The sequence below is a fragment of the Pseudopodoces humilis genome, chromosome 2, assembly GCF_049639895.1.
Source record: "Pseudopodoces humilis isolate 2021_Gansu_Grassland_sample_001 chromosome 2, ASM4963989v1, whole genome shotgun sequence".
Taxonomy (NCBI): Eukaryota; Metazoa; Chordata; class Aves; order Passeriformes; family Paridae; genus Pseudopodoces; species Pseudopodoces humilis.
The window spans coordinates 176,798-298,693 of record NC_142201.1 but is presented as its reverse complement, the minus strand read 5'-3'; the positions used below and the strand labels follow the sequence as shown (position 1 = coordinate 298,693).

The following is a 121,896-nucleotide window of genomic DNA, read 5'->3' as shown; positions in this document are numbered from 1 at the left end:
GCACGATTGCCTTGTTGAACTTTTTAGGAAGGAAAGGTTTGAAAGTCTCAAAATCCAAGCTGCAATTCACAGAGCCTGAAATAAAATACCTCGGACATTGGATATCTCAAGGGAAAAAGAAATTGGACCCTGAGACAGTGGCAGGCATCCTTGCGTTGCCTGCACCGAGAACAAAAAGGCAAATTAGACAAATTTTAGGGCTCTTGGGATATTGCAGGCAGTGGATTGAGGGTTTCAGTGAAAAAGTGAAGTTTTTGTATGAAAGATTAAACACTGACAGGCTGAAGTGGACTGAACAGGATGAGTCTGATTTCCAGAAATTGAAAAATATTCTTATGACTGCCCCGGTACTAACTCTACCAGATACGAATAAAGAATTCCAGTTGTTTGTGGATGTGAGTGGACAAACAGCACAGGGAGTCCTGACCCAGGAATGGGCAGGCAAAAGGAAGCCTATAGGGTTTCTTTCAAAAATCTTAGATCCTGTTAGTCGGGGTTGGCCTACGTGTTTACAAGCAATTGTAGCAGTGGCTCTGTTAGTGGGAGAAGCGAAGAAAATAACTTTTGGGGCTCCCCTGGTAGTTTACACTCCCCATGATGTGAGAAACATATTGCAGCAAAAAGCAGAGAAGTGGCTGACTGATTCCAGGCTCCTGAAATATGAAGCCATCTTAATCAGCTCACCTGGTTTAGAATTAAAAACCACTTCTGCACAAAATCCTGCTCAGTTCCTGTTCGGTGAACCTCCAGAAAAATTGTTACACGACTGTACTGAGATCGTGGAGCTGCAGACCAGAATAAGGCCGGACTTAGAGGATCAGGAGTTAGAAGGGGGAGAGAAATGGTTTATAGATGGATCTTCGAAAGTTATGGAGGGAAAGAGAAAGTCAGGATATGCAATAATAGATGGTGCATCCGGGGAGGTTGTAGAATCTGGTCCTTTGAAAGCAAGCTGGTCTGCACAAGCTTGCGAGCTCTATGCTCTCCTGAGAGCCCTCCGGAGGTTGAAAGGAAGGAGAGGGACCATATACACAGATTCACGGTATGCTTTCGGTGTGGTACACACTTTTGGGAAGATTTGGGAAGAAAGAGGATTAATAAATACTAAGGGAAAAGACCTAATTCATGGGGAAATAATCCGACAGATTCTCGAGGCTGTCCGAGAACCGAGAGAAATATCAGTTGTCCATGTAAAGGGACACCAAACGGGGTTGCAGTTTCAAACCCGAGGTAACAACTTAGCTGATAAAGAGGCAAAACGAGCAGCTCTGCTCACCGTAAGTATTCCCGAGGTGACTCCGGAGGAATCGCCTGGAATCCCCGTGCTCCCTTCAGAGAAAGAGATTGAAGAATTCAAGAAAATAGGGGGAGTCCTGAAACAGGGAAAATGGTGGTTACCTGATGGGAGAGAATTAATCCCGAGGGGAGCGGCAAGGAAGATATTGCAAAGGTTACACAAGCAGACCCACTGGGGAACTCGAGCATTAGCTGAACAGTTCCTGAAGTTTTTCGGGTGCAAGGGGATCTCTGAACTTGCTAAACAAGAGGTACAGGGGTGTGTGGTTTGCCAAAAGGTGAATCGATCCAGGTCTAAACAAACTGCTTGGGGAGGTCGTCCTCTCTCATACAGACCATTTGAGAGGATCCAAGTGGATTTCACCGAATTACCAAAAATCGGTAGACATAAATTTTTATTGGTAATAGTGGATAAATTAACACACTGGGTGGAAGCCTTTCCCAGGGCAAGGGCCACAGCCCAAACGGTGTCTAAAATCTTATTAGAAGAAATCATTCCTAGGTATGGGATGGTAGATTGTATTGATTCAGACCAAGGAACCCATTTCACTTCAAAAATCATTAAACAAATTTCAGAAGCTCTGGGTATTAGATGGCAATACCACACTCCCTGGCATCCTCAGAGTTCAGGACAGGTGGAAAGAATGAACCAAACACTTAAATCCCAATTGTCTAAACTCATGCTAGAAACAAAAATGTCATGGATTAAATGTCTCCCCCTTGCTCTGCTAAATATAAGAACTATGCCCCACTCTGAGATGGGTCTGTCCCCTTTGAAATGTTATATGGGATGCCATACAAACGTGGAATGCCGGTGGGACACCCTCAAGTGGAGGATGTGCAAATACAACCATATCTCATTGCTATCAACAAAAATTTACAGGACTTGCGAAAGCAAGGGCTTATTCCCCAAAGTGCCACTCTGGGATTCGCAATACACCAGATACAGCCTGGGGATAAAGTCCTCATCAAAACTTAGAAGGAGCTTCTCCTCACCCCACACTGGGAAGGACCGTTCCTCGTTCTCCTCACCACTGACACTGCTGTTCGGACTGCAGAAAGGGGCTGGACACATTCATCCAGAGTGAAAAAGGTCGAGGATTGCAACACCTCCGAGTGGAAAATCACCATCCCTCTGGGAGAGCTGAAAATTAAGCTTCAGCGTCACCACAAATGACCAGTGACGACCAGATAAGTTGCATCAACGCAGATTGTGATTGTTTTCCTTTTATACATTTTAAGTGTGCTTATTGTAAACAAATTTGGGTAACCCACTGTTGGGGAGGGTACAGGCCCAAGGGATTGTGTACTGGTTGTCTGACTAAGGAACAGGAGGAGACTAGCCGTCTCTTAATACTTGCCACCTGAGCGGGGTTTTTAGAACTTGACTCTCCTGAGTGGTACCTGATTTACCAAAAGGGGATAAAGGGAAAATTAGACGCCAAAGCAGAAGCACTAGCGATCGAGTGCCGAAAGACAGTCAAGGTACCGTGCAGGACAGACACAATTAAGTTGTCTCGGTGGGCTGCTTTCAAGAGAAGGTACGCCATTAGGACTACAAGGGCCCCTGAAGAATATCCTTGCTGCCGAGAAGATGGTAATCCCCGCCGTATATTTCTATACGGGCGAAGGGCAAGGCAGAGGGATACACCGGTGGGGAATCCTGACTGTCCTGAGTCTAGCCGTGTGCTTGGCCGAGGGAATGATTCCCGAGGTACCTCCGGGGGAGCGTCTCCTGGGGAAGTGTGAGCAGTGCCTGACTGCCACAGATACCAGACGAATAATTAACTGTCCTCCGGGACAACAAAAAGGGTTCTGTTTGTCCAACGGTACTTGGTATGGTCTCTGTGAATTGAAGGGGGAGGTCTGGTGTTACCACTCAGGGGCAGGTCTTAAGGATGGGCAGTCAAAAACTCCTACAGGAGGAAAGACCAAAGCTTCCCACTTCATATATAAGAGAGAAGTTGGAATGCTTCCTCCGATCCCAACTTGTGGCCAATGTAATAAAACTGTATGGATGGGAGGAAAAAGACAATCTACTTTTCTGGCATATTATAAGGTCAACCCTTTGTGTTATGATAAAGCAAAATTAAAAACATGTACTATGGGGGGAAAATTGTACTGGGAAGGCAAAAATCTAAAACATGAGGAAAAAGCATCCTTTAGCAATGAACCGATAATCCTTGATTTATTAAAAAGTGATGATGACCGAATTTGTTTACAATTCGACCAAATATTCTGCTTTTCAAAAGATGAGGAAGGGATGGATCCTGAAAGTAAAATAAAACAACTGACCCCAAGAGTTAAAAAGGCGAGAAGTAGAAATCAGGAAAAAGAGATTAGAACGAGACTAAAGTCTCTTAGTGAACACTATGAACAGTTAGAAAAACAATACAGTGATTGGGGTTTACCAACCCCCAACCAAAATCTCTTTATTGACCTAATGCAAGAAATAGCAACGGAATTAGGTTTGTCTAACTGTTGGATCTGTGGCGGTTTAAAATCAGCCGAAAGGTGGCCTTGGAAGGGAGAAGGACTCACCCCAGAACAACTCCTAAAATGGGAGGAATCAAAAATGTCAAAAACAACACAAAGACCTGAGGGATGGGTAATAGACCAGAGAATAATTGGCACTGTCTGTATTAGCAGAGAGGGGAAGGAGTTCACTGATTTGGTGGGGTATACCCCGTGTATAAACACACTCACGGTGAATTCTGACACTAAATCAAAGACCTGGCAACCTGAACCACCCGCAGGCTATTGGAGTCGCACCCGGGGGAATCATTGCGAATGGGTTGAATTAATTAAATTATGCTGGTACAAAAACTCCAGGGCCAATCCCTTCCATGCACTAGAAGGTCTAAAAGAATATTGGGATGATCCTGCAAAAACGAACATAGGTTGGAAAGCCCCCGACGGTATCTACTGGATATGTGGGAAGAAAGCATACAGCGAGCTCCCCAGGAAATGGAAGGGGTCCTGCACCCTGGGAATAATCAGGCCCTTTTTCTTCACCTTACCTAGAACAGAAAGCAAATTGCTAGGAGCTCCCCTCTTTGAAACATTGAATAGACATAAAAGGGAATCCCTCTCTGAGGGAGAGGCTGTCTCTCGTGGTCCCTCCACACTCAGTTCAGCACAAACATGGACTTTTCCCTGCCTTCATCTCCCACCCCCTCCATCCTCCCCTCTCTGCCGGGTGTCTCATCCCTGCAGGAACCTGCAGGACCACGACTGCCCCGTTCCCAGGCTGACTCCAGAGCTCCATCCCACCTCTCCTCCCAGCCCAGGCAGGAACACCCAGCCTGTTGTTTGCCTGTGCTGCTGGGAAGCTTTGGGACACCTCCCAAAGGGCTGAGCTCCAGTCTCCTGAAAATGTGGAAGTTTAAAGGGGACTGCAACAGGGGAAGGCACTGAAATGTCCCACTGCTGTCCCTTGTTGTCTGCTGCTGTGCACAGCCCTGGGGATGGTGATCCTGAGGCTGGTTGTTCATTGATCACAGTCAGGGAATCCCAGTTTGGGCTGGGAGGGACCCCAAATCCCACCCATTCCCACCCCAGCCATGGCAGGGCCACCTCCCACTGTCCCAGGAGCTCCCAATGTCCAGCCTGGCCTTGGGCACTGCCAGGGATCCAGGGGCAGCCCCAGCTGCTCTGGCAATTCCATCCCAGCCCCTGCCCACCCTGCCAGGGAACAATTCCTGCCCAAGATCCCATCCAGCCCTGCCCTCTGAAGCCATTCCCTGGCTCCTGGCCCTGCAGCCCTTGGCCCCAGTCCCTCTCCAGCTCTCCTGGAGCCCCTTCAGGCCCTGCAAGGGGCTCTGAGCTCTCCCTGGAGCTTCTCCTGCCCAGCTGAGCACCCCCAGCTCTCCCAGCCTGGCTCCAGAGCAGAAGCTTCACATCCCTGCGAGCATCCTGGAGCTCCTGACCTACCCACGTGTGCTGCTGTGAGGGGGATGTTGACAGCTCAGACTGTTTGCTGGCAAAATGGAATTTTGGGATGGCAAATATGGTGTGCAGCTCCAGGGCTGAGGAAATGCAGGTGGGGAAAGGCAGTGACAGCTGGAAAGCACCTGCAGAAAAATTGTTCTGTCCATTATTGCTTTGGGCGCCGCTGTGGAAAGTCAAACAGAGCAAAGCAAACAGCAAATGCTGGGAAGACTCGTGGTGCTGTCAATGATTAAATGGAGGCAGAGAATGGCTGTGAGTCAGGAACAGCTGGAGAACATCAGCTTTGGGGGGAGCTCTCAGGATGGGAGTGAGGGAGAGCCCCAAGGGACCACAGGGCATGACCCATGTCCTGGCTCATCCCACAGCGAGGGCAGCAGGGCAAGGAGGGGATCCTGCCCCTCTCCTCTGCTCTCATGAGACCCCACCTGGAGTGTGTCCAGCTCTGGGGCCCCAAAACAGGGACATGGAGCTGCTGGAGAGAGCCCAGAGGAGCCACGGAGCTGCTCCTGGAGCCCTCTGGAGCCAGGCTGGGAGAGCTGGGGGTGCTCAGCTGGAGAGGAGAAGCTCCAGGGAGAGCTCAGAGCCCCTTGCAGGGCCTGAAGGGGCTCCAGGAGAGCTGGAGAGGGACTGGGGCCAAGGGCTGCAGGGCCAGGAGCCAGGGAATGGCTGCCAGTGGCAGAGGGCAGGGCTGGATCTTGGGATCTGGGGCAGGAATTGTTCCCTGGCAGGGTGGGCAGGGGCTGGGATGGAATTGCCAGAGCAGCTGGGGCTGCCCCTGGATCCCTGGCAGTGCCCAAGGCCAGGCTGGACATTGGGAGCTCCTGGGACAGTGGGAGGTGTCCCTGCCATGGCACTGGGGGGGTTCTGAGGTCCCTTCCAACCCAAACCTTTTTATGATGATGAATAAATGACACTGCCTCACTTCATTCTTACTCTGATTAACATTTGTGTTTTGTACCAATCTCACACTTTAGTCCCATGTCTGACATTCCCTTGGTACCAGCTGACCCCACACAGCCCCAGCAGAGGTTCAGCTGGGCTGCTGTTGGTGGATTTTAAGGAGTTTTTCTTCCCAGGAAGGGAGAAGTGTCTCTGCAGCAACACAAATTTCCTACTGGTTAAACTTCATCTGCTCTGCAAGACAGAAAAACGGGTCCTGAGGAGTTAAAGGAGTTTAGGAGGGTGACTCTGAAACAGATCTGATCTGGGACACTTCCATGCATTCCACTGAGATGTTTGTCCTCTTTATTGTTTTAGGATCAGACACTGAAATCTGTTTCTGTGCCTTGGGATTTCACTGTCCTGTGGAAGTCCAGGGATGAATGTCGCGGTCCTGAGGGCGGTCACACGTCCACTGGGAACGTTTGCTGTATCTCGGGAATGGGACATGGAGCAGTGTCCTGACCCAGGCTGAGGACACCAAATCCTCTGTTATTTGTGCAGCAGCAGAGAGGGCAGCCCCTGGCTCGGGGTGGAAGATGCCACACGTTAATGTCAGCCCTGAGAACGCAGCCGGTCCTCAGTGAGGCCAGCACGAACTGCATGTGGGACACTGTGAAGGGATGTAGAGCTTCTCAGACGATGAGAAAACCTCCCAAAATGCAGCTTCTGACTTTCCCCAGATCTGCACTGAGATGTGGGGCTGCCTGTGAAGAACAAGCTCCCAGGGCAGGAGGTGCCATGGCCTGATGTGACCCCTGAAGCTGTGCAGCTCATCCGCTCTAAGGTGAGCTGAGATGTTCTGTCAGCCCAAACAAGGAAACTTCAAAGCAGAACCTAACCCCAGCCCCACATCCCAGATCCCAAACACTTGGGCTCAGGTTTCCCCTGGCGGGTGGGACCATGGGCAGGTGTTTATGGCTTTTTAGGTCGTGCAGAAACAAACCCTCAGCTTTTACCCTGGGCAGCTGTTCCAGGGCTGGGCAATCTTTTCCAGGAAGGAAGCGTCCACCCTGAGCCTCCCCTGTTCCCTCTCCTCCTGTCCCTGTTCCCTGGGGCAGCTGTCCCCTCCTGCCAGGGACCTGTGCAGAGCCACAAGGGCCCCCAAGAGACACAGCTGGTCTGTGATAAAAACACAAAACCCTCTGTCCAAGGGCAGCTCAGGTTCTGAGATCACTCAGCATCACAGCTGCCCATAAATTCCCCTGGATCTTTCTCCCATCCCTTCTGGAAGCAGAATTGTCTGATAATGTTTTGCCAGATTGAATTTTGACCAGTTTGATGACATCCCAGTGATTTATTTTGAAGAAAGCATTGCAGAATTGCAGCATAATGTTGTTACTGCCTCTCCTCACAGCTCTGCCCTCATTTCCTTGCGCTGTTAGTGAGATGCCTGGTGCAATATTTTCCAAAAATCCCATTATAACAGAGTGATAAAGGAGGATGGACACATTTGGCCTTATGAGAATGAAGCTACTTCAAACTGCAGAGCATAAGATCTGTTGAGGAGATCAAAACACAGACTCTTTTAAACCTTTTCAGAATTATATCCCTGCAAGTGTTCCAGGCCAGGTAGGAAAGGCCTTGGAGCAACCTGGTCTAGTGAAAGGTGCCCCTGCCCATGGCAGGGGGTGGAACAGGGTGAGCTTTAGGGTCCCTCCCAACCCAAACTGGTCTGGGATTCTGTGATTCCATATTCTGGAATTTTGGTGTCTTTAAACTTTGTGAAACAAGGTGAAGAAAAATGTGGAATTCCTGCACCATTCCTCACCCCTGCCTCTTTGATCCAGATATGGCCAGGCAAGCTGAAAAGCATTAAATTAATTCTTTCTAGGAAGGGAATCCTCCTGCAGAGCAGAGTGTAGCTGTCCCTGGCAAGCCCCCGGATCCATCTGGCCCATTTTGGGCACCCGGGAATGCACCAGAAGTCAAAGTGAGCTTTTCAGTGACACTTTGGTGTGGCCTGGCAGAGCAGTGGTCTCCCCACGGGTACCCTGTGCCCTCTGCCCTGCAGCCACTGCTGGTGGAGCTGTGGATGGGGAGCCTGAGGAGGAGCCACGGCTGTGGGGAAGCTCCTCAGGAGGGACATTTGTCCAAGAGTCCCCAGCGTGGTGCTGCTGTCCTTGGGAGCACCCAGCAGCAGGAGTTTCACAGCTTCCCCAGCAGTCCTTCCCCGTCAGGGTAAATTTATTGCATCCCAGTTGTTATTTAGAATCAGAGAATCCCAGAATGTCCTGAGCTGGAGGGACCCCCAGGGATCCCCCAGTGCCCCCCTGCCCTGCCCAGACCCCCCAACAAGCCCAGCCTGGGCATCCCTGGATGCTCCTGGAGCTCTGGCAGCCTCGGGGCCGTGCCCATTCCCTGGGGAGCCTGGGCAGTGCCAGCAGCCTCTGGGGAAAGAAGAGCCTTGCCCTAAAAGCCAACCTAAATCCCTGCTGGGCCAGCTGCAGCCGCTCCCTGCTGCTGTCCCTGTGGCAGGAGCAGAGCCCGGAGCTGTCCCTGCGCTGCCCCTCGGGAGGAGCTGCAGCCCCGGGGAGCTCTGACCTCAGGCTCCTCCAGGCTGAACTGACCCTCCCTAGGGCTGAACCTCCTCTGGACACTAAGAGCTTCAGATCTCTTCCATGTGCAGCTCTCAGCCATCACTCTCCCGCCAGGCAGAGGTTTGGGGTTCCAGCTGTGCCCCCGGGCTGTGCCGCTGGACCTCTCTGCCCTCTGGTTCAACACAGCAAGCACAAGCCTCTGTTTGCAGATGTCTCTGGGACTGTTTGATTTTCCATCCCGTGCACTAAAGATGGAGGCTGCTGCCTGTACAGCCTCACTCCCTGTGCCTCTGCATTCTCTGAGCCCCCATGGGTTATTTCCCTGATGGACCAAGCCAGGCATGAACTGTGTCAATGTTTGTCCCTGGAGAGCTCATTCACTTGGCAGGATGGGCTGTGGGGGCCACAGGGCTCCCATGTGGCTCTCAGGGCAGCACAGGAAATTGGCTGATTCCACCTGGCTTTAGCTGGGCTTTTGTGCTGATTTCAATTAAAGTCATAATTTCCCTCCTGGAACTGCCCCAGTGTCCTCACCTGTGCAGGTGTGAGAAACAGCCTGGCCTGGGCTGGGAGCATCTCCCTCTGCTGTTTCTTCCATGGTCAGTGTTAAGGTCACCCTGCTGTTCATAAGATGATGAATCCCGGGATCCCAGGGGCTGGAAAAGCCCTCGCAGCCCATGGAGTCCCAGCTGTGCCCGATGCCCACCTTGTCCCCAGCCCAGAGCCCTGAGTGCCACGTCCAGCCCTTCCTTGGGCACCTCCAGGGATGGGCACTGCAAAGCTCCCTGGGCAGCCCCTGCCAAGGCCTGAGCTCCCTTTCCATGGGCAAATTCCTGCTGCTGTCCACCCTGAGCCTCCCCTGGCCCAGCCTGAGGCCGTTCCCTCTCCTCCTGTCCCTGTTCCCTGGCAGCAGAGCCCGACCCCCCCGGCTGTCCCCTCCTGCCAGGGACTTGTGCAGAGTGAGAAAATGGAAAAGCAAGAGAAGGGGAAGGGGAAGGGGAAAGGGAAGGGGAAGATTTGCTTAGAAGGAACCCACAACAATTCAGTCTATCAGCCTGACCACTCTAAGGAAGCTCCTGTAGAAATCGAGATTGTCAGAAAAGGAGTTTTCAGCCCTGAGCAGAGACAGTAAAGCGATACAGGAAAGGTCTGTAAGATAAAAAAGGCAAGGAGATGATCCATATGGAATCCTTAGCTTCACTCACACTACGTGAAGCAGGAAGGGCAGAGCACACCCTGAAAATGTCAGTATATTAAAGATATATTGAAGAATATTTATAAACAGGTATTTGAGCTCACTGCTAGCACAAACCTTTCTATGATTTTGATCAAGTAAAAAAATACTTTTTAAAATGAGCTTATAGTAGAATTGTGGAACTCATCACTGCTGGGTATGGTGGGATCCCAAAGGATATGTAAAATGATCAGACAAGTCCACAGGTGAGAGATTTTTTTGTTTCCTATGAAACACGATGGCTGAGGTGCTGCCTCCTGCTCGGGAAACCTCTGAATTGATTGCCAGGTGCTGGGACATGTGCCAAGGGAATGATAAACTGAAAATGACCTTCCTAAATGGCCATTAATAGCCACTCTTGGTGGCAGGATGGCAGGATGGAGGATTCTTTCGTTTACTCAATAGAACAGAACTCCAGAGCGGTTTGGTTGCAGATGAACCTTGAAGCCCATCCCGTTTCCCCCCTGCCATGGGAAGGAACTTTCCACCAGAGCAGGCTTCTCCAGCCTGGCCTTGAATCCTTCCAGGGATGGGGCAGACACAACTTGCTTGAATCACCTGCACACCTATTGCACAGTGTGAGATGGTTTCACCTTCCCCATGTGCTCCAAACCTCACAGTTCCTCTGATTTGTGCCTCAAGAGTTGCCCACACCAAGCTTCCCACAGGGATGTCTCCCTGCTGTGCTCCCACCAAGCCACTCTTGCTGCTTTTCTGCTGAATTCCCTTTCCCAGACACGTGGGAATTGCTGTGTGTGGGGAGGGCTGTGAGCAGCTTTCATCTGTTTTCCCATCTTGAAGGAAATAACAAGAGCGTTCCCAGGAGCCCGGCTGGGGTGGGCACGGGCGCCCTCGGCTCCGGCAGTCTGCGCTGGCAGCGCTCGTGGGCTGAGCCTGAGCCAGTCCTCACAAACTGCAGGGCAGGGGGCAGGGGTCAGTGCTGAGAGGAGTGTGGGAAGTTGGTCATGGAATCCCACAATCCCAGGATCCTGGTGTTGGAAAAGCCCTCCCAGCCCATGGAGTCCCAGCTGTGCCCGATGCCCACCTTGTCCCCAGCCCAGAGCCCTGAGTGCCACGTCCAGCCCTTCCTTGGGCACCTCCAGGGATGGGCACTGCAAAGCTCCCTGGGCAGCCCCTGCCAAGGCCTGAGCTCCCTTTCCATGGGCAAATTCCTGCTGCTGTCCACCCTGAGCCTCCCCTGGCCCAGCCTGAGGCCGTTCCCTTGTCCTGTCCTCCCACGTGAAAACCTTTGCAGTGTCCATCCCTGGGGGTGTCCAGGGAAGGGCTGGACGTGGCACTTGGTGCCCTGGGGACAAGGTGGGGTTCGGGCACAGGTTGGACTGGGTGCTCCTGGACAGCTTCCCCAGTGTCACCCATCCCAGGACTCTGTGAATCCCCTGGTGTCCCTGGCGGGCAGTGCCCCAGCACAGATGAGTTTACAGTTGCAGAATTTGCTTCTAGAGCCAGAGGCTGCATTTTCTACAGACACCTCTCGTGAGACAAACCCATTTGCTCTCCTTGGCCTGGTTCAGGCACAGAAATTGTGGTTAAATTCAGTTTCCACCCCACAGCTGAGGGGCAAAGATAAACTTACTGCCACAAGACATCTTGACACAGGCGGCTCCTGGGCCGCCCGAGGGGACACCTGGGACTGTGTTTGCCTTTGTGACATCCCATTCGTTTTTATTGTGCAATATAATATGATTTTAATTAAACATTTGATGTCTCACCGCTCAAAGGGGAGACAGCCAGAACTTCCCCTCTGTCATTCCCTCGGAGCGACGCTCTCCTCTCGCAAAATTTATTATTTCCACTACAGATTTATCCTCCCAATAAAAATGAGGTGTATTGCCAGCGCAGTGGCTGCAGCACCGCCAGCCATAAATCACCGGGAGCCATAAACATGTCACCAATAAACTATCAGGAGAAAAGGCTGCCTGCTGGGAGAGCAGCATACATGGAAATGCTCATTTACTGCACACACTCCTCCCGCTGCTTGCGCACGGGAGCCGCGGCTCCGGGTGATTGGGCAGGGGCAGAGTTATAAGGGCTGCCCTCGGGCCAGGAAACACGGACACGGACACGGGCAGGGACAGGGACACGGGCAGGGACACAGACACGGACACGGGCAGGGACAGGGACAGGGACACGGACAGGGACACAGGCAGGGACAGGGACAGTGACAGGGACAGGGACACGGACAGGGACACGGACAGGGACAGGGACACGGGCAGGGACAGGGACACGGACACGGACAGGGACAGGGACACAGGCAGGGACAGGGACAGTGACAGGGACAGGGACAGGGACACAGCAGGGACACGGACACGGGCAGGGACACGGACACGGGCAGGGACAGGGACAGGGACAGGGACACGGACAGGGACAGGGACACAGGCAGGGACAGGGACAGGGACACAGGCAGGGACACGGACAGGGACAGGGACACGGACACGGGCACAGCCACAGGTACGGACACAGACACTGGTATGGACACGGACACTGGTATGGACACGGCATCGGCCTCTGATCCTCGACAGGGCTGAGCCTGCGCTGGCACGAGAGCCCCCGGCACCCTCGGTAAGTGCAGACAGCTCCCCCCCTGCACCCTGGGGTGGGACAGTGACACAGGTGGGACAGTGACAGCCCTTGGTGGCACAGTGACATGGGTGGGACAGTGACACGGGTGGGACAGTGGCACTGCTGTGGTGGCACAGTGACACAGGTGGGACAGTGGCACTGTTGTAGTGACACAGTGACACAGGTGGGACAGTGACAGCCCTTGGTGGCACAGTGACACGGGTGGGACAGTGACACTGTTGTAGTGACACAGTGACACAGGTGGGACAGTGACAGCCCTTGGTGGCACAGTGACACGGGTGGGACAGTGGCACTGCTGTGGTGGCACAGTGACACAGGTGGGACAGTGACAGCCCTTGGTGGCACAGTGACACGGGTGGGACAGTGGCACTGCTGTGGTGGCACAGTGACACAGGTGGGACAGTGACACAGGTGGGACAGTGGCACTGCTGTGGTGGCACAGTGACACAGGTGGGACAGTGACACAGGTGGGACAGTGGCACTGCTGTGGTGGCACGGTGACACAGGTGGGACAGTGACACAGGTGGGACAGTGGCACTGCTGTGGTGGCACGGTGACACAGGTGGGACAGTGACACAGGTGAGGAGGGATGGGACCATGACACCTCAGCTGGATGTGCTGTGAGATCCTGCTGCTCTCCCACTCATGCTGTCCCAGCTGTGGGAACATCCCGTGCCTGTCCTGGTCCCCGTGTCCCCATGTCCCCAGGGGTCTCCAGGGGCTGCATCCCCAGGGTCCCTCTGCTGATCCTGCTCCCCTCGCTGAGCCCTCACTTGGTTGCTTGGGTGGGCAGCGATGCCAATGTGAAAAGAGCAGCGTCTCCTCTTTGGGAAGGAGCAGATTCCTGAGCCTCCCCCGGCCCCAGCTCCCAAGTCCCTGCTCCTGCCCTCGCTGACAGGAGCCCTTAGAACACCAGCATTTCAAATTGTTGGCAATTTGAAATTGAGGGACAGGCACAAGATCAGGAGGTGGCTTTAAGGCACGAGAAGGGACACACGGTGCCCTCCATGAGCCCTGGTGCCCGGGCTGTCCCAGCAGAGGCTGCTCCTGGGGGCAGGAGCAGCTGGGACACAGAGCAGGACACCCTGTCCATGGTGGATGGCTCAGCAGCCACCTCCCAGGGCTGACACGGGTCTTTAACTTGGTGTCCTCCAGGAATGGGAGGTTTGCTCCCTCCTCAGGGTTTGGCTGTGCAGGAAAGGTGCAGTTGCCATCCCATGCCAGTCAGCCAGGAGATCATTTCTGGTTCTGTGGTTCTGGGATTCTGTGGCAGACACACGTGTGCTGTAAGCTGAGCTGTGTGTTATCTGCACACATCCAAGTGCCCATGAACAAGCAGGCCTGGCTGTTTGTGCATCTCATCCATGTTTTGTGTGTATATTTACACAGATTCCTTACAGACACACACATGGAACCTGGAGGGCTAAAACCCTCTGGGGCTGGAATCTGTGTCTGTAACGGGTTGGGACACATAACAAACCAGAGCAGCTCAGAGGGGATAAATCCTGTGTCTGAGTAACTTCTACACCTCTGTGTGGTGTAACCTTCCCTCTGATGGGAGCTGCTGGTGTAGGACAAAGTTGGGTTTGAGGGAAGGTTTTCTTGTAAGCAAAGCATCTTCTACAGACACAGGAGTTCTCACCAGCCCCTTCTTTCCTTGGTGCTCTAACAGTCTCTTTATCCACCTCCCTATTCCTGGAAAACTGTTGAATCTCAGTGTCTGAGAGCTCTGGGTGTCTGCCAGGAGCTGTGCTCTGGGACACAGGTCTGCACACACTCAGATTTTTTAGGTTTTTACCCAGGCCCCAGATGTGATTGAGTTGCAGGAGTCAGCAGACTGATTTCACTGCTCAGATCACAGAATCATGGAATGCTCTGGGTTGGAGGGACCCCAAATCCCACCCATCCCACCCTGCCATGGCAGGGACACCTCCCACTGTCCCAGGAGCTCCCAATGTCCAGCCTGGCCTTGGGCACTGCCAGGGATCCAGGGGCAGCCCCAGCTGCTCTGGCAATTCCATCCCAGCCCCTGCCCACCCTCCAGATGCTGCTGCCTTGGCAGAGAGGGGCAGCTCTCACCTTTGGGAGCTGTGAGCCAGCAGTGAGGACCAGAGGTACCTGTGGGCAGTTTCCTGGGGTCCCATCAGGCTCTGTGGAACCAGCAGGGATGCACCAGCTGCCCACCCATGCCCGAGCCCCCCAGGCTGGCCAGGCTCTCCTGGGGAGGGCTGAGATTGTCCCTTCAGCACCTGACACGGCAGGGTGCAGCTCAGGGTGGTTCTGATACCAACCATTGGCTCTGCCCTGCCTGGAGAAAATCAAATGATTTGGGGTTTTCCCCAGGCCCCATCACTTATGTGTTGCTTTTGCCCTGGAGCAGAAAGATGTTTGTCCTTGCTAAGCTTCAGGATTTATTGTCACTTAGACCCTCAAGCTGAGAATCTAATGAAGAAAATCGTATTAGGAACCTAATAAATACGTCATGGAAGGATTGTCTGTTATCCAAAGATGAGCTGTGTCACAGCAAACCCTCTGGCTCATGATCCAGGCACACCAAGGCCGGAGCTCTGCATCCTGCGGAACGTGCAGGAGGACTGAAGTCACAAACATTTTTTTGCTTTAATTATCTCATCTGGCACATTTGCTGCTTTCCCCCAGCCAGCCAGCAGGTCACTCTGTCACTGAGGGGCTCAGGGACCCTGTCAGTGTCAGCATTGTCACAGGAAATGCAGGAAACTGGATTGTGCCAAGGCTCTGAGGTTCATTGGATAATCCATGTTGGAAGATCTCTGGTCCAACGTCTGCCTCATGCAGGGCCAGCTGGGAGGTCTCATGGCTTTGTCCACTTGGGTCCTGCAAACTTCTCTGGATGGAGATGTGCAACCTCTGGGCAACCTGCCCCGATGCTTGACGGGGAAACATTTCTCATTCAGTCTAAATCTCCCTCATTTCAACTTCCCCCTGTTGCCTCCCGTCCTTTTTCCATGCTCTGCCCTGAAGATCCTGCTCCAGCCTCCCTGATGTCTCCTTGGAGGTAGGGCAAGGCTGCTGCTGGAGCCCTGCAAACCTTCTCCAGGCTGAACAAGCCTTGTTCCTGGATCTCCTATTGCAGGATGTCCCACTGACATCCCGCTGCACTCACCGGAGCAGACACTGCCGGATTTCTGCCAAGGCCTCCCTCCCCTCCCCTGGATCCACCACATCCTGTGTGCCCCCTCCTCTCCAGCTCATTCCAGGGACCCTCCCAGGATCCTGCCCAGGGCTCTGAACCTGGAACACCTTGTGCTTTGCCTGTTATCAACACACATCCCAGGCACCACACACGCTGTGTCCATCCCGGGGTTGCTCATTTATTCCCCTCCACCTGCCAGCAAGACTGTGAAGTGAGCAGGGCTTGGTGTGAGGAGCACTGCAAACCCACCTTGCCCTGGGAGCTGCCTTCTCACCTGAGAGCAGGAGGCTCTGAGAGCCTGATTCTCTCTTCTTTGGAATCCCAGACTGGTTTGGATTGGGAGGGCCCTTAAAGACCATCCTGTTCCAACAACTGCTGTGGGCAGGGACAGCTTCCACTGCACCAGGCTGCTCCAATGTGGCATTAAACACCTGCAGGGATGGGGCAGCCACAGCTTCTCTGGGCAGCCTGTGCCAGCGCCAATGAATTTTGCATTTGCAGTGTTGATTTCCTAAATAAGAAGGATTGTCGGGGTTAAACTTCCACAATTTTCATGCCTTTTGATCTCCAGTTGGCATAAAAAAGCAGCCTTGGCTTAGCAGCCTGGTCATGGTTGGGATGAAAAGGCGTTTGCTCACTCCACAGAGCATCTCAGACTCTGGAATTTGTGAAACTTGTGGAATCTGTGAAATAGTGGAATATTTTCCTTTTTATTCTAAACTATTTCTTTCTTTTTTTCCCCTCTTTTTCAACAAAAAATGTCCATCCTTTTCCTTCAGCTTAGGATTTAATGGATACACAAGAGTGTGGCCACATGTGGCAGCCCCCAAACAGCACGGGGAGCCCTGCAGAGGCTGGTGGGGAGGTGGAGGGATGTGCAGCTCCTCTGTCCAGCGGAGAGTCCAGCCACGTGGAGTTTGTGTTGTTGGTTTGTTTTAGGTCTAGGCCATGTGAGAGCGGAGCTGGGATGGAGCGTGACTCACCCACCCCGTGGGAATTCAATGGCTCCTTCCACCAGCCTGCAGCTTTCCTCATGATGGGCATCCCGGGCCTGGAAGCCCTTCACGCCTGGGTCTCCATCCCTTTCTGTGCCCTCTACCTCACCGCTCTCCTGGGCAACTGCGTGATCCTGTTCATCATCAGGAGGACCCCAAGTCTCCACGAGCCCATGTACTACTTCCTGTCCATGCTGGCCATCACTGACCTGGGCTTGGCTCTCTGCACCCTGCCCACCACCCTGGGCCTCTTCTGGTTCAACGTGCGCAGGATTGGCTTCGACGCCTGCCTCACCCAGATGTATTTCATCCACATCCTGTCCTTCATCGAGTCCTCCGTGCTGCTGGCCATGGCCTTTGACCGCTTCATCGCCATCTCCCACCCCCTGAGACACGCGGCCATCCTGACCAAGAGCACCGTGCTGAAGATTGGCCTGGCCATTGTGCTGAGGGGGACGGTGTCGCTGCTGCCCGTCCCCTTCCTGCTCAGGAGGCTGACCTACTGCGGCAGGACGGAGCTGTCCCACTCCTTCTGCTTCCACCCCGACATCATGAACCTGGCGTGCGCAGACATAAAGGTCAACGTCTTCTACGGGATGATCATTCTCTTATCCACCGTGGGGATGGACTTCATCTTCATCGTGCTGTCCTACATCCTCATCATCAGAACCGTCGTCAGCCTCACCACCAAGGAGGAGTGTCTGAAGGCTCTGAACACCTGTGTCTCCCACATCTGTGCCGTGCTCGTGTTCTTCATCCCCATGATCGGCCTGTCCATGATCCATCGCTTTGGGAAGGACGTTCCTCCCCTCGTTAACACCGCGGTGGCCTACACCTACCTCATCATTCCCCCCGCTCTCAACCCCGTCATCTACAGCGTGAAATCCACCCACATCCGCGAGGCCTTGCTCAGGGCCCTGCGCAGGGAGCGCGGGGCTGACTGCTAGATTCCTCCTCCGGTTCTGCCAGAAGGGCTGAGGGACTGGGCTGTCCTGAGGGCTGTGTGTCTGTCCTGAGGGCTGTGTGTCTGTCCTGAGGGCTGTGTGTCTGTCCTGAGGGGCTGGGCTGTGTGTCTGTCCTGTGGGACTGGGCTGTGTGTCTGTCCTGAGGGCTGTGTGTCTGTTCTGGGGGCTGTGTGTCTGTCCTGAGGGCTGTGTGTCTGTCCTGTGGGCTGTGTCTGTCCTGTGGGACTGGGCTGTGTGTCTGTCCTGAGGGGCTGGGCTGTGTGTCTGTCCTGAGGGCTGTGTGTCTGTCCTGAGGGGCTGGGCTGTCTGTAAGAGCTCTGGGTCCTTGGTCAGAGCTCTGGGTCTGTTTCCTGGTCAGAGCTGGTGGACTGGTCTCTTGGTGCTCCATCCATGCTGCAGAGGCACTGCGATGCTGTCCCGGAGCCCAGAGCTGGGCACTTTGGGGTTGTGTCCTAGCACGGTGCTTTCTCCCTTCCTGCAGACACCCCGGGATTAACGACACATCCAAGCAGAGCACATTTCTCATCAGGCCCTGTTGAGGGGCCCAGAGCAGTCTCAGCCCTTCTGAGAAACATGCTCAGCCATCATCCCTGTGTCCAGAGCCCTGTGTCCATCCCCAGTGAGAAAACAGCTGCTTGTGCTTCTCTTCTGGATGTCTTTGAGTCTTACCAAAGACATAACCCTTAACCCTTGCCAAGCCTAGTTAGTGTCCCCGTCATTGTTCTGCATTGAATGTCATGTATGTGCAGCATCTGCAATAAAATCATCTATTCGTTGTGAAAGGTCACAAGATTTGAGGAAGCCTTTTTTTCTGTCTATATGATGCAGAAAGATTAGGTTGGAGCTGCCTAAAATCCTCAGGATGTGCTGCAGGTGAGCAGGACCGTGTGAGGCAGGTGTGTGTCTGGATGGGCTTGGGGCTCTGCTGGGGCTGGAAGCTCTCTTGCAAACAAAACAGGGAGATCAAAAACATTTTAGGAATGGTTAAACTTCCTGGCACTCGGGCCCCCGTGCTGCTGCCTTCCCTCTGAGGCCTGCTGGTGCTGGCTGTGCCCCTCAGCAGGGTGGGAACCTCCAGGGACACCCACAGGTGGGAGATGACAGCATGTCCCAGCATCTCCTTGCCCTGCTGGAGGCTGAAAGGTTTCGTGGTTCTTCTGGCTCACATCCTCCCCCAGACAGGTTGAAATGTCCCAGAATCATAGAACAGAGTCACAGAACCACTGGGTTGGAAAAGCGCTGCCAGACCGGTGAGTGACCCCCACCTTGTCACCCAGACTGGAGCACAGAGTGCCACACCCAGCTGTGAATGTTTCACTCCTCCAAACTGCAGAGCCGTCGTTCTCTTGATCTCAAACCACATTTTGACCAGTCCTGAGCACGGTGGAGAATGAGAAGCAACAGTCAGTGTTTACTTTGGAAGGATGAAGCAGCAAAGGCACCAGGACAGGATCCCACCCCTAAACTGTCCTGGTTTTGCCTGACACTGAGCACTTCACCAGCCCAGATCAGTGACTTTCTGTTCTGCTCCACATGTGCAGTAGCTGGAGAGAAAAAAATAGAGGAAGAAATAATGCAGAAACATCTCCATAAAAAACCAGAAAGAGGGCAGGGAAAAGTCCTGAGGGGAGGATTCCCAGGCCACTGCTCGCTCTGTGCTCTGCTCATTATCTTGCTGTGTCCCAGGGCCCCTTGCCCAACAGCAGCAGCCCCCAGGAGCTCAGCCTGGGGAGCAGCTCCCACTGGCTCTGGGGAAGGAAAGGGCTCTGCTCAAACCCCTCTGACCTAAACTGGAGCTTGCAGGAAAAAATAACAGAAGGGAGCAACCTCCAGGAGAAAAGGGCTTTGCTGTAGAGACGCCTGGCTCGCAGCAACCTCACACGGGATTCTGAAACTGATGATTGAGAATTCTGAGAAGGTTCTGAGTCTGCTCCCATTCTGAAATCTTCCAGAGTTCATCCCTGGAGGTCTGTGTGTCCTGGCTGCAGCTGCTCTCCAAAACGGCTCCGAAACAAAAAGCCCGAGGAGCCTCTGCTACAGTAAGAAAATGTTTGTGGGGGAGTTGGAGGGCAAAGTGTGGGGGATTTATCAGCACAGCTGGAGAGCAGGGTGGAGGGGGAATGAAAGAGGGAGAGATAAAGGTTGGAGGGGAGAGAAAGGGGAAGGGAAAGAGGGAGAAGGCAGAGAAGGAGAAAGGAGAAGAAAGATGGGAGAGCTGGGGGTGCTCACCTGGACAGGAGAAGCTCCAGGGAGAGCTCAGAGCTCCTTGCAGGGCCTGAAGGGGATCCAGAAGAGCTGGAGAGGGACTGGGGCCAAGGGCTGCAGGGCCAGGAGCCAGGGAATGGCTGCCAGTGGCAGAGGGCAGGGCTGGATCTTGGGATCTTGGGCAGGAATTGTTCCCTGGCAGGGTGGGCAGGGGCTGGGATGGAATTGCCAGAGCAGCTGGGGCTGCCCCTGGATCCCTGGCAGTGCCCAAGGCCAGGCTGGACATTGGGAGCTCCTGGGACAGTGGGAGGTGTCCCTGCCATGGCTGGGCTGGGATGGGGATGAACTTTAATGTTCCTCCCAACCCAAACCATTCCATGGTTCTTTGATGGGGTGGGGATTGGTCAAAGGTTGGACTCGACGATCCTGGGCTTCCAACCCCAGCGATTCTGTGATTTACTGCTGGGGCTGATGCTTGGATCCCCCTAGGAAAAGAAATCTGCATTTACTGGTGTTTCAGAGACATGGACCCAGTTTCCATCTCTACAGAAACCCAGGCCCTCACAGCACTTGCTCTGCCCACCAGCAATCCCAAGTCCTGAGCCGCTTATGAAAACCTGCATACATTTATCAGTGGCAGAGAATTAGAGATGAACTGAAGCACCAGGGGTCGTTTCAGTGCCTGTCTCACAACCCCATTCCCTCAGGGAAACGATCAGGAGGGCAGAAACTTTCCAGTGAGACTCAGGTAATTCCATCAGGGCTGGCAGCTGAGGTGCCTCAGTACCTGCAGGTGATTACTGAGGCTCCTTGTTCATTCCATTTGTGTTTAATGCGAGTGCTTGGCTGCCAGCGTCATCCCTGGAATAGATTTTGGGCACGGTGACAGCAACAGTCCTCCCACACTGTGTGTAAATCGGGGATAAAAAGCTACAGGGTGAGTCCTGCTTGTTATACATCCGAGATGGAAAAGCCCCACATCAGGAGAATAAAGCCTGATGCTATTTTAGGCCTTCACCACAGATGTGCGATAAAAACCCCCACGTTTCACAACCCAACATTACTTATAAAATAACTCCTTTAATAACCTGCAGAGCTCGCCATAAAGCCACTTTGCATCATTTATTTGCACAGGCTGGGCATGAAAAGAATAACCAGAAAGCTCAGGTTGTGCTTGACCTTGTGCTGTCCACCCAGGGCAGGAGGGATGGTGGGTTTATTCCAGCACAGGTACCAGCTTGGTGCCTGAAAATAGAAAAGTGCCTAAAGCAAAGCCTTTTATGTATCTTCAGGCCATTACCCGTGGATCACAGCACTCCTGGAAAATCTACAGATACAGAATAAGGTGAATAATCTGATTATTTTTTTTTTCTACAGATACTCTGTTTTTTCCATGCATGTTTTTCACAGAGTGAAAATCCAATTTGCACAAGCAAAAAAAATTGGAAAGACCCATGTCTGCCTGTGCCTGTGAGCTGTTCTGGGGAGGGCTGGGTCGTGGGAGGCAGCACTGCCAGCTTCAGCCTTGCTGAGCACATTTCTGACAGGGCACCACATCACATATGGAAAAAATCAAGCAGCACTGAAGCTTTACAGAAAGCACTAAAAATCTGCCGGGTTTCTTGTTATTATTTTTAATTTTGTCCTCTAAAAAGAAAAGCAAACAAGTTCAGCTGATGGGTTTATTATTCAAAAGGTTGATTTTACAGCGTTCTGCCTTTTAGAGAATTCAGGCAATTCCCGTTCAAACTCAAATGTCAGCGTTTTGTCACCGCGTATGTTGTTGCATAGAGCCATAATGGGGTAAAAATCTGGGAGAGGAGCTCTCTGCATCAGTGTGGCAACTCTGAGAATCCCAGGAATGGCCCTGTGGGATCCCAAGCCATGGGAAAGGGCTTATAAAAGTCCCCGTTTGTGTTTCCCTCGCAGCAGGAAGTGCCCTGGCATAGCATGAGCTCCCCTGGCGCTGCGGGCCATGCCCTTCTCCAACAGCTCTGACCTCAGCCCATCCTTCATCCTGGCCAGCATCCCGGGCCTGGAGGCGGCGCAGTCCTGGATGGCCATCCCGCTGTGCTCGGCCTACATCCTGGCGCTGGCGGGGAACTGCGCGGTGCTGCTGGTGGTGCGCGCCGAGCCCAGCCTGCACGCGCCCATGTACTTCTTCCTCTGCATGCTGGCCGCCATCGACCTGGCCCTGGCCACGGCCACCGTGCCGCGCGTCCTCTCCTTCTACTGGTTCGGCAGCAGGGAGATCAGCTTCGCCGCCTGCCTGCTCCAGATGTTCCTCATCCACACGCTCTCGGCCGTCGAGTCCACCGTGCTGCTGGCCATGGCTGTGGATCGCTACGTGGCCATCTGCCACCCGCTCCGCCACGCCGCCGTCCTCACCAACGGCGCCACGGCCAAGATCGGGCTGCTGGCCCTGGCCAGAGGGGTGCTCTTCTTCCTGCCGCTGCCTCTGCTCCTGCTGCCCCTCCCCTTCTGCGGCCCCCGCGTGCTGTCCCACTCCTTCTGCCTGCACCAGGACGTGATGAACCTGGCCTGCGCCAACACCACCCCCAGCGTGGTGTACGGGCTCACCGCCATCCTGCTGGTCATGGGGCTGGACGCCGTCCTCATCTGCCTCTCCTACGTCCTCATCCTCAAGGCCGTCCTGCGCCTCGCGTCCTGGAGGGAGCGGCTCAAGGTGTTCAGCACCTGCATCGCCCACGTCTGCGCGGTGCTGGCCTTCTACGTGCCCCTGATCGGGCTCTCTGTGGTGCACAGGTTTGGGAAGGACCTGGCCCCACTGGTCCACATCATCATGGGCAACATCTACATCCTGGTGCCCGCTGTGCTCAACCCCATCATCTACGGGGTGAGGACCAAGCAGATCCAGAGGAGGATCCTGAGTTTGATTCACGTCACCGGCAGAGCTCCACGGTGACCTGAGCTCAGCCCCGTGACCTCCCTCTGGCTCATCCTGTCTTGCACCAGAGGCTTTGGTGCCGGCCTGTCCTCTCCGTGCGCTCTGAGGTGCTGCCACCAGGCTAAAGCTGATTGTAAACTCCTTCCAAGACTGTTTGCCTTCACCAAACCAAGAGAAATGACTGCAATGATCGAAATCCAAGCCCGACCTGGCAGGTTCCACAAGAAGGGAAAAGTGACTCTGCAAACTTATCCAGATGCCCCAACATTGCAGCTCTCAGTTCCTGTCTCACCTCTAGCAGTGGCAGAGCAGAGCAGATGCTGGATGGCTTGGGATGATTTAGTTAATTCATTGTTTTCACATGGGTTTTCACATGGGGAACAGTCACATTCCAAGTTTTGACAGAAAATTTGTGCACAGCATCATTCTCTAAGCAAAATAATTACAGGACACCCGTACAAAGTGACATTACAGAAATGCATTTCAGGAAAGGAACAACCACCTATGGGGTCTTCTGACTTGCTGTGTGCTGTGTCAAGATCCGTCAACCTCCTCATGGCAGGTGCTGTGGAAAAACTTCAGACTCAGAGCTACTGGTAGCAATTGTAAAAATAATTTAAATTAATAACTGTATTCAATAAAAAGAAAACTTCTCAAGGATAAAAATAAGCACACTACGAAAGTCAGTGATGACTCCAAGCTGAAGGAAGTCTCATTTCCAAGCCAAAGGTGTTCCACAATGGGAATTCCTAAAAAAGTCCTGTCACTGGCACCACTGAACAGAGTCTGGCCCCATCCTCTGGCACACCTTGGAGAGATATGTATGGATTGATGGGAACCCCTCGCAGTGCTCTCGTTGTCATGAATTGTGGTTTCACACCCGAGGTGAATTCAGGGATGTGCTGGCAGTTCCCAGCGTGGCAGATCCCTCAGGGGGGTGCTGGGGCTGAGAGCTCCCGTTTGACCTCGGTGGGTTTTGGGCACTGCCCAGACCTTTCCCGGGGAGCTGCAGCAGCACGGCTTGGTCTGCACCCTTCAGGAGCCCCAGCTGCTCTCAGACCCCGGTGTCTCCATTAATATCACACAATCCCAAAATTCCCAAGGCTGGAAAAGCTCTCCCAGCCCAGGGAGTCCCAGCTGTGCCCGATGCCCACCTTGTCCCCAGCCCAGAGCCCTGAGTGCCACGTCCAGCCCTTCCTTGGGCACCTCCAGGGATGGGCACTGCAAAGCTCCCTGGGCAGCCCCTGCCAAGGCCTGAGCTCCCTTTCCATGGGCAAATTCCTGCTGCTGTCCACCCTGAGCCTCCCCTGGCCCAGCCTGAGGCCGTTCCCTCTCCTCCTGTCCCTGTTCCCTGGCAGCACAGCCCGACCCCCCCGGCTGTCCCCTCCTGCCAGGGACTTGTGCAGAGCCACAAGGGCCCCCTGAGCCTCCTTTGCTCCAGGCTGAGTCCCTTTCCCAGCTCCCTCAGGAATTCTCCAGCCCCTTCCCATCTCCCTCAGAGGCCAGGTCCAGGTGCTCAGGGCTCTTGTCCATGCCTTTAGGTGGGGGATCTCACCAAAATCTCTGCCAGAGCCTCCAGTGCCGCAATACTTGGTGCAGTTTGATGCAGTTTCTTCCCAATGCCAACAAATGTTGAGAGTAAAACAGGCCTCATTTTTGTAGTCTGTGCTGGTACAGCTTCAGTCTTGCTATAACCTTTTCTGCTAACTTCAACCCCAATTTATTTCAAAAGAAATGCTTTCATTTAGGTGAGTTACAAACACTTCTCCTCTGGGACTTCAAGGCAATTCTGTCTCCTGTCATTTTTGGCATATTCTGGTTTAATAGAGCTTAGAAGGGAAAAAAAATCATAAAAATGAAAACAATCTGTACCTGCCTAACATGATTTGGGAAATGTGAATGAATTTTCACAGCATTATGGTTCTAAACCCTTTTCAGGTGGCCATGGCACTGAGAAATAGCTCCTGATCATTCCCCATATGTTCCTTTTTTTCCCCTTGTGCTGAGAAAGAAAATTAATAAAGAAAAATGAATGAACCACCCTGGAATGCTGTATTGTGTTTTCTACTCATTTACTTCTCAGAGAGCTAATAGAGCCTCAGAGCAGGAAGGCGTGATGGATTTCTCCTGGGTGCAGATAAAAAACTCACTCACATCCTGTTTTCCAAAGTTTAGTCATGGAATGTTGCTTTGCTGGGGAACACAACGTGGCTGCTTGCTTGGCACTTGTCTTTGCCAATGAATGTGGCAACCCCTTTCCTTCTGGAATGTCCAGAGGTGAGGCCCCAGGTCACCTGTCCTGCAGCAAGGAAAACCTCAACCAGACCATGGGGACACCCAGCCCTCATCTCCCCCATGAGCAGGGCCAGAGCCAGCGGTGGGGATGGCCCAGAATAACTGGGAAGGGTTCATTTCACTGAAAAGGGAAAAGTTGAGACAGGGTGAGGGACAGCTGGAGGGAAGGAGGGAGGAAAAAGCAGGATGGGAGATGTAGGAAGAGGACTGGGAGTCACAGGAGCCTGGAGGTGGCAATAGAGGCAACAAGGACACACATGGGGCTGTAGCAGTTGGAGATCTCCCAGATCTCCTGGAAGATGACCTCCAAGTATTTCTCTTCTCTTCTCTTCTCTTCTCTTCTCTTCTCTTCTCTTCTCTTCTCTTCTCTTCTCTTCTCTTCTCTTCTCTTCTCTTCTCTTCTCTTCTCTTCTCTTCTCTTCTCTTCTCTTCTCTTCTCTTCTCTTCTCTTCTCTTCTCTTCTCTTCTCTTCTCCTCTCTCTTCTCTCTCTCCTCTCCTCTCCTCTCCTCTCCTCTCCTCTCCTCTCCTCTCCTCTCCTCTCCTCTCCTCTCCTCTCCTCTCCTCCTCCTCTCCTCTCCTCTCCTCTCCTCTCCTCTCCTCTCCTCTCCTCTCCTCTCCTCTCCTCTCCTCTCCTCTCCTCTCCTCTCCTCTCCTCTCCTCTCCTCTCCTCTCCTCTCCTCTCCTCTCCTCTCCTCTCCTCTCCTCTCCTCTCCTCTCCTCTCCTCTCCTCTCCTCTCCTCTCCTCTCCTCTCCTCTCCCCAAGGAAGGGCTGGACGTGGCACTCAGGGCTCTGGGCTGGGGACAAGGTGGGCATCGGGCACAGCTGGGACTCCCTGGGCTGGGAGGGCTTTTCCAGCCTCAGGATCCTGGGATTCTGGTCTAGTGGAAGGCTCCCCTGCCCATGGCAGGTGGCTGGAACTCGATGATATCAAGTTCCTTCCAGCACCAGCCCTTCTATAATTCCATGGTGGCTCTTACATCTCCTCCAAATCAAAACATTGGAAGAAACCAGGTACAAACGTGCAAAACACAGCCCTGTTTGCAAGGTCATGGGCACTGAATGGGTTAAAAACTGCCACCTTCTCTGACTGCTGTCTCTAATTAGCCTGAAGCATCGGGGGAGATGCAGAGCTCCCTGCTGGGATTGATGTGTCAGGCAGGAAAACATCTCTGGTCTCTGCAGAGCAGTTCCCCCTGCAGACCGCGGAGGCGGGGGAGCATTCAGGGCTGGGGCAGAAATTCACTGCTCTGCAAGAAGGGCTTTGCTGCCATCGCTCCACTCCTGTGTCCCATTGCCTGGGAACTGTGTTCTGCACACAGGAATGAAGGTTCAGATACAGCATCATCAACAGAGGCACTGTCTGGAAGAAGAAAATTGTCAGGACTTGCGATTCCCAGGATGTTTAAAGCCTCATGGAAAAAAATGGGGAATGTCCCCAGAGAGCAAGTGACCCCCAACCCAAAGCACCTGTGAGGTTTCCAGCTCTGCCACCACAGCCCAGCTCCAGCTGGTGACCGGTGGCCATGCTGGGACGGGCTGGGATGGTCAGTGTGACATCTCCAGATGCAGCGGGACCAGAGCCCAGCTCGGCTACGTCAGACCCTCCGGGAGGAAAAGCCTGGTTCTGTTCTGGGACTCTGCTCAGCCCTCTGCTGCCTGCAGGTCTCCATCAGCTCCAGGAAGGCTTCCAAAGGCTCCTGCCAGGCTGGGAACATCAGCCTGGGAGTCCTGGGACCTTTGAGGGGGATATAAAGGATTCACTGGCAGCCTGGAGGGAAGGTGCTCAGGCAGCTCCTATCTGAGTATGGATACAGAAATATCCATTTCAATGTTTGTATTTAAGGCAAAAAAAAAAAAAAGCTTTTCTGAGCTGCTTCTCACATATCAGCTCCAGATAAACCCCAGCTCCCTCTGGCAGAGCTGCTGTAGCTGCAGTGAGGAGCAGTTTTGAAGGGAGGGTGCCCATGTCACAGAGAGCTCGCTGCCCTCAGACCCTTGTTTCTTGTCAATGAGAGCTGTGCACACCATTTATCGAAGCAGGGCAGAGCAGGGGCGGCACAAACTGCCTTTGGCAGTGCCAGATGTGCCAGATGTGATCAGTGGGTCCTGACAACCGAGATTCTGCTTCCTGCAGAGCAGGGACCTGCACCCAGCTGAGGGCCAGAAACCCGTAAGGAAGGACAATCCTTGTCCACCTTTCAGCCTGGCCAGGGGGGTAAGTAGGACTGAAACCTCTTCCCAGCCTGCAGAATTAGTTCCTGGGCAGCACAGGGAGCTGCCAGAGCTCTCCCATCCAGGAGAGGGTGATGTGGTTATTGTTGTCTTCGTTCCTGCTGGAAAACAGCGCTTGAGTTTGTACATACAGGCATATCCAAGTCCCAAATCCGCCACCCCTGGGCTGGCAGATGTTCACAGCGCTGCTTTTCGGCACTCACAGGCTGCTGGGGGCTTGGCAGAGCACGGCTGCCCTGCCCGGGTTCTCAGCTGTGCTCAGCTCTCAGAGGCACAAACTGGCACAAGGCACTTCCCTCAGGCCTCTGCTGCCAAGGGTATTTTTAGAGAAAGAAAAGATCATCAAGCCTGAGGTTTTTTCACAGAAAGAAGAAAAACAGAGGTGCAAATGATCTAAGATAATAATAATAGTAATAATAATAATAATAATAATAATAATAATAATAATAATAATGACAACAATAGATGTAAAGTGAGGATGAGGCTCCATGCCAGCAGAGATGTGTTCTGCAGCACCCACACAGAAGGGATTCAGGAATCTCCTCCACAGAGCACTGAATCCCCACTCAGATCTCCGGGTGAGGGGATCTGGCAATGCCCAGGCCCTGCTGTGTGCACGGGGCTCCTCCTCTCGCTCGGCTGCTGGGCCTGGGGAGCCAAGGAGCAGTGAGCTCCCTCAGGGGTGGGACTTGTGTGGGATACACGCCTGCTTCCCTTCTGCCCTCCAGCCAGGATGTCACTCCCCAGCCCCATTGCTTCCTGGAGCAGATCACATCTGCCCGTGGAGCAAACAGTGAGGAATCCAGCACTACCCATCACCCAGAGAGGAATCCAGCACCACTCATGATCCAGAGAGGAATCCAGCACCACTCATGATCCAGAGAGGAATCCAGCACCACTCATGATCCAGCACCACTCGTCATCCAGCACCACTCATCACCCAGAGACTCCTCCATCTCCCCCAGCATTCTGGTTTTCAGGACTCGTTGTTCTCCAGGCCAGGAGATGTCACAAAGGTCAAATTCCCTCTCACTGCTTCAGGCAGGTCAGAACTCCAGATCCCCATGGCCTCAGGGACACAAAGCTCTGCTGCGTGTCCTGATGGCCCTTTTACGGGTTTGGTGGATTCTTTCACAGGATTTGCTAAGGGATCTGTGGTGGGATCTGCTGTGGATCTGATGTGGGATCTGCTGTGGGATCTGATGTGGGATCTGCAGTGGATCTGCTGCGGGATCTGCTGCGGGATCTGCTCTGGGATCTGCTGGGGATCTGCTGTGGGATCTGATGTGGGATCTGCGGTGGGATCTGCTGTGGGATCTGATGTGGGATCTGCTGTGGGATCTGCTGTGGGATCTGATATGGGATCTGCTGTGGGATCTGATGTGGGATCTGCTGTGGGATCCGATGTGGGATCTGCTGTGGGATCTGATGTGGGATCTGCTGTGGGATCCGATGTGGGATCTGCGGTGGGATCTGCGGTGGGATCTGCTGTGGGATCTGCTGTGGGATCTGCTGTGGGATCTGCTGCGAGATCTGATGTGGGATCTGCTGTAGGATCTGATGTGGGATCTGCTGTGGGATCTGCTGTGGGATCTGCTGTGGATCTGATATGGGATCTGCTGTGGGATCTGCTGGGGATCTGCTGTGGGATCTGCTGGGGATCTGATATGGGATCTGCTATGGGATCTGCTATGGGATCTGCTGTGGGATCTGCTGTGGGATCTGATGTGAGATCTGCTGTGGGATCTGATGTGAGATCTGCTGTAGGATCTGATATGGGATCTGATATGGGATCTGCTGTGGGATCTCTGGCAGGACAAAGAGGCTGCACGAGGGAAATGAGCGATCCCTCCAAGGGTCTCGGGGTTGAGCAGCAGGTTTGACAAACCTTCACGAGGTTTCCTCCCCCAGCAGGTGTTACAGTGCGGGACTCGTGACACCAGGGGTGTCACTGCCGGGTGTCACTGCCGGGTGTCACTGCCGGGTGTCACAGTCGGGTGTCACAGTTGGGTGTCACAGGGTGTCACAGTCGGGTGTCACAGTCGGGTGTCACAGTCGGGTGTCACAGGGTGTCACTGCCGGGTGTCACTGCCGGGTGTCACAGGGTGTCACAGTCGGGTGTCACAGGGTGTCACAGTTGGGTGTCACAGTTGGGTGTCACAGTCGGGTGTCACAGTTGGGTGTCACAGGGTGTCACAGGGTGTCACTGCCGGGTGTCACTGCCGGGTGTCACCAGCTCTCGGGTGACTCTGGGGCTGTACACAGCTTGTTGCAGCAGGAGGAAGCGCGTTGTCTCTGTGGAACCGAGGCTGTAACACCCCCAGATAAACACAGAGGACAGCTGTTATCAGTCCAGAGCCTGCCCTGGTGTCCTGTGCAAGCTCTGGGAGTTCCCTCCCCGCACTCCCTGGTGACGACGCAAAACGAGTCCTGCAGCAGCCTCAGTTTCCCCCAGTCCCCCTAAAGGATCTCATCGGAAGCATTTGCCCTGGGCTTTGGGACATCCATGAGGTGGGGACCCCCCAGCTGGAGCCGCTCTCCCACAGAGTGCAGGACGTGTCCCTGCCCAGGCAGAGGGGTGGAACAGGAGGAGCTCTGAGGTCCCTCCCAGCCCAAAGCACTCCATGGTTCCCCTGGTCCTCCTGTGCCCCCTGCACCCTTTGCTCTCTCTCATCGCAGCTTCAGAGGAAGGAGAAGGGGAAAGGCTGCGCTTGTCTCCCTGTTTTGTGTCTGTGCAGCCCCTGGCCCTGGGGAACCGTGCTCCCAGGAGCTGCAGGAGCAGCAGCATTTACCAGAATTTATCTGTCACCCGCGCCGGCCCCCGAGGGCACAGGTCACTCTTACAGTCCGAGGCATTGGCAAATCCAGAACTTTGTGTTTCCCTTCAGTTCCGAGTTCATTCAGTGTTCCAGCTGCTGCTGCCATTGCTGCAGCCCTGGCTGCTCCCCGTGCCACGCATTTCACTCGATTGTTACTAGGAAAATACACAGCAACTCTAATTCTTATCAGGAATGTTGTTCTTGCAGCTACAGCTGTGAGGAAAATTAGGCAACGTGCACAAAGGCAGCGCTGTCTCTGCTGCAGAACTGTCAGCCCAGGGCTCCAGCCCCCAGGGAAGGGCTGTGCTCTGTGGAACACAAATCAGAACAGAAAAGAGATGCCAGAAGGGCTCAAGCTTTGAATGCAGAACGGTGCCTTTGGGGCTGTAAGGAAAAAATTAAAAGCAAGTTATAAAATGTCCCTCAAGCTGACACTAATGAGTTCCTGACTTGCCCACTGCTCTTTTTAGGGGCTGGTGTGGGAGAATTTAAACTTTTCCAGCCCCCAGCATTCAAGGAATTCACACTCAATCTGTCTGCGTAAACAGGGAGCTCGGCGTTGTTTAATTGAGGGTTAAACTCATCAGCATGCCATGAGAGATGGGACTGGGGTATTTTCAACAAGCTCCAGACATCTGTGGTCTGCTCCTCACTTCAGCAGCTCAATAGTTGGCTCGATAAGTTAAATTAGCAGCTTTCCAGCGTGCTCTGATGGCCCTCAACATGAAAATGCAGAATTCAGTATTTGAATCTGAGTGTGCAAACCAGACGTGCACGGCATCCTCATCCTCTGCAACGTCCCACAGCAATAAGAAGATGGATTTATTCACTCTGTGCATCATCCACTCTTCGGGTCTTGGTAGAAATGGGTAAAAATCGGGACAAGTCCCATCCTCCACCCCTGGGCTGCCCACAGGGAGGATATCCTGCCCCCATGCCCATCCATGGATCAGCTCACCTGGATTGCTGCACAGCCAGAACAGGAACAGGAGCAGGAACATCCCTCCCCTGCTCCTCCCCAGCCCCTTCGGTCTGTGTCCTTGTGGGACACAGCAGCAACTGCTGTGCACAGGCACAGGAGGAACTCCCCCAGCCCCGTGTGCCTGTGCCCCTGGGAGCAGCAGGGATCCCCCCAAGGATCAGCTCCTGTCCCTGTGTGAGCAGAGGGATCCCAAGGATCAGCTCCTGTCCCCTGGGAGCAGAGGGATCCCAAGGATCAGCTCCTGTCCCCCTGGAAGAGCCAGGGCCAGCAGCCCTGCCGGGCTCCCAGTGATTCCAGAGGAGCTGGGTCACCGTCTCCAGTCACGGCTGAGCGGGTGGGGGTCCGGCACGGGCCGGGCTCTCTGGTCCTGGGGGGCTTTTCCAACCTCAGCCGTCCCGGGATTGTCGCCAGTCGCTCCCTGTGAAAGCCTCACGCTCCCTTCTCCACATGCTTGACAAGAGCCAAGCTTTCCCATGGCTAAACTTTGTGGGGAGAGGGCTGGGGAAGGGAGGAGGAGGAGGAGGAGGAGTGAGGTGACCTCTCTGCACAGCAGCTCTCACCTGCCCTGGCAAGGAAAGGCTGAGGGAGAAGCGATAAACCGCGGCCAGCAGAGTCCGACAGCAGAGGGCTCCGGGCTCGGAGCTCAGGGGGTGCCAGGGATCCTTGGGAGGATCCCCCCTGCTCCCAGGGGGACAGGAGCTGAGGCTCCTGCACTCCAGGTAGGAAAGAGAGCCTCAGCTCAGAAATGCGGCTCCTGCCCGTGTCTGCCTCTCTGCCGCAGAGAATTCGGGCTAGAAAGGCGCTGACAGAGCGGGGAGGAGGCAAGGGGGCGGAACAAAGGGAAGATGAGGCAAATCAGCTCTGACAGGTCCCTCTGGGGTTCCCAACCTTCCTTTCTCCGAAGTCACCAAGGGATCAGAAGTCTTTTAACATCCACACGCTGTTTCTGAGGGGCTTTGCGGCACTGCTGCAGTTGCCATGACATCAGATTGTGGCAGAGAAGGAAAAAGTTGTGATTCTGTTCCAGGCAGCCCCTGCACAAGGGGAAGGGAGCACGGAGGGCTGGGCTCGTCCCCGCACTCTCACCTTGGCCATGTGCATCAAGGCCACCCTCGGAAATCTGCAAGGATCCCTTTCTGCACAGGCAAAGAGATTTTCTGTCCAAATATCTCTGAGACGTGACACGGCATCAAAAACTGCCTGAAACAGTCCCTGTGAGATTCTTTAGGCAAGTCAGGAATTCCCGCTCAGTTCCTGGGGAAAACATCTTTATTTAACTCTCAAAAGCAACGGAGCATCTTTTAAACATCAGAGCAAGTTCCCTGTCAGTCCCCCTCCCTCCAGCAGTGTCAGACCCACAGACACATCCCAGGGCAGCCGAGGCTGTCATTGCAGTCCAGCCCCTGCAGCTCGGGCTCCTGAAATGCTCCGAGACGCTGCTGCCACTCCTGAGAGGTCCCTGGAGAGGTGTAAAATCGTGCCTATAAATACATGAAAAATAACCCCGGCAGGGGCAGCACAGAGCTGCTCAAAGAGTATTTTTGGCTTGTGCTAAGAAGTGAACTGGGGACTTTCTGCTCCAGCAATTTTGCTAAGTGTGGAGATAAGGCCAGATAAAAATAATTACACCTGATAGTCCCCTGGTTCACCTGCTCCTGATTAACATCTGAATAAGAACTCTTTGAAAGATGCTGGGAGTTGCAATCAGCACAGATTTGATTCGGGTCTGATTTAGAAAAGATGGAAAACTCCTGAGTCCCTCAGAAGTGCTCCATGGAGCTCTGGAAGGGAGGGAAGTTCACCCCAGCAGGATGATGGATTGTTCTCCCACAGCATCACAAAACTTTGATGAATGAGCTGCCTGGGAAAGAAAGGAAGGAAATGTCCACAACAACAGCAGAGAGTGATGAGCAGAATTCAGGAGAGGAGGATTGCTCTTTGGCAAAATGGGTAGGAAAAGTCATTGAGAATTGTGTTAAATTATAGAAATCACAGTTGTGATCTGTGCTTGGATTCCTCAGCCACTGGGAGCTGGCACCTCTCCTCCTGGAGCCCAGCACGAAAATCAGACTGGTTTGGGTGGGAAGGGACCTCAGAGCCTACCCATTCCCACCCCTGCCATGGCAGGGACACCTCCCACTGTCCCAGGAGCTCCCAATGTCCAGCCTGGCCTTGGGCACTGCCAGGGATCCAGGGGCAGCCCCAGCTGCTCTGGCAATTCCATCCCAGCCCCTGCCCACCCTGCCAGGGAACAATTCCTGCCCAAGATCCCAAGATCCAGCCCTGCCCTCTGCCACTGGCAGCCATTCCCTGGCTCCTGGCCCTTGGCCCCAGTCCCTCTCCAGCACCTTCAGAGCTCCCAGGGGTCTGAGTTCAAAGCCTTTCTCCTGGATCAGGTACCAGGAGTAGGACCCAGTTCCTTGGGGGCAGCAGCACCTTGATCAGGGAATTTTGTGCTCCAAGCACATGGTGGGATTTTGGGGTTGTTCTGTGCACAGCCAGGAGCTGGACTTGATGATTCTTTTGGGTTCTGTCCCACTCAGGATATTTCGTGATTCACGATTCCGTTCCCAGGGCCCTCCCGGGGGTCAGCCCGTCCCACCGAGTGTCCGCCAGCCCCTGAACCTCGGCGGCCCCGCAGGAGAGAGCCGGGAGAGCTCGGGAATCCCGCACCAGAGAGCTCGGGAATCCCGTACCAGAGAGCCGGGAGAGCTCGGGAATCCCGTACCAGAGAGCCGGGAGAGCTCGGGAATCCCGTACCAGAGAGCTCGGGAATCCCGTACCAGAGAGCTCGGGAATCCCGCACCAGAGAGCTCGGGAATCCCGTACCAGAGAGCCGGGAGAGCTCGGGAATCCCGCACCAGAGAGCTCGGGAATCCCGCACCAGAGAGCCGGGAGAGCTCGGGAATCCCGTACCAGAGAGCCGGGAGAGCTCGGGAATCCCGTACCAGAGAGCTCGGGAATCCCGCACCAGAGAGCCGGGAGAGCTCGGGAATCCCGTACCAGAGAGCTCGGGAATCCCGCACCAGAGAGCTCGGGAATCCCGTACCAGAGAGCCGGGAGAGCTCGGGAATCCCGCACCAGAGAGCTCGGGAATCCCGCACCAGAGAGCTCGGGAATCCCGCACCAGAGAGCTCGGGAATCCTGCACCAGAGAGCTCGGGAATCCCGTACCAGAGAGCCGGGAGAGCTCGGGAATCCCGCACCAGAGAGCTCGGGAATCCCGTACCAGAGAGCCGGGAGAGCTCGGGAATCCCGTACCAGAGAGCTCGGGAATCCCGTACCAGAGAGCTCGGGAATCCCGTACCAGAGAGCTCGGGAATCCCGCACCAGAGAGCTCGGGAATCCCGCACCAGAGAGCTCGGGAATCCTGTACCAGAGAGCTCGGGAATCCTGTACCAGAGAGCTCGGGAATCCTGTACCAGAGAGCCGGGAGAGCTCGGGAATCCCGGGCTGTCCCAGCGGATGGAACCGCGCTCCCAGGACAGCCCCAGCCCCGCGGTGCCCAACATGGACACACACACTGACAGACGGACACACACACTGACACACACACTGACAGACGGACACACGGACACACACACGGACACACACACTGACACACGGACACACACACTGACACACTGACACACTGACACACACACGGACACACACACTGACACACACACACACACACTGACACACTGACACACTGACACACACACTGACACACACACACACACACTGACACACGGACACACACACTGACACACGGACTGACACACTGACAGACGGACACACGGACACACGGACACACACACTGACACACTGACGGACACGCTGACAGACGGACACACTGACACACACGCGGACACATACGCTGACGCACACACTGACGGACACACTGAGCCGACAGACGGGTTTATTTGGGGTCGGGGTCGCTCGGGGGCACCGCCCCGGGCTGTTCAGGGGTTCCTGGGAGCCACCGCAGCCGCCAGGCTCTGCTGGGCGAGCAGGGCTGAGATCCCGGCCCGGGTGGGACGCGGGGATGAACAGGGGGATGAGCAGGGGGATGAGCAGGGGGATGAGCACGGGGATGAGCAGGGGGATGGACAGGGGGATGAGCAGGGGGATGAGCAGGGGGATGAGCAGGGGGATGAGCAGGGGGATGAGCAGGGGGATGAGCAGGGGGATGAGCAGGGGGATGAGCAGGGGGATGAGCAGGGGGATGAGCAGGGGGATGAGCAGGGGGATGAGCACGGGGATGAGCAGGGGGATGAGCAGGGGGATGAGCAGGGGGATGAGCAGGGGGATGAGCAGGGGGATGAGCAGGGGGATGAGCACGGGGATGAACAGGGGGGATGAGCAGGGGGATGAGCAGGGGGATGAGCAGGGGGATGAGCAGGGGGATGGACAGGGGGATGAACAGGGGGATGAGCAGGGGGATGATGAACAGGGGGGATGAGCAGGGGGATGAGCACGGGGATGAGCAGGGGGGATGAGCAGGGGGATGAGCAGGGGGATGAACAGGGGGATGAGCAGGGGGATGAGCACGGGGATGAGCAGGGGGATGAACAGGGGGATGAGCAGGGGGATGAGCAGGGGGATGAGCAGGGGGATGGACAGGGGGATGAGCAGGGGGATGAGCAGGGGGATGAGCAGGGGGATGAGCACGGGGATGAACAGGGGGATGAACAGGGGGATGAGCAGGGGGATGAGCAGGGGGATGGACAGGGGGATGGACAGGGGGGATGAGCAGGGGGATGAGCAGGGGGATGAACAGGGGGATGAACAGGGGGATGAGCACAGGGATGAGCACGGGGATGTCCCACGGAGCTGGAGCTGGAGAGGAGCCAGAGCTGCTCGGGGATCCCGGCTGGGGCTGAGCTGCCGGACCCGCTGGCACCAAGGCTCTGCTGGCACTGGAACCCCCTCTGCCACCCTCCTGTGCCCTTCGGCTCCAAACAGCGTCTCTTTATGTCTTCCTGGTTTCCTGCTGCAGATTTTCCCCCTCCCCGGTCCCTCTCCTTCCTGTCCCCCCAGACACCACCTGCAGCCCACAGGTTTCCTCCCCGACCTCTCCCCGAGGCGGAATTGCCCTCCTGGAAGGGCTGTCATGCACCGCACCCTCCTCCTCCTCCGCCCCTGGTTACGGGCACGGCTCACTCCCTGCTCCCTGCCACAACAGAATCCTCAGTATTTCCACAGACACCTCTGGGTTTTGGGAAACAATATTTGTTTCATTCCTAGAAATAAAATAAAATAAAACACAACCAGAAGGAACCTTGAACTATTCCCCCCTTTCCCAAAAGCATTTGGATTTGGCCTGAAACCCACCCTGAAAAACACTAATTTTTTTTCTTTTTGTCTTTAGACATAAGTGAAGAGAATGATCCTTTTTGAATTAAAAGTTTTGGAGAAGGGGGAAGTGTGGATGCCCCGTGCTGGGCAAGGCAGGACCCTGCTCCTTGGTTCTGCCTCTCTTGCTGAGGGAGCTTGGGTTTCCTGAAATGCCCTGCTGAGCTTCCCTCTGCTCCCACTCCTGCAGCCCAGGCTGCACCTTCCTTCCCCTGGGGCTGTTCCCCAGCCAGATCTCCTCCAGGTAACTATCTCTCCATAGCTGCCCTCCCCTGTGCTGGGCTGGCACTAAAAACAGGGCATTTTAGGGGAGAAAGTCACTGCACAAACCATCACCCCTCCTGGGTACTGCACAGGGATGCTTCCCCACCAGCCCAAGAACGTGTCCCTGGAGAGAGGAACAGCGAGGTCTGGCTCTCCCACACAGCCCAGGGCAGGGCTGGGGCTGCAGACACAACCCTGAACTTCTCGGGGTCCATGAGCTCGGACAAAGGGGAGCAGGTGCCCTTGAGGCTGTTCCTGGACAACAAGAACACCGGGGGAGCAGGAGGGGCTGGCACCTGAGAAGGGACCTCTGGTTATCCCGAGCTCCAGAGCTTTATCCCATCCCCTCGGTGAGGGTGGTCCTTCCACGCTCCAGCACGGGCCCCTGCAGGAGCCCCAGCAATGATCCATCAGCACTGGCCACGGGCAGGGGCTCAGGGTCTGAGCTGTGAGCTCTGAGCCTCGTGTCCCAGCTCTTCGAACACCGGGCTCTGCCTGGTGTCCATGGAGTGGTGAACGTTTGGGCCAAAGCAGAGCCACGATCTCAGAGGGGTCTGAAGTCAGCAAAACCTGCAGGACCCTGCCCTGCCCGAGGAGTCCTTGCACCACCAGGAGTGTGCTGCAGCTGCTCAGAGGATGCTCAGGCTCTGCAGCCAAAACCTGCATTAGCCCCATTATCCTTCTCCTGGAACAGAACTTGACCCCCTTGGTTCATTTGTGCCTTTTGAAGCAGAAGAATCACAGCTGGACTTCAGCTATCAGGGTTGGTCCTTTCCAATTCAAGATATCCTAAAAGACAGAAGCTCAGAATGCTTTTGGGTTGGAACGACCTTAAATAAAGGTTTGGAGGGACCTTAAAGCTCACCCATGCTGGGCAAGGCCCACCCAGTGGTGTCCCCTTGGCTGGGACAGGATGAGACAGTATCAGCCCATTCCTGCTGCCATCAGCCACTTCCAAAAAGAGCAGTGAAACGAGTTGGAACACCAGGTTTGTTGCTGCAGGTTCTGCTGTGGGCTCTAAAAACATCAAAAGCTCAGGGATGTCCAGTGTGCGGGGGAGCCTCTCCTGAACCTGCCAAGTTCCACACTCCCCCTCTCCTGGAGATGTTTGGGTTCCCCTGACACGCCCTGGAGTGTGCCAGGGGTGAAGCACCCTGTCCCGCAGCAATGCCCTGGGGAGATTTCCTCTTTTGTTTTCTGCATAGAGCCCCAAGAAACACCATTCCTGCGGAAATCAGCGCAGAGGTTTTAATCCCAAGGTGCCAGGGTCAGTGCACTGTTTTCCTGCTGTTTTCCAGAGGGTTTGGGCTGGGCTAAGGAAGAGCTGCTGAGTCCTGTCAGACTGGGCTGAGCAGGCTGCAGCAGAGCCACGGGGATAACCAAGCTCCTCTCACACATCAGCACTTCCTCCAGGGACCATCTCCTGCTAAGTGTCTTTTGCACTGAAAATACGGCAGGAAAAGCAATTAAAAGAAAGCAAATAGCAAGGGAGATCTCCAGCCTGACAATATCTTTTTCCCATGCTAATTGTAGACTTTTTTTTTAGTGAATTAGGAAAGGATAATCTTCATTAGATTTGCTTACATCTGCCTTTTCTCCAGAAAATCCAGTTCCCACAGCTGGGGGCTGGAGCACCATGACAAATCAAGTTGGGCTCAGCCTGGCCCAGGCAGGAAGAGGGGATGTGCAGGGAAAAGGCTGCCAGGCTGCCACCAGCACCCACCCTCCTGCAGCCCCCCACCAGCCCCACCAGGAGCTGGGTGCTGCCCACAGGGATGTTCTGGCACCAGGAATGGGAGCAGGAAAAGCAGCATGGGGAGAGGAGATCCCACAGGATTTCTGTGCTGGGGGCACTTGGAGCAGGGTGTCATCCCAGCTGGGAATGGAGATGGGAGTGAAGGCAGCACCAGTGAGGGCTGCTCCCGCCCTGGTGCAGGGAATGCCAGAACCTTGGAGATCTGCTCAGGTTGTAGGATCTGGAATGATGGAATGGGTTGGGATGGAAGGACCTCAAATCCCACCCATTCCCAGCCTTGCCATGGCAGGGACACCTCCCACTGTCCCAGGAGCTCCCAATGTCCAGCCTGGCCTTGGGCACTGCCAGGGATCCAGGGGCAGCCCCAGCTGCTCTGGCAATTCCATCCCAGCCCCTGCCCACCCTGCCAGGGAACAATTCCTGCCCAAGATCCCAAGATCCAGCCCTGCCCTCTGCCACTGGCAGCCATTCCCTGGCTCCTGGCCCTGCAGCCCTTGGCCCCAGTCCCTCTCCAGCTCTGCTGCCCTTCCTACCCCCAGACACCTCGCTTGCAGGATGAGTCCTGCTTATTCAAACAGTTCACTCATTTCTGCCTGAAGTCCATGAACAATCATGTTCATAGTCAGGAAGCCTATGAAAAGTCATGAAATATCTGGGGGTTTGGTGACGCTGAGCCTGCCCAGTCTCCCTGCAGGGAGAGAAATCCTTTGGGATTTGCTGTGAATCTTCTCCTTCCCAGTGTGTACCTCGGCAGCAGGGACAGAATGCCTCTGTCTTTGGGCGTCGTGACTGAGAAAGGGCATTTATGGCTCACAGGCGCTTCTAACACCTTCCAGTGCGTCAGGGGCAGGGACTGGAGTGCCCAGAGATGTGGGTGAGGCAGAGACAGAGCACGGTGCAGGCTGGGTGCCAGAAATGCTGGGATGAACAGCTTTGCCCGATGCTCTCCCTTAGAAGCGAGCGCATCCTTCCAGCCGAGCTTCTGCCGCGTCATGCTCTGCTCAGATGTGCTTCCCATGCCAAGAACAAACCCTGCCCGAAAGCCCTGCTCTGCAGACACCTAAACCCACCCAGGACTCTCATCCAGGAAATTAAGTCGCTGCTCTTGGCAGAATAGGGCCCCCCCAAATTGCAGAGTGGGTGGTGCAGGGTGGGAGGGACACGAATAAACAAAGTCTGGACAGGCCTTGATAGCAAAATGTTTATCTCAAAGCTGCCCCCACCCAGCTGGCTGCTGGGCCTGTGTGACTCAGCTGATTTTGGGTAGGTTTTATGCCAGGGATGAGCCAGAGTAGATGAAAGTCTTCAATTTGTTTATCTTCCCCTCAGAAAAATATGAATCCTCTAAGTTTCCCTCGTCTAAGAGAGACATGCAGGTTCTACAGTAAAATTCTGAGCAGTTCCTCCGTGCAAAGTCCCCGGTGTGTGACCCCGGGGGTGGCAGGACTTTATCAAGCCAGCATCCTGAAAGCACAATTTCCAGAGGCAAATCCCACACAAACCAACAAAACCACCCAGAACAAAGGCAGGGGTGCTTTCCGTGACCCTGCTGAGGCTGACGGCCCAGCCAGCCGTGCCCCCAAGCCCTCCATCCCCCCAGGGACACTCAGACGCAGACGAGACTTCACAGGATGAGCTTTATTTGGCTGTTAGAAGCTGTTGGCTCGGGCTGGCAGCGCGCTCCGTGGGCTCCGTGGGCTCCGCGGGCGCCGCCGGCCGCTCCTGCGGCTCTTCAGTGGTACTTGCGGGCCAGAGCGTGGGCAACCACGCGCACCAGCTTCTGCCAGGCGGCCTGGCAGTCGGGAGTGAAATCCTTGCCGAAGTGGGCGGCCAGGACGATGATCAGGATGTCACCCAGGAGCTGTGGGGACACGAGCAGGTTAGCAATGCCCTGTACGTCCCCACACGAGCGCTCACATTACAGCCAGGGAAGCCTCCGGGAAATCTGCAGTCTTAAAAACCTCCCCCAGCTCCTTCTTAAGATGCACCTTAAACTTGGGAAGAGTAACTAAAAATTATTCAGGGTTTTTTGGACTAAATTTTTCTTTGTCCCTTCTGGCTTTGTTTTGGAGTTTCTCTCGAGCAGAAGACCCAGCCGAGCTCCCGGCACAGCAGGATCCAGCACTTGGCCCTACAGAGCCCTGGCACAAACAGCGAGCTCATGCTGGCCCAGGGGATTCCTGCCAGCCCCAGCCCAGGGACAAACAGTGGGGTTAATTCCCCACTGAGATACCTTCAGCCAAAGTTCTCTCTCGGTAGATCCTCTTTGGCTTTTGGCATCCAGCCGCTACCTCCTGCTCCTCACTCATCTCTCTGTCCTCCTCTGTGCCAGACTTTGCTCTTGCTCCTTCTCCCCCCGGCTCAAACCTCTTCCTGCTCAACAGCTGCTTTCACTTTGTTCTCCATTCCCTCGCTGACACCACGTCCTCCCCTTCCCGTCCCCCTCCCGCAGCCCCTGCCACCCCTCTGCCTTCCCAGCAGGCTGCACCACATCCCTTCCCTCTGTCCCCCTGCATCCCCCCACGGCAGCCCCCAGCCCCTTCCCTCCTGCCCTGGGCTCAGGCTTAGGGGAGACGCTGCAATGGGGAGCTCAGGGCACAGCTCACCCTGAAGTTCTCGGGGTCCACGTGCAGCTTGTCGCAGTGCAGCTCGGACAGCTGGGAGAAGGTGTTCTTGATGCTGTCCAGGTTCTTGACGGCATCCCCGAAGGAGGTGAGCACCTTCTTGCCGTGGGCCTGCACCTTGGGGTTACCGATGATGGCCGTGGGGCTGGACAGGTTCCCGAAGTTAGAGAAGAACCTCTGGGTCCAGGGGTAGACGATCAGCAGCCTGGGGAGAGACACAGACTCGGTCACACCGACGCTCCCGTGACAGGAGAGGTTTCCCCGTGCAGGCAGCAGGTTCCCGGAGCTGGACCTACCTGGCCAGGGCCTCGGCACCGCACTCGGCGACATTGACCTTCCCCCAGAGGCCGGTGATGAGCTGCTTCTCCTCGGCTGTCCACTGCACCATGGTGCTGGCAGGTGGGTCGTGTGGCGGCTGCGGAGGAAGTCTGGGCTCTTGCTCCCGAAGGATGGCACGCTGGGCAGCCGCTCTCCCGCCCCGCTTTTATGCGCTGCGCCGCGCCCCTCCTCTCCCCCGAGCGCCCCTCCATTGGCTGGGCTGGGGGGCCCAGCCTGGCGCCCCAGGGAGGGGAGCCAGCATCAGGGTGGGGCCCCAGGGCAAGGTGCCCAGATCCAGCGCTGGGCTGGGCTGGCCACCCGCCCTCCCGGCCTCTGATTTGCAGCCCTGCTGCAGGGTGGCTTTATCTCCACACAGAGTCCCAGCAGAGGATCCAAGGGGAGCCCCTTGGATGGTGCCCCCCCATGAGGCAGCAGCTGCGGACTTGGGGCTCTTGGGCTCTCTGAATTCACCAGTTTCTCCTTCTCCTCTTCTTGCAGGACCTGTGAGGCTTTGGGCACTGCCTCTGCTCTCCCGTCAGCTCTTTAAGAGTTTGATTAACTTCAGGATGACACTGCTAAAAGCACGGCAAGGCCTTGCAGACAAGAGGGAGCTCCTGTCTCAAAGATCCTCTTGGCAAAGGTCCTGGAAAGGAGAGCTTATAACCCAGGGCAAACCAAGTGCAGGGAGCTGGCTCACAGGGCATGAGGAGAGCTGGGAAGACTGGGATTACTGGGATCCCACAGAATCCCAGGATCCCTGGTGTTGGAAAAGCCCTCGCAGCCCAGGGAGTCCCAGCTGTGCCCGATGCCCACCTTGTCCCCAGCCCAGAGCCCTGAGTGCCACGTCCAGCCCTTCCTTGGGCACCTCCAGGGATGGGCACTGCAAAGCTCCCTGGGCAGCCCCTGCCAAGGCCTGAGCTCCCTTTCCAGGAAGAAAAATCATCTGCACAGATGTGCAGCCTGAGACAGTGCCTGACCCAGGGGTTCCACAGCTCGGTGATCAGTGGTGTTCCTGAGAAGTGGGAGAGGCAGCCGGGACTCCTGGGGCTGATATTCTGCTCCTGCGCCCAGCTGGAGGCGGGAGGTGGCGTGCAGGGGACAGGGATGGAGCTCATGGGGCACAGGAATGCCCTGGTGGGGTCTGGATGACCTTGGAGCAAAGTGTTTGTGTTCCTGCTCCTGCAGGAGGGGGCTTGGCGAAAGGATAGGGGTCAGGCTGGGGGTGACACTGTTCCCCAGCCCTCTGCAGCCAACACTGGTGTTTCAAGGAATCACAGGATCCTAGACTGGTTTGGGCTGGAAGGGACCTTAAATCTCATCCAGTCCCATGCCCTGCCACGGGCAGGGACAGCTTCCAGTAGCCCAGGTTTTGTCCAAATCCCATCCAACCGTGTCTGTTACATTCTGCCTTTGCTAATCTAAGAGTGACTTTAAAAACCCCCACGCCAAGAGAAGGCCACATGCAGGAAGTTACGAGCCATGGCCCCAATCTCCCTGGCACTTCTCCACACTTTTGTACAGTTCCACTCCACTCACTTTGTGAAAGTCCTAAAACATTAAACCAAGCAATGTTACCTAATGTGTCCAAAAAGTGCCAGAGTCTTTCTGTTTGTATTTTGTGGTGTTTATTAGGGTTTTGTCCTGAACATTCCCCTGGGATCTCCACCTTAGACAAGTTTCACTTGGACAAGATCGTGGCTCGTGTTATCCCATGTTTGCGAGCTCCCCCAGCCCCGCTGTCCCTCCATCCCCATTCCCACAAAGAGCCAGACATCTCCTGGTGGCTGGAGCAGCTGGTGTTTATTTGGAGGTCAGAGGCCAGCAGAACCCGAGGAGGACTCCCCAGGAGGGTCTCCAGGCAGGAGGGCTCCCAGGAGCTCAGTGGTACTCGTGGGCCAGCGCGTGGGCCACCACACGGACCACCTTCTGCCAGGCGGCCTGGCAGGCGGGGGAGAAGTCCTTGCCGTAGTTGGCAGCCAGGACGATGATGAGGATGTCACCCAGGAGCTGGCAGTGGAGGGAGAAGAAGCTGTCAGCTGGTGCTGCCCCACGTCCCTCCCCAGCCCCGCTGCGGTCTCTGGGGACGTCACAGCAAAGCAAGGGGTGGATTTATCCCGGCCCCGTGCAGGGCACCGGGCTCCTGGCACAGCTCCTGCTCTGGCACGTGCCGGGGTCCCTGGGTGTGCTGGATCCTTCCCCCAGCACCTTCCCTCGCCTGCTCTGCACTATCCTCCCTCACCTTCTACTGGGTTGACCCCTTCCTTTTCCATCCCTACCCACCCTGGCTGCCCCCGGGCTCAGAACCCTCCTGCCAAACTGGCTGTGCTTTTTTTCCCTTCTTTTTTCCCCTTCCCTTCTTTTTCCTTTCTTAAAAAACTTAAAAACTCTCTAAGTTTTTCCTTTAAACTCCTGTGCGTGGAGTTTAACCACTCCCTCACAGCCAAGCTCAGCTCTTCCCTCTAAATCCCATCTCAGTTCCTTCCCTTCTGGCTGCTCCAAGAAGTTCCTTCTGACCGGGACACGTTTGTCTCTGCATTTCTCCCCGTTCAGCTGCCTGGCTGCCTCCTCTCACAGACCCCAGCCCCAAAACTCCTCTTTGTTCCCCCAAACATGACTGTCCCGTCCCCTCCCCTGCCCCTATCCCCCCCAGGCTCTCAGGCAGCCCCAGGGTTTCTCTCGAGGTCTCACTGACAGTCAGACCCCTCTGAGACCCCCGAAGCACCTCCAGAGCTTCAGCAGGAACCTCAGGCTGGAGCTGAGCATGGCTCACCCTGAAGTTCTCGGGGTCCACGTGCAGCTTGTCGCAGTGGAGTTTGCTCAGCTGAGCAAAGCATTTCTTGATGCTGTCCAGGTTCTTGATGGCCTCCCCGAAGGAGGTGAGCACCTTCTTGCCGTGGGCCTGCACCTTGGGGTTACCAAGGATGGCCGTGGGGCTGGACAGGTTCCCGAAGTTAGAGAAGAACCTCTGGGTCCAGGGGTAGACGATCAGCAGCCTGGGGAGAGATGGAGGGACACAAACAGACATAGAGACACAGATGTTCCAGGGAGAGGTTTCCCCGTGCAGGCAGCAGGTTCCCGAGCCGGACCCACCTGGCCAGGGCCTCGGCACCGCACTCGGCCACGTTGACCTTGGCCCAGAGGCCGGTGATGAGCTGCTTCTCCTCGGCTGTCCAGTCCACCATGGTGTGAGCAGAGGGGCTGCCCTGAGCGATGGACGTGGTCCCGAGGCTGCCCCGCGGATTTTTATACACGGCTTGGCCTAATCTCAGCCCACGGAGCCACGGCTCGGGGCTGGGGAGGGAGCGGGGCTGCACGAGCAAAGATAGCGGCTTTGGAGGCTGTCCAAGGGGGAGAGAGGCCCCTTCCCCCTCTGTCTCGGAGTGGACAAGCATCACCTCGGCCACGAGCACAGGTGGAGCTGCGGCTCCAGCCCTGGGGACCCCAGGGTGCCACTGGCACCCGCCTGGGGAACGCCATCCCCTCCTGCCAAGTGAACCCCTCAAGGTGCTTTGCACATGGAATCATGGAACCCCAGACCTTAAAGCTCATCCAGTGCCACCCCCTGCCATGGGCAGGGACACCTTCCACTGTCCCAGGCTGCTCCAGCCTGGCCTTGGGCACTGCCAGGGCAGCCTCAGCTTCCCTGGGCATCCAGAGAGCCTCGCCGGCACTGCCTTAGTGCCCCGGGGCACTTACCCGCAGACATTAGCCACAAACATGACTTTAAACTCCACGAGAAAGAATTCCAAGGGCTTCTGAATTTGAAGATTATTGAGCCATGGAGAAATCTTAAGGACATATGCTGTTCTGGGCTAGCCCAGAGGCTGTTTGCAGCAGTGGCCACTGGTCCATGGCACCATCAGCCCCACTGAGGCAGATACAGCCCCCAAGTGCCTGCGAGGGTGGCAGGGTGAGCCTGGTCAGGACTGCACCAGCTCTGAGAAGTCCTGGACCCTGTGAGACCTGGAAAAAACCAAAGGCAAGCACAGCCCAGACAGTCCCAGCCTTGGGCTCACCCTGGTGCTTCATTTGTTTTTATAAGAAAGAGTTAATTTGAAGTATGATTTTAAATGCCCTGGAGGCAGCAGCGTGGCTGGGAGGTTTTGGAGCTGCCAGCACAGGGACTGCCGGCTCAGGGAGCTCTCTGGACACTGGCTGGGAGGGGAAATGTTCATCCCAACGTGCTGAGCAGGGACAGCTCCTGTAGCTCGTTCTGAGTCTGCAGAGTCAAAAGGAAATCTCCTTTTGCCCAGTGCAACCCAGCAACACCTGACAGCTTATTCCCAGCTGGTCCCCAGACAGGAAAGCAGGCCCTGCTCTCAGCCTGGGATGGATTTCATCATGCTCAGGACCCTTCCCTCAAGCATTCTTCCAGCTGGGTGTTCCCTGTGGTGTGGGTGGAAGATCTCCCAGCTCCTGGAATCACAGGTTCATGGAATGGTTTAGGTTGGAAGGGATCATCAAGATCATCTCATTCCACCCCCCTGCCACAGGCAGGGAACCTTCTGCCAGACCAGGCTGCTCGAGTCTTGGCCCCTTCCACGGACAAGAACCTTCCCTTTCAGAGACAAACCATCCCAACCAGGGCCAGAGGCAGCTCCAGTGAGGGCCCTTCTGCCCCAAGCAGAGTTTCTTGGTCCCTGATTGCAGCAGTGTCCCCGCCAAGCTTTACAGAGCCCTTATCAGCAGCAGTGGCAGCTGTGCCCAGCTCTGCTCTGGAGCCAGGCCAGCCTCCACTCTCCTCCAGAATATGCAGGGCCTTGTGTCTTAAGCCAGCAGGTCCTGAGGGTGTCTTTGCTCCTGGTTTAAAATCCCAGAAGGGTTTGGGTTGGAAAGGACCTCAGAGCCCACCCAGAGCCACCCCAGCCATGGCAGGGACACCTCCCACTGTCCCAGGAGCTCCCAATGTCCAGCCTGGCCTTGGGCACTGCCAGGGATCCAGGGACATCCTGCATCCAGGGCTCTCCTGTGCTCTCCTGACCTGTTTTGGGTCAGGTGGGCTGGTGGTATTTGTAACTTTGCTCCGTCACACCAGAGAGGGAGGACTGTCACTGGCAGGGTGGGACACGGGCCCCCTGGCAGCACCCCCTGTCCCTGGGCAGCAGGAGCAGCCAGGCACAGCCCAGCCAGCAGGACGTGCTCCTGTCACCACCGGGACATGCAGGAGAGGGGCAGCACAAAGGTCAGGATGTGGACACTGAGATGAAAAGTCACGGCCCCCAACCAGGGACCCAGCCCTGGACACCCCAACAGGCCTGGGGGTGCTGCTGGGTGCCCCCACCATCCAGCTCTGTGTTGCTGGAAAATTCCAAGGCTTTGAACTGGAATGCTGAGAATGGTCTGACCTCCTGCAGTCCTGCTGAAACGCCCATTTGCTGGGTGAAAGGAGAAGCTGTGCTACAGGGAAGCTGGGTTCAGATTTTGGGCTTTTTTCCTGATTCTTTTCCCCCTTGGTGCTGCCGGCAGGGCTGGACCTGCCTGGCTGTGCAGGATAGAGGGGTTAAATGCAAATCCCTGCTCTATCAGCAGAAAGGCAGAATATTCATTCCTAAATCATGCAAAGCAAGGGTTTCACCGTTTGAGACACTAACATGCCTGTCTTTCCTTGTTGCTTTTTAGGCTGTTCCTGGAAACATTGCTGAAATGGAGATGCCTACATAGAAACTTTCAATTCCAGTGAAAAGATGTGCTTCCATTAAGCCAAAATGAGTAAAAAAAGGCTCTAGCCCATCCTATCTGAAAGCTGCCCTCATCCCCTGCTCTTGGGATCTTACACATTCCAGATATCAAACTCTGATCAGGATGCACCAGTTTCCATCACTGATGCAGAAACTACTTTTGATCAATTTAATACATCAGTAGCAAACTATGGAGGTGTAAATTTCTGCCTAATCAGTGAATCTCTATGAATTTATATCCTTGCAAATATCCCAGGAGGAGAGGCCCAGGGCCCACAGAGACACAGAACACAAAGAATTGCAGAAAATGTAGTTTTTATTGCCTGTCACAGACACAGATGCCTCCCGAGGCTTTAGTGGTACTTGTGGGCCAGGGCATGGGCCACCACCCCGACCAGCTTCTGCCACGTGGCCTGGCAGGCGGGGGTGAAGTCCTTGGCGAGGTGTGTGGCCAGAACGATGACCAGGATGTCCCCCAGGAGCTGAAGAGGGGAAGGCAAAAGGGAAATCAGGTCAGCAGGTGCCGGCCCCCCTCACCCTGCACAGCCCCCCGGCACCAGGGGACCCCAGCCCCCAGAGGGTCCCGGGGCTGTGGCCAGGGAAGCTCTGTCAGCTGCAGGACAAGAGCCCCGTGCTGGCCCTGGACTCAAGCATCCACCTGCTCCATCTCTGCTTCCCCTCACATTTGCCAGCTGCTAGACTTTTTTCTGCCTTGCCTTTTCCTGCTGTGAATCCCCACACCTCCTTCAGCTGAGGGTCAGTGCGAGGTCCACCTTCTACCTCCCCAAAACCAGGCTGAAGCAGAGGCTGAAGCAGAGGCCAACATCCTGCTCCTTTTCTCCAGCCGTGCCTGCACAGGCCCCCAGACTTCTAGAGAATCTCTCTGTGTTTGTCACCAAATTTGTCCCTGCAGTCCAGAGCCTGGTATTGCCCTGCATGATTGAATTCCCAGCCTTCCCCTGTCCCCCAGTGCCCACTCCAGCCAGCCATGTCCTGTTTGCTAACTGAACCCAATAACACAAGTTATTGACGCCTGTTTGAAACCCCCCGGGCACTGAGGTGCTCTGAGGAAGGAGGAACAGAGGCTCCAAGGACAGCTCACCCTGAAGTTCTCGGGGTCCACGTGCAGCTTGTCGCAGTGCAGCTCGGACAGCTTGGAGTAGGTGCCCTTGAGGTTGTCCAGGTTCTTGATGGCCTCCCCGAAGGAGGTGAGCACCTTCTTGCCGTGGGCACGCACCTTGGGGTTACCGATGATGGCCGTGGGGCTGGACAGGTTCCCGAAGTTAGAGAAGAACCTCTGGGTCCAGGGGTAGACGATCAGCAGCCTGGGGAGAGACACAGGGGGAAGCAGGTGGTTAAAGCCCCCTGACTGGGGCGGTTTCCCCGTGCAGGTGAGCGGGGCGGGTTCCCGAGCCGGACCCACCTGGCCAGAGCCTCAGCACCGCACTCCTCCATGCTGAGCTTGGCCCAGATGCTGGTGATGAGCTGCTTCTCCTCGGCTGACCAGTGCACCATGGTGGTGGCTTTGCTGGGCTGGACACAGAGCCTGGAGCTGAGCCCAGACCCTGCCGGGTTTTTATCCCCTGTCCCGGCGCTGCCCGGCCCCTCCAGCGGGGCCATTGGCTGGGCCGGGCGGGGGTCCCAGCCAGGGGCTGGCCGGGCAGTGGTCACTGCAGTGAGCTGTGTCATCAAGAAAAGCCCTGTGAGCCCTTAACAGGCCAGCCCAGGATACAGGAGCTCTTATCTCCCTCTCCTTGGGCCCTGGCTGCCTGTTCACCACAGGCATGGACATGCCACCCATCCCTGCAACAGGCACAGATCCCTCAGAGAGGGGCTTTAGAGTCATGGGATAGTCTGGGTTGGAAAGGACTTTAAAGCTCATCTTGTTCCGTGTGCCACAGGCACCCTCCACTATCCCAGGTTGCTCCAAGCCCAGTCCAGCCGGGCCTGGGACGCTTGCAGGGATGGTGGCAGTGAAGCAGAGGTCACCCCCTCAGCTCCAGGTTTCCAGGAACACCTGTGTGGGCTGCCAGGGTGGGCTGCAGCTGTGAGCAGGCTCCTCTGCTCTGTCCGTGAGCCCTTCAGTGATCTCTCCCTGCTGGGAATTAAAAGCCGTGCACAAGGACAGCAGGACCCTGCCGTGTCACAGCCCCATCAGCAACATCCCCCGGGCCAAGGTGTGGCTACAGGCACACCTGGACTCTGGCTGTCACCTGCACAGCTGCTCTCCTGCCTTCCAGGCCTCCAGGGAAGCTGTGCTCCCATGCTCAGAAAGGCAAAGCCAGGATGCTTGAGGTGTCAGGCATCCAGACCAGGCTGGATGGAGCAACCTGGTCTGGTAGAATGTGTCCCTGCCCATAGCAGGGAGCTGGAACTGGTGATTATCCAACCCAAACCATTCCACGATTCTTTGGATCTGTGGCTTTGCGTCTGTCTATGGGCAGTTTAAGAAACCTCATCCAGACCTCTGAAATCTTCCAGTTACAGACTGATACTGGACCATTGATCTGAGAAGGCTGGAGAGGAACTTTTTACATGGGGAGGCAGAAATAGGAGCCAGGGAATGGCTGCCAGTGGCAGAGGGCAGGGCTGGATCTTGGGATCTTGGGCAGGAATTGTTCCCTGGCAGGGTGGGCAGGGGCTGGGATGGAATTGCCAGAGCAGCTGGGGCTGCCCCTGGATCCCTGGCAGTGCCCAAGGCCAGGCTGGACATTGGGAGCTCCTGGGACAGTGGGAGGTGTCCCTGCCATGGCAGGGCTGGCACCGGATGGGGTTTAAGGTCCCTCCCAAGCCAAACCAGTCTGGCATTCTGGGATCTCATTGGAGACACAGGGGCACGAGCCCATCACCCTGATCCCACTGGGGCATTCACATCTGTAGTCACATTTTAGCTCCTCACCACAGGGTTCTGTAAGACATTATTAATTTTTTCCATTTCTGGGTGGTGGGAGAGGCCCCTTCAGCAGCCCCAGGCAGGCTCTGATAGCCCGGCCAGGGGCTGTGTGGGGCAGATAAAGGTATCGTCAGGAGCCCGGTGCTGGCTGAGCTCCTCACCTACAGAGCAGAGACAAGACACACCCGTGCTTCTGAAGAGATCTGAGGACTCCAGAAGTTGTCCAAATCCATCCTACAGAGCTCCAGGGAGTGCAATGGAATGTGTGCAGCCCTGAATTCCCAGGCAGACATTCCCATCACGTGAGCTGGCTGGCAGCTGCTCGCCCAGCTGGGGATGACAATAAATGGCCTCAGTGGCCTCTGCATTTATTACTTCTCTGTAGCCTGAATTGCCTGGCATTGAAATTAAAACCCAGGCTACATCTGGGGCCATTCTCAGCAATGCACTCGCCTCCTCTCTGACAGGAGATTCATTTTCAGCTCTGCAAGGCTGAACTTTAAAAGGGAAAGGATAATGATGCTTTTCTGCTGCATCTGAACCAGCAGCAGGGAAAAACTCAGGGAGGGGCAGCAGGATGGTGAGCCTGGGACAGGGAGGACAACATCAAACCCAGAGGCTGGAGGAGAGTGTTAACTGCAGCACTGATATTATTTTTTAAATGTGGTTAATAAATTCTGGGTTTCTGGAGTCTGTTGAAAACAGGCAAAGGCTTGGCTTGTGGTGAGAAGCCTGCAGGCCTGGACCCGTGCTGTGACCCATCAGGGGCTGGTTTTACTGGTGTGGGAGCAGGGTGACTTTCCATGGATGGCTGATGATGGCCATAAAGAGCTGAGGGGGAAGGAGGAAGGCTGAGGAAACAGGAGGGAGGCAAAAGTAATTTTCATTCAGACAGGCCCATTCCATGCTGCTCTCCTGTATTGATCCCTTTAATGGTTGGTTTTATCCCCACAGCAGCTCTTTAACCTCTAAATCCCTTCAGATGGACACAATAGCAAAGGAATAACAGCAGGTGGATCAGGCACTTAATCGGATTAGGCTCTTGTCTCTGCATGAGGAGAGTCTGGCGTGGCCATGGCCTTTTGCAGCCACTCTAAATGGACACATCAGCTCCAGGCAGCCCACTGGCCCCTTTGGCTGTGGCATTAGCCTGGTGCCTGGCATGAGCTCGGAGGTGGAGGTGATTCCCCAGCAGCACACAGATCCCAGGGAGGGCTGGCCTCAGCCCCGTGCTTGGGGCTGCAGGGGACACCAGCAGCCCCTGGAGAAACTGGAGAGGGACTGGGGCCAAGGGCTGCAGGGCCAGGAGCCAGGGAATGGCTGCCAGTGGCAGAGGGCAGGGCTGGATCTTGGGATCTTGGGCAGGAATTGTTCCCTGGCAGGGTGGGCAGGCCCTGGCACAGGGTGCCCAGAGCAGCAGAGCAAAGCCAGATGCTCCCAGCCTTTAGGGAAAGGGGCAGAGCAGCTGCTCTAAACCCATTCAGGATGTGGTCAGGGACGAATCTGAGTAATGCAGCAACAAGTGCATCTGAATCAGCACAATTTGTACAACTTTCCCTGGCTGGGACTGGTTGTTGCCTGAACGTAGTAGAAAAGAATTTCTGGAAATGCAGTTTTTTCCTTAGCAGGGACAGGGATACTGGGAGGCACCACAGGCAGCAGAGGTGTGGGGGCTCCACAGGGGAGACTCCAGGCAGGCTGGAATTTTAGAGCAGAGAGCTGGATGCCATCCCCATGAGGAGAGTTGTTTCCTTCAGCGTGAGGCACTCTGCTCTCAGCACAAAGATATTCCTATTTTTTTTTCTCTGCTGTAACAATCAGGGGAAATGCAGCTGAGGTTAAATGAATTCTTCTCTGGCCCTAACAAAGTTCTCTCATTTCAGGATCCAGATCTAAGCCTTGGTATTTTCTAGGTCTGACTCCAGGAGGTGTGGAGCACCCCTTGCTCTGACTGCTCCAGCTTGGCTTTCATGCCATGTAATCATAGAAACATGGAATATCCTGAGCTGAAAGGGACAGAATCCCTGGATCCTGGTGCTGGAGAAGCCCCCCCAGCCCAGGGAGTCCCAGCTGTGCCCGATGCCCACCTTGTCCCCAGCCCAGAGCCCTGAGTGCCACGTCCAGCCCTTCCTTGGGCACCTCCAGGGATGGGCACTGCAAAGCTCCCTGGGCAGCCCCTGCCAAGGCCTGAGCTCCCTTTCCATGGGGAAATTGTTCCTGAAAAAGGACCTACAAGGCCCATGGTGTCCAGCTTCTGGCCCTGCCCAGGACTGCCCCAAGAATCCCAACACGTGCCCCACTTCTCATACAAACATGTTTTAATTGACTTGGAGCCTTTCACCGTATTGCTTTAATTTCACAGGAAATCTCCGGGGTCTGGAATGCGGGTCCTGGGTAACACTGCTGGGGGCTGGGGGTGGCATGCAGCAGAAATGCACCAAGAACCTGCCCCAGCCTTGCTGGTGCCTCCCTGTCCCTGTGTCCCTGCAAAGGGAGCTACCAGGACGTGCTCAGCCCGGGAGCCCCCGGCCCGAGGGGTCCAGAGCCGTGTGAGGTTACACGAGGTGAGGCACAAGAGCCAGGATGTCTGGGGGAAAGCCAATCTTAGTGAAACTGCCTCTGAGTTATCCCTCACCACAAGAACTGGGGCAAAACCATCCAGAAATGGGCAAAAGCAGGACTTTTACTGCAGACAAGCTCTCTTAGGGCAGAGGTTCTCCTCGGTGTGTTGCTCTCCCCCTCGCTGGGCTCCGGCTCAGCACAGGAGGGACTCGGGCTGTGGCTGGAGGGGACACGGCAGGGGGACAGCTGGAGGGAGGGACACGGTGGTGGGGTGGGAGGGCCAGGACAGCGGGGCTGAGGGAGGCAGCTGTGTGTTCCAGCTGTGTGCTCCAGCTGTGTGTTCCAGCTGTGTGTTCCAGCTGTGTGTTCCAGCTGTGTGCTCCAGCTGTGTGCTCCAGCTGTGTGTTCCAGCTGTGCCCAGCTGTGTGTTCCAGCTGTGTGCTCCAGCTGTGTGCTCCAGCTGTGTGTTCCAGCTGTGCCCAGCTGTGTGTTCCAGCTGTGTGTTCCAGCTGTGTGCTCCAGCTGTGTGCTCCAGCTGTGTGTTCCAGCTGTGTGTTCCAGCTGTGTGCTCCAGCTGTGTGCTCCAGCTGTGTGTTCCAGCTGTGTGCTCCAGCTGTGCCCAGCTGTGTGTTCCAGCTGTGTGTTCCAGCTGTGTGTTCCAGCTGTGCCCAGCTGTGTGTTCCAGCTGTGCGTTCCAGCTGTGTGTTCCAGCTGTGTGTTCCAGCTGTGTGCTCCAGCTGTGTGTTCCAGCTGTGTGTTCCAGCTGTGTGTTCCAGCTGTGTGCTCCAGCTGTGTGTTCCAGCTGTGTGTTCCAGCTGTGCCCAGCTGTGTGTTCCAGCTGTGTTCCAGCTGTGTGTTCCAGCTGTGCCCAGCGGTGTTCCAGCTGTGTTTCCCAGCCCGTGGCTCGGCTGCCCCGCACACACCGGGCTCTCCCCGGACCCCGCCCGCCGTTCCCGGCCGCCGCTATCGGCCCCGGGCAGCGCCGCAGCCCCTCCCGAGCCCTCCCCACAGCCGGGCCTGCAGCCCCGATAACCGGCCCGGGGCTGTTCGGTGTCCGGGGCTCCGAGAGAACCGGCCCGGGGCTGTTCGGTGTCCGGGCTCCGAGAGAACCGGCCCGGGGCTGTTCGGTGTCCGGGCTCCGAGAGAACCGGCCCGGGGCTGCTCGGTGTCCGGGGCTCTGAGGGAACCAGGCCGAGCCGGGCAGCAGCAGCTGCCGGCGCTGGGACAGACGGATGGACACATCTCCATCCACATCAGTCACACCAGGTGCGGTTCTGCTGTGGAATCAGGGTGCTTTGGGTGGGAAGAGACCTTAAAACTCCCCCATCCCAGCCCTGCCATGGCAGGGACACCTCCCACTGTCCCAGGAGCTCCCAATGTCCAGCCTGGCCTTGGGCACTGCCAGGGATCCAGGGGCAGCCCCAGCTGCTCTGGCAATTCCATCCCAGCCCCTGCCCACCCTGCCAGGGAACAATTCCTGCCCAAGATCCCATCAAATCCTACTCTGAAGCCATTCCCTGGCTCCTGGCCCTGCAGCCCTTGGCCCCAGTCCCTCTCCAGCTCTCCTGGAGCCCCTTCAGGCCCTGGACCCTTCTCTTCTCCTGTCCATGGGGTACACTGAGTTTTTCTATCATGTTTTTCTCTCAGGGCAGGTGAGAGCTGTTTCAGGACAGGGTTCAGGGTCTCCTCCATCCCTGCCTGGTGCCCACAGGCAGGATTCACAAAGCGAGTACCGACACAGGGAGCAGGAGGATGGGAGAGGACTCTGCTCAGCGAGCCGTTCCCTCTGCTGCTGTAGCCTTGGGGCTGCTCTCCCCCTCCCCACAGCTTCCCTCCCCCGTGGCACTGACGAGCCCAGGGTTCTGTGGCCAGGCTGAGCCAAGTGGTGCTGCAGGAAAAGCGTCTGAGCGATGCTAACCCTAACCCTCAGCAGGTAAACCCCAGACTCCTCAGAGCACAGGCCTTGCTCTCCCTCAGCGAGGCTCCAGCATCCTCTGTCCCAGGCCCAGGGGAGCTCCAGGGCATCTCACCAGCTCTCCCAGCACTTCACCTGCCACAGGCTGAGCTGGCTCTGCCTCTCGCTGCTTTGGAGAGGGTTCCCTTCATCACAGACCTCCTCAAACAGTCCCAGCATTGCCTGGGAACCACGAGAGCTGTCCCAGACCTCACATCCTGGGGCTCTTGCTAGCAAAAGGTTTCTTGTGTGCGAGGATGGCTCCGGGGCACCAAGTCAGGCAAGGACTTTTCTCCTCCTGCTCATGGCATGGGACCAGCTGGGTCAGGAAAGTGTTTCGTGGGTCTTGTTCTGCCTTAACAGCCTTTAAGTCTGGCAATGGATGGAGCCAGAACTGTTCCCGTATTGGGAATGGTTTTGGGAGGGCAGACCTGACCCGACTCCAGATCTGACCTCACTCCAGATCTCACCCCCAGTCTGCCACTGGCCTCTTATTCAAGTAGCAAAAGTGGCTCTGAAATGGGGTGGGACCTGGGGAAATCCCTGACAGAGGCTGAGTGGTTGTTTGGGGGCTGCCCCAAGTGAGGCACTGAACCTGATCCTCGGGCAGAGCCTCTCCCAGTGCCCAGACAGAGACCAAGGGGCTCATCCCAGCACCTCAGGGCTCCCAGGGCTCGTGAGTGAGTCAGGGACTGGCCCCAAGTGCGTCACTCATCCTGCTCAGCACCGAGCATCGGGCACAGCCAGGGAGTCCCAAACAGCAGCTGAGCTGGGACGGGGTCAGGACACATCCCACAGACCTGGCACAGCCCAGCCCAGGGGATGCTTTTGTTTGAGGCTCCTCTTCACACACCCAGGCAGAAAGGGAGCTCTGAGACCAGGACCAGGACCAGGGTCAGGACCAGGGTCAGGGATAGGATCAAGGTGAGGGTCCCATGCCCAAGACTCGAGCCCGTTCTCTGCAGTTTATGGGATGTTTATGGGATGTTTATGGGATGTTTATGGGATGTTTATGGGCTCTCCCATCACAAGCTGATGGGATGAGTTTGCACAGGCTCAGGGTGCTGAGTCACGGTGCCGGCCCCAGCCTGGCTGTGGTCAGAGGCTGATAACTGGGGTGGCACAAACAAGAGCCTTGTGGGCAGTGATAAGGCAGCCCCTGGCCCCAGGGCAGTGTCCCCTTTCTGCTGAGTCAGACTCTGACACAGCAGAAAACATTTCTGCTGAGCCAGAGTGGCAGCCAGGGGAAAACAGACAGCTTTTAAATTTGATTATTTATTTTTCTTAGCAGGACCAGGAGGGCAGCTCTGGAGTCCCCAGCACGGGCTGCTCACCCCTGTGTCAGCGAGGGGCTCAGGACCCTCCTCTGCCTGAGGGGCAGAGCCCACGGCAGGCTCAGGAGATCGACATTCCCAAAGGGATGGTGGGATCCGGCCCCTCTTCTCCATCCTCCCTTCTGCTGCCCTGCTGCAAGCCTTGGGGGAAGGCTGTGTGGAAGGTGCCAGCTGCTGTTGAAACCTTTCCTGTTTCCATAAGAGAGGGAATTTCACACCTTGTCCTCCTCCCAGAGAACGGCTCCCAGGGGATCCAATCTCCCTGGCTCCACTGCTCCCCCTGTGCTGGCCGCAGGCAGAGCTCCCTGTGGGGAAACTGAGGCACAAAGCAGAGTGGCTGCTCTCCAGAAATGCCATGAAATGCTCATGGCAGGGGCAGACCCCCTTCAAGGAAGGGGCATGTTTGCTGTGCACAAAGTAAGGAACACAGCAAGATAAAGTCTTCCTCAGAATGAATAGAATGCCTTAAAATGTTTAGAATTTTATAATCAGAATCTTAGAATCATGGAATCCCAGACTGGTTTGGGTTGGACGGGACCTCAAAGCTCACCCATTTCCACCCCCTGCCATGGACAGGGACACCTTCCACCATCCCAGGCTGCTCCAAGCCCCAGTGTCCAGCCTTAGCCAGGCTTTTATCCTCATTCAGTTGTGGGGTGGGGGTGTAGTGTCCTCCTGCCCAGCCCAGCCCCAGGCCAGGGAGGTGGGTGCTGAGCCAGGTGTGCTCCAGGCAAGCTGTGCTCCCAGCCCAGCCTCTTCCACTGGCACTGGCGAGCTTTTGGCTCAGGCTGCTTTAGGGACCCACAGCACAAAGGGATTGTGTTGGGAAGTGAGAAGCTGTCCAGACTGAGCTCCATGGGTTGAAAGGCACAAAATTCACCCAGGATCTCCTGTGACCCCAGGAGCCTGTGTTTTTCACTAGTCCCTTCCAAGCAGGCCCTGAGGGAGAGTCTGAAAGCATCAGCGCTGCCCCAGGAAGCGCCTTTTCCTTTTTGTTTGGAATGTGGCAACTTCCTGGGGCAACCTCTGTGCTGGTTCATGCCCAGGGGACCACACACCTCTGGGGGATGCAAAAGGACCAACCAATTTTTTGTTGACACAAACAACAGGAAACGCACTTTTTTCATGCAGGGAAACTGAGGCACGGATTAAAGGGGGGAGGGAAGAAAAGCAGGAGTGCCTGGGACAGACCTGGTTTGTTCTCCTGGGACCCCCCACCTCCCGTGAGACCCTGCTGCTCCCACCAGGGACTGGGATTTCCAGCAGAGGGGCCGGGGTTTGGTGCCCCAAGCCCATCCCTAGTCTTGGGTGTGGGTTTTTCAGCCAGGCAGGGTTTGGTGGTGAGCTCTGCTAATTCAAGATTTATCCACCCTCGGAGGTAAAGCCTAGGCTGGGATGTTGGTGTGATGAGAGGCAGAAGGAGCAGAGCAGAGCTGGGGATGAGCTGCCCCTGCACTGCAAGGCTCAGTTTTCCCCGCTCAGCTCCAGAGATGTCCCAGACACGAGGCTGGAGCCATGGGGAGCTGCTCCCCAGCACTCTGCACTCATCTTTGCCAGGCGTGGGAAGCAAAAACCCCAAAAACCCTGCCCCAAATTCCCTGATCCCGCACCATCCCAGCCCCGGAGCTCCGGGCAGCCTCTCCCTGCCCAGCTGGGCCATGTCAGGGTGAATGTGTGTGTGATTTGTGTCAGTGCCCAGCCCTGCTCCTGCCCAGCTGGGCCATGTCAGGGTGAATGTGTGTGTGATTTGTGTCAGTGCCCAGCCCTGCTCCTGCCCAGCTGGGCCATGTCAGGGTGAATGTGTGTGTGATTTGTGTCAGTGCCCAGCCCTGCTCCTGCCCAGCTGGGCCATGTCAGGGTGAATGTGTGTGTGATTTGTGTCAGTGCCCAGCCCTGCTCCTGCCCAGCTGGGCCATGTCAGGGTGAATGTGTGTGTGATTTGTGTCAGTGCCCAGCCAGCCCTGCTCCTCCTGCCCAGCTGGGCCATGTCAGGGTGAATGTGTGTGTGATTTGTGTCAGTGCCCAGCCCTGCTCCTGCCCAGCTGGGCCATGTCAGGGTGAATGTGTGTGTGATTTGTGTCAGTGCCCAGCCCTGCTCCTGCCCAGCTGGGCCATGTCAGGGTGAATGTGTGTGTGATTTGTGTCAGTGCCCAGCCCTGCTCCTGCCCAGCTGGGCCATGTCAGGGTGAATGTGTGTGTGATTTGTGTCAGTGCCCAGCCCAGCCCTGCTCCTGCCCGGGATGGGCCCTTCCCCAGCTCGGCCTGCAGCCCCCGGCACCACACACGGGCTCGGGAGCAGGGGATGGCACACGGCCTCAGCTCAGGGCACCAGAAATGGGAAATGGGAAATGGGAAATGGCCTGGCAGCTCCTGTCTCTCAGGGTGGAGACTGGACTGAGATGTGCTGCTCTAAGCGGCTGTGCCAGGTGCTGCCGCCCGAGGATGGCTTTCTCCTCCTCCTCCCACTGCGTGTGATGGGGGGTGGCTGCTGGGGAGCTTCTCCAGGGCTGGAGAAACTTCTCACACACTCCAGTCAGCGGCTCTGTGCAGGCCCAGGTGAGCCCAGGGAGCAGCTGGACTGGCTGGTGGCTGGGAGGAGACCTGGAACGGCCCAGTCCTGGAGCTGGAGAGTGGACAAACGGCCCCGGGTGTGGGCATGGATCTGTTCTGCTCTGGGGCTGCAGGGTCCCCACAGTGAAGTGACGCACGTGGGACCCTGTGTGGGCCTGAGCGAGGAGCAGCTGGCACTGGCCGTGCCCACGTGAGCCCTCTGTGGGGACAGCACAGCTCTGGGGTGGCCCTCTGGCCACCTGGGACCAGGCAGTCCAAGCTGGCCACCCGCACACGGCCCTGTGTGTGGGAGGTGTTGCAGGAGGACCTGAGGGCTCCGGGCCTGGCAGGGTCACCCTCCACCGGGAATGCTCCCCAAACTGGAGCTGGCAACAGAAGCAGCTCCCACCTTTGCCACGGGACAAATGCAGCAGCGGCTGTTGGGCTTGGCCACTGAGCACAAGTGGTGGCTTCTCTTTCAAATGGCACAAGTTCTGTCCTCCTGTCTCTGCTCCCCCCTCAGCAGCCTGCCTGGCTCAGGCCCGCTGGAAGCAGCTGCCGGTCCACAATTAGCGGGCACTAATTGGGCTTCCAGGGGGGGCTGCAGCTCAGCCTCCTCGGCCCATTCACACTGGGAATCCCAGAATCACCGAGGGGTTTGGGCTGGAGGGACCTTAAACCATCTCACTCCACCCCTGCACTGCCTGTGCCAGGTCCCCAAGTGCCACATCTCAATCTCTGCCCCGGAGATCCAGGCACAGCCTGGTCCGAGGGGAGACCCCTGTGCGCCCCTCAGAGCTGTCCTGGGACCCCGTCCCGTGGGAAGGAGCTTTGGGACACACCGGGGGCACCAAAGGCTTCCACAGGCCCAAATCCCCAGGAGAGCCCTTGGATCCCAAAACAGCCTCTGGATGAGGAGCCCCTGGGTAACTGGGGAGCTCTCAGAGTAACTGGGGAGCTCTCAGAGTAACTGGGAGCCCCCAGGGTAACTGGGGAGCTCTCAGGGTAACTGGGGAGCTCTCAGGGTAACTGGGGAGCCCCGAGAGTAACTGGGGAGCTCTCAGGGTAACTGGGAGCTCTCAGGGTAACTGGGAGCTCTCAGGGTAACTGGGGAGCCCCGAGGGTAACTGGGAGCTCTCAGGGTAACTGGGAGCTCTCAGAGTAACTGGGGAGCCCCGAGGGTAACTGGGAGCCCCCAGGGTAACTGGGAGCCCGGGGACAGCGCGGGCCGGAGCCGGGTCCTGCCCCCGGGGATGGAAGGAGCGGGGCCGGGATCCCCTCCCCGAGCCCGGGACCTGCCCCAGCGCGGGCGGCGGAGCGCGGCTCGATGCTTCCCTCTGCCGGGGCACGGCGGAGACGGGATGGGATCCGTGGGATGGGATCCATGGGATCCGTGGGATGGGATGGGATGGGATGGGATCCGTGGGATGGGATCCGTGGGATGGGATGGGGATGCAGGGTGTGAGATGAGGCACAAGGGAGGTAGAATGCAGGATGTGGGATGCAGATGTGGAATGTGGATGCAGGGTGAGGGAGGGAGATGTAGAGGCAGGAGATGGGATGAGATACAGAATCCAGAGGCAGGAAGCAAGAGGCAGGTGCAGTGTGAGGACAGTGCAGATATGGATGTAGATGTGGGTGTGGGATGAAGGGGGTGGGATGCAGATACTGATGCAGATGTGGATGCAGGATGCAGATGCTGATGCAGATGTGGATGTGATGCAGGATGCAGATGCTGATGCAGATGTGGATGTGGATGCAGGATGCAGATGCTGATGCAGATGTGGATGCAGATGTGGGTGTGGGATGAAGGAGGTGGGATGCAGATGCTGATGCAGATGTGGATGCAGATGTGGATGTGGATGCAGGATGCTCCAGTCCCTGCTGCCCCCACCACCCTGTGGCCTCAGCCTGCAGTGGGGGCTGCCCAGGTCACCAAGGAGAGGAACCATCTCCACAGAGAGACACAGGTTGCCCCATGCCAGATGTACCCACAGGCTCTTGGTGCCATGCCAAGACCTCCATGGAAAGGTTGTTTCTTCTGTTCTTCTTCCTTTTGTCACATTCCTTCTTTTCCTGGAGCAGGGAGACAACCCAGAAGTCGAGTCCCCATGAGAGGGTTCTCTCCTGCACGGTGTCTGCAGAGGAACTTCACCTGAAGGCTTCTGCAGAGGAACCTCAGTGAAGCCTGTCAGACACAGGATCCACCTGCCTTGGGGAGGGCCAGGGGGATAAATATCACCTCCTCCCTGGCCCAGGAATCACAGAATCATTAAAGTTGCAAAAGACCTCCAAGATGGAGAGAAACTATTTACAAGAACCTGCAGGGCCAGGAGCCAGGGAATGGCTGCCAGTGGCAGAGGGCAGGGCTGGATCTTGGGATCTTGGGCAGGAATTGTTCCCTGGCAGGGTGGGCAGGGGCTGGGATGGAATTGCCAGAGCAGCTGGGGCTGCCCCTGGATCCCTGGCAGTGCCCAAGGCCAGGCTGGACATTGGGAGCTCCTGGGACAGTGGGAGGTGTCCCTGCCATGGCTGGGGTGGAAGGAGATGATCCTTAGGGTCACTTGCCACCCAAAGCACTTCATGATTCCATGATTCTCTGCTGTCTCTACATTTGTGCCTGGGAACCCCAGGTAGACCCATGGCAAACCCATCTCGTGGTGGGTCTCACAGCTCAGCCATTCTGTCTGGGATGATCCATCAGGCAGGAATCCCACCTCAAGGTGGGGCCTCCCTCCCTTGTCAGCTCCTCTGCAGACCCACAGACCTGGCCCTTAAAGCTGCCAATCTCTGGGAGCTGCATTTGCTTTGCTGGTTAATCTTTAACTCTCCTTTGTGCCCACAAAAATAGCTGTTCTCACTGATAACCCCAGCCTGCTCCCTGCCTGATCCCTGCGGGCTCTGCTCCCTAATTAACTGATGGAAATTGCTGATATCCCTGGCACAATAGAGGAGGATATCCAGCACTCTGCTACAGAATTCTAGACTTTATTGAGGTATTTATTCATTCTTTTTTTAGCAAAGAAAGCAGGCACAGCCTCATTCTCCATTAGGCCTTTCTGTGGGAGGGAAATCAATAGAGGAAATTATGTTTGGTTCAAATATTTATGTGGTGACATCACTCAGGGTATGGGCATTTCTCCAAATGAACCACATTAGGGGTGTGATGCACAAAGCCACATCTGACCATAAAAATAGCATACACAGAGTCATGGAATCATGGAATGGTTTGGATTGGAAGGGACCTTGAAGACCACAGAATCAGAGACTCATAGAATAGAATTCCTGAGGCTGGAAAAGCCCTCACAGCCCAGGGAGTCCCAGCTGTGCCCGATGCCCACCTTGTCCCCAGCCCAGAGCCCTGAGTGCCACGTCCAGCCCTTCCTTGGGCACCTCCAGGGATGGGCACTGCAAAGCTCCCTGGGCAGCCCCTGCCAAGGCCTGAGCTCCCTTTCCATGGGCAAATTCCTGCTGCTGTCCACCCTGAGCCTCCCCTGGCCCAGCCTGAGGCTCTGATCATCGTAAGAGTTCACAACTCTCAGGTGGAATTTTGTTGCAGTTATTCCAGCTGGCACCAGGTGAAGAGTTTGCCCTTACGTTTTTAACATAATTTCTGCTTAATTATGCTTAATTGCATAATTTCAGAGCTGTGTGACCCCACCACCCACTCGTGCCATCACGGCAGACCCCAGCTCCAGCCCAGCTCGTGCCGTGAGGGGGTCACATTTGGCTTCCTGCAGCTTTCTGGGGGTCCAGGACTGACCTGATCTTTGCTCTGTACACAACTGGATTCATCATGATGGGACCAGCAGCAGCAGAAGAATTTTTCACAAATTTGTGAATCTTGGAGGGGCTGATCACTGCAATCAGCACAGCACAAGTGTGGGAGGTGCAGGTGCTCAAGGCCCTGCTCCTCAGTGGTGCAGAAAGTGTGGATGGAATACACTGGGTTAAAGCAGGGGGATCCAGCCCATCCAGCATCTGCAGCCCCTCTCTGTCTGCTGGACTGGGAGAGCCACCCCAGTGCCTGGACACGGGCTCAGCATCATGGAACAGCTGGAAAAGCAGTCCTGCACAGCCTGGGAGCTCCCCCAGACACCACCACCAGCCACCTTCCTGCAAGGCCTCCTGGTGACCTTGGGGTCACCACTGCCCACCCAGGCCCTTTTCCAGCTCTCCTTTCTGGCCAGTCCTCATCTGGAATAAAAGCACCAATTATAATTAAATTTAACCCCAATCTGTGGGACAGGTCTGCTCAGGCCCAAAGCAACAGCACAGTCTGTCCTCAGGCACTGGTTTATTCCTGCTAATTATGGTTAATGATAACAACGAGCTGTTGTGACTCAGCTGAGTGTTTGAATTCTGTGGGATTGACTTTCTAAGCACCCTCACATCTCAGTTCAGGAGCTGTTTCCATTGCAGGAAGATGAACAGTGCCCAGCTGTCTGTCTGCAGTCCCACCCTCTCAGCCCCCTCAAACAGCCCTGGAGCCACTTCCAGCTCCCGCAGGGAACTGCGATCAGCAAAATCCTCAGGAAATCCTCAGCCCTCCCCGTGGCAGGTGGGATTCCCTCTGACACAGACTGAAGTGATGTTTTCTTTCTTTCTTTTCTGGGATTCCATTTTCTTCCAGTGGGAGGTGTCCCCCATGGCAGGGGTGGGACTGGATGGGCTTTAAGGTCCCTCCCAACCCAAACCCTTCCACCTTTCCATCATTCTGTCCCCAGCCCGGCTGAGAGCTGTGACACAGGTCCTACCCACTGAACCCACCCATCCAAGCCCAGAGAATGGCCACTGCTGGCCATGGGCTTTGCACTGGGTCTGCAAGGCCTCAGGGGACTGAGCTGTGCCAGCTTTGCTGGTTGTGAACTCGCCCTGCACGTTTTACCAGCTTTGGCAGAGAAGGGAACTTTCCTTCAGACAATGGCCACGGCTCTGGTGCTCCTCCTCGTGAGGTGCACACGTGCCTTCGACTGGATGCAGAGAACAGCAAAATTCTCTGCCGAGGGAGAGAGATTCAAGACTTCACCACACTGAGGGAGTGCAGAGAAATCCTTAGCAGCATGTCAGGGCCTCCAGGAGAGGGGACCAGGCGTGGTACAGAGGGGCACAAGGCAGTGAGAGGTGGGCACAGGCTGGCACTGGAGACTTCATGGCTACAAACAACTCTGGAATGCTCAGTTAAGGAAATAGAAGCTCAGAGAGGGACAAAAAGGGTTTGGAGGTGACAAAGAGAGCAAAGAATGAGTGTCTGGTGTGGAAAAACACAGCATGTTTAGGTAAGGGGGGTGTACAGGGATGCAGGCAGGACAACAGGGAGAGATTCCCTGTGCTCTGCACCATCCCACACTCGAGTTCCCCCTGCAAGGACAAGGTCTAGACATTCACATGGGACAACCTGGAAAGGTTTTTGGAGAGATGGGGGGATCTGCACACCCTGAACACTCTGTCTGTGCGGCAGAGGTCACAGGAAATGTAATACAGGGCTGGAGCACAGGTAAATGGATCAGCCCCTGGATCCCTGGAAGTGTTCCAGGCCAGGCTGGACAGGGCTGGGAGCAGCCTGGGATAGCGTCCATGCCCATGATGGGGTTGGAATTGGATGAGCTTCAATGTCCCTCCCAACCAAACACTCCACTGATTCTATGATTTCTGCTCTTCAGCAGATTTTGTCTGGGTAAGCATCAAGTCAGCCAAGTCTCTGATGATGCTAAACTGCTCCAGGACCAGCTGTGAAAATCTGCAGAGGACCCTGGTGCAGGAGCCTGGGCAGGAAGGAGGAAAGGCATGGCTGTGCCTCAGATTCCTGATACCCACTGGAGCAAGAAAGTTAAACAAGGCTCAGACCAGGATGTGCCTGGGAAGGGGCAGTGCCCTTCTGGGCAGCACCGTTTTGGGACAGCACCGTTCTGGGGCCAACTTCCCTGTTCTAGTCTGTGGTGACCCAACAACACGGAGGACAGCCCCAGGGCAGGAGTGGGGTCATGCACTGGGCATGAACTGCTGACTGAGGGTACATCCCGTAGAGAGGGATCTACAAAAGACCCCAAAGCCCCTCAACCCATTTCCAGAAAGGCCCAGAAGAGCAGAGTGCACGTGCTCATGTGTACATGAAGAGCAGGAAACCCAAGGCCAGGGTGAGGAAACACAAAGTGCCCCCAAAGCCCAGGCAGTGCCCCAGGACCACCCTGTGTGGGTCAGTGCTGGAGCATTGACTCAAATGCAGGACTGGTGTTCTCCTTTCCCAGCCAATCTCTCCTTCACACTCTTCTGCCTCCCTCTTTCATTTCACTCTTTTATTTCTCCCACCGTTACTATGTAGGGGAAAACATGCATCCATTGCCATGCCACGTGTGGAGCTGGCCAATAAAACTTGGTGAGCTCTGGTTTTTGGACCCTTCTGGCTTTTGCCATTCTTTTGTCACCATGGGCACCTCTGACTTTTGGGTGCTCCCTTCTACACAAGAGTGGGACGTGACACGTGGTACGACTGAGTCACTGAACAATAAAACAACAGATTTCAAAGAAAAAGCAGCTGAGATGAACACACAGTGATGCGCTGGGGAGAACACGTCAGATGGAAGATGACAGGCTGGTGGCTGACAATTATCTCTCAGGAACAAGCTGTCACTGCTCTGACAATGTTACAACACAGTTCAGTGATCAGCAGTTCCAAAAACAAACCAGATATTAGAAATTCCCTGGCAAGGAGCAGGAAACGTGGCCAGGACAGTGCAGGGCATCCAAAACCGCCACAGCCCTGTGCCTCGAGGGGCAAAACTCTTCTTGTGGAGGCAGCAGAGGTGGCAAAGTGTCAGGAGTGGGTGGGGGAAGATCTGCTCAGTGACATCTCCAGTATGAGGGGTTAGAAGCACAAGGTTGTTTTTCTTCCTGGCAGGAGGGGACAGCCGGGGGGGTCGGGCTCTGCTGCCAGGGAACAGGGACAGGAGGAGAGGGAACGGCCTCAGGCTGGGCCAGGGGAGGCTCAGGGTGGACAGCAGCAGGAATTTGCCCATGGAAAGGGAGCTCAGGCCTTGGCAGGGGCTGCCCAGGGAGCTTTGCAGTGCCCATCCCTGGAGGTGCCCAAGGAAGGGCTGGACGTGGCACTCAGGGCTCTGGGCTGGGGACAAGGTGGGGAGGTCTCAGGGACTCTGTGATCACCAGAGCAGGGTCTCCCAGAGCCTGAAGTGCACACACATGAAATTTAGAAAGATTTGCTCCTCAGGCAAGTGATTCATCAGTGAAGCAGCAGTGATGTGGGTGAAGAAAAGAGCAAATTCCCCAAACCTGCTCCAGGAGGAAGACTCTGCCCCATGCTGAGAGCAAGGGCTTTCCACAGCCTCTGGTGAAGCTTTCAGCACCAATGGATGTGCTCAGGTGTTATGAGGGGTGCACCTGCAGTTCTGCTTTGTGCTGGGAGCTGTTATTCTTCCTCCTGAGGCAGCAGCCTGCGTGTCATTTGCTGCCTCTTGCATTTATTCCATCATTCATTCCATACCCAGAGCCCTGGCTCGGTGTCTTTTGGGCTCTTCTGCCTCATGCAATGGTCCAGCTCTCCTCTGCCTGGTGCAGGGCGAGGGGAGGAAACAAGTGAAGGGCCAGGGCTGACAAGAACCTGCCTGGGCAAAGAAAGCCTGGATTGTTTCCCAGGCAGGAGGTGCTGCTTGTGAAAGAGGCTGGATGAGGCAAGTGTCACCAAACCCTGTGCTAACCAACACTGGCACGAGTCAAAGCTCCTGAAAGAGAGGGGGAAGTTCCTCCCCAGTGGCAGCACCTGTGCCAGAAGCTTCCCTGTGAAAGCTGCCCCAGGAAGCTGCAGGGCTGAGTGTTTGTGAGGTGGTGGAGAGACTTTAGAGCCTTTTCAAGCTGCAAAGGTTGACCGTGATTTGGGGGTATAAAAATGTAGCTTTAATGCAAGTTAGCTACTTCCTACTTCTCAGGTTTCTGTGCCTGTCTCCTCAGGCCTGTAGCTGCTTTTTCTGGGGTGTTTTGTACTATTTTAATGCTGTAAATGCTTTGTCTTGCTTCTGTGTTCTGCAAAATTCTTCTTAAAATGTGTCTGGTTGAGACCCTTACACTGTGTTAACAAGGAATGGGAAGGAATTTTCTTGGTTAAGTCTTGTTGTTGGTTGGTTTGGGGTTTTTTTTTTTTTGTTTAAGAGAATGACTATAAAATTGGTCCCAACCTCTAGGCAGGCAGAGGGGGCCAAGGCACGATGGTGTGAAATGTCTTTTGTTGCTCAAATCAGAGCAGGCTGGAGGGCTGGAGTGCCCTGGAAGAGGGGCAGGTGACCCTGCCCGTGGCAGGGGCAGAATGAGATGGGCTTTAAGATTCCTTTCCAACCCAAACCCTTGTGTGATTCTTTGATGATTCAGGTCTCTGCTGGAGACCTCAGGAGAGGGTTTCCAAGTCTCAGACACAGATACAGAAAATGTTTTCCTGTCTTAGCACACTCCTGAAGTCGACACGGGCCTCCTGCAGCTCCTGGCCCACACAAGGTGCTGGTGTTGGTGCCTTCCCTGCCCCTCTGGACCCTCGTGAGAGATCCCTGTACTCCCCATGCCTTGGCACAGAGGGCTCGGGGCTGGGAGCTTCTGTGTGGAGCAGTGGGGTGGCAAAAGGACCTCACCTGAGTGGGTCTCACAGAGCATCCCCCCTTCCTCGGGGCTGATGAATCGCTGGGCAGTCCGAGCTCTCCTAGGGCTGTTTGTGCCCCTGTCCTGATGATAACGTGTGGCTGACCTTGCAGCCGGGCTCGGGGGGGCTGCACGGCTGTCCTTGGTGCCATGAGCTGCTGCCAGGTCCTCGGGAGTGCCCGGCCTCCACAGCACCTCCCTCACTGCTGCCTGTGCCAAACCCTCCCCTGTGCTGTCCCCTCTATATCTGTGTCACCCCTCCTGTGCTGTCCCCTCTGCACAGCTCTGTCCCCTCTCTGCACAGCTCTGTTCCCTCTCTGCACAGCTCTGTTCCCTGTCCTGTGCTGTCCCCTCTCTGCACAGCTCTGTCCCCTCTCTGCACAGCTCTGTCCCCTCTCTGCACAGCTTTGTCCCCTCTCTGTACACCTGTGTCACCTCCCCTGTGCTGTCCCCTCTATATCTGTGTCACCCCTCCTGTGCTGTCCCCTCTATATCTGTGTCACCCCTCCTGTGCTGTCCCCTCTATATCTGTGTCACCCCTCCTGTGCTGTCCCCTCTATATCTGTGTCACCCCTCCTGTGCTGTCCCCTGTCTGCACAGCCCCGTTCCTGGGATGGCAGTGGGGCAGGCAGTGGGGCAGGCAGTGGGGCAGGCAGTGAGGCTGGCACTGCTGGCACTGCTGGCACTGCTGGCACTGCTGGCTCTGCCTGCTGCCGATGCCGTGGCACCAGTGAAGGACCCGCTGCTGAACGTCTGCATGGATGCCAAACACCACAAAAGCGAGCCCGGCCCTGAGGGGAAGCTGTTTGACCAGGTAGGAGCTGCTGGTGGCCCTGGGTGTCCCAGGGTGGGACAGCCCTGTGCCCCCTCCCCGCACACTCGGGGCTGCTCTGGGCTTGGCCACCACTTGCCAGAGGGATAAAGCCGCTCTCGCTGGCTGCGAGATCTGTTTGTTTGCTGCCTTCCTTCAGCAAGTGGCCAGTGAGTGACAGTGGGGATTTGTCAGCTCAGTGTCACCCCTCTCTAACCCCCTGCTGGAGCTCAGGACCCCCAGAGCACAGCAAGGGAAAGGATGTGAGGAGAGACCCTCACCTGCTCCCTCTCAGGGTGGGAGAGCCTTCTCGCTCTGCCCCAGCCCCTCGGTGGAGGAAGGGGGGCTTTGTTTCTGTTCCTTGGGCTGGCACTGACTCCTGCTGAGGATCTGATCTGCTCCTCCTCCAGCCCTGCCTTGCTGCAGTGCCCAACTCCTAAGCCCAAAGTGACCGAGAGTTTGCTGGGGAAGGTAAAACGCTCTGGGTGCCGCAGGCTCCTTGCCGTGGGCTCTCCCTCCTGGGGCTGCTCCTGCCCAGCTGCAGCAGCCTGTCCCCTGTTGCAGTGCTCCCCCTGGAAGGACAACGCCTGCTGCACAGCCAACACCAGCTCGGAGGCCCACAAGGACCAGTCCTACCTCTACAACTTCAACTGGAACCACTGCGGGGTGATGCCACCCAAGTGCAAGCGCCACTTCATCCAGGACACGTGCTTGTACGAGTGCTCACCCAACCTGGGGCCCTGGATTGAGAAGGTAGCACCAGACCCAGGAGTCATGGAACTGTTTGGCTTGGAAGGGAAATTAAAACTCGCCCTGATCCAACCCCTGCCATGGCAGGGACACCTCCCACTGTCCCAGGCTGCTCCCAATGTCCAGCCTGGCCTTGGGCACTGCCAGGGATCCAGGGGCAGCCCCAGCTGTGCCAGGGCCTGCCCACCCTGCCAGGGAACAATTTCCCATCAATATCTAGGGTGTCTCAACTTTTCCCACAAGGTAGAGAGATTCCAAGGATTTTTCTGGCCTCTGACTAATGGAAGAACTCCTTGTGTCAAGACACATCTCTGCTGAGGCTGGAACTCCTCTGGGATCAGCTGTGCACCCCCACGGGAGGGGCTGGGGGGATTTGGGATGTGCCAAATCTTTCCCTTGACTCACAAGGCTCCCCAGCATGACGTGTGCCGCTGTTCCTGTGTCCTGCAGGCTGACAGCAGCTGGCGTCGGGAGAGGATTCTCCACGTGCCCCTCTGCAGGGAGGACTGCGAGGAGTGGTGGGAGGACTGCAGGGACGCCGTCACCTGCAAAGAGAACTGGCACAAGGGCTGGAACTGGGCAACAGGTCGGTGTGCTCTGGGCACCTCTCCTCTCCCCGCAGGCAGCTTTCTGGCAGTGTCACCGCTGCCAGCACCCCAGGGGTCTGTCACTCCTCTGGGTGTGACATGGTTGGTGCCATGCAGCCAGCCAACAACCCCCAGCGCCCAGCTCAGATGTGGCCATGGGCCGTGGGCAGGTGACCTGTTCCCCCCAGGGGAAGGACAGGAGGGAAGGGCTGTCCCAGTGCCCTGACTGAGCTTTGCTCCCCGGTGCTCTGTGCCCAGGAACGAACCGCTGCCCCTGGGGCTCCATGTGCAGACCCTTCAGCGAGGTCTTCCCCCGACCCAAAGACCTGTGTGAGAAGATCTGGTCCAACTCCTTCAAATACAGCGGCGAGCGCCGGGGCAGCGGGCGCTGCATCCAGATGTGGTTCGACCCTGCCCAGGGGAACCCCAACGTGGCCGTGGCCAAACACTTCGCTTGGAGAAAGAGATGCTCCCCCGGCCGGCGGGGGAGCGTGGCTCCGGAGAGCGACGGCGCCGTGCGTGCTCTGCCGAGGTCTGTGCTGCTCCTGCTGCCCCTGGCCCTCCTGCTGCTCCCCGAGGGAGCGGGGGGCTGCGGGGTGCCCACATGGGGGTCCCTGTGACCCCTCTGTGAAGGGACATGGCCCGGGCTGCTCCAGCTGCCCTGCAAGAGGAGCCGGCACAAGTTACTCTGTCTGTGTGTCCCAGCGCTCAGCATAAGTTGTGTTGCTGGACCTTGACACCACCTTTGGGCCGCTGACCAGAGCAGGGATTTTCTTGCCTCTGAGGGAAGAGCAGTGCAGTCTCTGCTCTGATCTGGGGTGCCTGCACATCTGTTCCCACCCCACGGCCTGGCAGAGCTCTGGTGGCTGCTCCTTTGGGCAGCTGTGGGACGAGCGCTTTAGAGGGTTTAGAATTTAATTGGTTAAGGATATAGTTAACCTGAAAATGTTTATAGCTTTTTAGAATATGTTAAGCACAACAGAAATCACACGCTGTCTGTAACCTTTTATCATCCCTTGCTGTGGTCACAAGAACGTGCAGGAATGTAAGCTCCTCGTCCTCTCTGGATAAGGAGAGGAACCAACAGAAACACAGAGGGCTGGGAAAGCAGAATGCCGAGATACGGGGAGCCCTCAGACCCCCGAGCTGCACAGAGCTGCTCCTGCAGTTTGAGCAGGGACCAGAGGGCCACAGAGCAGGCCTGAGGCACAAAGGTGAAAGGTTCGATGTGATGAGGAGTTTCCAGCCCTCAGCTCTGAAATCCACCCTGTGAGCACCAGAGCGAGCTGTGCGTGCCCAGAGGGAGCCGGTGACTTACCCAGAGGGGATGGGAGGGGACAAGAAATAAAAATGCATGAAACTAATTGTGCAATCCTACACAAATATAACATTCTAAGGAATAAATAGGGAATGTAAACCTGGTGATTTTCACACAGGTTTTAGGAGAAGCAATCACCTGTCTGCTGGGACCTGCCAATAAAGCATACCTAAAACCTTTGCACTTGTGGAGTCTTTCCATGAGTCAGTTGGGACTCCCTGAAGGGTGGCTTGGATAATAAAGTCTTGTTCTGGATCAGCCTTGTTGGACTGATGTGAAATACTCCTGAGGAGGGGGGAGTGTCCTGGGGGTGGTGGCGGCTATGGGATCTCTAAATGTGGGAATTGGCCTGGGGGGAGCAAAGATCGTAAAACTACAAATGGTTTGGATTGGAGGAGATGTCAAACCTCATCTCTTTCCACGCCCCCTGCCATGGCAGGGACAGCTCCCACTGTCCCAGGAGCTCCCAATGTCCAGCCTGGCCTTGGGCACTGCCAGGGATCCAGGGACAGCCCCAGCTGCTCTGGCAATTCCATCCCAGCCCCTGCCCACCCTGCCAGGGAACAATTCCTGCCCAAGATCCCATCAAATCCTACTCTGAAGCCATTCCCTGGCTCCTGGCCCTGCAGCCCTTGGCCCCAGTCCCTCTCCAGCTCTCCTGGAGCCCCTGGAAGGGGCAGAGGAGCAGAACTGTCCTTGACTGGCCAGGGGCTGCAGGCAGGACCCTCCCTGCCCTTGGCTGCAGCCCAGCTGGGCTGGGTCAGCCCTCCCACACCTGCTTTGGGCTCAAGAGCCCTTCAAAGCAGGGTAAAGGTTCCCAGACCTGCAGAACCTGTGCAAAGACTTGCTGCTGTGCTTGTTTGGGGTTTTGCTTCCTTTGAGGCAGAAACTTCAGCAGAACTCCACCAACTTCTTGAAGGGAAATGCAGGGGGTGGGGAGAGCTGGATGCCCTGGCTGGATTGGGGACAGAGAGGGGATCCTGCTGCTTTTGTGGCTGGATAAAGCAGAAAGCAGCCTGACTCCTCAGTCTCAAAGCTCAACATCCTGAGTGAGGTGAAGGTGTGGCAGAGCAGGTGAAGTACCTGAGAAAGGAACCCCCAGCTGCTGCCACTTCCCTAAACTGCTGAGCTGGCACAGCCCAGACACACCGGACTCCCAGCCCAGGAGCTTTATCCTACCAAAGCCCAGTCTCAGCTCTTTAATCTGGGCATCTTCTAAAGCCCCTTTGCCTCAGTACCTTCTAGGGATGCCCCTCAAGGTCACTTCTCAAGGCTGGGCCACAGCCCATGGCCCTTGGTCTGGGTGAGTGGCATCAATCTCTGCTCAGTAATGAGGTTTGCTGGCTTTAATAGAATTGTTTCATTTTTATTTCAAGCAGTGCATTATCCTGGCAGTTGTAGCTGCCTGTGCTGTGCAGAGAATAATGCTGATTAAGATCTCTTAGTCTAATCATTATCATAGTGAATCATTTATTTATAAAAATATATTTGGGTTCCCATCCTTATCCTGGAGGACTCAGTGACGTGACGGCTCAGTCAGAGCTGTGCAATGCTCTGGACACCAAACACTGACCGGGGCTGGGGCTGGGGCTGCCTCACCCTGACCCCTCTCTGGGAAGGAGCTCAGGAGCCCATGGAGTCCAGCTGGGGTGGGGTGCTGGTTTCAGGGGTCTGGGGCAGTGTTTGGGGGTCCTTTCTGCTCCTCATGACTCCATGGGAGGATCTCATGATGAACTTTGTCTCCTCCTCTGCCCATGGGGCAAGGCCAGGGCTGCCTGGGCCAAGCCAACCCCAGGCTGCAGAGCTTTTAGTACTTCAAATATTTTCTGGAGTTTTTAGACCAGAGCAGCTGTTTCCAGAAGCTTTTGTGGCTCATTTTTATTTTAAAATGTTCCTAATGATGTAGTATCTGTCACAGCTGATCACTAATTCCTTGTCCTTACACGAAACAGAGAAGCACTTTCCCTCTCTAACTCAAATATGATGTGTTTAATCCAATTGCTCTAAATATAGTATCTTGTCTCCAAAATTTGAAGGTAGAGCCCACAACTGACCAGGGCTTAGAAATGTTTTCTAGCCCACCCAGGCAGGAGCACTGGGAGCTGATTCCTGCGACAGAGATCTCCATACAGGACAAAACCCAAACAACTCAGAAGGCAAAGCTGCTCGAGGGGAGGGAGAATCTGCTTTGGGCAACTCCTGCTGCCGTGGGCCTGGGCTCTGCTCAGCTCTGCCAGTGTCTCAAAGAGGTCCAGGTTGTTGTCTCTTAGACAAGAGACCTGCTGGGACCCTGCAGGGGAGGGCTGTGATCTCCTCCTGTCCCAAATCCACGTGGGCTGGAAGGAGATCCGACCCCATGGCTCCCAACCACACCCAGCTTTATCCTCTGGAGATGCTCTGGGGTAGCTCCAAGGGGAGCTGCAGCCCTCTGGGGCACTCCCAGCTGCACACACTCCCTGCACATTTCCAAGGCTCGAGTGTTCTCAGCGATTTCTCCCAGCCCTGCCTGGTTTCCAGCCCAGAAATGCTGTTTTGTGCCGGGTAAATGCGGCCAGGCCGAGGAAGGTGGTGCCCAGAGCAGGGGTCAGACAGGAGCTGGGGGCTGCTCTGGGAGAGGTGACATGGGGAGGGGACAGTGGCAGCACAGAGGGGAGGGGGTCCTGGGCAGGGTGAGCAGAGCAGAGCCAGGACAGAGGCTGGGCTGGAGCACGGGGGGATGGAGAGCTGGGGATGCACTGCAGGCAGAGAGGCACAACTCGAGAGGAAGATGAGAGAAACTGGTCTCAGCCCTGTCCCAAAATACTTTCTACACCCTGGGATATCTGACTTTTGTCCTTCTCATGGATTTCCCCAAACAGCCCTAGGGGCACATGCAGGAATATTACATTCCCCCTGGCGTCCACGGTGATTGTTTCAAGGAGAGAAGAAATGCCACTGAGCAGGACCTTCACTGCTGAAGATCTTCGTTCTGTGGGGTGTTTTATTTGCTTTTGTTTGTCTGGGTTTTGTATCTGAAAGCACTGGACCTCAGCAAGGTGGGCTTGGGAATACTGAGGTAGAGATATTTCCTTATCCCCTGGATCCCTGGCAGTGCCCAAGGCCAGGCTGGACATTGGGAGCTCCTGGGACAGTGGGAGGTGTCCCTGCCATGGCTGGGCTGGGAATGGGTGGGCTCTGAGGTCCCTCCCAACCCAAACCCTTCCAGAATTCTCACACTGCACAAGGACAATGCCCAGGAGGTCGCATTTCTGGAGCCCTTGAGGTTCATTAGGGATGGAACCAAAATAGCAATTTTTTCCCCCCAAACCTCACCAATGACTAGGGCAAGAAGGGCACTCGAGGGCACCAGGCACGAATTCCCACCTTTGTGGTGATCCCTGGCATGAGAAGAAACCAGAAGTGATGATTTACAGAAGGAAATGGCACAAGCATGAAAGCAAAAGAGAAGGATGGGAAGGGGAGAAGTGATTTGCATTCAGCCAGGGGCAGATTGAAGTGCGAGCTGCTCTGTTATTCCAGAATATGGAATATTTGTGGGGGAGCACGTGGAGTGATGGATGGTGTGACCAGGCATGCTAGTTACTCTGTTGGTTGTTATAAAAATTACTTTTCCTGAAGCAGTCTAACCTCAGCAGCAAAATAAGAAATCAGGGAGAATAGGGAAAAAGAGCTGAAAGCCAATAAAGCAGATGGTTTAAAATTAGCAGGGCAGGGTAAGGGCAGGGTGACAATTCCCTGGGAGCACTTACAGAGGGGCAGAGATCTCAGAGAGAAATGGGAATGAAAAGCAGCAAGTGGAGCGAGGCCACCCCAGAGCTGTGGAAAAGGGCAAAGAACCACTGGGATTAACATTCAGCTCCTGCAAAATTGTGGAACAGAGAAGCCCAACCCTTCTGGAGCACACATTGCGGCAGGCACCCTGGAGTTCTTGGGAACAAATTGTGCCCAAGCGCTGTAATTTCTCCTGCAGCCGGGGCACAGGCAGGGAATGAGGGGGCCTGGCTGCAGTCACACCTGGGACAGGGCTCACACAGCACAGGGAACAGGAGAGCAGAGATCCACCCAAATGGAGCTGCACAAAAGGGAGCACAAAACTCCCGGGAAAAATGAAGGTTTCAGTTCTTCATTGCTGAAGATGAAGGAACTGGTTTCTGCAGGTGTTCACTGCTCCCGTGAATGAGCTCGTCAGGAAAAGCCATTTGGGGTGTGGATATGGCTGTTGTCAGGTTGTGATGGGAGCACAGATCCGATCTGCCCTTTAATCCCTGTATTCCCTGTGAATGCAGAGCCGGTGTTTATTGTAGTGCCTGACTGCTTGGGGGTAACTCCAGCCTCCCTCTGCTGCTTCCACAGCACCAAACACAAGTGGAGGCCCTTCCATGAGGGAACACAAACACCCAGCAGCAACAAATAATTAAAGTTCCACAGGATATGAAGCCCAAGGGCTGCTTCCAGGCAAGAGGCTTTTCTGGAGGAAATCCAGGAATGTTAGAGCAGGTTTACTGAACACCCCTCCGGGCTGGCTTGGGTGAGCTGCTGTCTTTCGGGAGGGCAGATGGATTCCACAATCTCTCAAGGTTCCTTGTACCTCTACTTTTCATATTTCCATCAGAAATTTCACGTTGGATGTTTATTTTCCACCACTGCCTTGCACATCTCATTGGCTGGTTGTGCATGTTGAGGTTCCTTATGTACACCCAGGACAGTTTCCTCCTCCTGCTGAGGGTTTGATCTTCACTACCAGTGAGAGGGGGTCTTGAATCACAGAATCCAGCAGGTCTGGGTTGGAAGAGAGCTTAAAGATCACCTTGTTCCACCCCCTGCCATGGGCAGGGACTCCTTCTGCCAGAAGGTTCCACCAACTCCTGGGTGTTATTTCAGAGATAATAAATGGTTGGGTCTCGGTGAGGAGCCACCAACCCTTCCTGTATTTTCATCAGCAGATTGCGTGGGCCCGTCGGATTTCTCAGCTTTAAAAAAATAAATACCTAAAGCTGAGGGGGAGGTGTGTTTGTTTTTCTGGAGCATCCTGGATTTAAGCCAGACTTTGCACTCTGTGAGCCTCATCCAGACTTAGACTGAGAACCAGACTTTGAGTGAAGATGTCATTGTACAAATGCTGATGTTATTAGAGAGAGTCCATGAGGAGGGGCTGAGGGAGCTGGGAAGGGTCTGGAGCCCCAGGAGGGGCTGAGGGAGCTGGGAAAGGGGCTCAGCCTGGAGCAAAGGAGGCTCAGGGGGCCCTTGTGGCTCTGCACAAGTCCCTGGCAGGAGGGGACAGCCGGGGGGGTCGGGCTCTGCTGCCAGGGAACAGGGACAGGAGGAGAGGGAACGGCCTCAGGCTGGGCCAGGGGAGGCTCAGGGTGGACAGCAGCAGGAATTTGCCCATGGAAAGGGAGCTCAGGCCTTGGCAGGGGCTGCCCAGGGAGCTTTGCAGTGCCCATCCCTGGAGGTGCCCAAGGAAGGGCTGGACGTGGCACTCAGGGCTCTGGGCTGGGGACAAGGTGGGCATCGGGCACAGCTGGGACTCCCTGGGCTGGGAGGGCTTTTCCAGCCTCAGGGATTTTGGGATTCTGGGATTCCTGGCTGCACATGGATTTTCCCTTCAGAACTCTCCATGCAGACGAGGTTTCCCCTCCTGACTGCCCTGTGGGGCCACAAGGATCCCTAAAAGCAAAACTGATCAAAAGGAGAGCAGAGTGTGACCAGAGGCTGCTTTTGCATCAGTACATTTTATAGTAAGAAGGTTTTTCTGCAAGAGTTATCTCCCAGCTCCAGGCTTTGGGTTAATGAAAGAAATTATCTCTCTTGAATAATAAAAATACAAAAGGCAGGGCCAGGCATCTGATAAAATAGCAGTTTTCAGAAAAATGCATCATTAATTGTAGTTGTTTGCTGGAGGGAAAAGTGGGCCAGCATTAAAATGATTTGCTTTTCCAAAACTTACCCAGAACCATTTTCTAACCCTGAATCCATCACTCCCCACAGCAAAACCACATCCCTCTGATGAGTGAGGATGAAATAATTCCTGCTGGGGCAGCTCTGCTTCCCAGGGTGAGTCACCTTGATCCGAAGGCTCTCGGTGTCCGGGCCACCGCGGAGGTCAGCGATAAATGTCACCCCACAGGGCTTTAATTCCCAGAATTTGTGGTATTGTGAGATAAGCTGGACATTAAAAACCCCCGTTTGAGCATTGGGCACAGATCATCCTTCACCTGGCTGTTGTTGCAGCTGAAAGGAGGAGCAGAAGGAAGCAGTTCAGCAGTGCAAGTGCCCAAAAGGAGGATTTTTATACCCAAGAAGTGCTTCAGAGAACCCTCCCTGCTGTTGGCCGAGATCTCCCATCCAATCACTCTCTGTTTTCTCCCTGGATCTCTTTGGCCCAGCTCATGTCCCTGGGGCTCTGACCGGCCCCAGCTCCCCAGCCCTTACACCCAGCACTGGGACCTGGCTGTTCCCTGGGTGGAACAGCGGGCATCCATCCCTCCAGGAGGAGAAACACCCTGGGACTTCCCAGCCCAGCCTCAGAACAATCTACAAGGGTAACAATTTCCAGGAAGAGTAAAGGTCTTGGTTTCCAAGATGGGAATGTGGTTAAAGAGAAAAGCCTGGGAACATTTGCAGTGGGCTCTGCTGAGAGATTTGTTTTTCCCCTCGTGCCAGGTGCCACCTGAAGGAAGCCAGGGGGAGTGGAAGGTGTTCCCCCTGTCCGTGGTAGATGGGTGGAACTGGATCACAGAATCACAGAACAGCCCGAGCTGGAAGGATCCTCCAGGATCACCCCAGGGATCCCCCAGTGCCCCCCTGCCCTGCCCAGACCCCCCAACAAGCCCAGCCTGGGCATCCCTGGATGCTCCTGGAGCTCTGGCAGCCTCGGGGCCGTGCCCATTCCCTGGGGAGCCTGGGCAGTGCCAGCAGCCTCTGGGGAAAGAAGAGCCTTTTCCTTCCAGTTCATGATCCTGAAGGTCCCTCCCAGCCCAAACCATTCCCTGGTTCTGTGGCTCGGGGGCTCCACAGGCAGGGCTGTGTCCCCTGCAGGTGACAGGGACCCGCGGGAGGCTCAGCACAGCCTCCAGTCCCCGCTGTCCTGCGTGTCTGACAGGCGGGACAGGCGGGACAGGCGGGACAGGCGGGACAGCCGGGACAGGCGGGACAGCCGGGACAGCCGGGACAGGCGGGACAGCCGGGACAGCCGGGGACAGCCGGGGACAGCCGGGACAGCCGGGGACAGCCGGGGACAGCCGGGACAGGCGGGACAGCCGGGGACAGGCGGGACAGCCGGGACAGCCGGGACAGCCGGGACAGGCGGGGACAGCCGGGACAGCCGGGACAGCCGGGGACAGGCGGGACAGGCGGGACAGCCGGGGACAGCCGGGACAGGCGGGACAGGCGGGACAGCCGGGACAGCCGGGACAGGCGGGACAGCCGGGACAGCCGGGACAGCCGGGACAGCCGGGACAGCCGGGACAGCCGGGGACAGCCGGGACAGGCGGGACAGCCGGGACAGGCGGGACAGGCGGGGACAGGCGGGGACAGCCGGGACAGGCGGGACAGCCGGGACAGGCGGGACAGCCGGGGACAGCCGGGACAGGGGGGACAGCCGGGACAGCCGGGGACAGCCGGGGACAGCCGGGACAGGCGGGACAGGCGGGGACAGCCGGGACAGGCGGGACAGGCGGGACAGGCGGGGACAGGCGGGACAGCCGGGACAGGCGGGACAGCCGGGACAGGCGGGACAGGCGGGACAGGCGGGACAGCCGGGACAGGCGGGACAGCCGGGACAGGCGGGACAGCCGGGGACAGGCGGGACAGGCGGGGACAGCCGGGACAGGCGGGGACAGCCGGGACAGGCGGGACAGGCGGGACAGCCGGGACAGCCGGGACAGCCGGGACAGCCGGGACAGGCGGGACAGGCGGAGCGAGCCCGAGGGGCTGTGCCAGGGGTGGGACATGGACAGACACGAGATCCCTGCTCCACAGGGATGTGACATCCTGCCCTGCGTGTCACAGCAGCACCGCGGTGACACGGGACAGGGCCCTGCAGGGAGAGAGCTCTGCAGGTGTGCACAGGTGGGACTGTCACAGGTGGGACTGTCACAGGTGGCACTGAGCAGGTGACACTGTCACAGGTGACACTGAGCAGGTGACACTGAGCAGGTGGCACTCTCACAGGTGACACTGTCACAGGTGACACTCTCACAGGTGACATTGTCACAGGTGACACTGTCACAGGTGGGGCTGTCACAGGTGACACTGTCACAGGTGACGCTGTCACAGGTGACACTCTCACAGGTGACACTCTCACAGGTGACGCTGTCACAGGTGACACTCTCACAGGTGACACTCTCACAGGTGACACTGTCACAGGTGGGGCTGTCACAGGTGACACTCTCACAGGTGACACTCTCACAGGTGACACTGAGCAGCCCCCAGCCAGGGGCCAGGGCGGTGCCAGCGGCGTTGGGGACATCAGGGAGGGTCTCAGGGGACGGCAGTGCCCCGGCGCTGCTGCAGCCCGGTGCTGGCACAGCCGGAGCTGCCAGCCCCCCCCGCCTGTCCCAGGCACAGACACACCTGGAGCGAGGGTGGAGGGGCTCAGGGGACACAAATCTGGCTTTTTCATCCCGCTTCAGTCACAAGGTTCCTCCACACAAGGGATGAGATGTTTGTTCACGCTGAACCCCAACGCTGCCCTCGTTCCCAGCGCTGCAAATCCCAAAGCCCAGCAGCCACTTTAGTTCCTGTCCGTGTTTGGATCCAGCAGCTCCCTGGGTCCTCTGCAGAGCTCAAAGCCAGCCACAGGAGGATTTCCCTGGCCTTGTTTTGTTTTCCATCCTGCCTCCAGCACCATCAGACTCCCAGGTGAGCCTCACAAGGCGCTTTTCCCACGGGTGTGTTCTGCACGGCTGAGGTTTAACCACAGCCAGGAGTTAGTGGAGACATCAGGAATGTGCTGGGTTCTCCAGGTTTTCAGCATTCAACTGACTCATGTTTTGGCAAAAGCTTTGGAGAAAAACAAACTGCAGTGGAAGTTCAGTTCTGTGGATGTCCATGGGCAGAGAGAGCACACAGGGTAATGTCCAGCCTAGAAAGGTTCCTGACAAATCCCAGAAGAGGTTTCTGCCTGTTTCCCTGCACAGTGAGTGAAGGCCACTGCAAAACAGTACCAGAAGTGTCTTTGTGAGGAGGCCCAGGGCTTCGTGCAGGAGGGGAGTGCTCAAGGAAAGATCTTAGGAATATTTAAGTGGCACCATTTTAATCATTCTCGGTGCAGTGATTTCTCCTGGATCTGAATGGTTTCCACACCAGAAATGGTGGGTTCGTGCAGGTTGTCCAGGAAAACACGGCCAGGAGCACCGTGCCCAAAGTGAGGGCTCAGAGGAGCCAGCGGCCGCTGCACAGGAGGGGTCAGTGATCACTGGGGTCAGTGGTCATTGGGGTCAGTGGTGATTTGGGGTCAGTGTCATTGGGGTCAGTGATCATTGGGGTCAGTGGTCATTGGGGTCAGTGGTCATTGGGGTCAGTGGTGATTTGGGGTCAGTGGTCATTGGGGTCAGTGGTCATTGGGGTCAGTGATCATTGGGGTCAGTGGTCATTGGGGTCAGTTGTCATTGGGGTCAGTGGTCATTGGGGTCAGTGATCATTGGGGTCAGTGGTCATTGGGGTCAGTGGTGATTTGGGGTCAGTGGTCATTGGGGTCAGTGATCATTGGGGTCAGTGGTGATTTGGGGTCAGTGATCACTGGGGTCAGTGGTCATTGGGGTCAGTGGTGATTTGGGGTCAGTGTCATTGGGGTCAGTGATCATTGGGGTCAGTGGTCATTGGGGTCAGTGGTCATTGGGGTCAGTGTCATTGGGGTCAGTGGTCATTGGGGTCAGTGATCATTGGGGTCAGTGTCATTGGGGTCAGTGGTCATTTGGGTCAGTGGTCATTGGGGTCAGTGGTCATTGGGGTCAGTGATCATTTGGGTCAGTGGTCATTGGGGTCAGTGTCATTGGGGTCAGTGATCATTGGGGTCAGTGGTGATTTGGGGTCAGTGGTCATTGGGGTCAGTGATCATTGGGGTCAGTGGTGATTGGGGTCAGTGGTCATTGGGGTCAGTGATCATTGGGGTCAGTGGTGATTTGGGGTCAGTGGTCATTGGGGTCAGTGATCATTGGGGTCAGTTGTCATTGGGGTCAGTGGTCATTGGGGTCAGTGGTGATTTGGGGTCAGTGATCACTGGGGTCAGTGGTGATTTGGGGTCAGTTGTCATTGGGGTCAGTGATCATTGGGGTCAGTGATCATTGGGGTCAGTGGTCATTGGGGTCAGTGGTCATTGGGGTCAGTGATCATTGGGGTCAGTGATCACTGGGGTCAGTGGTGATTGGGGTCAGTGGTCATTGGGGTCAGTGATCACTGGGGTCAGTGGTGATTTGGGGTCAGTGATCATTGGGGTCAGTGGTGATTTGGGGTCAGTGGTCATTGGGGTCAGTGGTGATTTGGGGTCAGTGATCACTGGGGTCAGTGGTGATTGGGGTCAGTGGTGATTGGGGTCAGTGATCATTGGGGTCAGTGGTCATTGGGGTCAGTGATCACTGGGGTCAGTGATCATTGGGGTCAGTGGTGATTGGGGTCAGTGGTCATTGGGGTCAGTGGTCATTGGGGTCAGTGATCATTGGGGTCAGTGGTGATTGGGGTCAGTGATCATTGGGGTCAGTGATCATTGGGGTCAGTGGTGATTTGGGGTCAGTGGTGATTTGGGGTCAGTGGTCATTGGGGTCAGTGGTGATTTGGGGTCAGTGATCATTGGGGTCAGTGATCATTGGGGTCAGTGGTGATTTGGGGTCAGTGATCATTGGGGTCAGTGGTCATTGGGGTCAGTGATCATTGGGGTCAGTGGTGATTGGGGTCAGTGATCATTGGGGTCAGTGATCATTGGGGTCAGTGGTGATTTGGGGTCAGTGGTGATTTGGGGTCAGTGGTCATTGGGGTCAGTGATCATTGGGGTCAGTGGTCATTGGGGTCAGTGATCATTGGGGTCAGTGGTGATTGGGGTCAGTGGTCATTGGGGTCAGTGATCATTGGGGTCAGTGGTCATTGGGGTCAGTGATCATTGGGGTCAGTGGTCATTGGGGTCAGTGATCATTGGGGTCAGTGGTGATTTGGGGTCAGTGATCATTGGGGTCAGTGATCACTGGGGTCAGTGGTCATTGGGGTCAGTGGTCATTGGGGTCAGTGGTCATTGGGGTCAGTGATCACTGGGGTCAGTGGTCATTGGGGTCAGTGGTGATTTGGGGTCAGTGATCATTGGGGTCAGTGGTCATTGGGGTCAGTGATCATTGGGGTCAGTGATCATTTGGGGTCAGTGATCATTGGGGTCAGTGGTGATTTGGGGTCAGTGATCATTGGGGTCAGTGATCATTGGGGTCAGTGGTGATTTGGGGTCAGTGATCACTGGGGTCAGTGGTGATTTGGGGTCAGTGGTGATTTGGGGTCAGTGGTGATTGGGGTCAGTGGTGATTGGGGTCAGTGATCACTGGGGTCAGTGATCACTGGGGTCAGTGGTCATTGGGGTCAGTGATCATTGGGGTCAGTGGTGATTGGGGTCAGTGGTCATTGGGGTCAGTGGTCATTGGGGTCAGTGGTGATTTGGGGTCAGTGATCACTGGGGTCAGTGGTCATTGGGGTCAGTGATCATTGGGGTCAGTGGTGATTTGGGGTCAGTGATCATTGGGGTCAGTGATCATTGGGGTCAGTGGTCATTGGGGTCAGTGATCATTGGGGTCAGTGGTCATTGGGGTCAGTGATCACTGGGGTCAGTGGTCATTGGGGTCAGTGATCATTGGGGTCAGTGGTCATTTGGGGTCAGTGATCATTGGGGTCAGTGATCATTGGGGTCAGTGGTGATTTGGGGTCAGTGGTCATTGGGGTCAGTGGTGATTTGGGGTCAGTGGTGATTTGGGGTCAGTGATCACTGGGGTCAGTGGTGATTTGGGGTCAGTGGTCATTGGGGTCAGTGATCACTGGGGTCAGTGATCATTGGGGTCAGTGATGATTTGTGGTCAGTGATGATTTGGGGTCAGTGATCATTTGGGGTCAGTGATGATTTGTGGTCAGTGATGATTTGGGGTCAGTGATGATTTGGGGACAGTGATGATTTGTGGTCAGTGATGATTTGTGGTCAGTGATGATTTGGGGTCAGTGATGATTTGGGGACAGTGATGATTTGGGGTCAGTGATCATTTGGGGTCAGTGGTGATTTGGGGTCAGCCATGGCTTGGGGACAGTGATGATTTGGGGTCAGCTGAGGTGTGGGGAGGCTGCTGGAGCTGGGGGACAGTGGCAGCACAGAGGGGAGGTGTACATGGGAGAGCACAGCCTTGGACTTGCTGGGGGACACTGCTCTGACCATGGCTCTCTTCCCATGGCCCCTGCAGCCTTCAGCCCACAGACCCCAATGCCCAGCAGCCAGGGGGTCACTGCTGTCACCGAGCTGTCACCGAGCTGTCACCGAGCTGTCACCGAGCTGTCACCACTGCTGTTGGACTGCTGCTGCCTCCTGCTTCTGCCTCCTGCTCCCTCCAGCTCCTGCTCCCTCCAGCTCCAGCTCCTGCTCCCTCCAGCTCCTCCTGTTCCCTCCAGCTCCTGCTCCCTCCAGCTCCAGCTCCTGCTCCCTCCAGCTCCAGCTCCCTCCAGCTCCTCCTGTTCTCTCCAGCTCTGGCTCCCTCCAGCTCCTGCTCCCTCCAGCTCCTCCTGCTCCCTCCAGCTCCTCCTGCTCCCTCCAGCTCCTGCTCCCTCCAGCTCCTCCTGTTCTCTCCAGCTCTGGCTCCCTCCAGCTCCTCCTGTTCCCTCCAGCTCCTCCTGCTCCCTCCAGCTCCAGCCGGGCTGCTGACACACCGGGCAGGATGGATCCCAGGGTCTGCTCCGGCCTTTGACCCCCCCGTGGCTGCATTCAGCCCTTTGGGTGCCTCACCCCTGGATCTGCCCCACCTCTGTCCTCCCAGCACCCCTCTCCCACCGCTCAGCCTTCTCCTGAGGCTTCCTCTGGCGGCTTTGCAGAGTCCAGCAGGACTCAGATATCTTGAATCTCACCTCCATCGTGTCCTGCTTTGTCTCAGCCGTAAAGGCCAGGCTGCCCCTCTCCAAAGCTGAGCTGGAGTTTCCTGATGGTCCATCAGGGAGTGGCTGAAGAGCTTCAGGCTTTGCTGTTGTGCCCATCAACCACCGGAGCTGTGCTGCATCTCTCACAGCTCCTTTCTCTTTCCTTTAAGCCACAAAAGTCTTGATCTGAAAACTCGATGAGGCAGATGCTCTCACCTTCCATTTCTCCTCTTGGGGAGTAGAAGGGTTTTGGGAGCAGGCAACAAGCACAGCCAAGAAGTGTAAAATAATTTCCACGAAGGAAGCTGTGGGTGAACCCAGAGTCTCCAGCCTGGAAGGGGAATGGCAGGGTGGAGAATATCTGTGTTATCCTGGGTGGCTGGAAGAGATCACTCAGGTTTAATTGCTTGCTCTCCCTTAATGCAAGAACTAAGCTGCATTATATAAAATAGCAGGTGGCAAATTTAAAACCAGTTACAGGAGGCATTTCTCCCTCAGCCGGATTAATCTTTGGAACATTTTGTCAGAGCAAACTGCAAACACCAAAAGTCAGCAGAGGCTTCACTCAGTGGTGAGAGAAATCCACAGGAAAAACAAATCCATTAAAGAATATTCCCCACAAAGCAGATCTCCTGGCTCAGGAAGCACCAGAGGCTCAGATGGATGGAGGCCAGCAAAGGGAGCACAGGGCTCCTCGGGGGCTCTCCAGCTCGCCAGGGGTGACAGCACCCCATCCCAGAGCCAGGACACACAGAGAAGTGCCTGGAGGGGGCTGGAGCAGCACTGAGTGTGAGGTGACAGCACATTGGGGTCCCCTGGGGCCAGGAAGGGGGGAGTCCTTCACCATCATCTTCACCCAACCACGGTGAAACAGCTCCTGAGCTGCTGCATCCTCCACAGGAGCAAGTTCTGCCTCAGGGGCTGCTGCTCCTGGTGCCAGGAGGTGCCCAGGCCCTGTAAATGCTGTTTATTACACCTAACAGCCTAAAAAGTGGGAGGGCAGCACGGATGACCTGAAGCCCTTCCAGACTCCGGGAACCCTGAGGGGTTAGGGATGGGAATCGGAATCATGGAAAAGATCTCCACAGTGACCGAGTCCAGCCATCACCCCAGCTCTGCCAGCACGGGCCAGGTGCCACAGCCACGTGATTTTGTGTTTTTGTGAACATTTCCAGGGACAGGACACCACCACCGTCCTGAGCAGCTCTGCCAGGCCTGGACAACCCTTCCTTCCCATGAAGGAATTCCAGACTCGTAGCTGATGACAGCAGTTCTACACAGAAGCATCACCTGGCCAGGACACATGGATGGACTCTGAACTCCACAAAAGAGCGAGGAGAGTGAGCAGTGACAGCTCTGCCACCCCAGGGCCAGCACTGAGAGCATCTCTCAGCCACCCCCAGCCAAAGGCAGGCCTCAGGAGACACACTGACCGTGGATTTACTGGCTGATTGTGTCTCAGCCAGCCTTGGACTTCCTCTCCACAGCCCAAACTGAGCCTCAGGCATGCAGATTTGGGGACATTTCCCAAACACGGGGGCAGAAAGCAGGGAGGTGCCATTTGGGACGTTTCCAAAGCACCGTGGCAGCGCTGCGAGGTTTTGGCACCGAGGGCAGAGCCTGACGTCGCTGCTCAGAGGTTTCACTGATGGGACTCAAGGGCAAAGTATGGAGAGAGCGTTCTCTCTGTTGTAATTAATGTGTTAATTCATGTGGGGTTTGTTCCTAGTTACAGGACAGTTACAAAACCCTGGGTCTGGAGCGGATCGCTGTGATCTGTTCTGACATCCTGCGCCGCATTCCCAGAGGAATTTCATGACCCATTTTCCCACCAAACCCCTGCAGTGGGCTTCGGGCTTCACATCCAAAGAACTTCTGCTCTCAGCTTCAGACAAAGAATTTGTCATCTGTCTTTATCTTCAGCCTTGTAAGTCAGCGGTGCCTGATTTCATCCCATTTCTGCGGAACTGCAGCCACTGAGAGACTGCAGAGCCCTCATCAGCCCACACAGGGCTGGGGACAAGGCTTGGATCAATTCAGCTTTTCTTTCAACTCTCACATTGTCTGAACTCACTGAGCCAGGTTCTCCCTGGACTTTCTCTCTGCTGGTATCTTAGGTGAAATTTCTATCCATTGTTTTCATGTTATTTTTTTTCATTTTTATTTTATTTTCGTTTTTTCGCATATTTTCTCGAGACATTATTCGATCCTTGTCTATCAGATGAACAGCTGTAAGTTCTTTGGATCAGAACTTTCACAATTACTGTGAAAAAAACACCTCAAAACATCCTCGTTGCAGTCATTCTGAGCCATTCACCTGGCCAAGACAAAACCTGGATCAGAGGAACTGGGAAAGCCAGACTCACTGCTGGATGGACACATGGGCTTTAATCATGACTCTGAAACAGCAGGGTTTTACAAAGTGACCAACATTGCTGTGGGAACTTCTAAATTATTGAGGCAGCTGATAAATTGACAAATTCCTTGAAGTTTTTGCCTAAATTTGTCTCTCCTTCATGGGTACTTTATTCCAGAGACACCAGGGAAAATGGTAAAATAGTCAGTGGAGTGTTCATTATCCACTGCTGTGGACCTGGGCAATTTATTTAATTAAATATGATGGTAACAATAAAATACATTATTTTATATTTATATTTAATTATTTATCATTTTATATATTATACACAATTCTTTCTATTTCATTAATATTTATATTTTATATTATTTTTATATATATTATTTCTGTATTTCTATATTATTTTATTAAGCCCCTCTGCTTCAGAGGCAGCACACAGATTTTCTGAGGGTTGAGAAGGTTGTACTGGGCAGTTCTCAGCCAGGATTATCAGGGATAGAAATTCAAAATGGAAAACAAGATTTTATAGTTGAAACCTGTCATGTCCTTGCAAGTAAACAGCTTCCAGCCTGAAGAAGGAGCTCTGGGTATATCCAAGTTTTGTATTTCCAAGGGCTGAGGTCCCACCCACACGAGGAAGAATTTTTTCTTTCTATTTCTTTATTTTCCAACAGAATTTTGCGCAGCTGTGCTCCCCAGCCGGCGAGGCTGAGCGCTCCCCAGGGTGGGAGGTGCGGGGCTGGCCGGGCTCTGGCAGCTCCTCTGCAAGGACAGAACTGCTCCAGGTGTCTCTTGGAGTGTCTTAGTCACAGTGACTCACTCTTGGTACGGAGATGAGCAACTCTTCATTCTGGAAGAAACACTTCATTAGCATAGGATGATTTTTTATTGCTGTCATGAAAAGGGGGCTCATAAAAAGCAGGAGATTGTCCGAGTGTCCTTCTTACATAGGCTGGAGTGCCAGGACAAGGGGCAACAATTCCAAACTGAGAGCAGAGATTTAGGTGGGATCTTGGGCAGGAATTGTTCCCTGGCAGGGTGGGCAGGGGCTGGGATGGAATTGCCAGAGCAGCTGGGGCTGCCCCTGGATCCCTGGCAGTGCCCAAGGCCAGGCTGGACATTGGGAGCAGCTGGGACAGTGGGAGGTGTCCCTGCCATGGCTGGGGGGCTCTGGGTGGGATTTGGGGTCCCTCCAGCCCAACCCAGTCTGGGATTCTCTGTTGCATCAAAAGAATGTGACAGGGTCTATTCCAATGTGTGTTCACTCTCTCTTTGCACCTGGCCTGGGAGGCTCAGACAGGTCCCCTGCAGAGGAGCCAGTGGAATGAAAGGTTTGGTCCCTGAAGTCCGTCACTCACCACGGAAAATCCCTGTCTGAAATGTGAAAGCCAGCACATCCTCAGCTGCTGAGCTCCAGGCATGAAGGGGAAAGCTCTCTTGCTGCAGCTGAACTGAATTGGTGTTGAACTGCAGGCCCCGTGGCTGCTGCCCTTGCACAGCCTCTGGGGTCACGATGAAACCTTCTCTGTTAGACTGAGGCCCCACAGCATCACAGAATTCCGGGTCAGAACCCTCGAGACCATCGAGTCCAGCTCTGCCAAGGCCAGCCCTGACCCTGTCCCGAGGTGCCACCTCCCCAGGGCTGTGAAATCCCTCCAGGAAAGCGACTCCACCTGTGCCAGCGCTGAGCAGCCTGTCCAGCCATGAAACTTTCCCTAAAACCCAACCTAAACCTCCCGTGACTCAGCCTGAGGCTGATTCCTGTCCCCCTGTTCCCTGGAGAAGAGACCAGCACCTTGAGCAGCTGTTCTCCTGTTTCTGCCCTGGGCTGAGCCGGGCAGGGAGCCCTGGGCCAGCCCCTGTGCCACAAAGCTGGGTTTGGTTAGGGCTGGCCCAGGGCTGGGAGCAGGACGCTCACACCCTGCGGCACAGGGCGAGCTGAGGCACAGCTACAGCTGGAAACCACCGGAGAAAATACCTCAGGAGAGATGAAATCGGTGTCTGAGGTTTGTGCTCCTGCCTCCCCACAGGGAGGGCCGCTGGCCGAGGGGCCGGGACTGGCAGCCCCTGGGGCAGCCACAGGCCAGGTGAAGGCTGAGGCTTGGATTTCACTGCAGGCTGCATCTCTGGCCATCCAAGCCCCGGCAGGACTGGCTGGAAGCACGTTTGCATTAATTCACTGTGTCCCTGGTGACCCCACTGTGTCCCTGGGGTGACCCCAGTGTGTCCCTGGTGACCCCAGTGTGTCCCTGGTGACCCCAGTGTGTCCCAGGTGACCCCACTGTGTCCCTGGTGACCCCAGTGTGTGTCCCAGGTGACCCCACTGTGTCCCAGGTGACCCCACTGTGTCCCAGGTGACCCCAGTGTGTCCCAGGTGACCCCAGTGTGTGTCCCAGGTGACCCCAGTGTGTCCCAGGTGACCCCAGTGTGTCCCTGGTGACCCCACTGTGTGTCCCAGGTGACCCCACTGTGTGTCCCAGGTGACCCCAGTGTGTCCCTGGTGACCCCAGTGTGTCCCAGGTGACCCCAGTGTGTCCCAGGTGACCCCACTGTGTCCCTGGTGACCCCAGTGTGTCCCAGGTGACCCCAGTGTGTCCCAGATGACCCCAGTGTGTCCCAGGTGACCCCACTGTGTCCCAGGTGACCCCACTGTGTGTCCCAGGTGACCCCAGTGTGTCCCAGATGACCCCAGTGTGTCCCAGGTGACCCCACTGTGTCCCAGGTGACCCCAGTGTGTCCCAGGTGACCCCACTGTGTCCCTGGTGACCCCAGTGTGTCCCAGGTGACCCCAGTGTGTCCCAGGTGACCCCAGTGTGTCCCTGGTGACCTCAGTGTGTCCCAGGTGACCCCAGTGTGTCCCAGGTGACCCCAGTGTGTCCCAGGGACATTTCATGGTGCTGTTCCAGCCTCCGTGGGGTCCCTCTGGGGAGACCCTCCGGGCCCCCCGTCACTGCACCCCCCTGAAGCTGCAGGGTCCCTCCTGCTGAGGCTGCTGCCGAGGCCAGGGACGCGCTGTGCTGGCCGTGAGAGCTCCAGCTCCCTTCAGAGGGGTTCATTGATCAGCAAGGTGGTGTTCACTGCCCAGAACATCACTCCTTTCTTCTTCCCTAAAGGGTCATGACAGGGCACACACCCCTAAGACAAAACATCAGCCCAGCTGTGACACACCACAAAGATTTCTTGAGCTTTATAGGCAGATAGCAGAGTTTCAGTATAAATTAAACACAAATGGTTTTAGGGTTTAGAATCAGAGGATGGTGGGGGTTGGAAGGGACTGTAGAGATCCTCTCTGACCTAATGCAACTCAAACACTGGAAACCAAAGCAAAAGTGAGGTTTGTTGCTTACCTCAGAGCTCTACAGAATCAGTGGTTCCTGCCCAAAAGAACTGCACCGTGTGTGTTTTACAGGGGAACTGTGAAATGCTGTACATGTGCTGGTTTTAAGCGTTGTAGCATCCGTCTCCTTCTCCCTGGCAGCTTTTCTGGCTGTGCTGGAGCCTTTGCACAGAAATTTTTCAAGGTCAAGAACCAGCAGAAACTTGACAGGTTTTGGAACTGAGAGAGTTGGGCTTGTTTTTACATCTGGGACACACAGCAAGGAATCTCTCTCTGCTTTCTTGCTCTGCACTCCAGCACCTTTCTCATTTTCAAGGCACCTTTTTGGTCCCAGTGTTCCCCACCATGGCCATGACTGCAGCAGCAATTCCCCTTTTACTTTGGGGGTGAAAGTGAGGCACATCATCAGCAATGATCCCTGCACTGAGGCACAGGGGATGAACCTGCTGAGGTCTCAGATTGCGGCTGAGGGTCTAGAAAATTAGCATTTTACCATTAAAAAACACCTTAATCCATTTAGCTTCTGAAATGAGGCTTGGTACACCTTAGGCAAATCACTGAGCTCATTTTTGCAGCTCAGAATGAGAATAAATACCACTCAAAATAGGAATAAACACGGCCTGTGTCCCTCTGCCTTCAGAAACTGGCAGGTGTGTGGACCCTGCAAAGCTCCAGGTGTCCTGTGCCGGGGGGTTTCAGCTGGAACCTTCTGTTGCTGCCATTGAACGGGAGATAAAGCACAAGGAATTCAGTGCACGTTGTGGAGAGGAAGCAGTGAGGTACACATGAGGCTGCCACGGGAAGCAGCCCTGGCTGAAGGCTCGGGGCTGGTGTCTCCCAGCCAGCCTTGGACAGGCAGCTCATCCTCTCACCCACCCTCCCCTCACAAAATAACAGTGCCACGTGCTGCCTCCAAGCTACAAGAGATGAAGTCAAGCTACTGAAAGAAAATCCTCGTGTTCCATCTCAGAATGGCATTAGGTGTTTTTGGGGCTATTTTTAGAGAGAGTGACGTGCTGGCTCACACGGCTCCTGCCTGGCAGCCCTGCCCAGCGCTGAGCTCTGCTCTGGGGGATGTTGCTCTCGTGCCTCCAGTTGCTGTTCCAAACTGATGCCCAAGAGATTTTTAAGCTCCAGGAAAGCAGCTACTCTGGAACAAAAGCATGTTTAGGATTTGATAGTAACAATTTGCTGCAATGCCATTCTGTGATTCTTTTAAGAATGTTTTTTTCACTGACATGTTTACTCAAAGTAAGATCAAATGATACGGTTAAGGAATAAAGACACCCCATGAATGCTGAAGTGCAACACGGTTTTATTTCTGTATTATTCCTTTTGGAGATTTTTCAATACTATGAATTTTAATGAAGAATAAATCGCTAAGATGAATTTCATTATACATGTGTCATTCAGAAGAACACATTCATTTTATGCCTTTCCACCTGAGTCCAGATTTATTGCCACACCACAGTGGAATTCCACCTACCTCCTCCTTGTCAGGGGTTTACCTGGGAATTCCAGCTGACTATGAGGAAAAATTCTTTTCTGTATGGGTGATTGAGCACTGGAACAGCTGCCCAGGGAGGTTGTGGAGCCTCTTTCTCTGGAGATGGTCAAAACCCACCTGGCTGTGATCCTGTGCAACCTGTCTGGAGGAACCTGCTTGAGCAGGAGGCTCAGATGAGCTGATCTCTGGAGGTCCCTTTCCACCCCAGCTGCTCCATGAGCCTGGGGCTCTGGGATTGCCCAAAGGTGACGCACCTGGGGTAGGTTCTCATTTCTTGGATCCCTCTCCTTCCACCGCCAGTCAGAGATGCTGATTTCTGCCTTTATCTCGCACTTTGCACGAAGCTGGGGCTGCGGGGATGTCGGGTGTTCTGTATTTGACAGGGGCAGCAGCCTTGGGCCGCTGCCTGGAAGAGCACTTGGGGCGGGGAGCTTGGAGTCGCCTTTGGGCACCCATCACCTTCACTCTCGCGGTCTGGGCAGGCTGAACACCTTCACAACCTTGTCCCCGATCTGCTGCGTTCTCACCCCGTACACAGTGGGGTTCAGCAGCGGAGGGAACAGCACGTCCAGGCTGGCCAGCAGGATGTGGAGCTGGGGGGATGTTCTGGCCGAAGCGCTGCGTCAGAGCGGCGAAGGCAGCGGGGAGCAGAACGGGAGCAGAGCTGGGAGCCGCAGGTGTGCAAAGCCTTGTGGCGGGCAGCCCTGGACGGGAGCCCGGACAGCGCCAGGAGGATGAAGCCGTAGGAGACGGCGATGAGGATCAGATCCAGCACGCCCACGGCGAAGGGCACCACGAGCCCGTAGCAGACGTTGGCCGAGGTGTCGGCGCAGGCCGGGCGGGCGATGCCCACGTGCTCTCAGTAGGTGCGCGGGATGGCGCCGCGCCCGCAGAACGGCAGCCGCCTCAGCAGGAAAATGCAGGGGAAAATGATGCAGAAACTCCTCAGCAGAGCTGCCAGCCCTGTTTAGGCCACGGCTGGCGGGGTCAGCACCGCCCCGTTCCGCAGCGGGAAGCGGATGGCGACAAAGCGGCCGAAGGCCATGGCCAACGGGATCACCGACTCTGTCATGCAGGTGAAGTGCAGGAAGAACATCTGGGTCAGGCAGGCACCGAAGGAAATCTCCCTGGCGTGGAACCAGAACAGAGCCAGCATCCTGGGCACGGCCGCGGTGCAGAGCGCCAGGTCAGCCACGGCCAGCACGGACAGGAAGAGGAACGTGGGCTGCTGGAGGCTGCGCTCCGTCCCCGTGGTGAACAGCAGGACGCCGTTCCCCGGCAGCGCTGCCAGGTACGTGGAGCAGAACGGGATGGAGACCCAGACGTGCAGCTGCTCCATGCCTGGGATCCCCGTCGGGATGGAAGTGTCTGGTGTCAGGCTGCTCAGGTTGGACGGGGGCATGTTCACCTGAAAGCAAAGGCAGAGGATAACACAGAACGTTATTTCAGTGCCTGAGCTCTTGCAGCAGCACCAAACGCCTCGTGCCACCTGCTCTGGTCTGCAAAGAGCCAGAGGCACAAACGCAGCTTGCCAGCCCCGTGCTCTGCACTGTGTCCTTACACCCCACTGCCTGTAAAAACACACCTCCAGATCTCCTCCCCACTTCATCTCAGCACAACATTTACACGCTTTTCTTCCAAGTGCTTCCCCTTCAAGCAGAGTGACTGCAGACAGAATCAGCTCCTCTTGCATGAATTCTGTGATGTTTCTGTGTTCTGTGAGTCCAGAGCAGAAGGAAGAAGTTGGACAATGAGAGAGGAATGGTCAAGTGTTTGCAGGATGAACAAGATGTTCCCAGGTACCGAGAACGGGGAGCTCGAGGGCCCCTGGGCTCACACTAGGATACAGAACAAAATTAACTCCAGGGTTGAAGTTGGCTGCCCATGTTCCTTTTCTCCAAACTCCTCTCTCCCTCCCCTTTTAGCTCTGAGATGCAGTTCAATTTGCTTTGCAGCGTTTTTCAGAGCAAATCTAGCAGAATTAAAATTTAAGCAGGCAGTTGGGAAGACCTTTGTGTCAGAGGAAAAAAACCTGTGTGAGATGGAATTGTCCCTCCAGCCAAAGGAAGGGAGATGCTGCTGCCCTGGAGAGGCCTGAAAAGCCCCAGAGGCTGAATCAGACCCAAAGTCACACAAATTAAGACGGGATATGACTGTTTTCAGCAGCTTCTGCATTAACACTCACATCTCAAAACCTCAAAGCATAAGGAATTATCCATAACACAAGAAGAAATGGTATAAGTGCTGAAAAACTGAGATGCTGTTGCACACCAAAATACTGACTCTGTGAATGAAAAAGCAACCGTATCTTCAACAACAGATTGGATTCTCTGTTCACACTCCATTTCATGTCTAAAATATCCTGAACCAAGAAAGTGTCCAGGGAAACACAATATGACAGTGGATCATCTTTTAAAATAAAATTAATCAAAATTGATTCTATAAGAAAAAGAAGTAATATTTAACCATAACTACTATTCTCTAATAATTACAATCAATTTTGTAATTTTTTTAAATCAGTTTTGTATAAATATTGCATGAAACAAAAACAGATGTGAGGTGTTAAAAGAAAAAATATTACTAGTGCTGGAAGCTGGCAGCTGTGCTGCCATGCCAACAGCTCGGCCTCTCTGGCAAAATGCAAACATTAGACAGCAAATAAACAGGGATCCAGGGGGAATCTCAGCGCACACAGGACTTCTGCACCGAAGGAGTCCCTCAGCTTTAGACCCCTTCCTCCATCATCTACCAGATCCTTTCCTCCGTCATCCATCCTCGCTATAAAACTCTATTAATGAACTTTTTAATGCAGCTTTGCCCAGGCGGCTCCTCGGATCGTTCTTCCCTCAAGTCTTTTCATCTCCCTTTAAGCTCAAAGCGATTACCTGAGCACAGGCGGCATCCCTGGCCAGCGGCGCCGGGCTGTGCGGAGCTGCGGGGATGGGTGCGGGAGGCTCCGGGGCTGCGGGGGAGCGGGGCTGGAGCCCCGGCTCCGGGGGCAGCGCCGGCCCGGGAGGGGGCTCAGGGCAGCGGGAGGGAGGGTTCCGAGCTCCGGGCTCTGGAGGGGGCTCAGGTTCCGAGCTCCGGGCTCTGGAGGGGGCTCAGGTTCCGAGCTCCGGGCTCTGGAGGGGGCTCAGGTTCCGAGCTCCGGGCTCTGGAGGGGGCTCAGGTTCCGAGCTCCCGGCTCTGGAGGGGGCTCAGGTTCCGAGCTCCCGGCTCTGGAGGGGGCTCAGGTTCCGAGCTCCCGGCTCTCCGCAGCGGAGGAGCGGATCGCGGATCTCTCGCACGGAGGAGGCCGGGGCGGGAGCTCCGTGCCGGAATCGCCCCCGAGCATCGGCCGGGGCTCGGTGCCTCTCCCGGGTCTCGGCTGCTCGGGAGGGAGGGAGGGAGCGCCGTGCCCCGGCTGCGCTGAACGGGGAGCAGCTCCTCGCCAGCCCCTCGGCTCCCCAGAGCTGCCTGCGGCCCCAAACGCCCAGCGCAGCGCTCCCGGCTCCCCGGCCTGCGGGGGAAGGGGGTCCCGGCGGGGCTTTGGAGCCCCGGTTCCCCCGGACCCCGGCGGGGCTTTGGAGCCCCGGTTCCCCCGGCCCCCGGCGGGTGGGGCCGGCACCCCCCGGTGCAGCCCCCCCGTGTCCCGCCGGCAGCTCCCGCCGCCCCGGGCGCCTCCCCTCCTGCTGTAGCGCATCAAGAGAGGATTGCAGCACCCTCCGGGCCCGCCCGGGGCTCCCGACGGCTCCGTGTCCCCCCAGGGCACCCCCGGCACGGACGGGACCGACCCCCGGGCCACCGCAAGGCACAGCAGACTTGGGAACACAGGCAGGCGTGAGGAGCTCTGCAAAGCGTTCCGACACCCAGAGCGCCGAGCAGCCCGGGAGAACAGAGCGAGTCTCCATAAACAGCGATCCCTGATTTGAATAATTATTGTTATGCAGATCGCTCTTGGTGACTACTTCGGTAAAAGGAATTTGGAAGAGCTTCCCTGTGGGAATGAGAGAGGAGGTCTGTGGGCTCGGCTGCTCCAGGGGATGGGAGGAAGAGTTGGGGGCTCAGGATCCCTCCTTGGACTGACGGCAGCAGGGTGACATGTCCCTGTCCATGGCAGGGCGGTGAAGCCAGATGACCTTCAGGTGTGTCCCGAGCCGTGACATGACTTTGTTAATGCCCGGACCCTGTGTCCGTGACCACCCCTCCCTCCAGCCCCCAGGAATGTCACCATGCCTGGTCCTGCAGCCCATCCCTCCGCAGGCAGATTTCCTGCAGGCTGCATCATTCCAGCACTAACGAAGCTCCAGGCACCAGCAGAGGGGTGTCACCCCAGTGGAGAAACACAGGATGGTTTTGACCATTATAAAGCAAATAATTCCACCAGAGCAGTGGTGGGACTCAGCACCCAGCACCCCTAAACCCCCGGGGCAGGAGTGCTAAGGTTTGGTTAGGATTGCAGGTATTACAGGAATCATGGAACCACACAATCACGGACTGGGCTGGAAAGGGCTTAAAGCTCATCCCTTTCCAACCTCCTGCCACCTCCCACTGTCCCAGGCTGCTCCAGCCCCAATGTCCAGCCTGGCCTTGGGCACTGCCAGGGATCCAGGGGCAGCCCCAGCTGCTCTGGGCACCTGTACCAGGGCCTGCCCACCCTGCCAGGGAACAATCTGCTGACAACATCTGACCTCTTTTGGTGTAAAACCACTCCCTTTGTCCTATCACCCTCTGCTCCTGTAAAAAAATCCCTCTCCACTCGGACTGCTAATCCAAAAAATTCCAAAATAGGGGGTGATGCCTGTCCGTGTTGCAGTCAGGGCTGGCACAGGGGGCCCGGAGCTCCCGGTGCTGCAGCAGCATCAGCGAGCAGTTAGTGTTCTCCAGGGGCAGAGGACACCTGCTGTCCTGGCCAGGCTAGAAACCTGGGGTTGTCCAGGGAAGGAGCCAGTGCCAGGGAACGTGGGTGGACACTGAAGCCCAGTGGAACAGATGGAAAAGGCTGGTTCCAGGCAGCCCCGTCCGCGGGGCAGAGGAGAACCACGACATGGGAAGTGTGAGCTCAGGGGACTCCAGGGCTATTTCCACCCGAGACAACCACCTCACCCAGCCACCTGCAATCTGCCATGGCCAAGTCCTCCTGAAAACCTCCCTTGCTGCTCCAGACCCTTCTTTCCTGGTTCAGTAAATCCCCCTTCCTGCCAAGTCTGATTCAAGGATGTAAAACACCCTGGAACTTCACACCCCAGCCAGCCTTTGGGTGCTCCTGGGGTTCTGCTGCCAGCCCTGCATCCCCACACCTGGGCCCAACCCCTGTCTTCTCATGGGCTCCAGCAATGGCGTATTTGGGCAGTGTCCATGTTCAATTAATTCCCTGTTCCCAGAGCAGACACCCTCCAGCACCATCAGCAGAACAAATATTTACCCAGCTGAGAAAAAGTGTGTTTGTTTCAAAAGAAAACCTAAAGGAGGCAAATGTGTCTCACCAACCCATGGTTCATTTCTTGTTTGTGTGCTGTGTGGAAAGAAGTCTTCAAGGTCCCCAGGTCACTGCTCAATTTCATCTGCAAAATCCACAAACCAGTGTTCACAGAGGGACCAGAAAAACCCAGGTGCAGAGCAAACCACCCCATTTCTTCAGGCTCCACTCACAGCTTTCAGGATATTTGATGCTGACGTCAATTTTCTAAATCACAAGAGTTTTCTTTCCATCAGGAATCTCCTGATCAGTTCACAGGGAGCCTGGCTCACATCTCCAGCTCGTGGCCCAGACAGCTCCCAAAGGCTGCAGAGGTGTCTGTTCCCTGAGCGTGCCAGGAGCCGGTGCTGCCAAAGCCCCAGCACGAGCTGCTGGTCCCAGAGCTGCTTTTGTCTGCCTGGGCACAGCCCCTGGCACACCCAGCGGGGACAGGACACCCATGCCATGCTCCCTGTCCCCACAACAGCCCCTGCATCCCCCTGACTGCCAGAACAGCCCTGCTGCTGCTGGTGGCAGCGTCCCCACCACCCTCCCATCACTGCTGGCTGGAGCCCTGCCTCCAGAGCTGTGAGAGCTGCTGGGATGGCACAAGGAGAAACATTTAAACTAAAATAGGGAAGATTTAGATGGGACATTGGGCAGGAATTGTTCCCTGGCAGGGTGGGCAGGGGCTGGGATGGAATTGCCAGAGCAGCTGGGGCTGCCCCTGGATCCCTGGCAGTGCCCAAGGCCAGGCTGGACATTGGGAGCTCCTGGGACAGTGGGAGGTGTCCCTGCCGTGGCAGGGCTGGGAATGGGTGGGATTTGAGGTCCCTCCAACCCAGACCATTCCATGATTCCAGAAGGAATTTCTCACTGAGGAAACAAACACGTTGTTTCCTGACCTCTCATGCTAGCACTGGGCGCTTCCTCCTGGCACCTGCTGCACCCACATATCAACAAATGTCAACTTAATTAAAGCTAAAATAACTCAGTTTAACCAGTGCTTCTCAAAACCCACAAGGAATTCTTCTCTCTCTGAAACAGGCTTCAGTCAGTGCTCCAGGGATTGATTTTCTATTCACTCATGGAAGAACCACAGCTGGTGATGCTCACAGGAAGGTGTATGGAAAAGAGTCATGAATTCTGCTTCTGAGTGCTCTTGGAAAACTATGGAGTCCTTTCAGACTCTGGGATTTTGGCTCAGTGCAGATTTGCCCATCAGAAAGTGATTGCTGTTGTCCACATGGCCCTGCACCCCATTCTGAGAACTCTGACTGCTACAAACAAGTGTTGTATCCATAAAACTTCAATGCTGGGTGGTGTTCTCCTGCAGGTCACAGAGTCCTGTGTGAGAAGGAGAAGATTTAAGGGAAAAACAGATGAAAACTGACACTGGTGGCTGCTGGAAGGTCAATACAGCAGGGCTCAAGCAGCCCAGGAGGATTGCAGAGACTTTGATGACCTGGACTTGAGTGTTCCCTGGGCTTTGGTGATCCTGGCTGGTCCCTTCCAGCTCAGGAGATTCTGTGATTCTAAGATCTCTCCTTGCTTAGAAGAGCCCCTCCAAGGAGAATGGGCAGGGGCAGCTCAGAAATGCCGTGGATTTTCACACTGCAGACATGCACAGGAGTAGAGCTGGGGGCCACACCGGGTGTGAGAACAGGACAGCCTCTCAGTCCTTTAAAGATCTCACTGAGAAAACAACTTTGTACCCAAAAACTTCCCCTCTCCACACAGGCAAGGAGAAGTGGGCATAGTAATTGCTGGGAAATCTACTGCTGTTCTCATGAGCTCTCACAGCAGTTAATTATTTTCATTATTCAAAATAAGGCTTTTATTTCTAATCAGAATAAGTCTGGCTTTGTTTCCCCTTCATCCTTCCAGTTCATCCTTCTCGAGGGCATTAAACAATCCTCAGCATCAGATGTTTTCTCCTGAGACTTCCCCAATGAAGATGCCTCAACAGCTCTTTAAAAGTTAATGTTATGTACCCTGGAGAGAACAAGTGTTTTCTGCAGTGCTGGAATAATGTCTGTTCTGCCTTTCTCCTCACCACACTTTATTGATGTCTTTCCAAACACTGACCCCAAAACAGAGCTGGAGAGGGACTGGGGCCAAGGGCTGCAGGGCCAGGAGCCAGGGAATGGCTTCAGAGTAGAATTTGATGGGATCTGGGGCAGGAATTGTTCCCTGGCAGGGTGGGCAGGGGCTGGGATGGAATTGCCAGAGCAGCTGGGGCTGCCCCTGGATCCCTGGCAGTGCCCAAGGCCAGGCTGGACATTGGGAGCTCCTGGGACAGTGGGAGGTGTCCCTGCCGTGGCAGGGCTGGGAATGGGTGGGATTTGGGGTCCCTTCCATCCCAAACCATCCTGGGATTCTAAGCCAGAGCATCCCCTGGATACTCCCCTTGAGTCCTTGAGAAGCTGCACAGAAACAACCTCTGTCTACCAGGCACAAATTGCTGAGCTCTGGGAGGGGCTGGGGGCCAGGAGATGAGACTCCCCCATGCCAAGGACGCTCATCAGGACACAGGGGATGGGAGCTGGGGCAGAGCCATTGCCAGCTGCCCTTACAGCCTGTTCCTTGCACTTCCTGGGACTAAAACAGGATAAAACTTGAGTGTGACAGGTCTTGAACACACATGGCACAAGCTGACCCGTAACAGTGACCCCCAGGCACAGAGCTGTGGGGCAGTGCAGGCTGGACAGGACCCTGGGGTGTGTCAGGTCCAGCTGCTGGCACAGTCAGTGTCAGCCAAGGGCCTGAGTCTCAGCTGTCTGCAAGGATGGAACACACGAGCTCTCCAGGAAACCTGCTCTGGGGCTGGAAATCAGCCCTGGGCCAGCTCCACCCCCTCCAAGGGACGTGTGGTGCACTCAAGGTGGTGCCAGGGCATCCTCCTCCTCACCTCAACATGGAGAGCCTGTTTTCCTCTTCTCCCCAGCTCAGTTTGCTTCCCTCCATCCCCACACCATTTCAAAATGTAAGCATTGTGTGAAGAAACAGAAAATTCACACTTTGCTCCCGTTGCATCTGGTAATTGACGTTGTCCAGAGAGAGCTGGGATTCCAGCAGGTGTTCCAGACCCCTCCTCTGCTCTGATGCACAGATGCTGCTCACGATCCAGAGATGTCCCAGACTCAAAACTGGGATTTGCTCTTTCTGACTGCCCAGACCAAGGGAAGAGCTGGGGCCAGAGGGTATTTAACCCCATAAATGCTGGAAGAGATCTCTCGGGAAAGCTCCCCCTCTCCTGTCCCAGCCGGGGGCAAGGCCACTCTGCTGAGGTCAAGGTGTCACCCACGGCTCACCCGAAGTCACCTGAAGGCCTCCCGTTCCCTCAGCGCACGCTCAAGGAGCCCGTCCTGATCACCAGCAGTTCTGGGCCCAAAGTCTCGTTTTTCACAGCAAAGGACTCGTGTGATCACCCAGCTCTGCCCCTTCACAACACCCAAAAAGCACCTCCGAGCTGCTTCGCTTTCCCTTCTGCTCAGGAGGGACTGGGAAGGAGCTGGCCAGGGGCAGAGGTGTCCCCCAGGGACCGGGCAGTGCTGGTGTTCGCTGGGGGCAGGAGCAGGAGCTCTCCTGGTGACTCCAGCCCTGCCGGTCCCACACCCGGCTCTGCCTCCCTGGGGACCGAGTGAAGCATCTGGGAGCTGGCTGAGGGACACCGGGCCTGTGCTGCCACCAGGTCCCCTCCCTGCAGGGGCTGCAGGTCCCACTGAGACCCCCGGGCTGGGACCAAGCACCCCCCAGCTGCCCCCACGCAGCCGCTTGGCTCCAGAGCCCTGAGCTCCCCTGGCCCCTCCCGGGGGCGGCTGCGCTCACCTCGATTAAATAAATTAGTGTCTGCATCAGCCAGAAAGCTCATTAGCAATGATTTTATTCCTGTGTTTACACAACTGATACCAATCACAACATCAGAGCCAGCATCTGGCCAATCCCTGCAGGGCCTCCAGGAATCCACAGAAAATGAGATGTATATCGGAGTCAGCTCTTGCACTCGGCCAAAGCCCACCAGCAGCTGCTTTACTTATTATTTATTCATTTGTTTGTGTGACATAATGAGCTCTATATCACAATGTCGTGAATATAAAAAATGCTCTGGTTGCATCAACCCTTGGGGTAACTTTTTTCAGGCTTGGGGTAACTTCATCACCCCATGTGGATGCATCAGAAAATGAAATTCCACGTCTCCAGGGAAGCTGAATGCCCAAACAAGCACTGATTGCTCTTAATTACATTCCTGCCCTTTTATACCTTATTGATCAAGTCTCATATTCACTTTGCCATTATTTTATTTGAATCTAAAGGCAAATGAAGCTGTTTCAGATTTCTCTGGTAATCCCATTTCTCTGTTAAATTTAAGCACTTAAACTTATGGTTTTCCTGACTTAAGCCAGAAACTTTTTTTTTTTTTTTTTTTTTCCCTAGTTTGGCCAAGCCAGAGATACCTGAGGAAGGAAGGAAGGAAGGATTGCTTGCCATCTGCAGCAGGCAAACAGTGAAAGAGGGTGGGCAGAGACCAGAGAGCAGCGAGGTTTGGGGCACAGGAGCAGTGGACAGAGCAGGGCACTCGGAGCAGGGAAATGGGCCGGGGGCTCGGGGGCTTCCCTCCCACTGCTCCCAGCAGTGATCCCAACACAGACCAGGATGGAGATCCAGGGGAGAGCCCTCTGCAGCCAGGTATCCCCTCCAGGGTGAAGGATGGGGCTGGGACCCTCACTGTTGGGAGCTGACGTGTCTCATGCAGCACATCACATCATTCCTCATTGGCAGGAGCTGTGGAATCATAGAAACACAGAATTACACAAGGTTTGGGCTGGGGGGGACCTTAAAGTCCATTTCATTGCACCCCCTGCCATGGGCAGGGACACCTTCCACTATCCCAGGCTGCTCAGAGCCCCATCCAGCCTGGCCTTGGGCACTCCCAGGGATGGGGGGTCCCCAGCCTCCTTGGGCAGCCTGTGCCAGGTTCAGAGGTGAGGAAAAGGCTCAAAGAGCAGGGGGATGACACCCAGGGCTGGCTCAGGAGAGCTGGCTCATGGCACACACAACTTCTGAGACACATTTTCACTGGGAATAGTAAATACTGAGCAGTTTGCTTTATCAGGGTGCCCCTCCACTCTCCTCATCCCTTCATCCTGGTTAGGAACTGGCATTTCTGCTGCTGGAGCCTTTGAGACAAGAGCATCTTCTGCCTGCAGCTGCTGGGAGCTAGAGCAAAGCACAGAATCAGAGTCACTGAAGCTGGAAAAGACTTCTCAGCCCACCAAGTCCAACCATCCCCAGCACTGCCAAGGCCACCGCTAACCCGTGTCCCCAAGTGTCACATCCACGTGGCTGTGAAATCCCTCCAGGGCCGGGCACTCCACCACCTCCCTGGGCAGCTCTGCCAGGGCTGCACAGCCCAGTCTGGGAAGGAATTTCCCCAATATCCCCCCTGAGCCTCCCCTGGCCCAGCCTGAGGCCGTTCCCTCTCCTCCTGTCCCTGTTCCCTGGCAGCAGAGCCCGACCCCCCCGGCTGTCCCCTCCTGCCAGGGACTTGTGCAGAGCCACAAGGGCCCCCTGAGCCTCCTTTGCTCCAGGCTGAGCCCCTTTCCCAGCTCCCTCAGCCCCTCCTGGGGCTCCAGACCCTTCCCAGCTCCCTCAGGAATTCTCCAGCCCTTTCCCAGCTCCCTCAGCCCCTCCTGGGGCTCCAGCCCCTTCCCAGCTCCGTTCCCTGCCCTGGACACGCTCCAGCAGATTCACTCTGGATATGCAAGGAGACAAAAGCCTGAAAAGGCTATGTCTCGGTTCTAGAAGCCAGGTGTCTGCTAGGGAGAGCAGGAGCCTCCCTTGGGATGAAAGAATGCAGACCCCCTCCCTCCGAATTATTTTAATTCTGAAATCAAGGGGGCTTTCAGGCAGAGATCTGGGGATAGGAATAACAGTTCTTTACTAGTATAACCAGGCAGACAAACAACAATAACTACAGCATTAGCAAGAAAACAGAACCAGGGACCCCGGGACAGCTCTCTCAGCTGAGATGGGATGGGGGAGAGGTTTTGTTTTCACAAACCCCTCGGGCAGTGCCGGTGCTCCTGCAGGGCTCTGAGGAACACTCGGCTGGAACAGCAGGGATGAGCTGAAATCCTGGGCCGGTGGCTGAGGTGGAACAGCAGGGATGAGCTGAGATCCTGGGCCAGTGGCTGAGGTGGATCAGCAGGGATGAGCTGAGATCCTGGGCCGGTGGCTGAGGTGGAACAGCAGGGATGAGCTGAGATCCTGGGCCAGTGGCTGAGGTGGATCAGCAGCTCCACGGCGGTGCCTGGCACTGCCACACGTCCCGGCAGGACAGGGGGTGCGAGGCCACCAGCCAAGAGGGGAGAAGGAGAAGAAGCAGCAGCTCCGTCTGGGTGATGACGAAATTCCCTTCTCTCCACCACAACAGCTCTGCACCCAAAGTCTCTCCCCGAAGCTGAAGAAGCCGCCAAACTGTCCCCAGCCTCCTTTCCTGCCCTCTTCCCCACCCTGGGCCCGGCCAAACTCTTTGTCTTTTGTCAATCACCCACCAAGTACCCACAGTTAGGTTGTCCTCGCAACTAATGGGTAAAAATTCCACGGGCAAGCCAGAACTAAACAAACAAACAAACAAACAAACAAACAAAACAAAACAAAACAAAACAAAACAAAACAAAACAAAACAAAAGGAAACCTAACCCCCAACTAACCCCCAACAGGCTGAAACAACAGCGCCAGGTCCCAGCCTTGTTCTGTCAGTCCCTCCCGTCCTGAGCTGTCCTGGGACAGCTGGGACAGCCCCAGCCGGTGTTTTACCTGGCCCAGGGGTGCCCTGCAGGCTGGGGAGGGCTTTGTGCTCCTGTGCCCGGGGGTGTCGGTGGTTCATCCCCGGGCTGTTTCCTACAAGTGCCCGGGCTGGCTGCACTGCCTGTGCAAGCCCTGAAGACCTTCCCGGTGCCCCTGAAGGAGCCTGAAGGGCTCATTATCCCGCACCAGTCACTCACTGCACATTTCATCTCCCGACCCTGGGCCACAAAGGGGCTCCCGGGGCTGTGCCCGGGCTGGCAGGACCTGGCCACCAGCTGTGAGCTCTGCCCTGTTCTTGCCACACACTGCAAGTGCTTCAGGACCAAGAGCTGTTTTAACTTTTTGGGAACCACAGTGGAGAGGAAATTGGGAGCTCTGAGCTGGAGATCAGCAGAGATTACTGCTAAAACCCTCTTAGGTGATTTTTTTCCCCATTTCTGGTTTTATTGGACCACTAGAATTGGACCTCCTAGAAACCTGCAGAGACCCTCAGCAGGCTGTGCAGTGAGGGCAGGGAAATTGCAGTCAGCAGCCTCCTGACTGCCATGACCCTTCAGGGAGCTGTTAGGGACCTTTGGGACCAGCAGGAATCTCTAATCCATGAGATCAAACCAGTCACCCAAAACCTCCCCCCGAAGGCTGAGTTACCATCTCGTTTCAGGCAAGGAGGTGGTGCTCTTTATCATCTGTCTGTGAAGTGGGATTTCATTAAATTAACATTCCACAGAATCATAGAATCATGCTGGTTCTCCCTCCCATGGGCAGGGACACCTTCCACTAGACGAGGCTGCCCCAAGCTCCATCCAGCCTGACCTGGAACACTTCCAGGGACGGGACACCCTGAGCTCCCGGTCACTCCTCATCCCTGCCAGGTGAGCTCCATGCCCCAGCCCCTCGCTGACACTGGGAGGGATTCTCTCCTCTCCCCATCCACCCTTCCCAAGGAGCCTCTGTCCTGCCCCTTGCCAAGACAGTGAAGAGGGAAAGGGGAGAGCTAAAATCAGGGAGCTCTGCTGCTCTGAAGCATCGCGGCCAGCGCAGATGAAGCACAGTTAACAAAGAGCCATTGTCTGTGAGCAGCGATAAAGCTGAGTGGAAATGGGGTTCTTGAAGCTGGCACACTCAGAGCTTTGTCCGTGGTGAAAGCAGAGCTGGTCCCTGTCCGTGCACAAAGCAATCACACGCTGGGGAGCGCTCCCCTCTCAAACACACGCCAAGAGCCCGGCTGGGCACAAACCCCAGGCTCCATCTCCAACCCAGGCGCAGGCTCAGCTCTTCCTTCGGGTACAGAAACATTCACTGAAGGCACAGAAGTGTTTCTCGGCGACTTCCAGTTATTTTCCAAAGATTTTTGAGATTCCATTTACTTCTTGCATGTGCTATGTGGAAATTATAGAATAATGGAATTGTGGAATGGTTGAGGTGGGGAGGGACCTTAAAGCTCATCCCATTCTAACTCTGTGCCACAGGCAGGCAAAGATCCTTGTAATCCAAACACACAAAATGGTGAACTGAGCTAAAAAAACAATGGGTGTCTCCACATTTGGGGAAAAAAAAAAAAAAAAGAAGGAGCTGTGGTTTCCCACCCTGTGTGAGTTATTAAGCTGACATTTTAACCACCTGGAAATATAAATCTCCCTGCTTGGCTGGCTAATGCCCCATTAGGCACGGGCCCCTGGCCAGGAATGGTCCAGCTGGTGATTCATTGACTTGGGGACGTTTCCCTGGGCAGTTTGCTCCTGAGCTGGCCACCACACCCACCAGAGCAGAGCAGAGCAGCGAGTTCAGAACTGCCTCCTCCATCGTGTAGGACCATTCTGGGAAACCCCAAGGAACAGACCCAGAGTCATGGAATCACAGAACAGTTTGGGCTGGAAGGGACCTTAAAGCTCATCCCATTCCAGCCCTTGGCACGGGCAGGGACACCTTCCCCTGTCCCAGGTCGCTCCAAGTTCTGTATATTGACAGGTCCAGGTGGCAGCTCAATTGTTCTTAGAGCTGCCCACAGCAACATGCTCTCCTGACACATTTTCCTTCTCACAGCTCCTCTCCTATCAAAAATCACATGGCTGCTCTGTGCAAACACTCTTTTATTTTTTTCCTTTTTGCTAAGAAAGCCAACGCAAACACGAACGTTCTGAGGACATTGAAAAAACCCAGCGACACGAGCAGCTTTTGTACCCAGCTCCGTTATCTCTGCTGGTAGACAAACAGCCTTTAATGAACAGACTTTCATTTCCCCTGTGCCAGTCACAGGGTGCCACCTTTGATCAGATCAGAGGAAAATAAAACAAAGAAGAAACGTGCTGCAAAAGTGAAAAACTTTTTGGGGGGGGTTTTGATCTGAAATCATGACTCTGTCTCTTCCCCTTTTCTTCTGAAGTCGTGGCAGCATTACTGGTATGGCTGGAGCAGTTTGCTGGTTGGGTTGCTGCGTTGATCTCAGCTCCTGTGCCATTCAGGTCTGAACACACCTGGTGTGTCCATGGCTCCTGCCCTCCACCAGGAACGTCGGGTTCCATCAGCCCCAACCAGAATGGTCCCACAGCTCCCGCCCTGATGCAGGGCACAACATTTCACAGAGTCCAGATCCTGGCAGAGCCATTCCCCAGCATGTCCAGGGCCACCACCCTCTGCAGATGAGACACCTCTGAGGCCCAGGTGTGCAGCAGTGGTTTCCCCACCATGGGCAGGTCTGAAAGCTTTGCAGCCCAGTCAGGCTGTGGGACTGGCAAGTGCTGGCTGCGCTCACAGTCAGGGCAAAAGGACATTCTGCAGAAATGGCTGATCTGCTCCATCCCATGAGTAACATCAGGAACACACCAGGCCCTTCGTGGGGCCTCACGGGTGACACAGGGTCAGACCATCCCACTCCTGGCATTGCCAGGAGACCTGGACTGTGGAGCCTCCAGAAAGGGCTCCCTGATCACCACAACCAAAGCTCTCTGGATGCTGCCTGGATGAGGCACAGCTGGACTGGCCAAGACAGAAAGCAGCCCTGTGGGATGTAGGACCACTGTCCCCTTAAACACCACTCTAAAGGCTTGAATTGCGTTTGGGAGTCATGGTTTAAGGGAAATATTTCCCTCTTACAGAGGACAATGAAGCCTTTCCCAGGTTCTCAGAGCACTTCAGCAGTAGGAAGTGGCAGGGTCCCTCAGCACTGGGGACAGGAGGGCGTAGCCCCTCTGTGCCATGGTGAGCAGTGTGATGCCCATCCAGCCACGCTTGGTGTGCCACGCTTCAGTCTGGCAGTCAACAAGGTGTTCATGGTCTGGACACTGTTAGGAAGGTGCAGGAACAGGCAGAAATCAAGCTGTAGGACAGCAAACATAACCAGCTGCAGCAGGTGACAGTGAGTCAGCAGGCACTGATGCTTCTCAGCTGAACCTACCCAGTCTCTGCCAGTGAAGGAAATTCAGGGGAAGCAGCTCCAGGAGAAGACAGCAGCAGTGAAGATGTCAATGACCCACACGCACCTTCAGCTTCCCTTGAACCCCTCGGGCAAAGCGGTTCCTCCAGGCTGAGAAGTGCTGCAGCCTTTGGTGCTGCTTTCCAGACCCCGTCCCGCTTCCCCCTGCTCAGCAGCCGCCCCCCCAGCCGGGGCAGGGACGCTCCCCCGGGGGGCACAGGAGGCGCACGACGCGCTCCCGGATCTGCCTGGTCCTCACCCCGTAGACGATGGGGTTGAGCATGGGTGGCACCACGACGTAGAGGTTGGCCAGCAGGATGTGGACGTGACTCGGGATTTGGTGGCCGAAGCGATGCGTGAGAAAGGAGAAGAAGGCGGGCACATAGAACATGAGGATCACGCAGAGGTGGGAGCCGCAGGTGCTGAGGGTTTTGAGGCGAGCCTCCCGGGATGGGAGGCGAAACACTGCCCTGAGGATCAGCACGTAGGAGACGGCGATGAGCACGACGTCCAGGCCCGAGGAGAGCAGCGCCGTGGTCAGCCCGTACCAGACGTTGGCCCTGATGTCGGCGCAGGCCAGGCGGGCGATGCCCATGTGCTCGCAGTAGGTGTGGGGCATCACGTTGTGCCCGCAGTAGGGCAGCCGCTTCAGGAGGAAGATGGGTGGGAACATGATGCAGAAGCCGCGGGCCACGGCGGTGACGGCGATCTTGCCGATGACCGAGGGGGTCAGGATGGACGCATAGCGCAGCGGGTCGCACACGGCCACGTAGCGGTCAAAGGCCATGGCCAGCAGCACAGAGGATTCCACGATGAAGCTGAAATGGGTGAAGAACATCTGTGTGATGCAGGCATCGAAGGAAATCTCCCTGGCACCGAACCAGAAGATTGCCAGCATTTTGGGCACGGTGGTGGTGGACAGCATGAGGTCAGAGAGAGCCAGCATGGCGAGGAAGAGGTACGTGGGCTCGTGGAGGCTCCGCTCCGTGGTGATGACAAACAGAAGGACCAGGTTGCTGAGCACTGCGGTGAGGTACATCAGGCAGAAGGGGACGGAGATCCAGATGTGGGACTCCTCCATGCCCGGGATGCCTGTCAGGACAAAGGTGATGGGGTCGAAGCTGCTCTCGTTGAGCTCATACATGGTGTTCCCGTGCTCGGGGTCAGCCTGACTCAGCTCTGTGCCAGAAAGAGAAGGGATCAATGACACCTGCGGATTTGCCCGTGACACTCTGGCAGACGTTGCAAATCAGGACACAAGTTACAAGGCAGCTGCCTTCCACCCTAAGGGGTTCCCTCGCTGTGTTCTGTACAAAGGACCCTGTTTGTTCTGTCACTCCTACAAAGCGTGTCTTTGGAAAACATCTCTGTCCTCCCACTGCCACTGCTAAACAGGTCAGGCCTTTTTCCAGCTCTGCTTTATCCACTGCCACAAAAACCTTGTAAAAGTCATAGAAATAGTCATAAAAGTCACCCTCAGCCCTGTCACAGTCAGTGGCTCCATCTGTGAGCACACACAGAGCTGCACCTGTGGTGGGACTCCAGGTTCCTCCAGGGAGGTGAGATGACGCAATTTCTCACCCTGCTCAGGCCAATGAACAAAGTTCCTTGTAAAATCCCAAATATAGGAATAAATCTTTCCCCGGTATCAATGTTGGGCAGTGTCTGGGATGTGACTGACATCCAACTGCACTGAGGGCTGTGGCCACACATCAAATTTCTCACTTGGAACTCTTTAGGCACTGGAAGGGGTTCCAAGGTCCCCTTGGAGCCTTCTCTTCTCCAGCCTGAACAACCCCAGCTCTCCCAGCTGGGAGGGAGCCCTTTCTTTTCCTGCCTTTTGCTTCATTCCTTTCCCACTCCTTCATTAAGAGGGGCAAAGACATGGTGGTATGCACAGAGTGATCCTTGGACAAAGAAATTATGGCCCAAAGCAGAAATACCCCAGAGGGACACCCCAAATGCAGAGTTCTGCACTGATGCTCAGCCCTAGCACCGTTCCAGTTTTCCCAGCTCCTGGAGTGCTGGGGCAGCCTGAGCTGGGAGCACCATCCCCCATGACTGACCAGCCTGAGGGGAGCTTTGAAGATTGGAATAATGCAAACAAGCCAAGCTGCAAGTCCTCCACAAAAGCTTTGCCATGAGCAGGGCTTTGAGGAGAAGGAGCACCACAGGACTGCTGGGTTTATGTGCTTCCCCCATCTTACCCCCAGCTCCCATTCCCTGTGTAAACTCCATCATACATTAGAAAAACTCCAGGCCAGGGTTGGGGGAGAGGAAAACCAGTTGGATTCAGAACAAAGATAAAGCTTCCCTGCTCGCAGCCTGATTTACTTTCATTGCAAGCAGCAGGTACCCAAGCCAGACATGTTTGCATTTCTAAGTGCTTCCATTAAAGACTCTCAGCCTCCCTGAACCAAAAGTCTACTGAAAACATGGCTCAGTGCAGCAAAGACCTTCAGCTCACTGCAAATATTTGTCCAGTCGCCTCTTCCACTTGCACACCCACATTACCCAGGTGAATCAAGCCAGTGTGGGTCTAGAGCAGGGGATTAAATCTGCCTGGGAGCATTCCCAGGCTCCAACACCAGCTGGTGTTACTGTGTGTGGGCTACAAAGCAGCTCAGCAAGACTTTCCACCTCCACTTCCCAGATATATGGAAATCTATTCCTCTCACACACCACTTTGCTTCCCTTCAGTCTTTTCCAAGAGAATCGGTGCCCCAAGCCCCAGCATTTCACATTAAATGACTCACCAAGGGCCAGCCCCGAGCTGGGAAGAGAAGCACAGCCCCGAGTGGAGCAGAGCTCGGGGGAGCCCAAAGCTGATGATATCGGTCCTCTCTGTCCCACACCTCAGAAGAAGCATCAGTCCCTGGACCTGGGGAGGTTTAAATTGCCGGTGCATTAACCATTAACAGCATTTAACACTCCCGGGTGAGGCATTTCCTGCTTTTCCATCATTTGCATTGCAAGTGATTTTCCTCTCTCCTTGCCCACCGGCCACCGGGCCGGGCTGGAGAAGACCTGAGCAGGAAATGGGCACAGCCTGAGCGCTCCTGGGATCCAGAGCATCGTGGATGTCTGCAGGTGAAAACTGTCCCGTTCCGCTGCTGAAACCTCCCTGAACAGGGAGAACTCCCTTCCCCTCAAGCTGCCAGGGCCCCTCTGCCACCCAACCCCAGCCCTTGGGCAGTGACCTATCATCGTGATTGTAATTATCCTGAAGATCATTGATCAAATCAACAATCTACAGGATCATGATTGGGCAGGAATTGTTCCCTGGCAGGGTGGGCAGGGGCTGAGATGGAATTGCCAGAGCAGCTGGGGCTGCCCCTGGATCCCTGGCAGTGCCCAAGGCCAGGCTGGACATTGGGAGCTCCTGGGACAGTGGGAGGTGTCCCTGCCATGGCAGGGCTGGGATGGGTGGGCTCTGAGGTCACTTCCAACCAAAAACATGCTGGATTCCAAAATTCTGTAATTTTATGACCTTTAAGACCGTCAAGTGCAAAAAATATTGTCAGAAAAGTCAATATTGAGCAGTGCCCTGCCCCACCCAGTGACACTGATCTCAGTCCCAACCTCCCCCTTCCCACCCCACCTTTACCCCGGGACACATCTCCCTCCCTCCCCAAAGACACGGCTCCGGGGGTAACAAGGAAGCGGGAGTGGCAGAAGGATCCTGCATCCAGGAAATGCAACAACGCTCTGACAGGAACCATCACTCCTGCAGCATCTGTGGAAATGTCCAACAGGAGCCAGGCAATTACAAATATTGGTGCTGTCTCTCCTCTGCTGCCTCATGCATCTCAAAATGTGGCATTTGGACTGGATTCCCCTTCCTTTGGCTCCAGGAAGGGATCTGGATGATGCTGTGAGCTCTCCAGGGCAGGAGCTGGGCTCCCTCCAGGGTGGGCTGCAGCTCCTCCTGCAGCAGAGCCGTGCCCATCCCTGCTGCCAGCACTGAGCCGCTGGCCTGGCAGGGCAGGAGCTGCACAGGAAATTTCTCAGTTGAAGGTTGGACTCAAGGGCTTGGGAGGTTTTCTCCAAGCGATTCTGTCATTCTGTGGAGCAGAGGATGCGCTGCTGCTGTGCCTCAAACACAGCCCTTGCACGGGGAGCTCCAGGTTTCCCTCCAGCTTGGGCTGGTTTCCAGCTGCCCCCCTGTCCCCCTTGCCATGGACACCCCAGAGTGGTCCCAGAGACAGCCCTGCCCCACCCTGAGCCACATCCCACCCCACACCAGCACCTGGGAGCCTTCAGGGGCTGCAGCAGGAACCTGGATCCAGCATGGCAGGGGCTGAGCAGAGCCCAGCAGCAAGGATGGAGCCCAGGAGTAGGGGGTGGCACTGGGAACAGTGAGATGTGGGGGATGTCCCTGCTGTCCCCAGAGCTGGGGCACACACAGGGCTGGCATGAGGAAGAGAAGCACGGAGCCCATTGGGAAGCTGCAGCCTGTGCAGCAGAGATGGGACAAGGACAGCAGCACTCGCATGGGAGACATTGGGAGAGGGACTCCAGAGGTCCCCGTGAGGCAAGAAATGGTCCTGCAGCCAGGCAGATCCACAGGGCTCCTGGTGTCACCCAGGGACCGGGGGACTGTCACCCGGGGCTCCTGGAGGCCCCACCGGTGTGAGCTGAGCTGGACTCAGGGGCTGGGCTCAGGGCTGGGCTGGGCTCAGGGCTGGGCTCAGGGCTCAGGGCTCAGGGCTGGGCTCAGGGCTGGGCTGGGCTCAGGGCTGGGCTGAGCTGGGCTCAGGGCTCAGGGCTCAGGGCTGGGCTGGGCTGGGCTCAGGGCTCAGGGCTGGGCTCAGGGGCTGGGCTCAGGGCTCAGGGCTGGGCTCAGGGCTGGGCTCAGGGCTCAGGGCTGGGCTCAGGGCTCAGGGCTGGGCTCAGGGCTGGGCTCAGGGCTGGGCTCAGGGCTCAGGGCTGGGCCCAGGGCTGGGCCCAGGGCTCAGGGCTGGGCTCAGGGCTGGGCTGAGCTGGGCTCAGGGCTCAGGGCTGGGCTCAGGGCTCAGGGCTGGGCTCAGGGCTGAGCTGGGCTCAGGGCTGGGCTCAGGGCTGGGCTGGGCTCAGGGCTGGGCTCAGGGCTGGGCTGGGCTCAGGGCTGGGCTGAGCTGGGCTCAGGGCTCAGGGCTGGGCTGGGCTCAGGGCTGGGCTGGGCTCAGGGCTCAGGGCTGGGCTCAGGGCTCAGGGCTGGGCTCAGGGCTCAGGGCTCAGGGCTGGGCTCAGGGCTCAGGGCTGGGCTCAGGGCTCAGGGCTGGGCTCAGGGCTCAGGGCTGGGCTCAGGGCTGGGCTCAGGGCTGGGCTCAGGGCTGGGCTGAGCTGGGCTCAGGGCTCAGGGCTGGGCTCAGGGCTCAGGGCTGGGCTCAGGGCTGAGCTGGGCTCAGGGCTGGGCTCAGGGCTGGGCTGGGCTCAGGGCTGGGCTCAGGGCTGGGCTGGGCTCAGGGCTCAGGGCTGGGCTCAGGGCTGGGCTGGGCTGGGCTCAGGGCTCAGGGCTGGGCTGGGCTCAGGGCTCAGGGCTGGGCTCAGGGCTGGGCTGGGCTCAGGGCTCAGGGCTGGGCTCAGGGCTGGGCTCAGGGCTCAGGGCTCAGGGCTGGGCTCAGGGCTGGGCTGGGCTCAGGGCTGGGCTCAGGGCTGGGCTGGGCTCAGGGCTCAGGGCTGGGCTCAGGGCTCAGGGCTGGGCTCAGGGCTCAGGGCTGGGCTCAGGGCTGGGCTGGACATGCCCCTCTGCAGAGCTCAGCCAGGCCAGGCAAACCCTGCGCTGCTGCTCTGCACCGATGGATCCCTGGGTTTGGGGTTCCTTTCCCCCCATGCTGAGCCAAGCCTAAGGATGTGCAGCTACCCTGGGTGGGTGACACCCCCTGTTCCCAGCTCCCAGTTTAAACTCCTGCAATCCCCCCACTTCACATCGTTTCTGTTGCAGAATGTGGCCCCAGGGGATTCCCAGCACAAAAGGAGGAGAAAGCTGAGGGCAGGTGGAACAAAGAGTTGATTGAGGCTGAAACTCCACCTGGGACTCCACAAACCTGCAGGAATTTCCCCTCCTGCTGCCTTCGTGAATTCTGTGCAATTCTAGCTCTTGGGGGATCCCTGGTGTTGGTGGGGATGACAGAGATGGGCTGTGGCTGCCGGTAAAACAATGAATTTACTGAAAAACTAAATAATTGCATAACTAAGCAATTAAATAATGAATTTCCAGAATAACTAAATAATTAAATAATTAGGTCATGGAGTAATTAAATAATTAATTTACTGAATTACTAAATAAATAACGGGTCAATAACGAAATAGCTAAATAAATAAATAACTAGATAATTAAGTGCCTCTTGCAGAAGCAGCAGGCAATTAATTATCTTGCTAATTAATGGTTTCAATGAACTACCCTCTCTTCCCTGAGCTGCAGGGCAAGGGCTACGGGAACGGCACGGGACCCCCAAAACTGATGCACAGGGTGGGCAGAGATTCCCCTGAGCAATGGCTGCACCCCAGAACCCCAGGACCCCTGAGGGTGCCAAAGACCTTCGAGGTCATCAATCCAACCTTTGGTCACACCCCACGGAGTCCAGCTGCTCCCCCAGCACTGCAGGGCCACCACGGACCGTGTCCCCAAGGGTCACACACATGAAGGTGTGGATGTGTGGTGACAGTGAGGTGAGGGGATGTGAAGGTGACAGTGAGGTGAGGGGATGTGATGTGAAGGTGACAGTGAGGTGAGGGGATGTGAAGGTGACAGTGAGGTGAGAGGATGTGAAGGTGACAGTGAGGTGAGGTGATGTGAAGGTGACAGTGAGGTGAGGGGATGTGAAGGTGACAGTGAGGTGAGAGGATGTGAAGGTGACAGTGAGGTGAGGGGATGTGAAGGTGACAGTGAGGTGAGAGGATGTGAAGGTGACAGTGAGGTGAGGTGATGTGAAGGTGACAGTGAGGTGAGGGGATGTGAAGGTGACAGTGAGGTGAGGGGATGTGATGTGAAGGTGACAGTGAGGTGAGGGGATGTGATGTGAAGGTGACAGTGAGGTGAGGGGATGTGAAGGTGACAGTGAGGTGAGGGGATGTGATGTGAAGGTGACAGTGAGGTGAGGGGATGTGAAGGTGACAGTGAGGTGAGGGGATGTGAAGGTGACAGTGAGGTGAGGGGATGTGATGTGAAGGTGACAGTGAGGTGAGAGGATGTGATGTGAAGGTGACAGTGAGGTGAGGCGATGTGGCGTGAAGGCGACAGTGAGGTGAGGTGAGGGGATGTGAAGGTGACAGCGAGGTGAGGGGATGTGAAGGTGACAGTGAGGTGAGGGGATGTGAAGGTGACAGTGAGGTGAGGGGATGTGAAGGTGACAGTGAGGTGAGGGGATGTGATGTGAAGGTGACAGTGAGGTGAGGGGATGTGAAGGTGACAGTGAGGTGAGGGGATGTGAAGGTGACAGTGAGGTGAGGGGATGTGAAGGTGACAGTGAGGTGAGGGGATGTGAAGGTGACAGTGAGGTGAGGGGATGTGAAGGTGACAGCTCCAGCCACAGCAAGGGGAGGAATTCCTGTGGGAAAGTCCCTGCTTGGGGAAAGGCCGACTCAGCACAGGCTGAACCCACTGCAGCAAATCCTGTCACCAAAATGGCAAAGAATTGCATGGAATGACATAGAATTACACGTAATTACACATGATTGCATGTAATTACCCTCCTGACTCGTGCTGCAGTGACAGCTGTCCTGGTCTGCCTGGCAGCAGCTTCCCAGAGCTCAGGAAAACAGCAATTCCACCAAGGAAGGTGCCCTGGCACTGGGCTGTGCAGGCTGCAGGTGGGAGTTCCTGCCTGCCACAAGGACGCTCCAGCCGGGCAGGTGGGATAAGGAGCACAGAAATGGGGTGAAAATGGGGCCAGGTCTGCCCTGCCCCATCACAGGCAGCTGGGGGTGCCACAGGAATGAGGCTCAGCCAGGGACAGAGACCCCCAGGCAGGGAACAGTCGGACTCTGGAGCTGACCGAGGGGCAGGTGGGAGATGGACATCAAACCCGTGCTCGGGTTCCCGGGCAGGGGCTGGCACACCCTGAGATGCCCAGTGGAACCCACAGGTCCCCCCGCTGGTTTTGCCTGTGCCACCCTCTGACGAAGGACTTTTCCAAGCACATCCTCATTTTGGATGAGGGCAAGTCCTTACCTGCCCTGCCCTTGGAGGGGGGGCACAGTAACCCTGGCAGCATCCTCCAACCCGTGGTGGTCACCGTGCCCACGCTGGTGACACCAGAGCTGCCACTTTTAGTGGTGAGTCTCTTCCAAAGCCATGGAGCTCTTCAGGGCAGGTGCCATTTGCCAGGACATTTGGCAGCAGCTCCTCTTCCCAGGTTTTTATCTGGTGTCTCTGGTCCCCAGTGCCACCCCTGCTCTGTCCCTGTGCCTGTCCCCAAGGGTTCCCAAGGACCCCCCTGCCCCATTGGGAACCAAAGGCTCATTTCTCTCGCAGGTTGTGCTAGAACATCCGTCACTCCGTGTCTGATCCCACAAGAGCACTGTGGTCCCTGCACTCCTGGAGCTGGAACATTCCCACGGGGCTGGAGGTGGAGCAAGACAAACATCCTGGTCAGATTCTGGGGAATTTCTGGAGAAAAAGGGGAGTGAGGGAGACTCTGATCATGGGGCTGTGCCATGGTGTGGGACAGGGCTGGACAGTGACAGCCCAGGCCGGGAGATGGGCATTTCCAGCCAGGCAGCAGCTCCAGGAGGGAGCTCAGCACATTGTCACTGTCACAGTCTGGGAATTAAGTGCCTAGAACTGGGCTTGGGACCAGGTCTTCATCGGGCCCTGCACCTCTGTGCACACAGGCTGGGGACAGGTTCGGGTGCTGCCCTCGGGATCTGTCCAGTGCAGAATCGGCCTGGATGGAGCCAGCTTGCTCCATCCATGGTCTGATAATGAGTGAGGAGCTCAAAGGGACCTCAGCAGGCCCTTTCCCATCCTGAGGGGCTGAGTCCCTGTCAGATGGAACAGGATATGGTGGGATGATGGAAAAACCCCTTGAGGACCTGACCTGGTCTTGAGCAATACCTGAGGGATGATTGATGTTATCTCAAGAGATGATGGATATTGTCCCAAAAGATGATGAGTATTGTCCCCTGTCTGCCTCAGGAAATATTTAGCAATTCCCATCATGGGACCAGAAGTGTCCTAATCACAGAATCACAGAATTATTTGGGTTGGGAAGAGCCTTAAAGTCCATCCAGTCCCAACCTCTGCCATGGGCAGGGACATTGTCCACTGGAGCAGGGTGCTCCAAGCCTGTTCAAGCCCGAATTTTGTTCAAGATGTGAATTATTAGGCTTTCACCTTTGCAGAATATTGAATTGTTTGAGCTGTGGATGAGCTGTAGGAGTACAGGGAGATGAGGTGGAGGCCCACACTGCAGCAGGGGTAGACACCGGCACTGACAGAAGGGATGGCCACAGGTTTAGGAGCCAGAACATGGGATGGAGTGGCCTGAAGTGGCTGTGGACACCAAACAGAGCCTGGCTCACCGGGGCACAGGGAGGGAACCGGGGCCGGGCAGGGGGTGAGGGGCAGCAGTGGCCTTCAGTGAGAGCACAGGGGAAGGTTTCCCAGGAACTGAACAAAAGAGCGATGGCCACGAGCACACGATACCGAGAAAACCGCAGAGCCAGGCGGGAGCTGCCGCGCTGTGCCCGCAGCACGTCCCTGCGGCTGCAGATCCACAGATTAAATTGAGTTTACAAATTAAATTCCTCAAGAAATAGTGAAACACTCGCAGGCTGGTGCTCCAGCACGGAGAGTTCAGTGATAACCCACAGCAGCAGCCACCCAGCAGGGAGGGTCAGGGGCAGGAACAGGGCTGGGTGAGCTCAGTGGCTCAAGGGAACAGCGACTCAGGAGCTCAGAACTGGAAACACAGCCTGGCTTTAGCCACCAGAAATCCCAAAATCCCCGAGGCTGGAAAAGTCCTCGCAGCCCAGGGAGTCCCAGCTGTGCCCGATGCCCACCTTGTCCCCAGCCCAGAGCCCTGAGTGCCACGTCCAGCCCTTCCTTGGGCACCTCCAGGGATGGGCACTGCAAAGCTCCCTGGGCAGCCCCTGCCAAGGCCTGAGCTCCCTTTCAGTAAAGAATTCTTTTCTAATATCTATTTTTTCCTAATATCTCCTAACACCTAATTTTTCCCAAAGCTGCTGGGGGAAGAGCCAACACAACAGCCACTGGGGAGAGCTGGGTTCTCAGTCCCAGAAGAAGCAATCCTCCATGGCAGGACAGAGAAGCACCAGGATGTGGAGCTGGAAGGTGGTGGCCAAGACAGGCTCCAAACTGGATGGCCAAAGGGGGGCAGAGGGGAACCACCACAGCCTGGGAGTGAGAGAAAAAAATTGCTGCAGGTGCTTCCAAGAGAGGGAAATCCATGAAATCTCAGTGGGCAGATGCCAGGCAGGCTGAAAGCTTGGGCAAGAGACTGCCTCAGGGGATCCAAACCATCCTGAGACCCTTCCTCAAACACTTCCAGAGCAGGGGTCACCTCAGAGACCTCGGGGGACAAGGGAGGGTGTTGGCCAGAGGGAATATATGGAGCAAATGTAGCCTGGAAAGAACATGTGAGTGAATCCCAGCCCTTCTGGGTTTCCCCAGCACAAAGGACCTGGAGCTCCTGGAATGAGCCCAGAGGAGCCACAGAGCTCATGCAAGGGCTGGAGCCCTCTGGAGCCAGGCTGGGAGAGCTGGGGGTGCTCAGCTGGACAGGAGAAGCTCCAGGGAGAGCTCAGAGCCCCTTGCAGGGCCTGAAGGGGCTCCAGGAGAGCTGGAGAGGGACTGGGGCCAAGGGCTGCAGGGCCAGGAGCCAGGGAATGGCTGCCAGTGGCAGAGGGCAGGGCTGGATCTTGGGATCTTGGGCAGGAATTGTTCCCTGGCAGGGTGGGCAGGGGCTGGGATGGAATTGCCAGAGCAGCTGGGGCTGCCCCTGGATCCCTGGCAGTGCCCAAGGCCAGGCTGGACATTGGGAGCTCCTGGGACAGTGGGAAGGTCGTATCCATGGCAATGGAAGGTGGTCCATGGCAGGGGTGTGGAATGAGATGGATTCTAAGGTTCCTTCCAACTCTTGACAAATCAGAATTTGGGAGGTCCACCTTGGAATCACCTTAGATCCACAAATGTCTCTGCATTTGGGAACTGGATTGAAAACACAGCTGCCATGGTCAGTCCAAGGGTGACAAATTCCCACTTTGTGGCACGTGCAGGGAGAGTATGAGGTGTCCCTTCAGCAGCTGGACCAAAAGGAATCAGAATAACTTATCTGCCTGACAGGGGAATTCACTCCAAAACGTGCCAGTGTTGAGAGAGCTGGATGGGGATGAGGCTGATGATGTGAAGCCTGAGCTAATGGAATGGAATGGGGGGCTTTGTCCCATGCTGGCAAGTTGGGGCTGGCTGAGGAGCATGGCCAGGGCCATAGAACAGCCGTGGAACACGGCTCCAGGACCATGGATCATGCCAGGCTGGCTCTCCCATGACAGGCAGGTCTCCAGGGACATGGATTGTGCCAGGCTGGCTCACCCTATGCCAGAGGATCCTCCCGTCCCCACAGTCCCAAACACAATGGTTCCTGCTCTGGAGCAATGCAGGAAAAGGACCAAGTGCCCCACTCCTGCCACAGGAACGGGGCTGGTCCCTCAGCTCTGACACTGAAGTTTCTGTGATCTTTTGTCAGAAGGTAAAACCCAGGAGCGGGGAAATGGGGATCCCCAAGGGGACAGAGATCGCTCCCCTTGCCACTCCTGGGAGCTGCTTCCCCCCAAAAAACCAAATCCAGCAGCTCTGAGCATGTCATGCGGGTTTAGGAGGGATTAGGAAGGGATTAAGAGGGAAAGCTTTTAACAGGAGCTAACCCTGTGCCAGTTCTGCAGCTGCAGCAGGAACATCACCAGGATCCACAGCTCCCAGCAGAGCTCGGGGCAGGGGGAACACAGGCCACCCCCAGCTCAGACACCCTGACAAAATCAGTTAGGTGTGAAAAACCTAAAAGGCTTGTTGGGATAATTCCCAGGGGAAGAGCATTGGCCAAATAAATCTGCTTAAGAGAGCGAAGGAAGAAGACTAATCACTCTGGGATGAAGGTTTAGGATAATCTCCCAAGGAGCAAATAATTGGGCATTAAGGTGTGGGGGATGTAGGCCCCAAGCAGCCTGTGCTTTGGTCCTGGCCCTGGGGACTTCCATGTGGGAACCGTGGGGGAAAACACCACAACCCTCAGTGCTGCAGGGCTCCCCTGGACCAGACCCTGGCTCCACCTGGGAACGGGCACTGAAGCTTTGGCCAGCGTCAGTCACACAGTGGCCCTGCCACAGGTGTCCCAGAGACACCCAGCCACCAGGGCAGCCTGAGACAGGAATCCTGGGAACGGGAAGAGAGGCAGGACAGGGATGATGAGGATGGGACAGGAACACGAGCCTGCACAGAGCAGCCTGAGCTCACTCACCTGGCTCTGGTGTTCAGGTAAAGGTGTTCCTGTCGCTGCAGGACTCATTCCCAGCATCCCCAACGCCACGTCCCAGGGACAAACCAGTGGCATTTGGCACCAGGAAGGGTCAGCCCAGGCCAGCTGAAGGTGGTGTTGGCTGAGGGCACGGGAGCTGCCACAGTGCAGGGCACAGCCCTGTCACAGAAATCACCATAAATGTGCTTTTCACAAGGCTGATGCTCCCAAAGCCACCAGTGCAGACAGATGTGGCTGGGCAGTGGAAGGTGGATCCCCTCTGGGACCGCAGCGCTCAGGTAACCCAGGTGCACGGCACGCCTGCTGCCCACAGCTCCACCCCAAAGCGCAGGGACCTGGGAAGGAGCTGGGTGTGGAGCCTGTCCTCCTCATAGCCCTCTGCTGCGGGACACACAGGGCTGGTGGCACCGCCACTTTGGGGCTGGGATGGTTCAGGGTAGCGCTGGGGGGATCCAGCTGCCCCCACTCAGGGTCTCACACAGGCACACACCAGGGTCCCAGGGGAATGGCTGATGGATGGCCCTGCTCTGTGTCCCCCTTTAATCCCCCCACTGAAGGATCTTCCTGCCCAGGGCAGTGACATCACCCGAGGCTGAAGTTGGGAAACGTTCCAGACCATGGTGACTGTGGCTGGGAACAAGGATCCAACGTGTGTCCCTTCCAACTGGGGAGGTTCCACAATCCTCAGGACCTGGGGGACGAACCCCAGTGCACTCAGGGCACCTGCTGGCACTGGACACCAGTAAGACCCTCCCAACCAACTGGAAACTCTCCTGCTAGCTGTCCCTGGACACCAGGTCCCATGTCCTCCCCTGCTCCCTGATTTCCAGTGCAAACATGTGAGTCCTGTGGTTCTGGCAGGACCAGGAACGAAGGTATGCATGCCACCAAGCCCTGAACCTAAATTTACTGGGAATTGTGTGAACTTACCTCAAATGCTGAGGTTTCTTTTGAGTCTGAGCGTGAAGAATGGCTATAGCTCAAGCCTGGAGCTACAGCCAAAGGTGTGGGGCTCACCTGGAGCAGGTGGAGGCAGCCAGAGGTCATGGAATCATGGAACGGTTTGGGTTGAGGGACCTTTAAAGCTCATCCAGTTCTACCCCCCTGCATGGGCAGGGACACTTTCCACTAGACCAAGGTGCTTCACGTCCTGTCTGACCGAGCCCTGGACACTTTGACGTGAAGGTGCCACTGCCAGGCCTCAGCCACTGCCACCAGAGCTCAATCACTCACTCCTGAGCAGGATCCTCAGGGCCACACTCACCCCTGTCACCACCAGGTGACTTCATGTTCTGAATTAAACCCACACCTAGCACCTGCTGCAGCAGCACTGGCAAGGCACACACAGCACAGAACAAACCAACACTTAACTGGGACACAGCAGGTGACGGGAGCAGCTGCAGTCCCCTTCTGCCTTGTGCCGTGCCCTGTGCTCCCAGCACCACACCCCTGAGCCCACACGTCACCGTCCCCAGACCACACAGCACACAACTCATTTCAGCTCACACACAGGTAGTTCCACTTTCCCAACATTTATTCCACCCACACCTCTCCCCACAGCTGTCAGAACTTCTGGAACTGTTTCTTGGTGCCTGCAGCCTTGGTCACCTTGAGCACATTGAAGCGCACGGTCTTGCTGAGGGGGCGGCACTCGCCCACCGTCACGATGTCCCCAATCTGCACATCCCTGCAATGACACCTGGGGGTCAGAGAGCTCCTAGGGCTTCACCTGGGGGTCAGAGAGCTCCTAGGGCTTCACCTGGCCCTCAGAACCTCCCAGCCTGGCTGTTCCTCCTGGGAAGGAGTGCAAGGCTCCCAGAGGTAGTGCCTGGAACCTGCCCCATGTTCAGTACATGCCAGTGGCACTGTCAGCAGCCCCTGACCAGGGGTACTCTGCAGACCATCGTGAGTTTGGACATCATAACCTGTGAGCAGGTTCCAGGTCAGGAGGGGCTGTGAACCCACCACCCGTGCCCTCAGCAGTGTGTGCGAGTTCAGCACAGGACAGCAGTGAGAACAGGCGTGGGGACACCCCAGGACGCAGGCACACACCTGAAGCAGGGGGACAGGTGCACTGACATGTTCTTGTGGCGCTTCTCGAAGCGGTTGTACTTGCGGATGTAGTGCAGGTAATCGCGGCGGATGACGATGGTGCGCTGCATCTTCATCTTGGTCACCACACCTGGAGCACAGGGGGACAGCAGGCCTGAGACACGGGGGACTGGCAGGAATCGGTGTGGCACCTGGCAGCAACACACACCAACCCCGGGAATTTCTCCTTATTTACTGGCCAGGCCACAACCTCCCCATTTCTGCTATAAACCCAACTATGGCTCTTTGTCCAGCCTTTCTAACACACTTCCTAACACTCCCCACACCAGCAGCTCCCATCCTACCCCCACACCTCCCCTCCAGTGCACCTGGTCCTGTCACCTGCATCAGTAAAGCCATGTGGCAGAGTCATCAGGCCCACGGTGGGCTCAGCAGACCATCGTGAGATTGGCATCATTTGCAGCTCCAGGACCAAGGCAGGTTACAGGGACCTCAGGAGGGTTGGTTACCTGCCCCAGATCTCCCATGGGACTCCTGTGGGGATGTTCCAGCTCACCTGAGAGTATGCGGCCCCGGATGGAGACATTCCCAGTGAAAGGACACTTTTTGTCGATGTAGGTGCCCTCGATGGCCTGCAGAGACAGGTGGGGAGATACAGCTCACATACCACACAGGAACCGTGGAATAGTTCAGGTGGGGAAAAGCCACCACAGATCTCCATCTCAAGCAGCACTGCTGAAGCCACCACTGGCCCTGTCCTGAGATGCCACCTCCACATCAGGACCATCGTGGCCCCCGGTCCCAAGCCCAGCCCCTCCTCACCTCCTTCGGAGTCTTGAAGCCCAGCCCCACGTTGCGGTAGTAGCGGGGCAACTTCTCCTTGCCACCCTCACCCAACAGCACTCGCTTTTT

General features: G+C 55.9%; 9 protein-coding genes, 1 long non-coding RNA gene, 2 other non-coding genes and 1 pseudogene across 17 annotated transcripts in view; 5 read left to right on the top strand and 8 right to left on the bottom strand.

Annotated features, from left to right (window-relative positions):
* The first annotated feature begins 12,414 nt into the window (after positions 1-12,414).
* Positions 12,415-25,527, top strand: LOC102112369 (olfactory receptor 51E2-like). Its single transcript, XM_088051047.1, has 4 exons — positions 12,415-12,540; positions 19,646-19,732; positions 21,191-21,243; positions 21,828-25,527. The coding sequence occupies exon 4, from the start codon at positions 21,874-21,876 to the stop codon at positions 22,822-22,824; it is 951 nt and encodes a 316-aa protein (XP_087907173.1). The 5' UTR covers positions 12,415-12,540; positions 19,646-19,732; positions 21,191-21,243; positions 21,828-21,873; the 3' UTR covers positions 22,825-25,527.
* On the top strand, positions 12,450-17,710 carry LOC102112189 (olfactory receptor 51G2-like). Its single transcript, XM_005526640.2, has 2 exons — positions 12,450-12,540; positions 16,673-17,710. The coding sequence occupies exon 2, from the start codon at positions 16,701-16,703 to the stop codon at positions 17,673-17,675; it is 975 nt and encodes a 324-aa protein (XP_005526697.1). The 5' UTR covers positions 12,450-12,540; positions 16,673-16,700; the 3' UTR covers positions 17,676-17,710.
* Positions 25,528-32,749: 7,222 nt separating the features above from the next.
* LOC148184755 (uncharacterized) lies at positions 32,750-35,138 on the top strand. 2 transcript variants are annotated; one of them, XM_088051042.1, is made up of 2 exons: positions 32,750-33,086; positions 33,711-35,138. In XM_088051042.1, exons 1-2 carry the CDS (start codon positions 33,083-33,085, stop codon positions 34,760-34,762), a joined length of 1,056 nt encoding a protein of 351 aa, XP_087907168.1. In that variant the 5' UTR covers positions 32,750-33,082; the 3' UTR covers positions 34,763-35,138. The 2 variants fall into 2 exon arrangements, with proteins under 2 accessions (XP_087907168.1, XP_087907167.1); XM_088051041.1 differs by having other exon boundaries at positions 33,680-35,138.
* Positions 35,139-40,115: 4,977 nt separating this feature from the next.
* Positions 40,116-41,586, bottom strand: LOC102102761 (hemoglobin subunit beta). Its single transcript, XM_005526590.3, has 3 exons — positions 41,413-41,586; positions 41,099-41,321; positions 40,116-40,353 (listed from the first exon to the last, which is right to left on the bottom strand). Exons 1-3 carry the CDS (start codon positions 41,502-41,504, stop codon positions 40,225-40,227), a joined length of 444 nt encoding a protein of 147 aa, XP_005526647.2. The 5' UTR covers positions 41,505-41,586; the 3' UTR covers positions 40,116-40,224.
* Positions 41,587-43,307: 1,721 nt separating this feature from the next.
* LOC102102951 (hemoglobin subunit beta-like) lies at positions 43,308-44,657 on the bottom strand. Its single transcript, XM_005526591.3, has 3 exons — positions 44,525-44,657; positions 44,205-44,427; positions 43,308-43,441 (listed from the first exon to the last, which is right to left on the bottom strand). The coding sequence occupies exons 1-3, from the start codon at positions 44,614-44,616 to the stop codon at positions 43,313-43,315; spliced, it is 444 nt and encodes a 147-aa protein (XP_005526648.1). The 5' UTR covers positions 44,617-44,657; the 3' UTR covers positions 43,308-43,312.
* A 2,753-nt stretch (positions 44,658-47,410) lies between these two features.
* Positions 47,411-51,173, bottom strand: LOC148184754 (hemoglobin subunit rho). Its single transcript, XM_088051048.1, has 3 exons — positions 48,536-51,173; positions 48,215-48,437; positions 47,411-47,594 (listed from the first exon to the last, which is right to left on the bottom strand). The coding sequence occupies exons 1-3, from the start codon at positions 48,799-48,801 to the stop codon at positions 47,466-47,468; spliced, it is 618 nt and encodes a 205-aa protein (XP_087907174.1). The 5' UTR covers positions 48,802-51,173; the 3' UTR covers positions 47,411-47,465.
* A 2,423-nt stretch (positions 51,174-53,596) lies between these two features.
* LOC148184753 (uncharacterized) lies at positions 53,597-60,700 on the top strand. Its single transcript, XR_015771789.1, has 2 exons — positions 53,597-53,833; positions 60,491-60,700. It is a non-coding gene; the product is annotated as an uncharacterized LOC148184753 (long non-coding RNA).
* Positions 60,701-67,473: 6,773 nt separating this feature from the next.
* Positions 67,474-70,768, top strand: LOC102112562 (folate receptor gamma-like). The gene is made up of 4 exons (XM_005526642.2): positions 67,474-67,856; positions 68,418-68,606; positions 69,054-69,189; positions 69,449-70,768. Exons 1-4 carry the CDS (start codon positions 67,656-67,658, stop codon positions 69,808-69,810), a joined length of 888 nt encoding a protein of 295 aa, XP_005526699.2. The 5' UTR covers positions 67,474-67,655; the 3' UTR covers positions 69,811-70,768.
* Positions 70,769-90,875: 20,107 nt separating this feature from the next.
* LOC102112752 (olfactory receptor 52H1-like) lies at positions 90,876-92,470 on the bottom strand (annotated as a pseudogene). Its single transcript, XR_015771788.1, has 2 exons — positions 92,377-92,470; positions 90,876-92,199 (listed from the first exon to the last, which is right to left on the bottom strand). The product of XR_015771788.1 is annotated as an olfactory receptor 52H1-like (transcript).
* Positions 92,471-105,320: 12,850 nt separating this feature from the next.
* Positions 105,321-112,555, bottom strand: LOC102112941 (olfactory receptor 52B2-like). Of its 4 annotated transcripts, none has more exons than XM_088051044.1 (3): positions 112,467-112,555; positions 109,210-109,334; positions 105,321-107,632 (listed from the first exon to the last, which is right to left on the bottom strand). In XM_088051044.1, exon 3 carries the CDS (start codon positions 107,595-107,597, stop codon positions 106,623-106,625), a length of 975 nt encoding a protein of 324 aa, XP_087907170.1. In that variant the 5' UTR covers positions 107,598-107,632; positions 109,210-109,334; positions 112,467-112,555; the 3' UTR covers positions 105,321-106,622. The 4 variants fall into 4 exon arrangements, with proteins under 4 accessions (XP_087907170.1, XP_087907169.1, XP_087907172.1 ...); XM_088051043.1 differs by having other exon boundaries at positions 112,483-112,551; XM_088051046.1 differs by having other exon boundaries at positions 105,321-107,545; positions 112,483-112,551.
* A 7,893-nt stretch (positions 112,556-120,448) lies between these two features.
* RPS11 (ribosomal protein S11) overlaps positions 120,449-121,896 on the bottom strand; it is a 2,156-nt gene continuing 708 nt past the window's right edge. Inside the window, exons 2-5 of the mRNA XM_005526593.3 lie at positions 121,807-121,896; positions 121,541-121,616; positions 120,985-121,114; positions 120,449-120,619 (exon numbers count right to left, since the gene is read on the bottom strand). The exon at positions 121,807-121,896 is cut by the window's right edge and continues 42 nt beyond it. Coding sequence (XP_005526650.1) covers positions 120,496-120,619; positions 120,985-121,114; positions 121,541-121,616; positions 121,807-121,896 — 420 coding nt within the window. The 3' untranslated portion in view covers positions 120,449-120,495. The remainder of the gene's footprint in view (positions 120,620-120,984; positions 121,115-121,540; positions 121,617-121,806) is intronic.
* Positions 120,770-120,859, bottom strand: LOC148184752 (small nucleolar RNA SNORD35). The gene has a single exon (XR_015772069.1). It is a non-coding gene; the product is annotated as a small nucleolar RNA SNORD35 (small nucleolar RNA).
* Positions 121,362-121,446, bottom strand: LOC148184751 (small nucleolar RNA SNORD35). Its single transcript, XR_015772068.1, has one exon. It is a non-coding gene; the product is annotated as a small nucleolar RNA SNORD35 (small nucleolar RNA).

Excerpts from the sequence above, each read along its gene's own strand:
- LOC102112369 (XM_088051047.1), top strand. The coding sequence starts at position 21,874 with ATGCCCTTCTCCAACAGCTCTGACCTCAGCCCATCCTTCATCCTGGCC.
- LOC148184755 (XM_088051041.1), top strand. The coding sequence starts at position 32,989 with ATGAGCTGCCTGGGAAAGAAAGGAAGGAAATGTCCACAACAACAGCAG. Across the intron at positions 33,087-33,679 it reads ATTGCTCTTTGGCAAAATGG|GATATTTCGTGATTCACGAT; the intron begins GTAGGAAAAGTC and ends TGTCCCACTCAG.
- LOC102112562 (XM_005526642.2), top strand. The coding sequence starts at position 67,656 with ATGGCAGTGGGGCAGGCAGTGGGGCAGGCAGTGGGGCAGGCAGTGAGG. Across the intron at positions 67,857-68,417 it reads AGGGGAAGCTGTTTGACCAG|TGCTCCCCCTGGAAGGACAA; the intron begins GTAGGAGCTGCT and ends CCCCTGTTGCAG. Across the intron at positions 69,190-69,448 it reads GGGCTGGAACTGGGCAACAG|GAACGAACCGCTGCCCCTGG; the intron begins GTCGGTGTGCTC and ends CTCTGTGCCCAG.
- LOC148184754 (XM_088051048.1), bottom strand. The coding sequence starts at position 48,801 with ATGACACAGCTCACTGCAGTGACCACTGCCCGGCCAGCCCCTGGCTGG. Across the intron at positions 48,438-48,535 it reads GGTGCTGAGGCTCTGGCCAG|GCTGCTGATCGTCTACCCCT; the intron begins GTGGGTCCGGCT and ends GTCTCTCCCCAG. Across the intron at positions 47,595-48,214 it reads TGGACCCCGAGAACTTCAGG|CTCCTGGGGGACATCCTGGT; the intron begins GTGAGCTGTCCT and ends TCCCCTCTTCAG.
- LOC102102951 (XM_005526591.3), bottom strand. The coding sequence starts at position 44,616 with ATGGTGGACTGGACAGCCGAGGAGAAGCAGCTCATCACCGGCCTCTGG. Across the intron at positions 44,428-44,524 it reads GGTGCCGAGGCCCTGGCCAG|GCTGCTGATCGTCTACCCCT; the intron begins GTGGGTCCGGCT and ends ATCTCTCCCCAG. Across the intron at positions 43,442-44,204 it reads TGGACCCCGAGAACTTCAGG|CTCCTGGGTGACATCCTCAT; the intron begins GTGAGCCATGCT and ends CTCCACTGCCAG.
- LOC102102761 (XM_005526590.3), bottom strand. The coding sequence starts at position 41,504 with ATGGTGCAGTGGACAGCCGAGGAGAAGCAGCTCATCACCGGCCTCTGG. Across the intron at positions 41,322-41,412 it reads GGTGCCGAGGCCCTGGCCAG|GCTGCTGATCGTCTACCCCT; the intron begins GTAGGTCCAGCT and ends GTCTCTCCCCAG. Across the intron at positions 40,354-41,098 it reads TGGACCCCGAGAACTTCAGG|CTCCTGGGTGACATCCTGAT; the intron begins GTGAGCTGTGCC and ends GTGTCCCCACAG.
- LOC102112189 (XM_005526640.2), top strand. The coding sequence starts at position 16,701 with ATGGAGCGTGACTCACCCACCCCGTGGGAATTCAATGGCTCCTTCCAC.
- LOC102112941 (XM_088051044.1), bottom strand. The coding sequence starts at position 107,597 with ATGTATGAGCTCAACGAGAGCAGCTTCGACCCCATCACCTTTGTCCTG.